General features: G+C 35.8%; 1 protein-coding gene across 2 annotated transcripts; it reads right to left on the reverse strand.

The window, feature by feature from the left end:
- Positions 1 to 18,662: 18,662 nt before the first annotated feature.
- Positions 18,663 to 61,024, reverse strand: LOC149776223 (uncharacterized). 2 transcript variants are annotated; one of them, XM_089942324.1, is made up of 2 exons: positions 60,889 to 61,024; positions 18,663 to 19,632 (listed from the first exon to the last, which is right to left on the reverse strand). In XM_089942324.1, the coding sequence occupies exon 2, from the start codon at positions 19,569 to 19,571 to the stop codon at positions 18,738 to 18,740; it is 834 nt and encodes a 277-aa protein (XP_089798450.1). In that variant the 5' UTR covers positions 19,572 to 19,632; positions 60,889 to 61,024; the 3' UTR covers positions 18,663 to 18,737. The 2 variants fall into 2 exon arrangements, with proteins under 2 accessions (XP_089798450.1, XP_089798449.1); XM_089942323.1 differs by lacking the exon at positions 60,889 to 61,024 and having other exon boundaries at positions 18,664 to 19,750.
- Positions 61,025 to 102,365: the final 41,341 nt, after the last annotated feature.

The following is a 102,365-nucleotide window of genomic DNA, read 5'->3' on the forward strand; positions in this document are numbered from 1 at the left end:
TCTAGATTGTTAATTGCTTTTAAGGTTTCTCCAGCTGTAAATATTTATCACAGTCTTCTCTATTTTTAAGTGATATTTGTTTATATTTATTGTATCCTGATTAAGGTGTTGGGTTCTATATATATTATCGTAGTAATCTTGTGTTGCTTCTAATATGTCCATTTTATCTTCATAGACAGTATTATTAACTTAGATGGAATCTATTGTTCTGTTTTGACCTCTTTTAATTTCCATCCTTTCATAAATTCCCCTACCCGTTTGATCCGAGTATCCGAACTTTCCTGCTCCGACTTTAATTCCCTGGGTCAAATTTTTTTTTTTGTCGTCCCATTGTTTCATGATTTTATTCTCTATCTCTGCAAGTCGTCCATTTTTATTTTTAAGTTCAGCATATATTTTTTAATCCACTGTTTATTTAGTTTATTAGTTTTGTTGTGGTAGTTAGTTAAGCGTTTTATTTCTTTTCCAAATAGTTCCTAGTCGTTTATGATGTCGCATAAAATGCTTCAGTTTTAGATCGTTTATGTGTGTACAAACAGTGCTCACATACTCACTATCATTTTTGAGAGCATTGTTCAGTTTCCATATACCCTGTCCCCACTTAATTTTATTTGTGAATACCAGGTCAAGCGTTACTAGTCTGTGGTCGGAGATTTGTTCTTGTAAAATAGTACATTTTTATTACGTTGATATGTATTTCTGATATATAGAAGATATCTAATCGGCTTCCTTTTAGTGTGATCATATATATAGCTGTATTCTCTGATGTTTCGGTTAAGGTAACTAAATGTATCTATTAAGTAGTTTGTTTTTATAAAGGTTTTAATTCAATTTTGCAGGTTTCTATCCGCTTCAGACCGTTCCGGTGGCCTAGTGGTTAGAGCGTCCGCCTCAGATGCGGGAGTCGTGGGTTCCATCCGTGGCCGGGTCATACCAAAAGACTTTTAAAAAATGGTACTAACAGCTGCCTCGCTTGGCGCTCAGCATTAAGAGGTTAGTGTTAGGACTACTCGGCCTGGTGTCAGGATAATGTGACTGGGTGGGATATCATGCTACATGTCTGGGCCATGATGCCCCAGTGCTAGGCATCACTATAAATTGCCACACTGCAGACATCGTAGCGATATGACTGAAAAATCGTTAAAGCTACGTTAAAAAATTCCAAATCACAAATCACTTCTATCCGCTTCTGTAAGTCTTACACTTTTGTCTAGCTCTGACGGTATCCAGTTAAAGTCACCTCCTATTATACAGGGTTCTAGAGCACGGCTTTGTATATAATTATTTGCATTGCGAATACAATTTGATTTTGGTATTTATTTTGCCAGCTGGAATATATATGTTAAAAATATTCGAATTGTTTAGTTTTATATTGACTAGACCTTCTTGTAGTTCATACGGTACTTTATGTATTTTAAGCTTTAGAGCCTTAGCCGTCAACCAAATAATTGTTGCCACCCTAGCTCTGCTTTCTGTTAGGTAGTCAATGGTGAAAACTAGATCGTCGAGTTCTTTTTCCAGTTTTGTCACCACCTTTCCTGGCATCCATGCGTTTCACGTATTAAAATTATGTAATATTGTTCGGACTGTGCAATACCTCTATCTATTTTATTTACAGTTCCATTGATGTTCATAGTCAAGATTTCTAGGTTTGATCCCTCCATCTTGAATATGTAAAGGTATTAAAGTTTATATTGTTGGTAGTAATATAGTGTTATTTAATCATTGTGTAATAATGTAGGTAGCTAGGTAACTAGTGGTGTGTAGTTCTCTTAGCTCAATATTCCTCCAGGCTGATTGTTCTCCTCCCGTCGTCCCTTGTTATGGAGACAGTTCTTTTCGCTTGTAATTGTTCATTGTTTCCACTTCGTGATTGTCTTGTTTCTTCCTTATTTTCTGGTGATTTTTGTCTCCTTATGAAGTCCACTATTTCGGATTAAGAAGGAGGTCTTGATGTGGATGATGTTCTTTTTATTTTTGTGGACATTTTAGCGGTGGTCTGATCTTGGTTCCTCACCTTTCCTTTCTCTTGGGTTTAGTTTGGGGATTTGGCTGCTTCTTCTAGATTTATTGTTCAATCTATCGTCTCCGACATTTCTTCTTTCCCTGGCGCTGGACTGGTTTGTGTGCTCTCACTGGCTATGATTTCTGGGTTTTTGACAGCTTCTTCAAATTGTGGCTCCTTAAGAATTAAAAACGGGTCGTGTCTTTCTCCTGCGTTTTCGTCTCTTTCGCTTCTTTTTCCATCCTTTTTTGTAGTCTTTTGGCTCTCGCTTTGGCTTTCTTCCTTTCTGCAGAGCTGGTTTGATCTGCCGTCTCCCATTTGTCTGATTGGTCATGCGTGTTGTTTCCTGTGCTGTCGAGTTGTGGTATTATTTCTTCAGGTTTCTCTGTTTCCTCGTGCTCTTCTATAGGGTCAGGAACAGCTAATAGTGTTTTCTCTGTCTCAACATCCATGGTAATCGCAGTTTTGGTCGTCGTTGCAGCGTTTGTCTTTGGGTGTGTTTTTTGCTGCATTTGGTATTGTTATTGACGGTCTCTGGGTATTTGTCCACTATCTGTTGCATTTGCGTTGATAAAGACTTCTTTTATACCAGATTTTCAGCATAAACCCCGTTGTATACAGAAAGGGGAATCTTCTTTGCGTCATCTGGCGGGACGCTTATCAATCTTACCCCGGTGTACATAGTCGGGAAACCCCAATGGGTGGCCCTTTGTGGTTTTATGACTTTGACACCATATTTCTTCTCTATTTTGCTCTGGATTTCTACGGTCGGTATCTCAACTGGCAACCCAGAGAAATGTATTTTTATGGATTTCTCTCCTTTCTCCTTGGGCCTTAAAAAGAGGTGGTGGGGCATAAATCTCCACAACTTTCCCTTTGATTTCCATTCTCTGATTGTTCTCATAAATTGACGTTTGTCCTTTTGCGAATAGAAAATAAAACCCTCTTCTACCGTTTTCTAGTCCGCGGATGGCACCTGGTGTAGTTCCTCTCGCTACCAAGTGCTGAGATATCTCTGCCGGACGTGGTCTCTCGATGTCCGTGAAGTTGGTGAAATGCAATACTTGGCATCCTGCCATCCTATGTGCCAGTAGCAGTCGGCCTTGATTGGTCACGTTGAGATTTGTTGGAAAATAGTCCTTAATTTTCCCTCCTTTTTCTCCACGGTTGGCGTAACTGTTTGACATATTTGCCATAATAGTGTTGAGAGAGAAACCACTCACCACAGATTAGTCTAGAAAGATTAGGTTTCTAATTTACCTAAATTTGGAGGTTTGGAGAAGGGTCTATATTAGAACAAATTGAAAATTGTACACAGTGTGGATAATGGAAGGTTTGGACTGTACTCAATAGAAAAGTGAATTATAATAATAATAATATACCTTGTAGATCGTTGTGAATGATACTCGCTAGCACATCATATGCGCTAATCCAAGTGAAAAGATCTCATTCTTAATTCACTGATCCCAATGATAAAGTAAGACTTTACTTCTCGAATCTAACAGCTCCCACTTGCCTGCTTAGACGGCATTGTACTGTACTGTACTACTGAAAAACAAAGAAAAAGAGCAGATGATTCAATGTTAGTCCGCATCTTGTGACGAGAACAGGTGAAGGGAATGAAACGAACCGCATTTATTTACAGTAGAAGAGCGAATCGAAACGGATTGAGTTTTTTTTTGTTCACCAATCTGAACACGCGTTACAAAATTCTGCCACTGTGCGGAATCTGTCTTCCAATCCGAACAAAGCTGCCTGTGATGTCACATTCCATATATACATGCGCTAGCGTCGGTCCGCAGTGAATCAATGCGACAGAGTTTTCAAACGTGACGGACACTAAGAAGACAATGAATTGCAAATGCCGTGGAGACGAGAAGCGATGACATAGCAGCGGCTTCCTAAGTCAACACAGTCATGCTCACAGAAGAGGCCGATTTTAATTGGGATTTAGCGGATTTACTCTCTTGTTCGCAAGAATATGTTGGAATGTTTTTTTTACAGCAGCAGACAGAAGCAGAACAAGATTTTCTCCTTCAACAGCAACAGCAAGAAGAAGAAGCAAGAAGAAAGAAACTACAGTAAGATGAAGAAGAAGAAGCAGAGAAGAATCAATGTCTAAGAGAGAAAGAGGACAGTGAAAGTCCAACGGTGACAATACTCAGATTTTTTAGCAGATTTAAGGAGTCTGAAACAAATGTATCAGACTTCTTTAATACAACCCAAGGGAAAAAGAACTTCCCGAGCCAAACAGTCCAACCCTGTTATCATGCCTGAGATACCCACCCTAGTGATTTCTACCAAATCTTTGACAGGAGCAAGTCCAGAAGTAGGGCTTGGCCGTGGCAACGGTTTAAGGCAGTTAATGCTGATTACGTCCAGTCCCTGAGTTTTCTTTTTTAAAAAGCAAATGCCCAACGGTCTTTCTCAGGGCCACCCACTTCTCTCAAACAGAGATAGTATTCATTTTGCCAAAATCAATTCAAACTCAAAATCCCTTTTTTTGCCCATGGTATACGTGTGTGAGTGAGTGCGTGCGTATAGGTCCATATTCTAAAAATCAAAATCAAGAGACACTTACGTTTTCTGTCTGGTCTATTCTGGTACAAATTTTACAATCCAGTTCACAACACAACACTTTAACAAATTCATAGACTTCTTCTGTGTTTTGTTCACTCTCTGTGTTTTTTATTTTCTTCACTTTCGCTGTTTTTTCCTCCTCTTCTTCCTCACTTTCTCCTCTTCTTATTTTCTTCTCTTTTTCTCTTTCTTGATGTGTCTGGGTTCTTTCTTTTTGGAGGGTACGTCTTCTTCACCCTGTTCTAGGCTCCTCTCTTCATCTTGCTAATGTTGTTTCTTAGCGGAGTTTGAAGACCAATGCTCTTTATCTTGACAATGATAACAGGCATCTTGATGTTTGCCTCTTCTGATAGTTGTCTTGCTATTTTGACAGTGTGGACATTCTGAAGCCCAATGGCCTTTCCTCTGACAGATACAGCAAGAATATTGACTTTTATCACGAAAGGAAAGGGAATAGTCCGTCAGCTTGTCTGAAGAAAACTTTCGTATGACACCTCGCAAACTCTGACCAAACGTTCGATCTGTGCGGGCTCTTCCATGGTTCTAGTCAGTTTGACAGTGAAATGAATACTGGACGGGAAAACGCTGACACTGTATATAGGGAAGACGCTGGTCTGACGTGGATATAGGAGAACATGGCGTTTAAAATGCAATCATTTTCCTTTTATATATAAGATGAAATGATCGCATCATTTCGTGGAGAAAGGAGAAGAAAGTAAGAGGCAGAAACGTGATTTATCGCCTCGCACAGTAGCTGACGTTTTGGCTAAAATTCATGCTAGTGATTTTGAAGATGACATGAGTGAACCATAATTCAGACCCAGAGAGTCTATACACAATTAAAGTCCAACTGTAACTCCTCAAATGTATTACCACATTCGAGAGACGGAAAAGCGCTCCTCTAGAAAATTTATGTTGGAATGCTTACACGTACAGGGTGATGTTTACAGTTTACTGTCCTGGTTTTGGTGGAAATCCAGAGAGAGAGAGAGAGAGAGAGGTTATTGGGTTTCTCTTGGCAGGCACTTTGTGCATGTAACAAAGGGTAAACCGAACTCACTATATTGAAGGAAAGTTGTTGTTGTTGTTGTAGGGTTTAACGCCATTTTTCAGCACACGATAGGCTATACATGGTGGCCAGTATTAATGGTGGAGGGAGAACCCGGGAAAACCTCAGAAAGAACCACCGACTCTCGATAAGCTACTGGCAAGCTTTCTCACATATCCACATTGGCCGAATCCGAGACTCGAACCTACGCAGACAGAGGTGAGATGGCAGTGATCCGTGATGGAGAGCGCTTTAGACCACTCGGCCACTCAGGGCCCCTTGAAGGAAAGAAAAACACGGCTAAAGATTAACCACCCTCAGACAATGTCTGAAGCGGGAACGAAATCCGAGTGCATTTTCGCTTATATATTGATCGGTAACTGCATTTGTATGGGAAAATATAAATTATCCATCAGAGAAAACGAGTTCATTTTGACAGACTTGTGAAATGGTACGTATCTAATAGATATGAGATTGCCCTTGGTTTCAATATGCTCTTATATACTATATTTGTTATAGAATATAGAATGCACTCGTCATGGTCTTAACTATTCTATTTGCGAAAAGATATAAATATTCTCACAAATAACTGTTTCATTGATCAGAACGGTAGTTTTTATTACTGCGTATCTCAAGTTTGTTGCTGACATTGCGAATATCACTTGTTTGAAAGTTCCGTTTCTGACTCAGTGAACTCGACCAGATCGTTAACATTATCACAGCCTCTTTAGTTCATTCATCAACAAATTTGATCAACCAAACCTTAAACCGTCTACTGTACGAATGTACACAGTTTGTTTACGTCGTCCTTAATAATCTATATTATCTTTACTTATGTGCATGTGCGTGCAATATGAAGGTTTTTATTATCGTAAAGTACTGCACAATATGACAATGTAATGTTAACGGACACAAAAATGATCATATAATAAAATGCATTGTCTAATTCTTATCTAAATGTCTTTTAATAGCATTATAATACATAGTCATACAGTGCATAGATCTAGTGAGATAAATCTGCAATCGTTTATGCAAATATTATTTTAAAATAAAGAGGGTGCAATCTCAGTTTTTGAGAGGGGCTTGCTATTAATTTATTATATGCAACAAAACTGTCAGGAATTGTAAATTTATTGTAGACATAAGACTAAAAACAGCTCTCCTGTCTGTTTCAGTAACCATTTTTAAGCTAGGTTAGTGTTTTCTGTTATCAAAATACAGCTAAGAGAGTGTTTTCAGAAATTATGTTAAATTCATTACGTTGGTTTTTTTACTATCAGCAGGTAAGCTGTCTTGGTTATTACAGACTTATATCTAGTGAGCTCAGGAATGTTGTTCCTTCACATTATTTTTGTAAAACGTTTTAACAGTCGTGTTTTGACCCAAGCAAGCCTGGAACCAGTAAAAACAAAAGACGCTGAACTAATTCATGCTTTAACCCAAACAAGTTTGGGGCCTGAAACGCATTTCCTACAAATTTGGTGCGGGAAAGTTGCATGTGATAGCGTTAGATCAGTGTAAAATGAAACCTGGATCCCGTATGATATCAATGACAAAGGATGGAAATATATTTTTGTCACTTTGTTTACTGTTATTAAACGCTAAAACAACCGGTATTATCTCAAAACTTCACGTTTAAATATTTTCAACACAGTACAAAATCTCGAAATAAATTAAGCGGTGCAGAAAATATGCTGAAATAAAGACTCAGGTTCAAATAACAGAGGTGATTTGTTACAATAGGCATTAGGTACGCAAGTGCAACCTATGCCAACAAATTTGTTGCGACATTTTGCTGTACTGATAATTTGTCTGACTTAATGCTTGACAATAAAAACAAATCAGGCAGAATATTTTCTCGAGGCAGGCATAAAAACACAGATGCCATTTACGATACACAACAGTACACTATAATTCCCAAAGTGATCAGAGATAACTGTAGTAGTTTGGTTATTTTTAACGGCATTGACACACTTAAGCAAAGAAATATTCATCAGACTTGGTGTCCCGGCGACATAGATATAATCCAATTCTAAAACTTCTTTGTACATGCTCAGAAAACTCTGCGTGCATTCATTACGATAAGGTTGGACTATCTAGAAACACGTTTTCGAATTGGTCTCATTAGTATCATTTGTTAAAGAAATGCATTTCTTTATAATAAAGCTAGAAAGTATTAAAGAGATTATCTCTGAGAACGAGCAATTACGACAAGATGGTCTCGCTTTCAACTTGATGTTGAAATAATCAACGACGATTTTGAGATGATATAGCAGCGACGGGAAGAATGCAGGTATACATTAGCGGAATAATATAGATTTATCAAATTACTCCACCGAGAAATGGAATTGTCATTGTCGGATTTACACGAACAGCATGAGATATCAAAATTTGTTCCACTGGCAAGCTACATAGAGAAAATTCTGTCAGAGCTATCTCTACAATATGAAACTTTTGCGGTTGTAAGTGTGTGTGCGAGACAGCAAAAGAAACATATGTTGGAGTCTGTTTTGAATCCCTAGTCCGCCAAGGTGGAATAGCAACGTCACCGGTACCAAGAAAGAGAGATAATTAAAAAATTAATGACAAAAGAGTTCTTTATTTTTATTGGTGGTGAAATGTGCTATTTTTCTTGTCTTTTTTTACGGCGGACCATTTCATGGTCTGAAAGGACATACAAACTAAGAGTTAATTCTTTACCGCGCGTGTCCAATTAATTACTTTCTTGGTCGGTTAGACAAGAACGTATATGTGACAGCGCCGGATAATGACATCGTAAAGAAACATGATTTTTGGGTATCGACACAACCAAATGGCCCGGCAGGACATCTGGATGAAAGCTGTAAAGAACATATCCCTGCTGGGCCTGCCCTTGGAATGTTTGCCCAGACGCAGTAAGTATAGATATCGTCGGCTGCGTCACATATTAGATTTACAGAAATACAACGTTGATATTTCAGTGGCGGCACTTAGCGTTGGCTCGTGTACTTTGATAGCGATCTTTGATTTATTTTTGTTGTAGATTTTATGCTACGCTGAAGTTGATCATTTATGTGTTCGATTTGATATGATCCTGTTGGTACGCTAACAACTTTCCAGATGGGGGCTATCCCATCAGCGCTGGTTTGATGTGGAAATATCAGTAAATTGTTAGCGTCTAATCCATCAAATTATTTTTTTCTGATGTTTAGCCAACTATAATAAAGTCGTAATTGTGCCAGCGCGATCTCAAATGACCGACCATTACCGACTTTTATCGGATATGGAAATTAAATATCAAACTGCAGCAGCGTTGATACCGCTGATATTGTGGTCGTCGGCAGTGTTATGTTAGGGATGATCTGTTCCAGTCGTGTCGTTTTTCTGCGGTCATTATTATCTATATAGCGGATTCTAAATGTGGTACTCGCAACGTTGGCAACATTGTTGCTGATACCTGTATGTTTGCGTTCTTGTGATAGCAATAATAAATATTCCTAATTGCAGAAAATTCATTATTTGATATTGTACCTTCGTTTAAACCCGCAGAAATATGGACGATATATTTATATACGCATACGTTGCCACGTACGTTATTTCTATGTGTTGATTTAATTTCTTGCCGGCACACGTAGACTTTTCGCGATGATATTGAGGATATCAGCAACACGGACAACAACACAGACACCGATTCCAACCGCGGGTGGTATCACGTGCGTCGCTAATAACGTGCCAATTAAAGTTGTTTTTTCAGCATTCAGCGAGGACACCGCGTATACAACATGCCGATGACGATGATTTGTCCGGACTATTTTTTAATTATTTTGTAAAGTGCTCGTCGATGATTTCTTCCAGCGATGCCTTCCACTCACATGCTTTATTATACCGAAGGTACTGTGTGGGATTCGTCATGGTATATTCTAAGTTACCAATTAGGTGTTTTAGAGACGAATTTCAGACATTATTAATAAGCTGTTGCGATTATTCTTCTGTCGTCTGGATCAAATATGGCTGTTTCATCGATATTTTGATTTAACACGACTGACGCGGTTCAGAAAATCTATCAGTGGAATGACGCCATAGATATATCGTAAATATCCTAAATTTAGCGGCGCTAAACACGGAGAGCCTGTACACCCCGGTCACTTCAGCGGTGTGCTTGATGGTGTTGTTTTGTTGTGACCATGTTGCTGATCTAAACGCTACCGTGTATACCGCATTGATGAATGCAGTCGTATGAAGAACACCAACGGTAATCTTTTTGGTTTTGTCGTCGCTATCATCGAGTTGTGTGAGAGTTTCAGAGAGCTTAATGTCGACGACATTTGGATTTCCTAAAGTATCATTAACGGGTCTATATAAGATTCTGCGAAATCTTTCAAGCGCCGTGAAGTGACTATTATATTCAGATCTTAATATGAAAAATCCTTCATTCATTGTTGTTAACGAAGTCCTTATCGCGTCGTTTTTGTTGTTCACGCGTTTCTTCGTTGCAGTATGATCATCTGATCCTGGTTCTCTCAAGTTAAATTATATTTCCGCTCATGCTGAGTTCACCAGTCATTGTATCGCCAGCTCTAGCAACACGTCTACTGTGATCACTGATGATAATCTTGAGTGATACGCCTGAGTCTTTGATTTTTACGTCGCCGGTAAATACCACAATGTTATTGCTGGTCGTGCCTGGGACTCACAGGATAAAATCGACCCATTTGATATTGCTCGTCTTTAGCGGCCCATGCTGATCCTTAAAAACAACAACCTCATCCGGATCAATCCCGGCCAGACACGAAAGATCACCAAGTTCATCTCGTGTTGCATATGCTGACAGATTGATGTCACCCTAGGCCTTGCCTTTAGTAGATTTTCCGTAAATATATACCATTACAAACTATTAACCTGTTTAAAACGATGCCGTTTGTTAGTATATTCGTGCACGTCGTCATTCGGCGGCACTGATGATCTTGACACGGCGTTATGTACGGCAATCACTTTTAGACTGCATATTGGTGAATCCGTTATGATCTGCGTTGATAATGTTGAATAACAACCTAATTTTAGTGCTTCGCACTCTGCTACCGATTCCGCTGCCATATTTTTAAATTCCTTATGGTGCCAGTCCGTACGAATTGAAAAAAAAAACACGCTACATGGGTCAGCCGCGTATGCATGGTCAACCGCGTATTGCAACCAAATGAGTATCAGGTTTCTAACTTCCACCGAGATTAATGATACCAGTTTTAACATGGTTTAGTTTTTCCGGTAACTGATTGTGCATGAAAATATCTCTGACGTTTTTTTGTGTTTAATCGCCGAGCGGCATCAAGTAAATCAAAATTTAACATGGGGAGTCTTAACGAAGCAACCCCGACAGTCTCAGACCTTACGTTCCTGGTAATGTTAAGCAGTGTCCCTTTCCTGAGGTCTTTAAACCTCCAGTGGCCTTTTCCAATGCCATGCCGACAGCTGTTCAAATAGCACCGAGTACAGCTGCTTTTACAACAGCTGAAGCTGCATCGGCAATCAGCACTGGTATACCCGCAAGAAGCGTAAATATTCCGCCTGTCTTTGCCGTGTCGCGGAAAGATCAAGTCGTACTGCAGATTGTTTTATTTCTTGGCTTCATTGTAGTGTTTGAGCTGACGTTCAGTTAGCAATACTTTATTTGAGCCTTGCAACGCTGCTGATTTCAGAGGTAGTTTGCCCCAGAATTCGTCTTTGATGGCGACTGAATATTTTTAATCTGACACAGTGTCAGAGTAACGTTGACGTTATGATACGACATCATAACATTTTGGATGATCTAATTACATGTTTGGAAAATACGTTCATGTTAGCAAAACATTTATATGTTTTCTACGGGCGCATCAATGACTCTAATTCGTCAGCCAATACCTTCGATTAATATTGTTTTGTCGGATAGCATAACAACGATTGCTCTGTAACCACCAGCTGACGCAGGACCAACGGTAGCTCGCACGTGTACGTTAATGACAGAATGTCTAAACAAATCCAGATGTTCCAACGAAACCAATAAATCGGATGCAACGTCGAGAATGCCGCTAAGATATCTGCAGTCCGGAGTCGACATTCTGATCACGCTCCATAAATCTCATCAGTCTATGATATGCCCGTGCTACGTTGTTTCAGACAAAAATGCAGTATTATGTTTTCAGATGGTTCTTGATGTTCATTTATCCTCAGCGAAATCATAGACACTCATAATCTATCAGACACCATTGTGCTTGCTGTCTGATCGTTATACCTGGTGTCACGCTGAAATGCCACGAGTATGCGTCATGGTGCTAAAATTCCTTGTTGTGATGCAATTTGTATCTGTGGTTATTGTCATCCACAACTGAGTTGATTTACCACCACTATCCATGAACAATAACAACCGTGCTTTTGGAGTCATCGTTGGCATCCATAACGCTTGTTTTGTTAGTGTAACTTTACTAGCACCACCCCTACCAATCCCGGTACACCAGATAGCATCGTTGTCTGTGGCCCTTCGAACCAGTGCAATCGTATTTTGCTCAGAAGATAACTTTTGTAACATGTCTACAGAATCCGAAGATATTTGACAGTGGTATCACACATGAAAATCCACCATCGGCGTTAACCTGATATGGAGGTGCTGCGCCTAAGTTGATTTCTGGATTGATGCTCTGTAGTGCCCACCCCTTGACGAGGTATCATTGCAGCTGGTCCTGGATCAACTTTGCTAGCCTGTGTTATTTGTACCATGAGATACTGCCTATCTAAAGGCTTGTCAGTAATGTCCTTTGCGAACATCATTGATAGGCCGGCTGACCGTGAATATGCATCGGAGTATCTTGCAAGACCGATAACTGTTGTATCAACATCAACGCCATCGAGGCATGCTTCGATTTCTCTACCATCAATGATAAATCTCGCACTGTTAAACAATGCCATAAAACCGTTGTTAACGAATCCAAATCGTTCATTTTCAGCGTAGGCGGTATCATCATTTTCACAAGCTTACAATGAGTTTCAGTGAATGTCTGGGAGGGAGGAAATACTTTGATGTATCTTGACTTGTAGTTCAATTCGCCCAAGCTAATTGGGTTCTCGTGCTTTATAAGAATAATATTTATAATCACGCATCGACTTATCTTTGAGTATTGGTGCATCCATGTCAAATGTGGAATCAGACACACGCTTGAACATTTGTATTATCTTCGCTGCTGTCTCAAACGATGTTCTAACACCGATCAGTATCACCGGAGACGACGGACCAGACTACTACCGGCTATTAGGTTTGCGTTATATTTTTTCCATCTCGGCTGCGTCTTGTTTTGTCAGTGACGGCCCGTCAGTTAATTCTTCCAACCGCTCATGTGCAGCTTGATTTATTATTTCACTGACTATTGCTGCAATCACTTCGGTGCTGGGAAGTTTTACCGGCTGTGATTTTCGCCATTGATCATCGATCAGCGCCAGATAAAAACTTCTGTCCCTGACTCCACCGGTAAATAAACACTGACAAATATCAGCTGCTTCAATGATGATTTCGTGGAAATTGTTGCCAGCACGTTTTCCACCAATCACAATTTCCAGTCTATCAACATCAGCGTTGATATCATTTGGATAACGTTTATCTTGAATCACCAGCGAGGTTTGTTTCTTTACGACCTCGATTGCGAATGGCAAGGTTGCTTCTTCAGGTGATTCGTCGTTTGGATCTGGTTGTTGTTCAAGAGAACGCTGCCAGGGGCACATTTAAATGCTTTTATGTTCCTGTCTCTTTTCAGATCTAGTTTGTACGCCTGATTTTCTCCTTTGTTCTCCTTTCTGTTTTTTCAATTGGACGCTCCATTTCTTCAATTTGTCGTTCTTCTTTTGTAATAAGTTCCTCTATCGTTCGTGTAAAGACTCCAAATCTTACTGTATCATCGTTAGATTTGGTCTGCTGAATATTAAAATCAACACGAAATACATCCTTAACCCTATCGGTGGCTTTTAGGATGCTAAAATGTACAGGTTTTGCATATTTTTCTGAAAGCAGCAATGTCCCCTTTAGTAAATTTATCTATTATAGTAGTTTTACCCTTTGGTGGTGGGGGTTGAACGTCGGGTGGGGGTCGAAGAAGGCCAGGAATAGCTGCAGGTTATGTCGTAAGAGTGTTTAGTGTTGCCTCAGTTGCTGAAACAATTATTTTGTTTAGTTCGAAAGTTGGTTTAAATAACTGTTATGTATCCTCTGTAAATTCCACATGAGCTTACTGACATTGTTGTAGCTGTGTTTTTTTTGTTGACAGAATCACGGACTGGAATATATTTTTTAATTGCATCTAGTCGTTGTCGAGCCAATTTAACCGCATGAGATTCCATAGCAAGCGTCACTCATAATTATTATTATTATTATTATTATTACAACAACGATGTAATTACAAATCACTAGTCGGTTGACATGAAAGAGTTGAGTATATCAGTAACGTCTATCTTTTTTGCCGCAGCGAGTTGCTGAAATTTCAATTCGACTCACAGTTTAGACTTTGCCTCAGCGACGTGCCAAGCCCTGACATGTACGCAATTTCAAGTGCGCGAATACTGATAGACGGCTTGTTTAAAAATTGTGCAGCATACTGCCCAGTAATTTTCCATGGAGGTCAGTATCGACCAGAGTGTGAGAAAATCACACAGTGTACACGTGATGGTAATGTTCCGTGAAATGTAACCAGTGCCAGTAATTTTCTGCTGAGGTCAGCATAGACCAGAGTGTGAGAAAACCACACTGTATACACGTGACAGTAATTTTCCGTGGACAGTAATTTTACATTAAGCTCAGCGTGGAATGGTAACCAGTGTTCCAACCAGACTTACATACACGCCTCGGATTGGCCCTTGAATAGTTCAATGAGCCAACATCGCTTGGATAAAATAGCATTATTTTAGCCTTGTCATGCAAAATGGGGTATTATAACACCAAAATGAGAGATAATATGATCTAAGAAGAGACTGGGACTTATTCATCGGTACTGAATCGGAAGTAATAATTGTGAACTGAGTCCTTTTAGCTGGTGCCAGTGGTGGCAGTGGATAGCTTCGTAATTCGACCCCTGTCTGATTTCTTAACTAAAGGCGTTGATGTCACTTTTTCAGATATTATTGTTTAATTACTAAAGATATGAATATATCTGTGAATTAAGTATTACGTATTTCGGGTTTGTGGTGTTCTTTAAACTAATGCGAGGAATGTACACCTTTGCAGTATGTAGATATTGAAGTGTCAGATAGGAAGAAGAGAGTACTCAGATTTCCACCTTGGTTCAAGGTTTGGGGCAATTTGCTATTATTTAATATTCTCTTTATTTTTCATTCTGGGCGGGTGGTCTTTAGAGTTCGAGCAATGACTTACGATTTGACTGACTTCTTGCTCAAACGAAGGACCCTCTTCGGTTGTAATAAATACCTTTCCGTGCCGTCTGTAGCACCATAGATCTCAGATTTATGATTACTGCTAATGATTGTGCCTGTAAAGAAATATATACCGGTCACTGGACACTTTAAAGATCTAAGGACTGAATCAAATCAGTTTCCATCATTTAAATGAACAACGTTAATTGAAGCCATTTGTGAACAGCCAGTGTAGCTCTAATCTTTCCATTTCCACTGGTCGGGTCAAGGTTTATTCGGACTGACGAATGGCCCAAACCCTGGCGTTGCTTGTCTTTTTTACATTTCTCACATGCTTGAAGTTCACAAATGGAGGCATTGTCGAGCTTACTTTTTACTTTTGTCGTTACAAATTGTCTTACGAGTTTGCCTGTTAATTCCATACCTTTCTAAAACTGTTCTCAATTTTCTTAACGTTTGATTCATTTTCATCCATCGTATTCGCTATAGATTCTAGCTGTTCCTTATAAGCTTGAAACAGGATCACATTTTCCTGACGTCACTTTGACTGTTCAAAACGTGATATTGTCTTAGTACATTCAGACAATCGTGCTTCCAAAGATTGCATCCTCTGCAAAAGTTGATGTAGGGCAACTTAATAGTTAAAAAATTCACCAACACAATTCGATCTGCAAACAGTTAACATTGCAAATAAAACTGTCGTGAGAGTGTTTAAAATACGCATTTTATGAAGTTTGAAATTAAACGGTACACTCAGTAACACTCAAATCTCTCTTACCTTATCAGTTTATTTTACAGCAACCCTAAGGCACGGCCCAAAGGTCAGACAAACTCGTGATCTTGATAAGCACCGATTATAATAAAAGTCATACAGGTCATGAATACGTTCAGTATCTACTATTTCAGGAATGAGTGTCATTTTATAATTTTATTCCACATACTTTTAAACAGTGACTATTTCCTTTAGTTGGATCCTCCAGCATCCATATACATTTGGAAGGTCATTATTTACACGTCCCGATAAATAAATACGGCAGATCTCAATGTTAAAGTACGTAGACATTTTAGGACGAGGTCAACCTAAAGGTGTGATCCAACACCAACGGGATCGAATATAGCGCGCTGTGATATTACAATAAAAGCTACGGATAGTGAACATAAAATTCGTACTATCCTATATTGTGAATGTTAAGCCTGCACTTTTTTGGCCAATTTTATTGCTGTAATATCTGTACTTCGTAATGTTACTTCAAGCACTAGCATAAAATATAGGCGGAATCACCATAATATATATCTGCAATGTAAAATCGTATTGCAGCGTTCAAGTTTTGACTTAGAGAAAAGGACAGAAGTTGAGTTATACTAATAAAAATTGTATCTTATGAAATATCGTAGAAACGTCAATCGTAACAGAAATATTGGCACAACTATTTCAACTAGCAGAAAGAAATAATCATAGAGACCGTAGTTCCGATCACTGTAAATGATGGTCACTCAATTCCGCAGAAATAGGCAACAGGATGTGGATGAGTAAACATAGTGGGAAAACGTCAATAATAGCATATTGATAACAATTTGAGAATCCAAATGATGATAAAAACCTACGAGGAGAATAGTAATAATGATAATAATGATAAGAACAATAATAACTACCGATGTGAAGTAACGTAATCATAACTTCCATCGCCGTCATATATGAAGGAACAAGGAAGAGAAAAATTGTATTGGGACAGAATTTTTTTAGCAAAGGTATTAAGATTGAAATTTTCTCTAAATTGTATTAAAGTAATTTTTCATTAAATTATATTGAAAATAATTTTCCGCTAAAATATACTGAGATTAATTTGATCTATTTCTGTAATACAACTGTGTATTATTTTAATAAAGATCGCGCTTTACGAGGATGTGCAAAACCCCATGAAATACATTTCTCTTGTATCCAGAGGTCAGCAATTTAGATTTGGTCGGAAGCTGCCAAACAAGGAAATTACTAAATCCCTAATGGATAAGTAAGATAGATGATTCATGCATTTCCCGTGGGAAAGGACGAGATTCTTGTTCTGATTCGAAATGAGCGTACACAAGTACTATGTATCAATTGAGAGCAGACTTACGCAGAATTAATTCGTTCATCGAGAGCCAGAACAGCTCTGTCTTTCCTTACAGGTAAGAATCGTCTGTGTCCGTATACGTCTTTAAAGAATAGTAAGTTTTTAATATTTGAGATTTTAACGGTAAAGTTCACATTTTTGCAACATGTTTGTGAGTTCTTTCTATTTTATATTCTAATGGAATGATTAATCCTTTCGAAGAATTTATATTCATTTGTATTTGTGGTATGTATTATTGGAAAAGACAAATTTGCTGCAAACTTCATGTTTAGATTTAATTTGGAAATAAAAGATTCTTTAAGTAAAAAAGAATAATGTTTAGTAACCTATTCCAAATTAGTATTCTATCTAAATTTAGCAAAACAAATTTCTTTAAAATGATTGTTGCATTAATCACAACTATTGAATTTTATAATCTTTGGCTATTATGAATTTAGTCTAGATTTAATTATCTGTATTATATTCGAAAGTGCAGAAATTAAACAAATGTATGAAGTTGATAAGCTCGAAAGAAAATTGTAATCTTATATGTATTTTTTTTATTTGAAATATAAAGGCTTTATATGTATATATCTAGAATGTAGTATTATATATATCAATTATTTAAATAAAATTCGTTCATCGAGAGTCAGAAGAGCTCTGTATTTCCTTACAGCTATTCCGTATCTCCGCTTGCCATATTCCCCCAAAGACGTAGCTGTATCTACGCGTTAGGAGAGCCTGAACTCTTCCTTCTCTCTCTCTCTCTCTCTCTCTCTCTCTCTCTCTCTCTCTCTTATGGGCAAATTCCTTCCCATAGCAAAAAATGAGAAGAAGGTTACGATACACAACATCTCTTTCATGACTTTTATCGTTGAACATCATGCTATCTACGCAGAAAACATGCATACGTGGCTAGCACGAATAAAACAATCAACAGATATTCGCCATGTAAAATAAAATTCGGTTAAGAACCAATGAACCTAATTCTCACAGAAGTATAATGTTTCAGACATGAACCCTATATATTATATAAACCGTACACATTTTAAATTCGTTTCTTTCCAATTTCTCTTTTTTGAGAAATTAAGTACGTAAGTAATCTCGTAACAAATACAGTCGTTAATATACAGTTTTGATCCATACATTCTTTATGACTTTACCACAATATTGAAGTGAGTAAATAATTCTTCATTAAATCTGCCTATCTAAAACAAATTCATACTGAATTAAGATGTCATCCACTTTAATTTGCTAGTATACAATTCATTATATATTATTCGTAAGTTTTCATGTCGCTCTGCTTATTTCATAAAGTAAACTTACGGTAGGCCGCTGTCTTAGAACCGATTATGACTTTCGGGAAGGGAGAAAGCGAATTAATCCACAGCAATTAGGAAATATATTCAAACTTGATTTAAGAGTGGATATTGGATATTTATATTATGGACATAGGTCTGTAAATGTGACTCAGTAACATAAAACCCAGTATCGCCAATAAATAACTACGGCGTCGCCAATGGAAAATGCCATGCAGAATTACACTCTTCGGAAGTAGGAGAAGACAGATTTGTTTTATGAGATTTTATTTTAATGTACAGACTAGAATCAATTACAACTAGCGTTGACTTTCATCTGTAATCATTTTCTGATATTAACTCGACATACTTTCCAAATCAGTTATCAAAAATCCAGAAAACACAGAGAACGTTTCGCTTATTTGGCCTACAGAAAGAATATGAGCAAACACGTACACCCTCTGTCCTTTCGTGCAATGAGTAACGACTGAACTGCTTCCTTGTTCAAAATTAGGACCCTCTCCGGTTGTAATAATGACCTTTTCAACTCCGTCTATCACAATGGAGCCTTCAAATTTATGATTACTGCTTGTGATTGTGGCTGTGAAGAAATAAATACCAGTCACGGGACAGATAAATGATTGAAGGTTTGAATCAAATCCGTTTCCATCATTTATCTGTACTTTGTTAAATGGAAGCAATTGGTGAACTGCCAGTGTACTCTCTCTCCATTCGCTCATGGTAACAGCGAAGGCCACACTAGATTTCCCAAGACCACTGGTCCGTTTCATTCTGGAACTTGTCGATATCGCAGCAGTATTCCTTCTGTTTCGAATGATTGTGTCACTGTTTGATCCTACTGACATAGAGACCAAACTGTGACTTTGTGTGTCTTGTTCACATGTCTCACAAACCTGAAGTTGGCCACTTGAGGTATTGTCGAGCTTGCTTTGTAATTTTAACATTTCAAATTCTTTCACGAGTTTGTTTGTTATTTCAAGAGCCTCTCTAAGTCTACTTTCGAATTTCTTAACTTTTGATTCATTTTCATCCATCGTGTTCGCTCTAGATTGTAACTGCTCTAACATCGAAGCTTGAATCCGGATCTCGTTTTCCTGACGCCACTGAGTCTGTTCCAAATGTGCTGTTTTCTGTGTACATTCCGACAATCGTGCTTCTAAAGATTCCATCCTCTGCAAAACGTGATGTAGGGCAACTTCATAGTTGTTAATTTCACCAATAGGATTCGATCTGCAAACAGGTAACATTGCTAATAAAATTGGCGTGATTGTGAGTAAAACACCCATTTTATAAAGTGTTTAGATTCAACGGTACAACCAGCAACGATCAAATCTCTCTTACCTTATCAGTTTATATTACAGCAACCCTAAGGCACGACTCAAAGGTCAGACACATTTGTGATCTTGATAAGCACCGTTTATAATAAAAGTCATACAGGTCATGTATGCGTTCAGAACCTGTTTCAGTAACGGGTGTCGTTTTATAAAATGTTATTACACAGATCTTTACATGGCGACTATTCACAATAGTTGCAGCCTCCTACACCCATATTCGTTTGTAAGGTCTTTATGTACATGTCCCGATAAATACATACGGAAAAAAGTCAGTGCTAAATTACGTAGACATTTTAGGACGAGGTCAACCCTAACGTGTGATACAGAACAAACTGGATCTAATGTCGCGCTGTTATATTTCATAGGTGGAATCACCATAATATATATCTGCAATGTAAAATGTATTGAAGCGTTCAAGTACAACACGTACTGATTCATACAAAATGATACAAATTTAATTATAACAATAAAAACTGAATTTTATGAAATGAATAATGTGGATCGTAACACAAGTACGGACATTAGATTAACTTACAGAAAGAAGTCACAATGACATTTGGTAAAATTTTATGTTTTTGTTTGTTGTTGGCGGAAGTTCTTAATCTTTATCTCTTTTATCAACTTTAAATTAATATTTAACATAGACTTATCTGACACAATGCTTCCAGTTTATAAATAAATCAAGGAGGCACTCGATTGCGCTGTACACGAAAAATATACCGGCTGAATGTTTCAAAAAATGATTTTCATACATAGAATGCCCTCCGAGAATATCATCAGGGTGAACCTCGTGTTCAGGTTAGCTCGTTTGGGACATTAATCGAAACCGACCTCTCAAAATCAAAAAGGAAAGAATATATTTGTCTTTTTCGTTGCTGCATTGGCCTGTCATAGTGGATCGTTTTACGTTTTACTTTGACAACCAAATCATATATCGTTTTCAGTGCATGTAGTTTAGTTCGACATTTTCCTAGACGACCAAATCATATGTTTTCAGTACATGACATGTAGTTTAGTTCGACGTTTCGATCGTTTTATGTTTTCCTAGACAAGCAAATCATATATCGTTTTCAGTACATTTAGTTTAAATCGACGTTTTCCTAGACGATCAAATCATATATCGCTTTCATTACATGACATGTAGCTTAGTTCGTCGTTTCGATCGTTTTATGTTTTCCTAGACAACCAAATTATATATCGTTTTCAGTATATGTAGTTTAGTTCAACGTTTTACTAGACAACCAACTCATATATTGTTTTCAGTACATGTAGTTTAGTTCGACGTTTTACCAGACAACCAAATCATATATCGTTTTCAGTACATGTAGTTTAGTTCGACGTTACGAAGAATAAGCAGAGCTTATGTAGTGAGATTTCCACCTTAGCTAAAAGTTTGGAACAAGTTGTTACTTATGTTTATATTCTCTTGATGCATCATTCTGAATGTGTGATCTTTAGTCGAATATTGTTCATTGTGGGCATATGAACGTTTAGTCGAGGAATATATCTATTATTTAGTATTAGAGTCTTAATATGTGTACATTAGGACTTTAGGTTCAAGTTGCAGAGCAAGTTCCTTTTGATACCTACATCATATTTACTTGCATCGTATCGTCATAAGTTATGGTGTTTATTTTTTTCAGACCTATTACCTATTAATATTGATTATATGGAATACATTAAAACATGGCTGAGGGAGATAGGGATTAAGTGTATAAAAAGATACCTAGAGCTTTAGTAGTGTTTCTTTTTTTGTTAGCTCTGTGCTTACTTAATTTCGTCTTAGCTAGATGTCTTCAAGACTTTTAATCCATGGTCATGTAACTTTATACATTTACATATTTTGAAACGTATTACGCTTCCATATAAATGTTGGACACACTATCCATGTATGAAAGATCCTTTGACAAAATTGTAAGAATCTTTGGACCTGATGTTAAACGTTTGTTGTTTATTCTTTGAAGGTGTGTTTCTTATCAACTAAAGTATTGTTTGTACGGAATCGTGATATACTTGACGGAGGGAGTAGTACCTGGGTCACTGTCAGAAAATCATGCATTATTAAATGATTGTGCCAAGCTTCTGCTTAACAATATACTAACGTGATTATTACATGGTCATTAAATATTATACGTGGGAGTACCTGAAGTCATTATAGGCTATTATACCATGACAACCATGATATAACTGTGTCACCATGTCCACCGTTTTATTCTGAATAATACTGGCCCTCGTTTATTTTTATTATTCATCTTATCTTGGCACGTGGTAGCCCGAGAATTCATATGGTATACTATATGTACAGCATGGTCACTTAAATCTCTGTATAGAATGGTCGGCAGAAATTGATAAAAAAGAGGGGCGAGGGTAAAACGAAAACGAAAAAAGTCAGTAATAGCTGATTGGTAACAAGTTGATAATCCAAATGACGATGACAAAACAAGGAGAAGGAGGAAGATAATCATACAAGTAACTAAGAAAATAGAGAAAAAAAATTATATTGAACGTCATGCTATCTACTCAGAAAACGTTTATTCGTGGCTCGCACGAATAAAATAATCAACAGATCTTTTGTTTATGTTTTCGCCATGTAGAAATAAAATTCGATTAACAACCAATAAACCTAATGTTCACAGAAGTATAAAGTTTCAGACGTAAACCTTGTATAATAGATAAACCGTGCAAATTTTTTAAATCGTCTCTTTCCAGTTTCTCATTTTTGAGATGATTGAACATCGTTAATCTCGTTACAAGTGCAATCTTTTAATACACAATTTCGATCCATATATTATCTATCAATTTACCCCAATAATGGAGTGAGTAAATAATTCAATTTAAATCTGTCCATATAAAACAACTTTATACTGAATTAAGATGTCATCCACTTCAATTTACTTGCATCGAATCCATTAAATCCTACTCGCATAACTGTAAGTCTTTCATATCTCTATGTTTATTTCATAAAGTAAAGTTACGGTAGGCCGTTATAACTGTAAGTCTTTCATGTCGCTATGTTTATTTCATAAAGTAAAGTTACGGTAGGCCGTTATAACTGTAAGTCTTTCATGTCGCTATGTTTATTTCATAAAGTAAAGTTACGGTAGGCCGTTATAACTGTAAGTCTTTCATGTCACTATGTTTATTTCATAAAGTAAAGTTACGGTAGGCCGTTATAACTGTAGTCTTTCATGTCACTATATTTATTTCATAAAGTAAAGTTACGGTAGGCCGTTATAACTGTAAGTCTTTCATGTCGCTATGTTTATTCCATAAAGTAAAGTTACGGTAGGCCGTTATAACTTAAGTCTTTCATGTCGCTATGTTTATTTCATAAGGTAAAGTTACGGTAGGCCGTTATAACTGTAAGTCTTTCATGTCACTATGTTTATTTCATAAAGTAAAGTTACGGTAGGCCGTTATAACTGTAAGTCTTTCATGTCGCTATGTTTATTCCATAAAGTAAAGTTACGGTAGGACGTTATAACTGTAAGTCTTTCATGTCGCTATGTTTATTCCATAAAGTAAAGTTACGGTAGGCCGTTATAACTGTAAGTCTTTCATGTCACTGTTTATTCCATAAAGTAAAGTTACGGTAGGCCGCTATAACTTAAGTCTTTCATGTCGCTATGTTTATTCCATAAAGTAAAGTTACGGTAGGCCGTTATAACTGTAAGTCTTTCATGTCACTATGTTTATTTCATAAAGTAAAGTTACGGTAGGCCGTTATAACTGTAAGTCTTTCATGTCACTATGTTTATTTCATAAAGTAAAGTTACGGTAGGCCGTTATAACTGTAAGTCTTTCATGTCGCTATGTTTATTTCATAAAGTAAAGTTACGGTAGGCCGTTATAACTTAAGTCTTTCATGTCACTATGTTTATTTCATAAAGTAAAGTTACGGTAGGCCGTTATAACTGTAAGTCTTTCATGTCACTGTTTATTCCATAAAGTAAAGTTATGGTAGGCCGTTATAACTGTAAGTCTTTCATGTCACTGTTTATTTCATAAAGTAAAGTTACGGTAGGCCGTTATAACTTAAGTCTTTCATGTCTCTATGTTTATTTCATAAAGTAAAGTTACGGTAGGCCGTTATAACTGTAAGTCTTTCATGTCGCTACGTTTATTTCATAAGGAAAAGTTACGGTAGGCCGTTATAACTGTAAGTCTTTCATGTCGCTATGTTTATTTCATAAAGTAAAGTTACGGTACGCCATTATAACTGTAAGTCTTTCATGTCTCTGTGTGTATTTCATAAAGTAAAGTTACGGTACGCCGTTATAACTGTAAGTCTTTCATGTCGCTATGTTTATTTCATAAAGTAAAGTTACGGTACGCCATTATAACTGTAAGTCTTTCATGTCTCTATGTGTATTTCATAAAGTAAAGTTACGGTAGGCCGTTATAACTGTAAGTCTTTCATGTCGCTATGTTTATTTCATAAAGTAAAGTTACGGTAGGCCGTTATAACTTAAGTCTTTCATGTCTCTATGTTTATTCCATAAAGTAAAGTTACGGTAGGCCGTTATAACTGTAAGTCTTTCATGTCACTATGTTTATTTCATAAAGTAAAGTTACGGTAGGCCGTTATAACTGTAAGTCTTTCATGTCGCTATGTTTATTTCATAAAGTAAAGTTACGGTAGGCCGCTATAACTTAAGTCTTTCATGTCGCTATGTTTATTCCATAAAGTAAAGTTACGGTAGGCCGTTATAACTGTAAGTCTTTCATGTCGCTATGTTTATTTCACAAAGTAAAGTTACGGTAGGCCGTTATAACTGTAAGTCTTTCATGTCACTATGTTTATTTCATAAGGAAAAGTTACGGTAGGCCGTTATAACTGTAAGTCTTTCATGTCGCTATGTTTATTTCATAAAGTAAAGTTACGGTAGGCCGTTATAACTGTAAGTCTTTCATGTCGCTATGTTTATTCCATAAAGTAAAGTTACGGTAGGCCGTTATAACTGTAAGTCTTTCATGTCGCTATGTTTATTTCATAAAGTAAAGTTACGGTACGCCGTTGTCTTAGGCCTGATGATGACTTTCGAGAAGAGAAAAAGCGAATTAATCAATCGCAATAGGGAAAGATACTCAGACTCGACTTAAGACTGGACAATGGATATTTACATTATGAACATAGTTCTGTAAAATCTGACTGAGTACAATATATCCAGTGTCGCCATTAAGTAACTCAGGTGTCGCCAATGGAGGATGTCATGCAGAATTACACACTTCGAAAGAAGGAAAAGAAAAATCGGTTTTCTGAGATTTCATTTTAATGTAAGACTAGAATCAGTTACAACTAGGCTTGACTTTCACATATAATAATTTTCTGATATTAACTTGATATACTTTCCAAATCAGTTTCAAGGCAAGGAAATCCCAGTAGCGGGATTATATTTGCCTCCCCACTCGGCTTAACTTTGTGCAAGAAAACTGGATACCTTAATGAAAAAGGCTGTAAAAACAAACTTGCATCAGCCGACGTCTAAACATATTCCATAAACTCAAGCGTGAGAAAATATTTATGTCAGAAATCAACAGAAAACACCTGTTCCAGACATATGGGTTATACATATTACTGCCAACAAAATTCAAACGTTGAAAGCAGTACATAGTCTGGTACGATTCAGTCATCGTGCTTGTATGTTAATGTGCAAAGATGATTTATTTAGTATAGATGACACTGGCTTATCCAAACAGCCTTCTGGATGGGTTGTGTTCTGAAAGTGTACGAGATGTGATGAGCGTGGGCAATTCGTGCAGCCAAGGTCATAACGTCTGAGATGTGTGATAACGTAACATTCAACATAGTTTCACGTCACGGTGGGACTTGTTAAAAGGTTAAATGTCCACAGTATCAATAATCAATTAATGTTATCTCTTGTCTTGATAACAAAGTTAATAACTCGGCATATATATATATATATATATATATATATATATATATATATATATATATATATATATATATATGCTAAAAACTACATTATTTCTGTAAGTTTATTTTATTATCCATTATATATTTTGTCAACATCATAAGGGAAGGCATATCAAATGAGTCTTAATATTCACTTTTATGGCTCATAGGGTTATTATAAACAGGTACAGAGTGGGTACCCCCGCCATATAAAAAGTCTTAAAGAATAATTATAAAGGTTACATTAGCATTTATTTTACTACTTTTCTTCATAATCTTAATCTTGAATATCACAAACGTGTGTGTCCTGATAAACACAAAGACCACCGCCTTTTGTTCCAAAAAAAAAAAACCTCAACCGAACTGTATTCATAATAAATAATAACCTCTACAGTTATTACTCCTCCCACAAAGCATTGTTTCCACAATAATTTAGCTAAAATACTACATCACCAGCAACTCCAGCAGGCAAAGAGATTAATGCGATGATTCAAATTTGTTTCCTCAGTTGTAATTTAGAACATTTAATATCCATTGTGTAAATCTGGTTTCATATGGTTTAAAATTATTTTGATTTGTTTTGCTTACCATTAGCTTGTCTGGGCATTGCAGTTGGTTACTAACAAGTCGTCTCAAGGCAACTGGTTTTTTATCTGTGCGTATCATCCAAACGCTATCTATGACAACGCTTTTTCACTCTCTCTCTCTCTCTCTCTCTCTCTCTCTCTCTCTCTCTCTCTCTCATGTTCAAGTAATAAAAGCATTTGGATTTGCTATGAGTACTGAAAATACTAGACATTCCAGTGGTAATGCCTACAAAAAATATATTTTGTTCCTTCTAAAATACATTTTATTATTTTTGGAAATAACAAAACCAGTTAATGTTTCCCTTTTGCTTTGCACTGGGTTTTGATGATATTCTTAATGATAGTAAGTAAGAATGTATAGCCATTTTCAATAATGGTTTAATATCCCCGATGAAGCCTCCATCTTTAGCAATTCATGCACCCCCACCCCCACCCCCGTTTTCGATTTTGTTTTCTTTTTCTCATATATAATATGTTTATGCAATAATTTGTATTTTACCATTTGTTGGATTTGTTGATAGGCAACAATCACTTAATATAGCAGCACAACAATGATGTTCACCTACAATATGAAAATTACACCTAGTTCCCACGTAACGTCAGTATCTGACGTAGATATTATGATCTTTTCATCCGTTTTATTAAGGTCAAAATGTAATACGGGGTACGATGCCGCATAGTCTGTAATGTTGTTTTCAATACACTTTTATTATTTCAAAATAATTTTTGTAAAACATACCCCATGATTAATTTTGAGTCAAATATCACTTGTCACTTGCATTAGTAATTCACATTTTAGCATCCATAAAGAAATATGAGAAATTGAAGATATTTATGAAAGCAAACCTATATAACTTAACACTAAACGGTATTTATTTTTTTTCTGTTCTTTCTTTACATTTACATAAGTCATTTTTTTGTATATTACGTTGTAGAGGATGTGCCAGAGATGATATCCGATAATACAAATAAACAACAACCACAGCAACTACAAATTTGTTAAGTAATTCAGGACAAAAGCACATACATTTAAACCGCTAAAAATACATTTTGAACAAAGCGAACACAAACGACATGTAATGTAAACTGCATATTTATATTTGACAATATGTATGCCTTACATTGTTGCTAGAACATTGAAATCAGAACTGCATTTCTAAAATGTAATGAATCTTTTATATATATATATATATATATATATATATATATATATATATATATATATATAATATTTGTAATTTCATCACGTAGAAGTAATAATATTATTATGTCAATTTTGCATCATACAATCTGAAACTCTTAGTCGAAATATCTGAATGAATAAATGTATCCATACTAAATCAGACCAATCTTAATGAACAAAGGTATCACTCCTACATTTTGATCCATCCATACTAAATCAGACCAATCTTAATGAATAAAGGTATATCTCCAACATTTTGATCCATCCATACTAAATCAAACCAATCTTAATGAATAAAGGTATATCTCCAACATTTTGATCCATCCATACTAAATCAAACCAATCTTAATGAATAAAGGTATAACTCCTACATTTTGATCCATCCATACTAAATCAAACCACTCTTAATGAATAAAGGTATCACTCCTACATTTTGATCCATCCATACTAAATCAAACCAATCTTATTGTATTGAATGAAGGTATAACTCCTACATTTTGATCCATCCATACTAAACCAAACAATCTTAATGAATGAAGGTATATATCCAACATTTTGATCCATCCATACTAAATCAAACAATCTTAATGAATGAAGGAATAACTCCTACATTTTGATCCATCCATACTAAATCAAACCAATCTTAATGAATAAAGGTATCTCTCCAACATTTTGATCCATCCATACTAAACCAAACCAATAAAATATCATAATTGTTTCACGTGTGTTGCCTGTGTGGTAAGATAACAATAAGAAGAATACCAAGATGAACGGTGTGCTACTAACATTATAATCGTATTTAAAATATGTAATACATATTGTATTGTACAATATCTTGCAACTGCATAATAGTATGCATTATTCGAACAAGGTGAGATACTATGATAGAGTTAACAAATCGTATGTTTTAGTTCTATTACTTCTAGATATTTGAATCTGCAAACCTTTTGAAAAATGAAACAAAATAGTTTTACTATGCTATCAAAAAGTTAAAAATACTAAAGCTACAGAAAAAACCAAACATTATATAAAACTTATTGCTTTTCGCTCTTGTTACTTATTTTAAGATAATAAAGTCGCAGAAAAGGAATTGGGTGGCTCGTTCGAAATTTGAACATTTCAGAGACTTTAATTTATTGGAATATTTCAGAGATTCAATATTTCAGAACGATAACAATTGATTTTGGAATTCAAATTCCATCTTTAGTTGAAATTATTTTAGTCCCTGGTATTTTAATTTCAAATATTTGGGAACGTTAGAATGTGACCAACAAGCGTTTTCCATGAGATCTGAAGTAGACAAATTTCTTGCAGATCTTACCCAGGAAGTCCCTGAAAGAAGACGAGTTGCTGGAGCCTGCCAAACATTATAATCTTCTTTGGCGAATTTTTCTGAAGCGAATGATTTTTTAACGAAACCACATATAACAAATATTTTGATTCATTATTAGGTGAAAATGGATATTCTTGTTAGAAGTGCGTTGGGTATGATTAGGAAGTCTCCATCTTGTTCGGACAAGAAAATAATGGAATTGCAGTACAAAAAACAGATGGAAGTCCAGTTATGAAAGCTTCAGCGTCAGCACGATGCAATGCAAATGCAGACAGAGAAGGAAGCAAGAGTAATACAGATGCAGATGCGGATGCAAAAAGAAAACCATTAAAGATAAATGCAGAAAGAAAAGAAAAGGATGAAAAATAAATGCAAATGCAAAAGACAAAAAAGAGAGAAGAAAAATTCAAATGAAACCGAGAGATAGAAAGGGGGAGGGAGAGAAATTCAATCTAAATTAAAGGAATTAGAACTACAACGCAGAGTACACTCATTCCCTGTATACATAACAAAGGCTTTTGATGCTACCAAAAATATTTGGCTGATATTTTAAGAAATATGTATATTTTCCTGATTTTGAGAAAATTGCTAAACATTTGAAACGACCAGGGAGCATTGGACTTTGTTCATATAAAGTGCAATGTACTCTCATAGAACAAAGTGATAATTATGATGTGGTCAAGGAATGTATCTTCATTGGATATATGTTGGTAACTGAGGCAAAATCATCAAAGCTTTAGAAATCGTAGAAAGGAACTACTAAGACTGCTGTTGCGTTTGCATGGGAATAAGAACAAATGTTTAATAGACGGTGTATTACCAAGAAGGTTGACAAAGATTACAATAACCGCAGTCAAATCAAAATGATCGAAGAGTTCAAGAATTGCGTCAATAGTGATGTTAGGAAAAACCTTGATGAGAAAAAAGTTTGAAACTTTAGAAAATGCAGCTAGCATAGCTGATGACTGTTCCTTGACTCACAAAGTTTCATTTGTCAATACCTCTTTCTCTCGGCAGGTATTTGCTAAACAAAATCATTTTAGTCTCAAACCAGTACTTACCAAATATAAAACTTAAACAACTACCAGGAATCAAATTTCTGATAAATCTGATCAGAAACCCTTATTTCTTTCTACCTGCACTTCTTGTAAGAAGAAAGGGCGCGTTCTATCTGATTGCTACATATTGACATTTAGGCAAGAGAATAAAGACAGAGCTGTTGCAAACGTTCTTGTTACTAAGATGTCAAGGTCACGGCCACGTATGGAAAGAAAACTATTATTGGGTATAGAAAATCCCAGTCTGGTTTTATCATGGAGAATTTTGAACCTTTCATGTCGGAAGGTTCTGTATCACTTGTTGGTGTTATATCCATCTTATTCCTATTAAGATATTCAGAGACACGGGAGCTTCTAAGTCTTTTATTGTCCAGTACCCTGCTTTTTGTCTATGAACAGGGGAGTATTAACCATTAAGCAGACTAAGCACGTGCTTAGGGCACCAGGGCCAAAGGGGGCACCACAAAGTTGAGAAAAGGGTGAAAAGAAAAAAGACGAATGAAGATTTGTAATTTTTTTTTTTATAAAACTAGTGCAGATTGATCATAATGTTCTGTTTCTTGATCATGGTGCACCCTAATTTGTCATCAGACTTAGTCTCCGAACTTGTGATCAAGGAGCGGTAAGTTCTTTCCTCCTTGAGAGTGTTCATTTGTTACACGATAAATATCTAACTGGAGATAAGGTTGTGGCTAATCTCCTTTTAACTGACAAGCCTTGTTTAGATCACAGAGTTGATCCTATTGAAATTAAAATTTTGCCCAGCCAGCTTGTTTTAACTGCAAGAAACTTGTCTCTTGACAAAGTATTTCGCTGCTATTTCCTGAAAACAAAACTAATTAGACTTTTTTGATCTGATGTGACATAAAACACTATCCTGTCAGTTGATTAGAATGCATGAGGCCTGATGACGGAATACAGAATTCTTGTCTTCTTAAATATCTACACGATTCGACTTAGGGTGAGAGTGTGCTGGTATTATTCAAAATGGAAAAGGCTGGATTTAAGCTGGGATAATACTTTTATCTCATTCATTTGCCTGATGATTTCTGATTTACTGTACAATATATATTTTAATTCTTTCACTTTATATTTTAGGGAGATAAATTAATATGTTCAATCATATTGAATTTGGTGGTTTTCGCTCTTTCTTGTTACTTATTTTAAAACCAAAGAGTCGTAATACCATAAACGTTTCCTATCTGTGTGTGTGTCATAGCGCTCTTATATTTTGGTGTGAAAGTGGATGTACAACTTCCTACTCTATTCGTTGGATCGGGGTGGTGGTGGTGGTGGGGGTGAAGTTTAAGGGTATGTGTTTGGATGGCACTAAAAAGTGGGTGCTGGATTTTCCAAGGGGTGGGTGGATGTTTGGATAGTAATAAAAAGTGGGTTCTGGATTGTAGAGGTGTGATTTTGGATAGCAATCGAAAACGGTGTACTTTACTGTAGGGGCGTATTTGAATTGTAGGAGTGTTTGGATAGTAATTAAACAACGAATGCTAGATTTTTGGATAGTATATGTAATGCATTGGATTATATAAGTTTATATAATGTTGTTAATAAACATTAACTTTACATTTTCTCTTGTCTCTGTTAACTTTCGAGACGTTTTCCATTCACATTAACATTGCTGTTTTTTGTTTTTTTTCCCTATCGGGTTTTGATCCTTTCCCTTTCACTTTAACATTACGTTTTCTCTTGTGCCTGTACACACTGTTGTCCTCACAATGCATTTCCTGTGTTACGCCTATGGACCAATTTAACATAGGATTTCCCATGTCCGACAAATGATACCTCCATGCATCCTACAGGCAGATGTTAATCGTCCATTGTCCCCCAATAAACACATACAACTACTATAATGAAAAATTCCTCAAATGTTGAATCGCTATGAATAAGCTATTTTTCATCTACAATTTGCTCCAATTTTTTTATCCTCGAGATCAACGGTTTGTTATGCATAATGTTTACGTAATACGTCTCTCTCTCTCTCTCTCTCTCTCTCTCTCACACACACACACGCGTGCACACACACACATTGGTTTGCGATTCCCTTAATGTCACCATAACATTTTACACAAGAGAGTATCATTGCTTATCAGCGAAGAACCGACGTTAAGGGAACAGTATTTCCATATACCATATTGCCGAAATGTTTGGCAGAGTGACAAATTCATATCGAGCAAAGAAAAGAAGTGGCAAGTATGACGCATGGCACCTTTGTAGGCAACGATGTTTTAAATATCAAAGAATGTTATTGTCAATCAGAAAAAATCCGTAACATCCATAGATTTGATATGACTGAAAAATTACATATTTCGGGGTATTATGCTACATAATAGTCATGGATAGAAGAGAGCGATCAAGTTAATAAAAACAACTACATGCTGCTACCCTGATACTATTTGTGCTCAACAATTATATACTGAACAAAGCATATCAGATATTCTGTTTGATACCATCATGGCATGGAACACTCAAGCCTGACAATGTTGTCGTTGGTATTAGTGACATGGAGAGCACAAGCCTGACAATGTTATCTTTGGCATTAGTGACAAGGTGCACTCAAGCCGGACAATGTTATCTTTGGCATTAGTGACATAGAGCGAACAAGCCTTTGCGATGTTATTTTTGGTATTAGTGACATGGAGCGCACAAGCCTGGTAATGTTATCTTTGGCATTAGTGACATGGAGCACACAAGCCTAACAATGTTATCTTTGGTATTAGTGACATGGAGCACACAAGCCTGACAATGTTATCTTTGGTATTAGTGACATGGAGCACACAAACATGACAATGTTATTTTTGGCATTAGTGTCATGGAGCACACAAGCCTAACAATGTTATCTTTGGTATTAGTGACATGGAGCACACAAGCCTAACAATGTTATCTTTGGCATTAGTGACATGGAGCACACAAACCTGACAATGTTATTTTTGGTATTAGTGACATGGAGCACACAAGCCTGACAATGTTGTCTTTGGTATTAGTGACATGGAGCACACAAGCCTAACAATGTTACCTTTGGTATTAGTAACATGGAGCACACAAGCCAGGCAATGTTATGATTGGCATTAGTGACACGGAACACACAAGCCTGACAATGTTATCTTTGGTATTAGTGACATGGAGCACACAAGCCTAACAATGTTATCTTTGGTATTAGTGACACGGAGCACACAATCCTGACAATGTTATCTTTGTATTAGTGACATGGAGCACACAAGCCTAACAATGTTATCTTTGGCATTAGTGACATGGAGCACACAAACCTGACAATGTTATCTTTGGTATTAGTGACATGGAGCACACAAACATGACAATGTTATCTTTGGTATTAGTGACAAGGAACACTCAAGCCTGACAATGTTATCTTTGATATTAGTGATATGAAGCACACAAGCCTAACAATGTTATCTTTGGTATTAGTGACATGGAGCACACAAGCCTAACAATGTTATCTTTGGTATTAGTGACATGGAGCACACAAGCCTGGCAATGGTATGATTGGCATTAGTGACACGGAGCACACAAGCCTGACAATGTTATCTTTGGTATTAGTGACATGGAGTGCACAAGCCTGACAATGTTATCTTTGGTATTAGTGACATGGAGCACACAAACCTGATAGTGTTATCTTTGGTATTAGTGACGTGCAGCACACAAGCCTGACAATGTTATCGTTGGTATTAGTGACAAGGAGCACTCAAGCCGGACAATGTTATCTTTGGCATTAGTGACATAGAGCGAACAAGCCTGGCGATGTTATTTTTGGTATTAGTGACATGGAGCGCACAAGCCTGGTAATGTTATCTTTGGTATTAATGCCATGGAACACTCAAGCCTGGCAATAGTATTTATGACATTCATGACATGGAAGAATCAAGCCTGGCAGTGTTATCTATGTCATTATTTAACATGTATTATGACTCTACGGCCTTAAAGCAAGTAATAGAAAAGAGTGAGAGGCTATAAGCTTTGTACAATTCAGCAAAAAATATATTTCACTAGAAAACAAAGTGAACATGTAATAACAAAATACTTACGGCATTGCGAATTAAATCCCAGATAATCTTAGAATTACAAAACAAATCCTAATGATTATAGTTCTGAATAAACTTTAGTGGAAATCTAAATTAAATCCAACGCTGAAATGGTTGGTGTGTCTTTGGTGGCTCGTGTAGTGGTGATGTGCCAATAGTCTTTTGTTGGATAACAATAATACAATCCAAGAATAAATCCTTACATGCAGTTTCATTATAAATTGAAGTCTCTAATTCCAAGATTGTTAATTTTGATAAGCAATTTGCATTTCCAGTGAACAAATAATTTTAATAAATAATTTCCAACCCAAAATGAATTGAAGAACACAACAATAAATACAACTTATTCTGCTAACATCTAACAGCACGAATGACTAAACTTTCAAATAAAGTTGACCATGTGGTTAGACTAGAAGCAGTCATCAGAGAAGTTTGATAAAGAGAAAACATATTGTTGCCATAAGGAACTCATATTTTTACTTATAATTTACTTTCAAATCATACATATACTATATAATCCTATAGGATTATACAGTACATGTGTGAATGGAAAGTCACTTCTAAGCAAGGATAGTCGCCCCTACTCAAACCAGCTCTTCATTCAATAGCCTCTAAACATCATTTTGGATTCGTTACACATTTGATTGTATTTGCTATATACTTTGACTTTATATATATATATATATATATATATATATATATATATATATATATATATATATATATATATATATATATATATATATATATATATATATATATATATTATACTAGGACGTACTATTACAGCATCTGCCTGTTACCGCGACAGTTGAGTATTTTTGACAATCGCAACATCCTCAGCTATTCTGTGAAAAAAAATATGCCCAAAGAGACATCGCAATCTGTTAGGAAAAATGAGCGACAATTTAATTAAAGTTAGATCTCCACGGTACTACGTGTAGATCTGACAGACACCGATGAAAGGTCATATTTTCGTGACCTTTGGAATTTCCGATCAACTTATTCTTAGTATCCTATCAGATAAAGTTATGAGAATTCGTGTTTAGAGTAGCATCATTAGTAATTATACGTTCTAAATGTCGTGCGTCACTTTCAGAAATTAGAAAATTATGATTTGATTGGTGAACCACAACGTCAACAGAACATGACCTCTTATTGTGTCCAACAGATCTCCACATAGAACTGTGAAGATCTGGTTTTAATTATGAGCCATTTCTTCTATTGGATTGACCGTAGGATTGACGAGATATTTACTCTAAGCATATTCGTCTTTTTTCCCCAGAAAAATACCTCAGAGGTTAAGAAGAGCTATTTGAACTGCCCTCGAGCCAGTGCTTGTTATTATGTCATAACAACTTTACACTCTCACACTGAATAGATGACGTGTAATCACTTACTGCAAGGTAATACATAGTTGTAGGCGATTGAAAACCAATGCTTTCGTCATCTTCTTTTTATTAAAACGTTGGAAAGAATAACATTAAAATTAAATAAGCAGGTATTTCATTAAATGTTGATATGTTGTTGTATGATATTTAGAAGACCTATCTTGTTATGAGATTCTGTTCTTCGCACACTTAACCTGATCAGCCAAAACCGAAACATAGAAAGCATACCGACGACAACCTCCAAGTCTCATTCGGAGAGACAAAGTTATTCGATAAGCATTGGAAGGAGAAAACGATGGTCAGAATGGTATATTTCACACTGTCGAAGTTATTGAAAGAAATATTGAGACCCTATCGGAGATGGCAAAATGCGTTAAATATGTTGTGTAAAAACAATAGACTCGCCCACGCATATATGGGCCCGTGTTGGTAAAATAGACTCGAGTTGGGTTTGAAGCGAGCAGAAACTGACAATGTTAGGGACTCCCCAGATAATAATCAGGTTAGAAATTATAAATTGATTAAAAAATGAATGTTTTTGGCACCTTTTATATCCTTCATGCTTTTCGTTAATAAAATTGACAGAGGGATACAAGCAAAGGTAACCAAATACTTACACGATATGTGATTCGTATAATATCGGCGGCTACGAATGCCCATAAAATCTGATTAGTTAAATTTCTATATAAGTGTAGGTATGTGCAAATTCGTTGTCAGAACAGAAACAGAGCAAAAATGCCGAAATTGCCTATTTTTGAAGCATATTTTGATAGCTGAAAAGCTGTATATAAATGGGTAGAGAATAAATGTGCCTTCCACATACGAACAAATCACCAGTGCGGCTATTTTAGGATTTATATTTAGGTTGTATGAGCTAAACCTTTTTTTAAAATATCAATTGCCTTGGCAGTTTTGAACGTGATGCAGATGATTTTTGTGTGACTTTGTCTAAAGCTATTACCTATGGGGAATCACGCACGCTGATTGTTCTAGCGTCGTTGCGAGTTTATTACATTTGACCTAATATCCGATCACAACGGTTTGATGGCCTTGACGACAACAACACATTTGTGTTTTCACCAGATCGTGCATCATCTTGGGGTATGGTCAAACTTCCTACAGGCGCGTACGATATTGCCTTAATAATGATGTCCGACGAAGAAATTTGGTGTTAACCGGTAAAGACTGTAAACCTTTTATTCATGATCATAAGCCAACACTCATCCCCATCATTACAAATGAGTCTCTGCAGAATTGAGTTAACATTGGACAATCGTCGCTGATAACAGAATTGAGTTAACATTGGACAGTCGTCGCTGATAACAGAATTGAGTTAACATTGGACAGTCGTCGCTGATAACAGTTCTTAGTTGGTCCAAAGATATTCCAGAAAATCAACAAGTTTTGCGCGCATCGCTTCCATAAAGGGTTGGATATCATATTGCGTCTGACATAGTAAGAATTACCTCAACGACGCAGATGAGTTTAACTTGTGATGCTGTCATTGTTAGTTATATGAAAGCAGGTCCGAAACGAAAGGCGTGGTGGTTATGGGGTATATACTGTTTGGATATTCACCAACAGCAGAACCAGTTAATTTGATATCGATTACTCCTGCATCACCTATGTATCTGTCATGTCTTAATAATCGGCTGACACATATTAGTTTTACTGATGTAGATCAAGACGGGAACGTTGTAGATCTTCTTGGTAAAACGATAACGATACGACTGCACAGTAGAGATTGACCTGATATTTAATATAATGACCATCGTACGTGGACTTGGGAGACCTCTGTGCGTTGTTAACGCGAGAAAACTTGTTTACCCAACAAAATATGGAACTGGCGTTGGTGACATTGTCATGAATTATTCACAGGTGTACCAAATCATGGAGAAAATAACATTTTGAGATATATTAAATGTATACTGCTATCTATATGATTTACATATCAACTATAGATACAGTGAGATCCTATATGATGTATCGAATGTGATCTTCGTCTGATTCCAAATTTTCTAAAATATATCGACATTTGGTTGTGTAGGATATGTAACCATGTTAAGAGCAGTTGTACAAAGTTAAATTTAAATAATCTGTCAGAATATTTCTGGTGTAATGTTTAGAGTGACAGCAAACATTTATTATTGGTAATTATTAACGCAGAAATGTAAAATAGTTTCATTAGAATGAAATATCAACTTACGCCACAGTGCCCCACTATGTCAATCAATGTTTTAACCAACCTCAGCAATAACATGGAATACATTTTCTGTTAAACTTACTTCATTTTTCTTCTTTCTAGTATACATATACTTAGGGAAGGTCAAATTTATCCCTTTGATCTAAATTTATTTTGATATATTTCATTCTCTGATAGTTTAAATAGACAGTGGACAACCCAAGTATGGTCTACTAAGGTTATCATCTTCCTCTCATTAGCTACCATACAATTATAGATTATTGACTGAGTATTGAAATATATTGGCCCCGAATGCATGTGGACAAGGATGCCAGAGCTTGCTGGGACATCCAACGTCATGTTAAATTTTGGGTTGGGATAATCTTTTGCTATGAACTACCATCGACTTCTCAGGCAAGTAAATACTATCCTGATGTTTTGTTTTAATATTGCTCTCCAACAATATGGACTTTCATGGCCTCACTTGTGCAATTTCTTTTTAATGATTTTTTAATATTAGGCAGGTAGATGCGGCGTTACATTTATGCATAAAACCTTTCCTGCACCTTTCCTGTACTGTTGATTGCATAATCCTCAGAAGTGCTAGTGGACACCGAAGTGTTTCCCACTCGAGGGCGATAAACCAGTTCCGAAGACCTATATGTAGTGAGTAAAAGATCAGTTGCTACCTTGTTAAAAGTGGCAATCCGCGTTTTCTTATTATACTATATAGGTTTCAAAGGACTATGTCTCATTTTATTTGCTCCCGTCCATAAAAATTCAAGTTGTATCCTTTTCTGTGTTATTGGTTATTGATAATAATGATTGGATGGAATAAAATTGCAACATGTCTATAGATGATAGACATTAGGTGAATTTAAAAAAAATACCACGGGCCTGGGTTTTTTTTCTTCTTAACTTTAAACTTACTCTGTTACAAATTTCTACTTAGCAGATGTCTTGAAGAATTTTCAACCCACGGTTATGGAACTTGACGCATTGATGTATTTAGAATTGTGTTGCGATTCCATATTACTGTTTGATATACTTTCCGTGTATGAATCATCGTTGACAATATTTGAGCAACTGTTGGACCTGTTGTCGTTAAATTGAAAGTTATGTTGTTTATTTCATGAAGATGTGTTACTTACCAGTTGAAGAATTCTTCGCAGGGAATCGTGTGATATTTTATCATGGCAGTAGTACATGGCTCAGGGTAAAAATCTCAGACATTATTTGTGCAAGCTTCTATTTAACACTATATCAGTGTGATTATTATATCGTCATTGAACATTATACATGAAGTATCTGAAGTTATTATAGGCTACCATACCATAATTAGGTAATAATGGCCAACTTTTTATTCTGAATGATATTGTCCTAATTTTGATTTTTTATTTTGGCATGTAGTAGCCCTAGGGTTCATATTCTCAAATCTCTTTACAAGATGGTCGCTAAAATATCAAACATTTGTACGAGGAAAATTGAAAACGTACATAAAAACAACTTCATAATAGGTTGATTATCCAAATGACGATGAAAAACATTATGAGGAGGAAGATAATAATAAAAATAAAAATAATAATAATAATAATAATAATAATAACCAGTGATGAGTTTCATCACCACTATAAACGAAGAAAGAAATAAAGAAATTATTTTGAACTTGCTTTATTTGGTTTGCGCGAATATAATAATCACCACAATAGTTTTGATCTTTTGTTTATTTTTTTCGATCCTGAAATAAAGTTCAGTTCAGAACCAATGAACCTAATTTTCACAAAAGTATAATGTTACAGACATAAACCTTATATAATATAGAACCGTGCGAATATTTATATATATATATATATATATATATATATATATATATATATATATATATATATATATATATCCATATTTTGAGATAATTTTACGTCGTTATTCAAATTACAAACGCAATCTTTAAATACATAATTTCTATCCATTTGTTATCTTTTAATTTACCACGATAATGACATGAGTAAATAATTCGTCATTATATCTATCCGCATAAAACCACTCGATACTAAATTAGGATGTCATACACTTTAATTTACCAGTATCATATCCATTTTTATATCCATAAAACTATAGGTTTTCATATCTATTTGCTTATTAATAAATTAAACTTACTGTAAGCTGTTGATTTAGAACTGATGATGAATTTCAAGAAGAGAAAATGCGAATTAATCCACTGAAACTAGGAAAGATAATTATACTTGATTTAAGATGAGACACTGGATATTTACATCACAGACATAGTTCTGTTAATATTACTCGGTAAAATAACTCCGGTGTCTCATTAAATAACTCCGGTGTCTCATTAAATAAATCCAGTGGAAGATTGCATACTGACTTACACTCTTCTGGAGAAGGAAAAAAAAATTATGTTTTCTGGAATCAGAATTTAATATTTAGAGTATAATCAATTACAACTAGGCTTGACATTCACCTGTAATATTTTCTGATATTAACTGGATATGCTTTCCAAATCAGTTATCAAAAACCCAGAGAATGCAGAGAACGTTCCACTTATTTGGATTATAGCACCGATATGAGCAAAAACATAAACCCTCTGTCCTTTCGAGCATTGAGTCACGATTGAACTGCTTGACTGTTCAAAGGTAGAAGGAGAATTACCGGTTGTAATAATGACCTTTTCAACTCCGTCCATAACAATGGAGCCTTCAAATTTATGATTACTGCTAGTAAATGTAGCTGTGAAGAAATAAATACCCGTCACGGGACAAATAAAAGATTTAAGGTTTGAATCAAATCCGTTTCCGACATTTAAATTTACAACGTTAAATGGAAGTATTTCGTGAACTGCCAGTGGAGTCTCAAAAAATCCGTACATGGTAACATCGAAGGCTACATTAGGTTTCCCAAGCCCACTAGTCCGTTTATTTCTTGGAAATGTCGATATCCTATCATTGATCTCTGAATTTCCACTGATCGGGTCCAAGTTTGTTCCGACTGAAGTATGGCCCAAACTATGGCTTTGTGTATCTTGTTCACACTTCTCAGAAGCTGGAAGTTGGTCACTTGAGGTATTATCGAATTTTCTTTGTGGTTTTGTCATTTCAACTTCTTTTTCGAGCTTGTCTATTTTTTCAAGAGCCTCTCTAAGTCCATTCTCGAGTTTCGTCATTTTGGATTCATTTTCGTCCATCGATATCGCTCTGGATTCTAATTGCTGTAACTTGGAAGCTTGAAGCCGGTTCTCATTTTCTTGACGCAACTGAAACTGCTCTTGAAGTGATGTTTTTTGTGTACATTCCGTTAATCGTGTTTCCAAATAGTCCATCCTTTGCAAAATCTGATGCAGGGCAACTTCATAGTTGGAAAATTCACCAACAAAATTCGATCTGCACACAGGTAGCAGTGCAATTAAAATTGTCGTGAGAGTGAGTAATTCACCCATTTCGTAAGTTGTTTAAATTAAATAGTACATCCAGCAACATTAATAAATATGTTCGCTTATCAGTTTATTTTAGAGTAACCCTAAGGCAGGGCAAATAGGTCAGACAAACTCGGGATCCTGATAAGCACCGATTATAATAAAAGTCATATAGATCATGTATGGGTTCAGTACCGGTTATTTCAGTTTTTTAGAATTTGTGTACACATTCCTTTAAATGGCGATTTAAAACTTTATTTGGACCCTCCAACATCCATATTCCTTTGAAACGTCATTATTTACACGCCAAGATAAACACGTATGGCCATGTTAAAGTACGTGGACAATTTAGGACGAGGTCTGGCTAAAGATGTGATCCAGCATAAATGGTATTGAATGTCGCGCGCTGTGATATTACAATGAAAGCTACGCATGAGGAAAATACAATTCGTACTACCCTATAAAATGACATTTAAACTCACCAGATATGTCTTTTCTTCACCCAGTTTAGAATATGGCCGCCACTGTAATGGTCCATAGCAATCAAAAATTTTGTCTGGAAGTTTTGGACAATGTATTGAACAAATAGGACTGAATAGACTTTGTATAAACTGCATTAGTATTAATATTTAAGAACAAAGCACCAGTTATGCATGAAAACTGAGTTCTTACAACACACCTTAATAATAGCATGGCTTTTAAAGTGTTGTTATAAAGCAATTATATATACCAATAATGTTAGTTTATCAAAATGTGACCCACCCATGGCGCAATTTTACACATATATAAACTCGGCAAACCTCGTTTCATTTAATTCTGTTTTTTACCGCTCTTGGTATCTCATTCACATAGAGTTAATACTATACTGTACTATACTAAACTATACTATACTATACTATACTATACTATACTATACTATACTATACTAGACTGTACTATACTATACTATACTATACTATACTATACTATACTATGATATGCTATACTATACTATACAATACTATACTATACTATACTACATTTGTACGATTCAGTCATCGTGCTCTTATATTAATGCGCAAATATGATGCATTAAACGAGACCAGAACCCAATGGAAATATATAATGATAATAATAAAAGAACTATAGAAGAAAACCTTATTCTGAAGTGTCATCTGCGACCGTAATTCCAAAATTTAAATATTGGCATATCTTTTAGGAGCTGAATTTTCTTGACCTCGTATGCTTTAACAAGTTTTCGGTCATATCTCTACGATGTCTGCAGTGTGACAGTTTAGACATAGCGAGGCCCTAAGCTATTGAAAGCTGTAGAGGCCCTGTTTGGTATAAAATGAGTTCCGACTGTGAGGCCCTAAGCTGTAGCTTGTATAGCTTATGCCTAAATCCGGCACTGATTTCATCACTACAATATTCATAAGTGATAAAAAGGAATATGGCAGCTGTGGATTGCATACGTTATATCTATATGTGTATGGTTTGGTTTTTCTTTTCTTCTGAGAAATGAAAATTGACAGACAGAAAGTAGTAATCGGGACTTCTCTGCGAAAAATTGGGAGATATTACGAGATGAGGAAATACCCCCAACATCCGGAGGTTTTCCTCTTTTGTGAAGGGTGCTCTCCCCGGTTGATCTTCGCAGACCATTTGGGGAGGCCCTCCTATCCCACTTATGCTTGTCTGAATGCTATATTTTTTAATGTCATTATTTTTTTTATTAGATTATATACTTTTGGAATTTATTTACTTATTTTTAAATCTTTTGTTTAAATTTTTTTAAATTGAATTCTATTCCAGACATTTGTCGTCAAACAATAGGCAAATTTCATTCGTCTCTGCCTCTTGTCTTCTTTTTTGTCTCTTTGTTGCTCTTCTTATCTGTCTCTCTCCCTATTTGCTTCTTCTGTCAAAATTGATGCCTGTACTTCTACCAAATCTTTTCTCAAAGCATTCTAGTTTCCTCTTTGGGAATCTCCACAGGTATGTCAGACAGGTGGAACTCCCCTGTCTGTCTCTTAATCTTTTTCTGGAATGGTGTTGGTTTTTTCACAGCTACTGTTTCGCCCCTGCTTCTTTTTTCATCGTATGGAAGGAATGGTAAATTTCCTCGTGGTCTTATAATGTAACCCTCGTGTCCTTTTCTGCTTATAGCATATATTTGTTGTAATATGTCCGGATTCTTTACCTTCCATGTTATTAATACCATTGATGTATCTGGTATTCTTTCCCTTGGTATATTACTCATGTCTAGTTCTTGTGTTCCCTCTTTATAGCTACATTCTAGAAAAGGTCCTTCTTCTGTTTCTATTCGTTTGGTCTTGAAATATTTCTCTAATTTCTTTAGTGAGTTGTGAGCTTCCGCCATATTTTCTCGTTTCTCTTCTCCTCGCTCGTGAGTTGAATTCACCTTTTTGTGTGTATTTGTAAATTGTCTTGTAATATTGTCACTTTATGTATATTATTCCTTTTTTCGGGGGAGGGGGGCATAAGACAGATGTGTAAAAGGTGTTTTATGAGTATGTGTTTCCATCCAAGGCGTGTTGCTTGTTCATTTTAATTTGAAAAATTTGATCAAAAATGTATTTTAAGTTAAAGTTTTGATGGGATATTTATTAAAAGTCCCTAGCGTTATCTTTAAGGTTGTTCAACCGAGCAGGTTTCTTTCACCTCACTCGAATTCCCTTCCCTTAGGCTTTTTTGTGACCTTTGCTAGAGGACTCTTATGTCCCATGTTGTATATGTGTATATATGCTATATTGTGTGAGTGCTATATAGTTTTTGTGTAGGGACAGCAAGACTTTGTCAAATATCCCAGTTGTCTTACTATATATTTCTACATGGATATCCATTTGATGATCTTGATATGATTTAGATATTTAAATTTGGTAATATAATTTTGAATTTTGGCGAGTGAACGGTGTACTATATGTGAGTTATAAAAATAAACCTATTGTTTTATATGCGTGGCTATATGTGGCGTTCCTCGCATTAACTAGATTCAATAATGAGGCAGGCTGTACTCGAGTGAAGGCCCATACGTTCTTTATTTAATTGTATTTCTCTCGACTCGAGTAGGCCTTCTCTTTATTATTTAAACTAATAACTAAAAGATTCCGAAAGGGTTTATATAAAATTTTCGTAGGACTGGGGGAAAAAAGTGGAAAAGGAAGGAACTATACAGTAAGGGAGCTGTATAGTTGATTGGAGGGATATAGAAATGTGCTAGATTCCTAATATCCTATTTCCATGTGTTTATGTATTGTCTGTTAGTGTTCTACATGGGGTGTTTTTTCCAAGACTATTGCATGGGCCTGTCCACTTCGCGTAGCGCCATGTGACATATCCCCATGACGTCATTGCCTCGTACTTTCCCCCACATAGATTCCCTGTCCCATCCCTTTATTTCTTTTTTTACTATTAATTTTTTTTCTTCCAATGCTATGGGGAGTTTCATTTAGGCCCGGGTTGAGGGATGAGGTGGGGGCTCCAGCCCGCGCACTGGCAGTGTCACACCCCTAATGGGTAGCAAACCGAAGCTCCCCCTCTAATTCCCCCTCCCATTCCCTCGTTCATTCCCTCCAAGCACAACTACTTATCTTTGTTATTGTTCTATCAATAGTTTTCAATAGAACTGAAGTCTTACTTTGAGGCACCGGAGGAACTAACTTGCATATGAATTAAAAGTTATAATTAGCAGATTATCTCCTGAGGTGGGAGATAAAAGCGGGGCTCAAGCCCGCATTGTGCGGGCTGCAACGCAAGTCCCTTCCACCAGCTCCTCCTCCCTGGACATACATTTAAACTTGTGGTTTGGTATATATTAATTGATAATTTAAAATAATAATAATATTTAATTTTTTAAAGAGTATCAGAAGCCTTTTATACAAAGAAGGTTTTCATCGTATTCATTCTTTTTTTTTAATTGTAATAACTTGCACACAGGTCAGCATTGTTTCAAATATGTACTGTTATTCTATATAGTAATTTTTTGTCGAAATTCCCATCCAAATACAGAATATTGTTACTCCGGTACCTCTCTTTTTTGCAAATATCAATTATCCGTTTTAATATGTCTTCCTTTCTTTTATCGCATTGCGCGATAGCATGGTACTTTGTAAAATTTGCCCTTTTACCAAAAAGGGCATTTAATGTTGCATACTATCATTCTCCTCTTGCGGGCAACTTCCCCCGTTAGCCACGCATTATGGAAGTATTTAAACATTAGACTTTGAATATTAACGGACCCAATGCTGGCCCAGTGCCTCCATGCTCTTCCCCAATTGATATCTATGTGTTCTGCTTCGACTTTGTTTCTTAAGTGCTTGGTAATATCTTCTCTGATCCATACATAGGTCTTGTCTGCTCCAATTTCCCATAAGTTTTTTTTCGTCCCTGTATGTCACTAGTAAATCTTTAACATGTATAAAATTCCTAGGTACTTCTAGTTGTTTGCTTAGTTTATTATTCTTATATATATCATTTCTATTTCGCAGTGTAAAACCAAACCAATAAATATACAGCGCCTCCCACGGGGTCTTGGGTTCTGCGCTTACTACTTTGAACCTGTTTAAAATATTGGCACATTTCATGAGTAAGGGGCTTGGTAGGGCAAGCCCCCCCCCCCCTCTTTTGCCATATATGATGTGGCCTTTTGTACACAATGAGTTTTAAAATTCCAGATGTAATCTATTATTTCCTTTTCAATTTTATCTAAAAGTTTATTTCCTATATCTGTTGATTTTAGTGCGTAATTAATATTTGAATATAGATACGATTTGGCTACTTGAGCCCGCTCCATGATGCTTAGTGGCGTAAGTGCCCAGATTTTGATATTTTCTTTTATCGTCTTCTCTGTTTTAATAGTTTTCTTGCTCTTCTCCCTTACCGAAGAACATTCCTAATGCTTTCACTCGATGTGGAGGTAGTCCAGTGTGATTACCCCACCAGTTCACTATCTTTAACATTTCTGTTTTATCATCATTAATTTTAGACCCCGAAGCTTTCCCAAATGATTCGAATCCCTTTCCTAGATGTTTAAAATAATTTGGGTCTTTAATGAAGTTCGTGCAATCATTGACATGCTGGAGCATTTTAAATTCTTCATTTATATTAAGTATTTTTATTCCCTCAATCTGTTTATTGTTTCTTATTTTTATACTTAGTATTTCAATTGCTATTACGTATAATAGCATGAATAGTAAGCATCATTGCTGTACTGATATTTGTATATCAAAGTTATCTGTGACAGCGCCATTTATGTGTACCCTTGCAGTTATGTTATTATACAGGATTTTGGTCCATTTCTAGAAAAACTTTCCAAAGCCAAATTTTTCCAATACTTTCTGTATATAGTTATGCTCTAATCGGTCGAAAGCTTTTTCTTGGTCGAAAAGTACCATAGCACCTTTCTGTCCGGTGTTATTTAAGTAATCGATTACTGTTCGTATGTTTAATATATTATTTTGTATGTTCCCTCGTTTACCCCCACATGTTTGATTTACATTAATCACTTTATTTATACCCTTCTTAACTCTGTTCACTAGAATCCTACTCAGTATTCTATAGTCCATGTTTAGGAGGGAGATGGGCCTCCAGTTTTTTAATTCTTTTCTATCACCCTTTCCTTTATAAATTATGGTTATTAGTCCTTCCGTCATGGTGTTACTCATTGAATCATTTCTAAGCAATATATTATTATATAATTCTTCAAGAATCGGCGCTAACTCACTTTGGAATTTTTGATAGAATTCCGCAGTGAACCCATCTCTACCTGGGGATTTACCTTTCGGTAGTTGTTTTATTGTTGTTTGTATTTCTTCCATGGAGACAAAACCATCACATAAATCTTTATGTTCTGATGATATTTGCTCACATGGAGTTTCTCCTAAATATTTATTAATGGTATTATCTTCAATATTTTTTTATGTAGATAGTTTAGCGTAGTTATCTCTAATTGTCCCCAATATGTTTTTCCTTTCCTACTATTTCCTCCCCATTATCAATTAGAGCATCAATTCGCTTCCCCCCTCTTCTCATTTCTTCTCTCTTGTAGAAACCTTCAGCTTTTTTATATCATAGTAAACTTCCCAGCTCTGATTTCTCTCCCTCTTTTCTCTTCTTCTAAAAGTTTATCTAACTTTTCTTTTAGAATTTCCCTATTTCCTGTTGCAGGATTTTTTATTTAATTGCAATTTAATTTCTTCTTTTTTCATTTTATGAAGTTTCATTCTTCTAGTTGACAACTTAACAAACTTAATTTTGAATTCATTTTTTAGACTATCCCACTCTTTGATAATATCCCTACTCCCTGACGTTTTAAATTCTCTAGTTATTGCTATTATTTCGTTACTATATTCTTCTTCATCTAACACTTTATTGTTCAATTTCCAGACCCCCTTTTCCCAATTTTTTCATGTTTTTCACGCCAATTTCTATATTGATTAATTTGTGGTCTGAAAGTTTGAAGTATATAATAACTTCATTTTTGTATTTTTCTCTTCAAATTTTGTTGCATAGAATTTATCGAACCTACTTGCACCTTCATTGTATTCATATGTGAACTTTCTTCTTAATAAGTTTAATCTCCTATAAACATAAAATAGTTTATGTTGTTTTATAAATTTCTCAATAAATTCTTTTGACCGTTTGTCATCTGATGACAATTCTCCAGCCCTATCTATATTTTCCCCTACCCATACTTAGGGTTTCCATAGTAAATTCATTTAGATATTTAGACAAATTTTGTATACATTCTGTTTTTTTTAATACCTGTTTACAGGTAAATATACATTGATAATGTGAATTTTATCTATAATGATATGGATCATCCTACCTTTAAAATATTCTCCCTCGTCCTTTCTTTCCCACTTAATTCCCTTTACGTTTTAAAATCGTCGCGGCCCCACCCTTTATATCCTCCTCTTTAAAATCACAATTGCATCCAATTTCTCTTCCACCGTAGATATTAAATCGCTAGAGAAATTATTATGGGTTTCCTGAATTAGGATTACATCATTTTCCATTAACTCGATAAGGTTTTTAATTATTCCTTTATTTAAACCATTCGTATTAATTGAGGCAATTCCATTATTTTTCCACCAAAAGTTGCCGCATTCTTGCAATTTGAAGTATATTTCAATTAAGGTTTAGTCTCTTTATTTAGTTGCAACTAAAATTCGAATTAATTTATTTGTTTAATTGTTTTGCTGCAGAGGCACTGGTCCCCCATCAGATCCAGATTCGTTTGATGTTTCGAGTTCAGCTTTTTCCATTTTGTCATTTTTTCTGTCATTTCCGTCTCGTGTTTCGTTTCCATTTTTGAGTCCGGTTCCGTTAGGTCAATCATGTGTTTGTTAGCGTCATCATCGTCATCGTCAGTTTTGTATTGATCAGTCTCTGCTTGGTTTTTCCCGTCGTCATCCTTGTAATCGCTGGTTATCCTTTCTTTAGGGGCCTTCTACTTCTTCGTCTTTTGTCAGGGTACTTTCCTCTGTGGGTGTGTATTCGATTTGTGGCAAGACCGACAGGGATTGCCTCATTCTTGTTTTCCTTGTAGGTGGGGCCGGGGTAGATGTCAGTGGCTTATTACCGATCAAATCTTCCCGACCCTTCTCTAGGTTACCATGCTCATCCTCATTTGTCATTTCCTCCTCCAATAGGAGCTGGAATCTATTTTGTGTTTTAATGGGTTCTATTATGAAGGTTTCACTCATCACCGTTCTATTTGGACTTAAGTACTTATCCCAGGCGGGTGTTGTTTGGGATTCGTCCCCTATGACCCTTATATCTAATTCCGGCAGTGGTAATAGGTTCCCTCCCTTTGTTGTTTCATTTTTTGTTCCAATGTCACCTGTTTCACCTACTTCCTAGGCTACTGGTGTCATAGTCCTCGATTGCTCTTCATTTCTGATTTGTTTTAACAAATTCCATATTTCTACATGTATTTGGTTGTGTTCCTCTACATTTAGGTTGTTGTTGGCATTATTATTGCCGGCAGCTGCTTTTTCCGCATAAGAGGCCGTTTTGGGGGCTGTTGGCTGGTCCTTGCAGTCTCTAGGACCATGGCCTGTTTGCCTACATTTTAGGCATGTTCTTTCAGCCTCGCATCCCTTATATCAACTTCTAAACCTAAATCCCATCACAAAAATATGTTGGTATTTTAGTTTGCTTCTTGTCTAAGTATCCCCATTATTCTAACCCCAGTCTTCACGTTTCTAAATCCATAGACAGTAGCGATTTTGCTTTTCTTGACTGGAACTTTGAATTTATCCTTAATTTTACTGATCAAACTCGGTATTGCTAACCTCCAAGGGGAGGCCCGAAACAAAAAATTCAGTCATGTTTGCCTCGATTTCTCTCGTTATGGGGTCACTTTTACTGACTTGTGCTTTCATCCCTTTGATCTCAAGGCTACTCATTTGAAGTAATGGAGTTTTGTAGTCTTTGGGAAATAGGATGAACTTATTATTCCCCCCATTTTATAGTTCATCAATTGCCTCTATGTCAATTCCTATCACTTTCAGTGTAATTAGGGTTTCAGCTTGGCGAGGGCAATTTTCCACATTCCCAAAATCCAGGGTATGGCATCCAGGGCCGGCGCCAGACTATCTGGCGCCGTAGGCAAGGTTAGATTCTGGCCCCCCCCCCCCACCGAAAATATCAATTTCAAAAATTATAAACAATAAATTTTAATAAATTTTTTTTCAACATTTGAGCACAGACCAAAAAATTACCCCTCTGTGCTCAAATGTCCGGACACCCCCCAGAAAGCACTACTTGATACTATTTTGTTTGCAAAATTAAGACAAGAATAAACAAACATAAAGAAAGACATTAGTGATGAACTAACAGCATAATGGACAGCTGAACAGACACTCAATATTAATACACCTGAAACCAAATTTGGCTGAGGGATAAATGCAGACAGAAAGACAATTCAAAATCTCACTTTGCGTGTCTTTTCCAGCAAAGTTTTTAACCAGTTCAGCTAAATCAAGTGATGAAGCCAATCTGTCAAATTGCCTAGTTCATGAAATGGGCAAATTTGTCTGCCCAATTCTTTCCTTGTTTATGCCATTAAAATAAGGAGTTACCCCCCCCCCATTTGGTTTCCGCGGCAAACTGAAGGTTTCGTATGCTCGTGATTCCACGGAAAAGCTAATGGCCTATAAAAACACGCGAACGTAATTACGTCTTGAAAGTTTCGTATACGCGCGATTTTCACTCACTCATTTTGCTTGTTCCCGTCAGCCTGGTGTTTCGGTCAGACTGAATCTACCCGATTATTTGTCCCTGTATGAAATAAACCAGGATAAAAAACGACCCTCAATAAAACTGAAATTTATTTATTTATTTTTCAAAACTTGTTGATTTGGAGAAATGCGCCCCCTGAAATCAGCGCCCTAGGCGGCTGCCTAGTTTGCCTATATGGTAGCGCCGGTTCTGATGGCATCCTTCTGGGTGATATGCCACAAGTATTTGACTTCCTTCTCCCCCGACTAACTTAGTTAGAAAGTAGTTTTTTAATTTGGTGCCTATGCCAATTTGGCTTTGTGCCAAGGGTATCTCCTGTTCTATGTTTACATCCACTGTGTAAGAGTAGAGCTCACTGATAAATTTGAATGAGTAGAGCTCACACTACTAATGTATAAACTTTGTAAGCAATAAAGCAAATATGAGATCTACACTAATCCTTTTGATAAATTACCCAAGTAAACCAGCAAGAATTTGTAAATTCAAAACAAGGTGGGGAAATTTGAAAATTAAGAAAAAGCATAAAATGGGAGTGAAAAATGAGAATGTAATCAAAGTCTTCCAAAAGGAGAAAACAAAACAAAAACAAAAAAGAGGAAAATTAAGAAAAAATTGCAAGTGCTAAGGTGTGTAGTAACTTACTTACACAATTTATACAGTGAATTTCCTGGCCGTCAGGTTTGCTTTGTCTAGATTCGATCTGTCCTTGAGTTAAGATAAAACTGAATGACAAAATACCATGGTCTATTTTACGATATACGCGATCAATGACAGTGCTTTGTACGTGCCATTGCCGAGACTTTACTTCTCAAGAAGGAGTATCAAAATGGCGAGTTTCCATGTATTCCACTGATTCTGTATCCATATAAGTTATAGTGTAATCTTTCCAGTGGACTTCCTCGCAGTTTGCTTTGTACGTGTTATCGCCTTTTTAGCACCCTTGCTCGCCCGTGCTTGTTTAGGAGGCATTGTACTGTGCTGTACTACTGAGGTTTTTCTCCCGGCTTGAGAGTTTACAGGTATGAACTGACCAGGCTTGTGTAATTTCAGTCAGGGCTTGAGTTTAAGTCACCAGCAGGGCGCCTGTGCCTAAAAAATTCTTTGAGCACTGACCAGTACAGTACATAAACTATTATACCAGACAGTAGATTAAACTTTTGAATGTGCAACCCAAATCTGGTCTCCTCCTGCCTGTTCATGTTTGTATTCGAGGACTGGCTAGTATTGCGTCACGGGACCACGTGATCTATCGTCTCATGAAAACTCGGAAAAACTTGGCAATTTACGGAATCGTGATATCTTCCACGCAATATAATCACATCCCGCTTACGATATTTAATTTATAAACATTACTGTCGAATTCAAATCTCTAGAGAATTACATAAGTAAAATGATAAGTTTGATTTCTGGTCTTCTTTAATCTTATATTAATTCGCAAAGAATATGTATTAAAGTTTCAATGACACTAGGTGGTCAAAAACAACTTTCTAAAAGCATTATATTTTGAAAGAGTTCGAGATGTGAGGAGGGCGAACGAGTCGTGTAGATAGCGTCATGTCGCCTGAGACGTATGATGACCTAACATTCATTATCACATAGTTGGTACACTTGCAGTTTCATATTGTTTGTATGACAGCGTGTTAAAATATTACTTTATAGGATTCTGATTAATCCAAACAAGCCGTGAAATTCGTGCGCAGTATTGTTTTAAGCTGAGACCGTAAAAAGTTTCATTACACCGACTTCTGGAACGTTTCGTTTTTCATACTAATATCAAAATTGTTGGTGGTCACTTTTGGAATCGACTGACTAAAATAGATTTGGAGATTCAGGTCACTTCTGACTAAATATGGCCATTTTACCCCAGAGGAAGTCGTTAAGCCATGGACATCTTATCATGCGCTGAAAATAGCATTAAACCCCGAAAATAACAACAAGAAATTAAACTAAGGGATCTAATCAATTGATAGCAGGTGTGAGAAGGGTGGTTGGTATACGGGCAACATGCAGTTCACCCTGTACACAAGAGTGATTAAATGTTTAATTATAGGAGTAAATAAACTCACCTCTGTCCACAGAAAAACGTGAACGTAAACCGTTCTCCAAAATGAATGAATGTTGTCCAACCACATCATGTTTTTTGCCGTAAAAGAGCTCTTAGTATGTGATGCAAGTCGAAATAAAATTTGTCTTGCCTGTTGTAGACTACTGTTCCATTTCGAATAATGCAGTTGTCCGATCGCAAACACATTGCTGTAAATCTGGAATATCTGCAGTCATATTCATCACTTTGCATAATTATCCAACAGAAATGAATGCTCAGAAGTGGAAGTGACAAACTTTTGCTGTTAAATATTTCTCTAACCGAACTAAAGCTACGTGACATCATATTGAACTTGCTTAGACATTCTGTGTTGAAACGTTATGTTGACTGAATCAAATATTATATTTATTCAGAAGGACAGTTACTCTTTGAATTGTAATTGGTATAAATAAAACTAATAAATGTTACTAGTTAGACCATTGCGCAAAAATATCCAGGAAATATTATTACGCGCAACAAAAGAAAGGTGGAGCTTTTGAGTCAAAATGAACGAAACGATCTCTTCTTTTACTCCTATTTCCAGTAAAGTAAAAACTATGCGACAATCATAATCTCAAAATGATGATTTAGAATTGAAGTTTTTGAATTTTAAAACACTCGCCAAATCTCGCAAAAGAAGGACCATATTCAACTCGTTTAATAAATTCAACATTAAATCATTACCCGTTTGAGATCCTCAGTGCGCATATTTTGTTTACGTCACAGCAAGACTAGTTAATGGGTTCTTAGCGTCAATAACCTGGCAACGTTATTCCTTCTCTTCATAATGAGGTAATAATTTTACATTTATATCTGTTTTGCATCCTGTTTTTGTTTTCAATGATACAAAGTTTGTTTCCGTGTTCCACATATTGAGCATATAGTCCCTTCACAACCATTGTGTTGAAATTAAAGCTACATTATTTATGTCAGTTTGTTTACTATCCATCATTTATTTTCTGGCAATCTCGTGGGGGGGGGGGGCAACCCAAATGAATTAAAATTATCGACTTAATGACTGATAGGGTTATTGTAACCAGCTACCCAGTGGGTACATCTTAAGAATGTATGCAAGATTGATTATAATTGTTTCATTAGGATTTAATTTACGTGGGAGTGTATACTTACTTAAACATCCTCTTAAATTGTTTATCTTATTTTTCTTCATGATTGCTTCTAAGTTTGAATATTACAAAGAGAAGCTATTACCGTTTTGTCCCTGGTAAATTCAATCTCATGTCTGTTATTCCCGGGAAAGAAGCCTCCAGTGGAACTTGTTCTTGATCAATAATGACCTCTACTTGTATTAACTCTATCACCAAGCATCCTTTCCAAACAATAAGGGATCAATCGAATGATCCGAACTTGTTTCTGCAATTGTAATTTTGAACATTTGATATCTACCCGGTGAACCTGCTTTTTTCTTCTTTTCTAATTATTTTGCTTTCAGTTTTAGCTACCTTAACCGTATCTGGGCCATGCAATAGGTTCCTTGCGAGTCTCAAGGCAACTGCTTGTTTTTTCTGTGCATATTCTCATAGTTATTATCTAAGCTCAGTCCGAACGCTTTTTGTGACCCCCCCCCCCATTTATTGTTGAATATTTTAAAAAATTTGGATACTCTAATGCAAAAGGAAAGTACTAGAGATCCCTGAGGTGATGCAACCATAATTACTATTTGCATATTAATTTTTTTCTTGTTCTTTCTAAACTATATTTTATTAGTTCTTGAAATACCAGAACCAGTTGTTGTTTGTTGTGTTGCACCGGTTATTGCTACCACGGCAGCTGATAATCCTAATGCTGATTAATATCCTTAAAATAAGGTGTAGCCATTTTCAATAACGGCATAATAATCCCGATGAAGCCTCCATTTTTAATACCACAGTTATTACTTTCCTTGTTTTCGATTTTGTTTCCCTTTTCTTATATATAATATTTTTATGCAATAATGTGTACTTTACCATTTACCGAGTTCATCGATAGGTAACGATCACTTAATATAACAGCACAACACTGATGTCCACCTACAATATGAAAATTAACACCTAGTTCGCACATAACGTCAGTATCTGATGTAGACATCATTTTTACTAACATCAAAATGAAATATGGGGCGTAGAACTGCATAATCATATACATTTACATTTGTGCCAGTGTCAATGTGTTTGTACATGCTCTCATATAATGTTCACTGCCCGCTGTAAAATTGCGCTACCTCGTTCCTATTCTCATGTATTTTGTTCTGGAGGCTTTAATATGCATTCCGTTTTGCTGACACCTAATTGATAGATCGTTGAGGTCGAATTGAAGTTTATATTTAAGGGAATGAAGAGATTTACCTAACAACTGCATTGTAGAATCGTCAGCCAAAAAAGCTGTCTTAGAGTGAATTGGATGCAAGGCTAAGTCATTGAAAAACAGTAGAAAAGGAAGAGGCCCTAATATAGATCATTGAGTAACACCACTTTAAATATGACTTGATTTGGAAGCATATTTACCCCTGAAAACAACCTGGTGTCTGTTAGTAACATGCGACGTAAACTGACTTTGAAGGAAACTTGTTGGCTGATATTTGTTTAAATTTTTGATGAGCACTGAATGTCCTACCAAAACGAATGTTTTTTAAATTATTTTTTTAATAAATCAATGAAGACCGCTAGTAGCCACTGTTCAAGATTCACGGAGGATTTTGTAGTTCGTAAGACATCCGAAAATATATTTGGTGAAATATTTTTCAATACTTTTGAAAGTACAGATGGATGAGATACACGTCGATAGTTGGATGTGTCATTCTTTTCATTTCCCTTATGAATTGCGAATACTTTTGCTAATTTCAATGACTCAGGAAAATTACCGGTAGTGATGCTATAGTTAATTACTTCTTTCAGTGACTCAGAAATTTATAAAGCCAACATTTCCAGAGATTTGGGGTGAATTCCATCTAGACCCGCTGGTTTGTCAGTGTATATTTTATTGATAATATAAATAAGTAGCAGTTATTGTAATTTGGGGGATATTGAAACTAACACGATCGGTTACCCTTTCATTCATGATGACAGTACGTTTGTCTATCTTAGGTTCGGAAAAATTAGTCCTGTCAAGTGTTCGGGAAATATTAGTAAAAAAAAGAGGTTCTGTTGGTTTGTAATATCGTGCTCACCAGTGTAACTAGTGATAATAACTCGATCGTTATTGATTCTATAGTGGATATTTCGAAATCTGTTCTTCTCTTGTATGTTTCGCTATTTCGAACTATCCTTCCTCCAATTCCTTGTGGTCGATCTCGTCTTTCCAAAGCAAAGTTGCTAATAGAGATAGCACAGTCAGGAATATTATCAAGAAACGTTTTGCATAGTCCAATTACTGCAAGGCTAGATTGATTTTGTATCGTAAGTCATAGTTCATCGAAGTTTGGTAAAATATGTCCTACAGCGAAGTTCATAAATTACAAAAATTACTTTTTCATGCCAAAATATATACAGTGCATTTTATTCTCAGTCATTGTAGAATTGAGTACAGATTTGTTATTTATTTCCTTTTTCTTTTTCTTTATGGGGCACCAGACAATAAAGTGTTTTCATGTATTCTTGTATCCCCCAAGATGTGTGTTTGTTTAAATTTAAAAAAAAGAAATTTGATCAACATTTTAGTTTATAACTAAATTTTGACGGGGTGTTTATTGAGTCCTAGTGTTTTCTAAAGGGTAGTAGTCTGAAACATGGGTCTCATCCCCATTTTCAGATTTCCTATCCTTGATTTTTAGTGATCTTTGCCAAGGATCTCCTATATCCTGTATATGCTATGTGTATAAATGCTATAGTGTGTTTATGCTATATAGTCTGTATGTAGGGACAGCAAAACTATTTGTCAAAGTTTTCCCAGTTGTCTTAATATATATTTTTATATGGACTTTTCAAAATTTATTTGTTTGTCCTGATATAAATTTAGTTATTTTTTAAATTATTTGCAATTTAGAATTTCGGCGAGATGAACGGCGTATTACAAATTGAAATTAAAATAAAAGCTAGTGTTTTATGTCAGTGGCTATGGTGTGGCGTTTCTCGCATTAAAGTCTATTTCCAAAATGAGGCAGGCTGTATTCGAGTCGGGGTCCGCACTTTCTTTATTTATTTGTGTTTCTCCCGATCCGAGTTAGGCCTCCTCTCTATCATTTAATTTATCATCTAAAAAAAGTTTCAAAATGGTTTATAGATTTGTTAGTTGGTTAACAGAGGGTAACATATTAGTCCCCGTGTTTTTGTTGTATTGTATTATTTACTTCATGTGGGTTTTTTTTTTTATACTCTTTCACAGACCTGTCCACTTCGCGTAGCGGTTTGTGACAGCCTTGCGACGTCGATCAATCGTACTTTATCCACATGAAGGTCCCCCGTTTCCCTCCTAATATTACAAAATTTCTGTTTTGTATTTTGTTAGTCCTATGCTATTGAGTTACCCTTTATATTTTAAGTGTTGATTAGAGAGAAAGAAAAAAAAAGAGAAAAGGGAATACTAATATTCTTAAAAGTTTTAATTACTTTAGTTATGTTCAAGGGGAGTTGGAGCCGTTATGTCCGAGTTGAGGGACGAGGTGAGGGTTCCAGCCCGCGCTCTGATTTTGGCACACCCCTAGTTGGTAGCAAACCAATGCTTCTCCTCCTACCCCCACCCCTCGTTCCCTTTCAACCCCCCCCCCGTAACACTTTACATTTAATGTTGGAATTCAATTAAATTATAAATTATAAAGAATTGACAGATTTTTAGTTTGTGTATTGGTTTGCAAAATCCGGAGGTAATTGTGATTTAATAGTTTACAATCACATTGTTACAAAACCCAAACATTGCTTAAAGTAGAAGCATCCGGTCAGTCTTGAAAACTTAATGCTAAAAGAATTCTAGAATGTTTTAAAATAAAGTTCGTAAACTCTGAAAACGCAATTCCGAGGCCATTTATTTAAATAGGTATTAAAACTTAAGATTTTAAGTTATTTTTTAAAATCCAATACTAGAAAGTTGGCTGTCGCTTTTTATATTAGAAAATTGTATTAAAACATTTTTTTTTTTACCGTGAGGAGAGAGATGAAACTGGGGCTCCAGCCCGTACTTGACGGAACGTACCCCTACATGGGCGGTAAACCGAAGCCCCCTTCCCATCCCCCCGGTATAGTAGGAGTCCTTCAACTACTTTATTATTGTTATTACCTTGACCACAGGATAGCATAACTTTAATAATGTAATCTATTATTTTTACAATTGCCTTATTTTCATATTTTACATCTAAATATAAGATATTGTTTCTATGATATTTGTATTTTTTTGCATATTTCCATGATTATCATTAACTTATTATTTTTAGTATTGTCACATTGGGCTATCGCATGTAGTTTGGTAAAGTTTGCTTTTTTGCATAGCGGGCATTTAAGTATTGTTCTAATCATGCGACGTCTAACAGCTTCTTCGCCCGTGAACCAGGCGTTGTGTAAATATTTTAAAAAATTAGACTTTGTGATTTTAAAGACCTTATTTTTGCCCAATTTGCCCAAGTGTGAGTCTAGTTTATACCCCAGTTATCCTGTTCTACTCTACATTTTATTTTTTTAGTTATGTCTTCTCTTATCCATTGGTAAGTGTTCTTTGTGTCTAACTGCCATAGTTCTATTTTATCCCTATACTTTAATAATATTTCTTTTATATATCTAAATCGTCTCGGAACTTCTAGGTTTTTTTTTTTTTTGCAAGGTTGTTATTCCTATATATCTCCGGTCTGTTTCTCATTGTGAAACCTAACCAGTAGATATATAATGCCTCCCAAGCTGTTTTGGGATCAGGTTGTACTTTTTAAAAAATCTATTAATTATATTTGAAACCTTTAATAATAGAGGGCTGGGGATCCCCAGTCCCCCTCTATTATTTGCTCTATATAATGTTTCTTTAATAATGTAGTGCACTTTATAACTCCATATGTAGCCTATTATGTCTTTATCGATTTTATTCAGATTTTTATTTTCCATGTCAATTGATTTAATGGTGTAATTTATATTTGAGTAGAGATATGTTTTTGCTACTTGTTCACGCTCCATGATGCATAGTGGCGTTAGAGCCCAGATATTTTTGATAGAATTCCGCGGTGAGACTATCCTTCCCTGGTGATTTTTTCTTTGTAAGTGCAGCAATATTTTTTTTATATTTCTTCACCGGAGATGACATCATCACATATGTTATTATGTTCTGTTGATATCATCTCACATTCGACTTCATTTAGGTAGTTGTCGATTGTGTCAGGATCAATATTTAGTGCTGTATATGGATTTTTATAAAATAAGTAGATATTATTTAGGATATCGGATTTTCCTGTATATGTCTAATTTTATCTAATATTTTCCCCCCTCCTTTCCTTAATTCTTCCCGTTTGTATAAGCTATGGGCTTTTATATATATATATATATATATATATATATATATATATATATATATATATATATGTGTGTGTGTGTGTGTGTGTGTGTGTGTGTGTGTGTGTGTAAATTTCCCTGCCCTGATTTTTTTCCCTTGAGTTTCTTCTTCTTCGATGTCTTTAAATTTTTGTTCAATTATTTTCCTATCGTTCTCATTTGTTGTTATACCTGAGGTTAGTTTTAGTTGGTTTTTATCTTTCTTTAGCTTTTTTGCCTTTGTATTAGAATACTGGATTGCTTTCTTTTTTATTGTGTCTTTTAAAATATCCCACTGTTTTAATATGTCCACAGTTCCATCGTTTTTAAAAACTTCAATTACATTTTTTATTATATCCACACATTCCGCATCGTTTAAAGTTCTGTTGTTAAATTTCCACTGTCCCGGACCCCACTTACACCTATTGCTAATTTCTAATTCAATTCAAACCATTTTGGGAACAGAGAATTTATGATCAGATATTACAGCGTTTTTATATGTCAGTGGATTGAAATTTGTTCTGTAAAATCTATCTATCCTGCTTCCCTGTCTATGTTTGTATTCATAAATGTGTTTGCGTCGAACTAGATTTAATTTCCAATATATATCATATAAATTTCTGCAACTAACCAAGCTACAAAAATTACAAAATAACAAAAATAAAAAAAGAACATGAAATTGAAATTTGAAAATTTGCAGAAGTGGCAAATCAAAAGGTCAGGTGCAGACTAAATATTCTGCAAATGACAATATTAAAAATTTGCAAAATGGAAAAAGAAAAATGGAAATGATGAAAATGAAAATGAAATAGTACGCAAAAGGCACAAAAAACCAAAAGGCTGTAACGAAACGTATACCTCAACCCTTAGAGTGCACTCTTACGAGTTGCCTTGGTTGCCATTGCTTTCTCACTTATTTATTTCCGAGCTAGAGGAAGAGACGTTAAATCCATGGTATGTCCAATAAGAATGAATACTCGGACAGTAAGACAATCAGAAAAATATCACTAAGAACATGATATCTATCGTTGACTGAGGTACATGTATTATGTGCATATTGTTCAGTATTGTTCAATATGTTTGTTGTGCGCGTTTTTCACATGAATCAGGTCAGGGTGAAGGAAAGTATGATAGCAAATGACCGAGCCGACGCTATCAAACATTGTCGTGGTTTGACACGTATGCTACGTTGGACGACATGCCAATATTTATCAATAGGTCATCATACTGCGGCATGTCCACGTTTCCTCCAGGATGTAGGCAAGATAAAGCGACCTTATCTACCTGGACGAGCGACGGGTTGATAAGGGTCTTGTAATTGATCTCCAACTGATTCAGTTGCTGACTTCTGTCAGGGTCATTTTCTCCTACTTGGACGATAACTATATGGTATTTACTGGTGTCACTTTGTTCAGTTCTGTTTGAGACTTCATTGGTGGCACCAGGGTATGATTTCAAATGTACATCATGTGAAAGTCCTCTGGTGTTGATTCCTTTCAGACGAAACGATCCTGTAATCAGGGTATTTGTTTTGGGGGGAGGAGCATGACTAAGTTGTGTTTGATTTTGTCTCAGGTTGTTCGTAACTTAGTATAGTGCATATTGGTATACCCGTCTATCTGACCTGTGGCCGTTTCTTTATCCTACTCTGAGTACTTTGTATTAGCTTTTATCAGTTCGATTACATTTTATTTGTTTGATTAATACAGCTGTTTTCTTATCTATTTCAAGTTTAGCATCTAATGTTTGCTGTCTGATTTCTTCAAATTGCATTGAGGTTGATTCGTCATACACAAACATGCATTTTGTCGGGATTGATATTTGGTCGTTTATGTTTACAAATATTAATTCTATTTTGTTTGGCAGACTTTGTATTTGGTTTAAATTGACCGTCGTACAAAGTATTCATTTACCGACGCCTCGACCGTTCTACGATATTTGAGTATTTTTTCTACATTGAGTATAGAGCCAGAATTTTACTTTGTCCCTATGCTAATACCATCACAAGTATCATTTTACCAAGACATATACTTGTTAGACCTTGCCGTATATTTAAGGTTTTGACTTGCATTTTGATTTATAGCCAGATCTACACTCATGTTCATCATCAGATTCAGCTTAGGTGCGTTTTACGTCCAGTTTTGTCGAGACACTGCTTGAGGTTAGAAATGTTTGTTTAACTTGTTACACTGCCGTTCACAATGCTTGATTCATTCTTTTCTTCGTTCATGTTATCCGAATATGCATCAATGTTATACATACCTGCTTCGTCGTCATCCTGCTTTGAATTCGTTGCATCACTTTCCTTGAATGTTTAAGATCGAGTTTTGGCCGAAATTGATTCTTTCTCATTTTTGGCGTACAGATTGCGTTAGTTATTGGCTCACTGTTTGAGCTTTTAAACGCGGTATCTTGTTGTTGTGCAAGCTGCTGATCTAATGCGCTGCGCCTTCAGTATGTTTTTGTTATGATTGGGCAAGCTAATCCACATGTCGGCACAAATCAAGTATCTGTACTGACTTTTTCTGAAGCAGCATTATTCGTTAAGAGAGTGATCACCAACCAGGGATATGTATTTTTCTCATAATTCCGTGTCAACGTTTCGCAAGTTTTGTGCCCATTTTAACCGATATAGAATAAAGGTCACATATTATAAAATTTGGGTTTGTAGTGAAAATGAACTAGAATGCATTTCAATGTCATTTGCTTAGAATATAAAGGAGCTGATATTTATATCAAGTATATACGGTAATTGGCGCTGATATTTATATCAAGTATATACGGTAATTGGCGCTCTTCTAAATTGCCCAATGTTCTCACAGCGTTGTCGTAAGTCGCTAGTTTAAGGGAGGCGCGTATGCATCTTCCAAATGAAAACCTACCCGAATATAAATCAGTGTTAAAAGAACCAAACGATAAAAAATTTAAAAAACCAGCACGACAGGAGATCCATGACGATCCTATACGAATCGCCTCTGTAGTAGCTATTGAAAAGCAACTAACGGAGTATATGCTGGATAATAAACAACCAGCGAATATGAATGGTGATAACATTGAACGACACTTCCCTGAATGGGCATACAATGAGTGGACTGGACAAAGCAGATTAAGCAGTAGAGATCTTCTGTGGCCTGAGTGTTACAAAATCCTTGCCACATCTATCGAGCGATAGGTGCATCAGAGGCTAAAAAAATATATAGATACTTTTCGCCAAACCTTTAATTCGGCTCTGAAAGAAATCAATGTTCAAAAGCCTAAATAAGTAGCTACACCTGTTATGGTACCAATAAAAAGTCACCCTCTAATAAACCACACAAAGAGACGCCTTTACACACAGAAAGACGTAATGACATGGACGGACGAGGATTTCACAAACTAGAAGCAATCAATCTTAAACGAGAAATAAAACGTAATACAATTAAAAGGTCTATGTGGATTGTGTGACCCTAATGACCTCGCGGACGGATTAGAAAACAGTCGTGGATAAATTCGTGCGGGCAATAACACAACCAAAGACATTAATGAAGCTACATCAATTTGCCAGCGACTGGTCATTAATGACGTCATGGATAGAGAAACATATCGAGCGCTGATGCATTAACTTGTTGAAGATATCAATGACGTATATTAATTACTACGATACCGATGATGAGTTCTGAAACAATTGAGATGGTGCGTGTGCCTCAAGAAATATATGCTGCAATGCAACAGGTTGTTGTAAATACAGTCCAGAGCGTTACCTCGGTGACTAGAATCTCATCAGGGAAAGCAGAATTCAGTGTGACTTTTTCTGCCCCTATTCACGCCGGTGAATCACGCACATCTTTAGATCGCGCTTGCATCGCCGCGCTGTGAGTATATTACAGGTGGTCTAATATCCGGTCACAACCGTTTGGTGGTCTACCCGCAAATGAATCATTTATGTTTTCAACAGATACTCCTGGTTCTACCTGAAAATTATTGAACTTCCTGCTGAACATACGACACAGAATCGATCGATGATGAATTTCGATGAAAAATCGCATTGGTCACCGTCAATGCTCTAAAGTTTATATACGTTCCAACAAGCACACACTCGGTTCCGTTGACGCAATACATTCTTAAACATACGTGATTGATATTGCGTGGTCGTCAGTAAGGTAAATATTAGGTGGGAATGACGATATTTCAGATGATAAATGATTGTTACCTATATCGTGCCTGACATTGTAAAAATCACCTTAATTATGCAGATCAATTTATCTTGCGACGCTGTCAGTTTGAGGTATAAATGCAGTTCTGAAACGACCGGCGTAGCAGTTCAGTGTTATATACTGTTTAGGTTTTCAACAACCATGTGATCTGATATCAATTACGACTGCGGTACCTGCTCATCTTCAATGTAATAATAATCATCCAACACATGTTTGTTTTACTCTTTCTGGATCTGGTCGGGCACGTCATTGATCATCGAGGTGAAATACTGATCGAAGTAAAAGAGATTTTTACTATTACTCATGCCTGGCCAGAGATTCTAATCAACCTAAAATAGAACTGCAAATGCAGGAGACTTTTAAGTTTTTCCCTTCCATGTGAGGCATTCTTGGAAGATGAGCGAAAACTTGGGCGGGCTGACCATGCCAATGGCCAACTGCGATTTGTCAACAATGGTTTCATGGTGTTGTTTCATAGTACGCGTATTTTCTATCGATGGGAAGGAGGTAGTATCAATTCATGACAACATCGACGTAACTACAACAATTATTGGACTCACCAGGTACAGCGATGATTATACGAAAACATATATTTGTCATAGATGCAACTGATCATGTAGATAATATACCGAATACAATTAGAAGATTTCAAATTTTGTTGGTGTTGCTGTACACAGTACACACTCCTCACATTGCACGTGCATATCACAGTCTGTGGTCCTATATGTATGGGCATAAAAAACATCGACATACCCGGTAGGTCTGCAGATATCCCAAAAAGACTTTCATACCATGCATCTGATTTATTGCTTTTTATTGCAACATTAGGAGTTGCTCAGACAATCTGTTGGTGATATATATTTTATGCACGTGTAACTTCCGCTGTTACTAATTGTAGATGTTATGCTGTGATACTTTCTGACAAGTTCTGTTGATGGAGGGCGCTGTTGGCTTATTGAGGGGCGTCGAAGCACTTTTGGAAAATACATAAAATTTAAAATTGAATATTTTACATATTTAAATAATGTCGTATCACACAGTGAAAATCAGTGTTAGTGAAAATCAACTTCCGAAAGAAAAAAAAACGCAATAAAAAAACTGTAGGGTCATATTGAAACTTTCTTCAGCAAAATTTACGGGAAATGTCCTTGTGTGATTGGCTCAAACACAACTGGTTCTCGTCTTAATGTGGCCAAATACAATGACTCCTCGGTGATTTTCAAATTATTCAAGTCAGAGGTGACATAAATGCAAAAGACATGTGGAATATTTCCATTCCTTGCAGCGATTGCAGCGTTGTTTGCAGCAGAAGAATCAGAAATCAGGGTTGGCTCTAAAAAAGACAGCTGGATGCTGTACAAAAAGGAAGAGTCTTCGATTACCAGGAAAAAAGTCGTCGAACACTATCGGGCAGAAGTCTTCGATTACCCAGTTGTAGGAGACCACGCCGTTGACGAGTCCATTGATAAGTCTTGATTTACTCGCAATTGCAAAATCAGTCAACAATTTTTGTGGTATCTGTATGTGAAATGGACTAGCATCGACTGTGCTACGTACACGTAATATCGGTATTGTCAACTAGGATTTGACAACAGGACAACTGTGTGTCCTACATGGTGACACCTTTACATCATTCATATTTTAACCCGTATGGACTTGCGCCACCAGTTGAAGTTCTTAATTATTTAGCCAGGCACGGACAGCAAACACTGTTATATTCAACTGTACCAGTAACAGCTCGGTTGTATGGGCCAACAAACGCCGTATTATTGTTGAAGCGTTGCTTGCACTGGAGCGTTCACCAAGACCGCATACACTGATTGTTTTCGCATTAATGTACGCCTAATATTATACAAATGTCTATGAACATTTGCCGACGTTACTCAGCCCGACGACACGGTGCTGAAGTGGGTCTGAACAGGTTTGGCACCAAGGCGGATTTAATTGAGTTTACTAGCAAGGTTGTTGTTGGTGTTGATCTAGATGAGCTTGCAATTTTTATATCAAAATGGAAAACTTATAACGTATGAAGTGGACATCAAGGACGTCATTTTATAAACGGATATGCCTACGTTATTAGACATGCTGGTGTTAACCCAGGTGAGCTTGTGAATTTTCAAGATCAAACTGGTAAACGTACAACGTTAGACATTGACATTCGAGATATTATTCTCAAGGTAAGAGGCGATATCTCAAAGAACCTGTGTGAGATAACTGAAAAAGGGGAAAATCAGAGACGATGGCGTGTCGCTTGCATTAATCAAAAACTATATTGATGTAGCTGTGGCTGCGGTAAAACAACACATTGATGCAAAAATCGCTAACGTGAAACTACCAACAAAGCGCGTAGAAACTTCATTTTCGCCATTCTTATAACTGTTGAACAATGATGGAGAGGAAAATAACTGAACATAAAGCATTAATTGGTCAAATTGTTTTGGATAATGCAAATGGTTCTGATAAACTTAAATGTAACATCTTAACAGCAAGCGAGTCTGGACTGTATTTTTTTTTATGGTGTCCGATTATTGTAGTGGATGGTGTCAAATAACAGGATTGATAAATAATCAGACTGGTCAACCAGTAGTGATACGTGACGTACTTGATGTCTGTACTCCAAAACTTTTCACATATTCAGCATCAGTAGCATTAGCATATAAAGATCAAGTTCAGTTTGAAGCATTTCACATCTATCCACACGGCTTCTTAATTGTCTTTGGTCTTTGTGTTGAAAATTCGATTTGTTATATACAATGCTGTCGGGCATTTCTGCGTACGTAAGGTTTCCGTCTCTAATATTGAACCAAAACGCATACCGAATTCGACCGATGGACGAAAATAAAATATTGCAACGCTTACCATTTGAAATGAGACAATTCTCACCAGAATATTCTGTTAAAATAATATTAATTTTGGACACTCGGGATACCACCCCCCCCCCCCGCGTTTTCATGACTCGCGATATGTCGCCCTATTCTGGGCACAGCTTTGAAAAGACGTAATGTCTATCCATCAGGCTATAGAAATGAAATATATTACTTTGGACTGTTTCTGTCAGCAATTCAGTTGAGTAATTAGGACAGACTTATAGTTAGTTTTACAAAATTCAGTAATGCCAATAAATGGCAAGAGACATTTAGCATACTAAACCGATCTTGTAAAAACAATTTTAAAGTTCAACATTTTATAAAATATAAGCTATTATGTGGAAGAGAAACAGCAATGAATAGGATGTTATGTGTTTACAACGTATTGTTTATGGGAAAAAATGCTAAAGAATTTAAAAACAGACTATACGCTGGGGAATCTCTTGAGAATCCCGTTCTAACGGCAAGTTGACCCGTTGGGTAGCAGACGATTTCCTACGTTAGGAACAACTTTTTGCAAATTTGAAATCTTGGATTAAGATGCAGAATTTTTTTAAGATATACATTTCCATTATTTATATAATGTATTTATTTGTATGATTCCAAAAAATACACAGTAAATAGGATTTTCTGAGTTACAGGTTGATGAAGGTCATGGAGTGGGTCTTCATGTTGACATTTAGAAATCAAGTTTTCATTTGTATTTCGAGTCGAAATTGGGATATTTTTGTACACTTTATGAATATCACTTTTCTTAATTAAAGTACAATCATTCTTTCTTGATATGAAATGGAGTTTTGACCAAAAATAGCACGTGATACAATGTTATAGAAATGACGTATCGTTGCGCAGAATTACCCGACGCGCCAAATTGGCCGATAATGTGGTACTTGTCGGATTCTGACCGCAGTGATGAGGTTGAGGAATCTAGAGACAGTGTTACAATGAAACATAATCTTGTTAAGCGCCAAATAGAAACTGAAACTGAAATAAAACCACCAACTCAAGGCTAGCTTGAAATCACCGCATTAACACATGAAAATGTGCAATCGTTGTTTACAGCACCAGGCACGAAAACGCTCAGAGATTATTTCTACAACAATGAAGTGAAATTCACCACTGCATCCACAACGGTTACAATCACCGTAAAGTATGTTAACCCAACACGTACTGGCCAGCAGCAAAGGAAAAATCTGGTCAACTGATAGTCAACAAGGACAAAAAAGAGCCAGAACGCCTAATCTGACACCACTATTCGTGTTTTGGTGACCCTTGGAATTTAAAGTCTATTTACTTTTTGCTGAATAAAATTAATGTAACATAATTTGAAACTGAGCATGTTAGATTCATTCAGTTCTTCAGTGTAGTCATATGACTGATGTCTGTTACTAGCCTATGATGGAATGTGTAGTATGTATATGATGACCTAATAAAAGTTGTATTGGTCTGAGAACAACGTCTGATATTATCTGCCTGTTAAGCAGCTGACTAGTATGTCCCCTACTAGTGGACAACAAATCAACATGGTGGTAGCGGTGGCCAATTAAGGACAAATCGACGATTCTGCAGTTTATAGGTAAAGTGATTTTAGAAGTTACGCATCCAGTGGCGGGGAAACTAACGATAACATGACCGACGGTCTCCTAAGCACATTCCGCTTACCGCCAATATTAAATGTAACCAATGGGAATGTTTCGGAAAACTTTAAGCATTGGAAAAGACAAGTGCAGATTTAACTAACTGCAAGTGGAGCAACTGATAAAGAAGATGAAGTACAAACGGCCATAATTTTGCATTGTGCAGGACCGCATATTTCGAATATTTATGATTAATATGTATGGGACGCAGGTGGCGCCAAAAAAAAAAACAAAAAAAAAAAAAAACAAACAGACAAGGTACTTGAAAATCTTCAGGCATATTGCAACCCCATAATAATGAGGTCCTGGAATCAGATAGGTTCTGGAATGTACCGTACCAAGAACCTTGGGACAGTTACCTAACTGAGCTTTAAATGAGAGCGTCGTCATGTGATTTCAGCATGAATGATAGAAGGATCAGAGATACAATAGTTTTCACATTTACGGGAAAACTTCAGTCAGAAACTCTTACTCAGAGAAGACAAGTTAAACCTGGACAAAACCACACAAATGTGTCGTGCATTTGAGTAGTCAAAGAAACATATAAAAAATCGAGGGAAGCCAGCTCTAGAAGTCAGACTGTAAATAAAATAACTCAAGAAAATTAAACACAAACGCGAAGCCAAAGGAAAAGAGATACTAACAGTCAGTCTGGGATAGGCAACTACGAAATAAACTGTCCTCACCAGTTCAGGGTAAAGATAGCGTTTCACTTAAGGAATGTAACGTCTGCGGACGCAAACAAGAGTTTAAGAAGGAAAAGTGTCCGGCATGGGGCAAGACATGCGACGCGTGCAAGGGAATTAATCATTTCGAGGTAAAATGCAAGAAAATCATTTAGGGCTAGTACAACGCACGAAGAACAAACAGATGATGATGACAATTGGCTTAATACCATAGAAACCAGTCAGAAAAGTACGAAACTCGGTGATCTAGGAAAAGCAACTCTTACAGTCGACAACTGAATTTCAGCGAAAACATTGTCGTACAGAAAGTTGTCACTCTCACTAAAAGAACACGTGAAGAGAGAAATAGATAAACTGGTCGAAAGAGGATTTTTAATACCCGTTACGGAAACGACTAAGTGGGTTAGTTATGGCTGTGGTACGAAAGCAGAATGGAAGTTTGAGTATCTGCATAGATCTACAGCCACGAAATACTTCGCACATGAGAGAACACGCGAAACATACGACATTGAAGAACGTGTTAACAAAACTTGCTTATGCAAAAGTCTTCAGTAAACTTGATGTTCGTGAGGCATACTGGCATGTGAGACTTGATCAGAAATCAAGTGAACTAACTACAATGATTGCACCTTTCGGTCGTTACAGATGGGCGAGGTTGCCATTTGGACTAAAGGTTTCGAGCGAAATTTTTCAAAGAAAATTCACTGAAGCACTTTGAGATTTGGATGGTGTTTTTACTATATCAGATGATATAATTGTTGCTGGATGTGAGAGCTCTTAAAAAGAAGCAAAACTAACAACGAGAGAAAATTGCAAAATTTCGTACAAATGATGCATCGAGCGGAATATCATGTTAAATGATGACAAGAAAGAATTAGGACTGACGGAAATCATTTGTCATGGTCACAAAATAACTAGTGAAGGAGTAAAAACAGACAATACAAAGGTCAAGGCAATACACGAAATGCTCAAACCAATGGATATTTCTGACGTGAAGAAGCTATGTGGCATGGTGCAGCATATGGCGAAATTTCTTCCACACCATGCAAATGAATTGGAACCGATTCTTCAACTCACACATAAAGATTCTGTCTGGAATTGGTCTGAAGAATTCGAGGCTGCTTTCCGGAGAATTAAGAAAAGGCTGACCGAAGCACCAGTGCTGGCATATTTTGGCGTAAACAAAGAAGTCGTACTACAAGTAGATAGTAGGAAAAATGGACTGGGTGCTGTCTTGCTTCAGGATGGCAGACCAGTTGAATTTTCGTCGAGGGCACTGAAACCGTCCGAAAGAAAGACGGCGCAAATTAAAAAGGAAGCTCTTTCAATGCTTTATAGTTTAGAACGTTTTGACCAATATACATATGGAAGAAATATCATAATACAAAATTATCACAAACCGTTAGCTGCGATACAAATGAAGCCTTTGAGCAAAGCCCCAAAACGATTACCAGATATCATGATGAAACTGATGAAAATGTTTCGATATGACATCGAATATAAATTTGTTAAATGAAAAAATCTTGTTATCGCTGATGCCTTAAGCCGAGCTTATCTAGAAACTCTTGACATGGAAATTGAACGACCAAGGATCCTGAACGTTATGTTCGACAACTTCATAGATGCGAGACTGCAAGAAGTCAAGAAAGCAACTTTGGAAGACGCTGATATGCAGTTACTTATGGAACTCATTACTGAAGGCTGGCCTGAAGCTACAGACAAAGTGCCATACTCAGTGTTACCATATTTTGATATGCGGGATGTCCTTAGCGTTCAAGATGGAATAATTGTCAAAGGAGAGGCAATTGTAATTCCCAAATCATTGAGAAAGGATATGAAGAATCGTTTTCACAGTGTTCATTTAGGCTACGATATCATGATCAGGCGAGCTAAATGAAAAATATTTTGGCCTGGATTGAATCAGTTGAATCATGTGAGGAATGCAAGCCAAGAAAACAAAGAGAGCAGCTTTTACAGCAGTGATGGAGACAGACTTTGGAATAAAGTAGGCATGGCTGTGTTTGCAATGAAGGAAAGACAGTACCTTGTTGAGATCGACTATTTTTCAAATTTCATATAAGTGGACTACTTAAGTATGGCAAGTCGTAGTCAAGTTGTAACCGTACTGAAGAAACAATTTTCAAGATTTGGAATAATTCCCACCACAATTATATCACATAATGGACCCGTACATCGTGAAAAGTCAGGATGAAGGAACGTATAGACGGAATCGTGTGCACATACGACTCACAAAGATAAATTCTGCATCCGGGAGACTTCACCGTTACATGAACCCGAGAACACTACTGTACCGACAAGTAGCCACAAAGATCAAACAACTGCAACACCAAGTGAATCAAAAGCTCCGGAATGTCACCTTCAGAGAATGTTAAAGATGACGTATTGTCAAATTCAGATATATCGACAACGACTGCACCAATAGTAAGACCCCGGAGAAACATCAGGAAGCCTGCTTATCTGAAAGACTTTGTGTGCTACAAGTGAATTATTAACTCTTAACATATAGGCCCTTGTCAATGAATGTTACATTGTTTTTGGTTAGTGAATATGTACTGATAATCTGATCATAGATTTCCAATAGTATTACAATTTCTACCTACACGGGTTGGTAATTTGTAAATATAGTGTGGCATATACCTCTGATCTTTGACGTTATGCTTTCTGCTTTGCATTTAGATTGAGATACAGTTTGTATTTAATCAACGTATGAAGTATTTGGGGACCTTACGGTAGTTTCATTTTCTGAACGCTGTAAAAGTTGAAAATAGACATGAAGCTGGAGAAGTAGTGATCTTATATTTAGAAAACTCAGTCAAAACTGTCGTAAAGATTTGCTATTCAGTTAGTGTGTTCTTTGGATGTGACAATTACAGAAAACACTCACAATATATCAATAGAATCAGCTCCTATCTACTCTTTGAAAAATAGTTTAAAATAAAATGTAATTATCTCAGTTCCTTTAGATTAAGGAATATTGTATACTTTTGGGGGACTTCTATAAGTCACTAATCCACTAAGTTTGCTTAATTGTCAAAACATTTGCATTGGTATGTCTCAGTATATTTAACCAGCAATGCATTATGAAGTCAGAGTGAGGAAGGGACTGCTCATTATTATTCATGATGTACAAGCGAGTGTTAATTATAGGTAGCCAATGAAAACAGAAACAGTACTGTTTTCCATTTATGTATCATCTGCTTCACTTTGTGCAAATTGTATGGTTTTTGAGACAGTTAAGCAGACAGTCTTAATAATGTGGAAGATTTACAGATGGAGCCCAGCAGGGAGTGTTAAAATTGAGAGATTCTAAATTAAAATGTTACATTTGTTCGTTAGGATCAGGGTTTGTTTCAGTCACGTAAGATAACACTTTTTGGGCAGGCCTAACTGGCAAATCACTTGTAATATGAGAGGGGCAACCTGGCTATCAGATTTTTTGAGTTTGGAATGATGTTTCTTAGATTGATTCAGGGGTTATACATTAGACGGCTAATTTAGACAATTATGTACAGGGCTCAAACTAATGTAATAAAAAGTGGAGAAATGACTTCTGTGTCCCCCCAAAAATTGTTAAATGCGAATGACTTTCAGGAGTAAATAAACGAGTAAAAAACCTTGTAATAAGATTTAATGTTTTAAAATGAAATATAATGTATTTCTAAAAGAAATGATAATTTTGTCCTGATACTGGAGAAAAATAGGTAATCAAAACATCTGAACATTTGAAGAAATGTTAATATACAAAAACTGCATAGTATATTAATATTTTTTATATTTTTTTATATTTTATTTTGTTTGTTTGTTTGTTTAATTATTAGCTCGTCACCCAAACGTTTACTAAGAAAATAATTCCAGAACCAGTCTACACTGCTGGATCGTATTAAGAAATAAAGTTGCTCAATTTGGAATACCTTAGGATATTACCCTTAAGACAACTTTGAACATATCCGTCTATTCCTATTGGCATTTGAATGCCATAGCTTTGGGAACAAATAAGGCCAGTGGTATTTTCGGAATTTAATCCTGTCTGATCAAGTCACCTTGACATGCAAAATAGTAATGTATGGCAGTGGGTGATTTATGAAATTGTCCAAACTGATAATTTATCCAATAGCACTGCTTCAAGTGAGACAAATTACAGATGTCTGAATTAATAGTTATCTGTAATTCATATTTACATATGTATATCATTCATTATAGATATTATATATCATTCATTATAGATATTATGTTGCTATTGAATATATATTTCAGAACAAGAGGGAGAACTTATTACAATGATTCCGCTTAGTGATTATATTCCCTGTGTTGCCATGGTTATTATTTTGTCATTGAATTTATATTTCTGGACAATAGGGACTAATTATTATACAGATTCTAAACTTAGTGATTACAGTTATTATGTTGCCAAGGTTATTATTTCATTGCTGAATTTATTTTTCAGAACATGAGGGACAACTTATTGTACTGATTCCACTTAGTGACAAAAGATTGAAGCCTCGCAGAACATAAGTTTGTTGCAGAAGTGACTGAAAATCTATTTTTCTCTCTATTTTTGGAAAGGACTTGTAACTTATGAAATCCCCCAAAAACCTGTTTTGATTTACTGACTTCATTTTCAAACCTTAGCTTTCTGATGTCTTTGTTCGTATATCTGACAATTTAAACACTGAAACAATGTCCGCTGATGTTTTTATTATAACATTAAATTAACTATAGTACGTTTGTTTGTTTATATTTTCAAAAATATTAGAGTTAAATGAGACTGCAGCAACAGGGATCAACCTAGACTTGAGTTTTAGGGAGAAGTGAGAAGTGATATCTTCTTTTGGACAGAACAGGAAGAAGTGAGAGCTCAACAGGGAGAAGAAGAAGCGAAGCAAGAAACACGATATATATATATATATATATATATATATATATATATATATATATATATATATATATATATATATATATATATATGAGAGCTCAACAGGGAGAAGAAGAAGCGAAGGAAGAAACACGATATATATATATATATATATATATATATATATATATATATATATATATATATATATATGTGTGTGTGTGTGTGTGTGTGTGTGTGTGTGTGTGCGTGTCTGTTTAACGTCAGCAAATGCAAAGGTTGTGCTTAAGCAGAAACAGCACCAGTTAGTTTCGCATATATTTCTCTTAACATGGGTTACAAAAAACTCAGCTCTGCCAAGGCTACTCACAAGGAAAGATAAAATGTTTTCGCTTCAAGCAATGGAGGTGGTTTTTATTTTATATTTGTAGCCTTTTCGCTACCGACAATATAAAATTACTGACTTGCCTGGTCAACAAAGGTATCAGTAGAGACTTGCTTCAAGTTCTAGACTCGGTTTACAAGATCTGCGTTCCTGGGTACAAATGAAATGGCAGTATACGGAATTTTTCAGGAGTAGTATTGGGTAAACAAATCCAAACTGAAACAGGGTATAGAACATGTTGCTCTGGAGCTCTACAGACTATGTCACAAATTGTGAACAAATGTCCACTGACAAAGGTCCCCGGTTACTGATGATGACGCTGTTATATGGCTAAGCACGCACTGAACACGATACATAAATACCTACCTGTGATTAGATTTCGCTTCTAAACATATCTGGATGAAAGCAAAGCAAGAACTCGTAATTCAAGGTATTAAATAATTGCAGACATTGAGTATTATTTAAAATATATTAGGTCAAAATATATTAAGTCAATATATATTAGGTCAAATTTTCGTGACAAAAGTTTTCGAACTATTTGATGCTATCATATAACGCCTGATTTGAGGGTATACATATTCACATACAACTGAAAAGGAACATGATTGGTTCTATTCTAGATTTTGAAACTTTCCGAATCATTGATCCTCCCTTTTACAACGAGGAGAATGTGGATGATTACCTCTATGTTTTAATTATCATCTTAAGGCAAATATGTATTGGATTAGGATGATCATGGTGCGTGATAGCCGATATCCAATGCGATGTTATATTGCGCTGAAATAAATAAATAAATCGGATAAAGTCACATGGGTTTTGAGAGTTAAAGACATACTATTCAGATATGGACTTGGTTATGTTTGGTATGCATAGTGTGTAACAGATGAATATTTTTCTTGCTCAGTTTCATACATCTTAAATACAGTTTAACTCAGCATTGTAATTCAGCTGTAAATAAATCACATAAAACATATCAATATAATAAATACTTTTTCCATTCATTATTGTATACAAATGCATTAGCCAGACTTCGATGTTCAGATCATAATTTTGCTATAGAAGAAGAACAGCATAAGGACATTCCTTCTAATCAAAGTATATTGCGATAAAAGCCGACTAGAAGATGAATATCAGGAAACCCAATTTATGCAGCTTTCAGAACAATGCTAGGTAGAGTTAGCAAAAGACATACATGCAAAGAAATATTCTGTTCTTTAACGAAGTTTACGAACCCTGTCAATGTATCTCAGCTTCATAAATGTTCATGCAGCTATATTATTGTTCTACTTATGTGCCATATTGCAGCAATGTAATGATATTTCACTTTAATCTTCCTGCATATTGTTAATGCGGGTGCTGGATTGTTTCGTTTTTGTTCTCTTTTCTTAATCTCACTGTGTCAATTTCTTTGTTTGTAACCTGGCATCCTGCGTCACTTCAATATTGCTATGTAATTCTAGTATTAATACGACGAGATGGTCCATGGCCATGTGTGGTGTAGGGCCATACTAGGAGTACGTCGAGATGGTCCATGGCCATGTGTGGTGGAGGACCGTACGAGGAGTACGTCGAGATGGTCCATGGCCATGTGCGGTATAGTGGCATACAAGGAGTACGTCGAGATGGTCCATGGCCATGTGCGGTACAGGGCAATACGAGGAATATGTCGAGATGGTCCATGGCCATGTGAGGTGGAGGGCCGTACGAGGAATACGACGAGATGGTCCATGGCCATGTGTGGTATAGTGGCATACGAGGAGTACGTCGAGATGGTCCATGGCCATGTGCGGTATAGGGCCATACGAAGATAACGTCGAGATGGTCCATGGCCATGTGCGGTGGAGGGCCGTACGAGGAGTACGTCGAGATGGTCCATGGCGATGTGTGATGGAGGGCCGTACGGGATATATATAGAGATGGTCCACGGACATGTGTGATGGAGGGCCGTACAAGGAATACGACGAGATGGTCCATGGCCATGTGTGGTGGACGGCCGTACAGGGAATACGTCGAGATGGTCCATGGCCATGTGTGGTGGACGGCCGTACGGGGAATACGACGAGATGGTCCATGGCCATGTGTGGTGGAGGGCCGTACGAGGAGTACGTCGAGATGGTCCATGGCCATGTGTGGTGGAAGGCCGTACGGTGAGTACGACGAGATGGTCCATGGTCATGTGCGGTATAGGGCCATACGAGAAGTACGTCGAGATGGTCCATGGCCATGTGTGTATTATTATTATATTATCGTCATCACCACCAACAACAGTCAAACGATACTGCTAAGGATAGATCAGTGAATAAGACCGAAGAGAAATAAATTAATCGACAGTGAATATATACTTTGCAATATAATTGTAAACTTGAATCAAGCATCCGGATTTATTTTGTATAAATGTGTATACATGTATCCTATCTGAGAAATGTCCATGTCAAATACATATATGTGTAGATATGACTATTTGTTGTAAGGTAAGTATTGTAGATTTGTCTGTCTATCTGTGAAAAAGGATGACAGACAATCGTATCTACACACAGGGAACTGAGTAAAACAAAATCAAGGAAGCACGCTGAACACGTTCACCCTCTCTCTGTTGGTACTAACACGTTTCTGATTAAAATGAAAATTTACAGAGCAATGGTCGAATCATGAGACACGGACGAGTATGACCGGTGGCTTATATCCACCCAAACTGTGAACGCATTTACCACGCCTATGATTTTGTCAGAGCCATAATCAAACAACGGTTTCAATATAGAATCGGAACGTATTTGCTTGTCCGCCAATCCCATATTATCGGAATCAAACACACCACATATTAAATTTACTTAAACTCTTTCCAATTAGGCCCATAGTACAATAAGAAGCAGCAGAGAGAGGTGAACAGACCACTTGCTGGAAGGTCCATTTTTGAAAAATAAAGCTTCCTACAAAAACGAAAAAAAAATAAGGTCAACAACATAAAAACCGAAGCCTCTAACTTACCGAGAGTTTTTCTAATTAGGTTACTTTATCTTTTGTCGTTCGTATTTTTCAAAAATTTGTTTACCCACCGTGACACTCATTTGTGGTCGCACTCTCTCTGCTGCTATAAATGTGTGAGTACTTAAACCATTATTATATCAATCTCTCAACCAAAGATTTTATCGAGACCTATACGATATCGTGATCGAGGATCATGTAATTTGTTGTCATAAATACGTGTGGAGCAGATTGTGCTTTTGAAAAGTAGTTTTTGAACTTAATCATGTTCATATCTCCTGAACACCAAGCCTGATTAATGTTTCACAGATTATGTGTATCGACTCTATTAAATACAACTAAAAGTTTACAATTACCTCTGATCACTTTAGGTATTTGTGTATATCGCTGAGTAACATAAATCACGTCTGTATTTTCATATCTGCCTCGAGAAATTATTCTAGCTGGATTTGATTGTTTGTCCAGCATTACATAATCGTATACCACGAGATTATTAATAAATCCATCGAGGTCATCTACAGATGGGGTTTCATCAATATCGGTGATAAAATTAATAATATCATTGCCATCCTCGTCCAACCATTTTGCATTTTCATTAAAATCTTTAGGTACATCATATCATCTCTGATCATCAACTGACGGAGTTACTAAATACAACTTATCCCATCTGAGCCATCTCATTCTCAGATTAAGTAATAATTGCGTTTTACAAGACCCAGGTGAACCTATGAGAACTGATCTGACAAAATTTGCTAGCGCTAGGTGATGTTTTACTGACTCTTGCTTTCGTGTCACTTAGAAATCAATGACATCCATGTTATAAAAATATAATAAATAATATGGATTTATATTATTTCCGATGCAGAATATCCACTTCCATAAGTGAATTAACAACAACAATAACAAAAAATAAAAAGCGTGCAGTTACAGGCAGATGTGTAAAATGTGGTACAAATAAATATAAATTTGTTTCGTCTCGTATGAAAACAGGTGGTGATATCGCTACATGATTAGAAATATTACCAGGAACTCCATGGGCTAAATACCCAGGAGAAAAACATCTTTCAGGATATAATTAATGTCGTCCTGGAACTCGACCTGATATCCGACTTGACGAGCGAGATCAACCAAGACCTGGAGAGTATCCAATAAATGCAATTGATCAAGCATGTCACGTTGAAGATGTAGGTTATACAAATCCAGATCAGCAACAACCACATATCGCAGATGTGAAGTTGATTTAGTTAAATTCCATAAAAAATAAATCTTTCAGAGAATCATTAGCTCATTGGTTGGCAAAATCTGCGATGAAACATAAACTAGTATTAGGAGCCTGTAATTAATCGACCGATTATTATACAATAATGGAATCGATTTATTATAGCCCAAGAGGATACTGGACGGGTAGACCAGCGATTAGTAAACTGGCTGATGCAGCAAATGTTACACGTTCTGTTGCTGCCAATTGGTAAGCACGACAGGCAATATGGCAAAAGTATCTACCACCACCTAAAAGAATTCTACATGCACATTTTGATGTCAGCACTCCTAATGAAGTTCATGAAGCAGATTTAATTTTTACCACACGATACTATTAAAATTGGTAGACGTCAATCACGTACATACCAATACGCGTTGACTGTCGTTGAAGTTGTAAGTGGCGATAAGGATGCAGATCCGTTATCAACTAAAACAACCACTGGTGTTTCTTCTGTTTTTGAACGTATTTATCAACAAGGACCCTTGCGATGACAACAGTTACTACAGGTTGATCCTGGTAAGGAATTTCATGGTGCAGTATCATCTCCGATGAAAAAACATAATGTCAAAATTAGACGAGGACATACTGCAATTCATCGTGATCAGGGAAATCTTGAACGATTTAATCGAACATATGCTGAGCGGTTATTAGGATATCAATATTTCGTCTCGTATGGAAACGGGTAGTGGTATCGCTACATCATTAGGAAAATTACCAGGAACTCCATGGGCTAAATACCCAGGAGAAAAACATCTTTCAGGATATAATTAATGTCGTCCTGGAACTCGACCTGACATCCGACTTGACGAGCGAGATCAACCAAGACCTGGAGAGTATCCAATAAATGCAATTGATTAAGCATGTCACGTTCATGATGTAGCTTATATAAATCCAGATCGGAAACAACGACATATCGCAGATGTGAAGTTGATTTAGTTAAATTCCATTAAAAAAATTGTATTTAGTTGTGTACTAATCAGTCAAAAGCTTTTTCTTGATCGAAAATTACCATGGCACCTTTTGATCCTGTTTCGTTTATATAATCAATTATTGTTTTTTTTATATTTAAAATGTTACTTTGCATGTCCCTCCCTTTTTCCCCGCAAGTTTGATTTATCCAGTCTTTACTCTATTGGTTAATATTCTGCTTAATAATTTGTAATCTGTGTTTAAAAGCGAAATTGGCCTCCAGTTTTTAATACCCTCTCTATCACTCTTCCCCTTATAAATAATTGTTATGATTCCCTCCCGCACCGATTTTGACATTGTTTCTTTTTGCTTAAGAAAATATTATTGTACAGAGCATTTAGGATCGACGTTAGCTCACCGTGGAATGTTTGATAGAATTCCGTGGTGAGACCATCCTTCCCTGGTGATTTCTTCTTTGTAAGTGCAGCAATATTTTTTGATATTTCTTCATCGAAGATGACATCATCACATATGTTCTTATGTTCTGTTGATATCATCTCACATTCGACTTCATTTAGGTAGTTGTCGATTGTGTCAGGATCATTTTATTGTGTTGTATATAGATTTTTATAAAATAAGTAGATACTATTTAGGATATGGGATTTTCCTGTATATGTTAAATTTCCAACTCTAATTTTTTTCTAATATTTGTCCCCTTCTCTCCTTAATTCTTCCCGTTTGTATAAGCTATGGGCTTTTATATATATATATATATATATATATATATATATATATATATATATATATATATATATATATATATATATATATATATATATTTCGGTAAATTTCCCTGCCCTTATTATTTATTCTTGAGTTTCTTCTTCTTCGATGTCATTTGTTTTTTGTGCAATTATTTTCCTATCGTTCGCAATTTGGTGTTATACGTAAGGTTATTTTTAGTTGGTTTTTATCTTTCATTATTTTTACTGCCCTTGTATTAGAATACTGTATTGCTTTCTTTTTTTATTGTGTTTTTTAAAATATCCCACTGTTTTATTATGTCCACAGTTCCATCGTTTTTAAAAACTTAAATTACATTTTCTATTATATCCACAAACTCCGCATCGTTTAAAATTCTGTTGTTTAATTTCGACTGTCCAGGACCCCACTTACACCTATTCCTAATTTTTAATTCAATTCAAACCATTTTGTGATCAGATACTTTAAAATCAGATATTACAGTTTTTTTTATATATATCAATGGATTGAAATTTGTTCCGTAAAATCTATCTATCCTGCTTCCCTGTCCATGCTTGTATTCATGTGTTCGCGTCGAACTAGATTTAATTTCCAATATATATCATATAAATTGTGTTTGTTAAATAGGTTTAACATTTCAGATTTAACACGTTTATCATTCACTGTTAAGTCAGTGGTCCTATCAATTTCGTCACCTACCCAGTTAAAACATCCCCCCTAAAATCAAATTTTCCGTTGGAATATTTAACAAATAGTTGAATAAGTTTTCAATAAAAGCTTGTTTTTTTACATCTGTTAGCTGGAAAGTATACGTTGATTATATGCCAATGATGCATCTCGATATGTAATAAGCGTCACTTAAAAATTCTTCTAGATCCATTAAAGCCCTGTTTATATTTTACTATTATGGCCACTCCTCCTCTAGGTGTCTTCATTATTGTAATCACTAGAAATAACTACTGAATTTAGTTGGACTTCAAAAAGGTATTTTAATTACGGTATAATCCCATTATGAGTTTCCTGTAGCAAAATCACGTCAAAGTTCGTTTCTTGGTTAGTATGTCTACTTTTTCTTTGTTTATCCCAAATTGGAAGTATAGTCCCTCCATTTCTGCTAAATTTACCAGGTGCCGCAACACTTAATAAAATTTTCCTATTCAAAATTGTGTTAGAATATGAATATATATATATATATATATATATATATATATATATATATATATATATATATATATATATATATATATATATAGGTTGTCTAGAATCAAATTATTCTTATATGTTTGGAAAGCTCTGGTCTATTTCCAGATCTTTAAATCTCTGATTTTCCCCCTTTGTTATTTCTTCAGTTATTGAGCTGGAATCAATTTCATTTCTGTTTCGTCCGCGCTCAATTCCAAATCGTCTTTTAAGAAATCATTGATCTTGTCATTGTCTTTGTCCGTGTCATTTGCTTGCTTATTGTTTTTGTTTTGTCTAGTCATGATCATTGTCCTAACCGGCGGAGTGATGGTTTGTTGGGTTTTGTTTATGACAAGCTCATCCCCACTCATTTCCTCTTCTAGGGAGGGTCTCTGGGATGAATTTGTCAGTTTTCTTTTCAGTTGGGGTGTGTGTGACGATGTGAGGGTTTCAGCCCTATCAGGTCGACCGGCCCATCTTCTGTTTGGTGTCCTAAAGTTTCTTCATCCTCCTCCACATGGAGGAGGTAGTAAGATTTGTTTTTAAAATGTCCCCTTCTATTTCAAAGGACACAGACTTTAAAGTTTTTCTGGGGGTGGCAAAGTCCTCCCATTCGAGGTCTTTCATCCCCAGAGCTCCCGTTGTGTCACTTTTGGGCTTGGACGCTGTTTGCGTCTGTTGTGTCAAAATTTGTAATTGTGGTTATTTGGTAGGTCCCATCATGGACATAGTTTTGGTCATTGGTTTCCTGGTCATTCTTTGCATCAATTTGGCTTCTTGAACATTTATAGCCTCATTTGGGGTATCTTATTGAATACGTGCCGATGCGATTTCCATTTGTGTGGGTCCTACTGCTAGTGCTGCTGCTGCAGCATATGTGCCTGGTACGTAAGGTTCCTTACAGTCCCTTGGTGCATGACCTGTTTTTGTTTACATCTAGGGCATGCCCTTTCTAGCTCACATCCTCTGTACCAGGATTTCAATAAGAAACCTAGCACATAGAGGAATGTGGGTATCTTCACCAATCGTCTTTGGCTATTGTATTCTCACGCCTGTTTTGAGGGTTGGATGGCCCCAAACCACGGCCATTTTTTCGGCTTTATCTGGTACTTTTAATTGTGTTGAAGTTTCTTTACTAACATTTCATTGTCAACTTCTAGAGGGAGCCCTGAGATGAATATTTAACGGGGTTTTGGTTCAACCTCTCGTATTATTGAAGGTGCGTTTGATACCGTAGCTTTTAGTCATTTGACTTCTAGCTCATCAAAAGCTACCACGGCAGAGCCAAAATCGTTTGAGCAGATCACAAACATGTTTCTTCGCACCATTTTGTATCCATTCAATCTTGTGTATTGCTATTTCCCTCAGTTTTAGGGCAGTTAGAATCTCTGACTGTCGGTGGCAGTCATTCGCTGTCCCGAAGTCCAGAAGTTGACAACCTTTATGGTGGTCTGCAATTAAATATTATCTTCGTTTCCCTTTTTCTACCCTTAATGCAAAATATTCCTCTAATTTAGCTCCATTGTACATGATTTGTTTTGGTATGCTATCCATACTACTTGATATGGAGATAATCCTATGCACCGAATGTATGCGAATAGAGCTCACTGATAAGTTGAAGTGAACTTAACTCAATGGATCTCTCACCACTAAACTTTCTTGAAATGGCAAAATAAAAAGGTCAGGTGCAGATTTCTGCAACTGTCCAAGCTACAAAAATTACAAAATAACAAAAATGAAAAGATGAACATGAAATTGAAATTTGAAAATTTGCAGAAGTGGCAAATCAAAAACTCAGGTACAGACTAAATATTCTGCAACTGACAAAATACAATTTGCAAAATGAAAAAAGAAAAATATAAATGATGAAAATGAAAATGAAATAGCACGCAAAAGGCACAAAAACCAAAATGCTGTTTCAAAACGTATACATCAACCATTAGAGTGCGCTCTTATGAGCTGCCTTGGTTGCCAATTGCTTCATCACATGGCATGTCCAATAAGAATGAATACTTGGACAGTAAGAAATCAGAAAACTATCTTTAAGAACATGATATCTATTGTAGACTGAGGTACATATATTATCATCATTGTACCCAAACAGGAGTACCTAATATTTATATTTATAGGAAGGTACGGCACGTCCGTCATGTACGTACTATTGTTTTATCGATGTGTCTCTTTTCTAGAGCTTTATATTGCTATCGAGTCTGCCTCCATAGCCATCCCATTTATTCTGTGCACTTTGGTTCTTTTCCCACCCATAATGAGCTTGCATTGTATCTGAGGGGCATTTCTGTTGCCTATGTTGGTATTCCTTAATTGCGTAGCCTTTACTCAAGTTGGTAGACTTTAATTTCAGTACTGGATTATCACTGTGCATATTGTTCAACAGGTTTGTTGTGCGCGTCTTTCACATGAATCAGGTCAGGGTGAAGGAAGGTATAATGGTAAATGACCGGGCCGACGTTATCCAAAAATGTCGTGGTTTGACACGTGTGCTAGGTTGAACGGCATGCCAATATTTATTAATAGTTCATCGTACTGCGGCATGTCCACGTCTCCTCCAGGATGTAGACAAGATAAAAAGACCTTATCTATCTGGACGAGCGACGGGTTGATAAGGGTCTGTCGTAATTTATATCCAACTGGTTCAGTTCTTGACTTCTTTCAGGGTCATTTTATCCGACTTGGACAATAACTATGGTATTTACTGGTGTCAATTTTGTTCAGTTCTGTTTGAGACTTCATTGGTGGCACCAGGGTATGATTTCAAATGTACATCATGTGAATGTCTTCTGGTGTTGATTCCTTTCAGACGAGATGATCCTGTAATCAGGGTATTTGTTGGTGGGGGAGGAGCATGACTAAGTTGTATTTGATTTGTCTCAGGTTGTTCGTAACTTAGTATAGTGAGTATTGGTTTACCCGTCTGTCTGACCTGTGGCCGTCTTTTTTTTATCCTACTCTGGGTATTAGCTTTATAGTTCGATTACATTTTAATTGTTTCATTAATACAGATGTTTTCTTATCTATTTCAAGTTTAGCATCTAATGTCTGCTGTCTGATTTCTTCAAATTGCATTGAGGTTGATTCGTCATACACAAACATGCATTTTGTCGGGATTGATAATTGGTCGTTTATGTTTACAAATTATTAATTCTATTTTCTTTGGCAGACTTTGTATTTAGTTTAAATTGGCCGTCATACAAGTATACATTTATCGAAGCCTGGACCGTTCTAAGATATTTGAATATTTTTCTACATTGGGTACAGAGCCAGAATTTTACTTTGTCCCTATGCTAATACCATCACAAGTATCATTTTACCAAGACATATACTTGTTAGACCTTGCCGTATATTTAAGTTTTTGACTTGCATTTTGATTTATAGCCAGAGCTACACTCATGTTCATTATCAGATTCAGCTTCGGTGCATTTTACATCCTGTTTTGTCGAGATACTGCTTGAGGTTATATATGTTTGTTTAACTTGTTATACTGCCGTTCACAACGCTTGATTCATTCTTTACTTCGTTCATGTTATCCGAATATGCATCAATGTTATAAATACCTGCTTCGTCGTCATTCTGATGTGAATTCGTTGCATCATTTTCCTTGAACGTTTAAGGTGGAGTTTTTGGCCGAAATTGATTCTTTCTCATTTTGTCGTACAGATTCCGTGAGTTATTGGCTCACTTTTCGAGCTTTTTAACGCGGTATCTCGTTGTTGAACAAGTTGCTGATCTAACTCACTGCGATATGAATATGTTTTTGTTATGATTTGTGCAAATGAATACACATGTCTACACAAATCATGTCTCTGTGCTGAATTTTGTTAAAGCAGCATTATTCGTTAAGAGAGTGATCACCGACCAGGGATATATATATTTCTCATAATTCCGTGTCAAATGTTTGCAAGTTTTGGGCCCATTTTAACTGGTACAGAATAAAGGTCACATATTATAAAATTTGGGTTTGTAGTGAAAATGAACTAGAATGCATTTCAATGTCACTTGCATAGAATATAAAGGAGCGGAATTTTATAACAAGTATATACGGTAATTGGCGCTGTTCTAAATTGCCCACTGTTCACACAACGTTGTCATAAGTCGTTCGTTTAAGGGAGGCACGTATGCATCTTCCAAATGAAAACCTACCCGAATATAAATCGGTGTTAAAAGAACCAAACGATAAAAAATTTAAAGAAACAGCACAATAGCAAAACCATGACGATCCAATACGACTCGCCTCTATAGTAGCTATTGAAAATTAACTAACAGAGTATATGCTGGATAATAAACAACCAGCAAATATGAATGGTGATAACATTGAACGAGACTCCCCTGAATGGGCATACAATGAGTGGATTGGACAAAGCAGATTAAGCAGTAGAGATCTTCTGTGGCCTGAATGTTAAAAACATTTGCCACGCCGATCGAGCAATAGGTGCATCAGAGGCTAAAAATTATATAGATTATTTTCGCCAAACTTTTATGGCGGATCTGAAAGAAATCAATGTTCAAAAGCCTATAAAAAGCAGCTACACCTGTTATGGAACCACTCAAAAGAAGGTCACCCGCTAAGAAACCACCCAAAGAGACGCCTTTACACACAAAAAGACGTAATGACATGGACAGACGAGGATTTCACAAACTAGAAGCAATCAGTCTTAAACGAGAAAGAATACGTACTACAATTAAAATGTCTATCTGGATTATGTGACCCTAATGATCTCGCAGACGGATTAGAAAACACTCGTGGATAAATAGGCAATAACGCACCCAAAGTCATTAATGAATCTACATCAATTGGCCAGCGACTGGTCATTAATGACGTCATGGATAGAGAAACATATCGACCGCTGATGCATTAACTTATTAAAAATATCAATGACGTCTATTAATTACTACGATACCGATGATGAGTTCTGAAGCAATTGAGATGGTGCGTTTGCTACAAGAAATATATACTGCAATGCAACAGGTTTTTGTAAATGCAATCTAGAGCGTTACCTCGTGACGACAATCTCATCAACGAAGGCAGAATTCAGTGTGACTTTTTCTGCACCTGTTCACGCCGGTGAATCACGCACCCTTTAGATCACGCTTGCATCGCCGCACTGTGAGTACATTACTGTTGGTCTAAAATCCGTTTGGTGGTCTACCCGCAAACGAATCATTTATGTTTCCAACAGATACTATTGGTTGTACCTGAATAATATTGAACTTCCTGCTGAGCATACAACATAGAATCGATCGATGATGAATTTTGATGAAACCCCTCATTGGTTACCGTCAATATTCTAAAATATACATACTTGCCAATAAGCACAGCATCAGTTCTGTTGACGCAATACAATCTTAAACATGCGCCATTGATATTGCGTGGTCACCAGTAAGGTAAATATTAGGTGGGAATGACGATATTTCAGATGATAAACGAGTGTTACCTATATCGTGCCTGACATTGTAAAAATCATCTTAATTATGCAGATCAATTTATCTTGTGACTCTGTCAGTTTGAGGTATAAATGCGGGTCTGAAACGACCGACGAAGCAGTTCAGTGTTATATACTGTTCAGGTTTTCAGCAACCATGTGATCTGATTTCAATTACGACTGCGGTACCTACTTATCTACCATATCATAATAATCGGCCGACACATGTTCGTTTTAGCCTTGTGGACCAGGTCGAACACGTCATCGATCTTTGAGGTGGAACATTGATACAATTGTGCATTAGAGATCGAACTGACATTAAATAATTGGATATTCGTACGTGGACGAGTGAGACCTTATCGCGTTGTTAGCTCGAGAAATTCCATTTGCGTGGCATATTATGGAACTGGCCATGATGATGTTTTTAGTGGATTGTTTACAGACGCAGCTTTGCTAGTATAAAAAAGAGTTGCTGTGGATCAGATTAATGAAACTGGGATCACGAGCGATTCAATCATTTCGAGATTGAATATAATTATTAGTGAATCAAGCACCAAAGGCTCCAGTTACACTAGCATCGACAGAAACAACACTGGCTGCGGTTAGTAAACTGATTAATGTTGCCTCTCAACAACGATTGTCAGATTCAGTGACTGCAAATACGGCAATGGGAAACGGATTACGGTTGAGGACATGAGTGGTAAAGCTACCAAAGTCGTCAAGCAAAGGTATTCTACACATCAATAATGTGTAAGCGGAAACTAAAGTACCATAATGGGTCAATTCGAATATATATCTGATCCTGCATTTGACATGAATGCAGCTGTGTTAGGGGATCGAAGTAAACGAGATTTTCACTATTACTCATGCCCGGTCAGAGATTCTACTCAACCTAAAACAGAACTGCAAATGCAGGACACATCTAAGTTTTTCCCTTCCATGTGAGGCATTCTTGGAAGATGAGCGAAAACTTGTGCGAGCTGACCATGCGAATGGCTAAATGTGATTTGTCAACAATGGTATCATGGTGTTGTTTCATAGTACGCGTATTTCGCAAGGTTTTTTGCTCGGAGCTAGATACACAAACACCTTGTTTCGTAAGAATAACGCAAGCGATGCAACTTGACGTACAGGAGGTGCTGACGGTAATGTTGTATTAGAAACGTTAACATTATGGATGTCTGTGTTATTCCCATCCACGTTTTACAGAATCGGGTTTGTTATCGTGTATCAAGTCGGAAACGACGTTAACGCTGTCGTTTCTCGCGCATACCACATACGCACACCCACCATCTGGTATTGCGGGACAATTTACTTGGCAAATAAATACCCAACTTGATCTTACTGTACCAATATATGTGTTTGTAGCGTTTCAAAATGTAAATCGAAATGAATGTCAAGAGTACAGTAAAATTATATGTGACACCATATGAGTGACTGAAGTTTCCTTTGCGGTTAAACGGCCATCATGAACATTCTGAAGAAATTCAGCTTAACTTTGCAGTACACACTCCTCATATTCCACGTACATATCACAGTCTGTGGTCCTATATGTATGCGAAGAAAAAAAACAGTGAGTGAGTAGCTAACATTTACACATCGATAAAGACCCAACCATGATCATTTAATCATATTATATATATATATATATATATATATATATATATATATATATATATATATATATATATATATATATATATGTGTGTGTGTGTGTGTGTGTGTGTGTGTGTGTGTGTGTGTGGTCAGCGAATGCAAAGGTTGTGCTTAAGCAGAAAATATACCAATTAGTTTAGCATATATTTCTTTAACATAGGTTACAAAAAACTCAGTTTTGCAAAGGCTACTCCCAAGGATAGATAAAATGTTGTCGCTTCAAGCAATGGCTCAGAAATATCTGCGTAAAAATGGAGGTGGTTTTATTATATATTTGTTGCCTATTCCCTACTGACAATTTAAAATTCCTGACTTGCCTGGTCAACAAAGGTATCAGTAGAGACTTGCTTCAAGTTCTAGACTCGGTTTACAACATCTACGTTCATGGGTACAAATGAAATGGCAGTATACGGAATCTTTCACCAGTAGTATTGGGTAAACAAATCCAAACTGAAAATGGTATAGTACATGTTGCTGTGGAGCTCTACAGACCATGTCACAAACTGTGAACAAATGTCTACTGACAAAGGTCCCCGGTTACTGATGGTGACTGTGTTTTAAGGATGAGCACGCACTGAACACGATACATAAATACCTACCTGCGATTATCTTTCGCTCCTAAACTTATTTGGACAAAAGCAAGGCAAGAACTCGTAATTTCAAGCTATTAAGTACCTGCAGACATTGAGTATTATTTAAAATATATTAGGTCAAAATATATTAGGTCATATTTCCGTGACAAAAGTTGTCAAACTATTTGATGCTATCATAACGCCTGATTTGGGGGTATACATATTCACATACAACTGAAAAGGTACATGATTCGTTCTATTCTAGATTTTGAAACTTTCCGAATCATTAATACTCCCTTTTACCACGAGGAGAATGTGGAAGATTACGTCTATGCTTTAATTATCATTTTAAAACAATTATGTATTGGATTAGGTTGATCATGGTGTGTGATAGCCGATATCAAATGCGATGTTATATTACGTTGAAATAAATGGATGAATCGGATAAAGTCACATGGGTTTTGACAGTTAAAGACATACTATTCGGATATAAGCTTGGTTATGTTTGGTATGAATAGTGTATAGGAGATGAATATTTTTCTTGCTCAGTTTCATTCTTCTTAAATAAGTTTAACTCAGCATTGTAATTCAGCTGAAAATAAATCACATAAAACGTATCAATATAATAAATACTTTTTCCATTCATTATTGTATACAAATGCATTAGCCAGACTTCGATGTTCAGATCATAATTTTGCTATAGAAGAAGAACAGCATAAGGACATTCCTTCTAATCAAAGTATATTGCGATAAAAGCCGACTAGAAGATGAATACCACGAAACCCAATTTATGCAGCTTTCAGAACAATGCTAGCTAGAGTTAGCAAAAGACATACATGCAAAGAAATATTATATTCTTTAACGAAGTTTGCGAACCCTGTCAATGTATCTCAGCTTCTCAAATGCTGATGCAGCTATATTATTGTTCTACTTATGTGCCATACTTCAGCAATGTAATGATATTTCCCTTTAATCTTCCTACATATTGTTAATGCGGGTACTGGATTGTTTGGTGTTTTTTTCTCTTTTTTTCCCTCTTTTCTTAATCTAACTGTGTTAATTTTTTTTATTGTAATCTGGCATCCTGCGTCACTTCGATATTACTATGTAATTTTTGTATTAGGAGTGTACGACCTACATTACCAATAAACTATTGTCATAAAACTCAGTTCTCCTGTAAAATATTTATTTATTTATTTATTATTTGTCAATGACTGTTATTTAGACAATAAAAGAATATGTCGCTTGTATGTATGTATTTTATACAAAGTTAAATTTGTTTTTTTTCAAAGTATACAGAATTCAACTTTCGTATCTTATTACATCTTGTTGTGGGTTATTGTCTAACGCCTTGATTACTTTGAGAGATGGGCAGGCGTTTAAACATGCGATAAACGAAAAAGCAAAAAAAAAGATTTAAAAAAAAAAAAAGACGGCGTGTGATAATAAAACTATCGCTTCCTTACCACTCAGTCCTTCTCACATAGTTTTCCGAATACGTTGAGATGGTCCATGGCCATGTGTGGTGGAGGTCGGTACGGGGAATACGTCGAGATAATCCATGGCCATGTGTGGTATAGGGCCGTACGGGGAATACGTCGAGATAATCCATAGCCATGTGTGGTGGAGGGCCGTACGGGGATTACGGCGAGATGGTCCATGGTCATGTGTGGTGGAGGGCCGTACGAGGAGTACGACAAGATGGTCCATAGCCATGTGAGATGGAGGGCCGTACGGGGAATACGAGGAGATGGTCCATGGCCATGTGCGGTATAGGGCCGTACAGCCTATTAGGTACAACTTGCATCTCTGCGATGGAACTTGAAAATAGTGGACGCCATATCCACGTGCCGCATGCAGAAGAGCAAAAGCCCAATAGTAACGTAAATTATAATTCAATCAGTTTATATTTATTATTATTATTATTATTATTATTATTAGTATTAGTATATTATATTATATTATATTATCGTCGTCTTCGTCGTCATCACCAATAACAGTCAAACGATACTGTTAAGGATAAATCAGTGAATAAGACAGCAAAGAAATATATTAATCGACATTGAATATATACTTTGTAATATAACTGTAAACTTGAATCAAGCATCCGGAATTATTTTGTATTTATTTGTCTACTTGTATCCTATTTGAGAAATGTCCATGTCAAATACATGTATTTATAGATATGACTGTTTGTTGTAAGGTAAGTATTGTAGATATGTCTGTCTATCTGTGAAAAAGGATGACAGAGAATCGTATCTACACACAGGAAACTGAGCAAAACAAAATCAAGGAAGCACGCTGAACACGTTCACCCTCTCTCTGTTGGTATTGACACGTTTCTGTTTAAAATGAAAATTTACAGAGCAAGGGTCGATTTCAGGAGACACGGACGAGTATGACCGGTGGCAATATATCCACCCAAACTGTGAACGTATTTGCCACGCCTATGATTTTGTCAGAGCCATAATCAAACAACGGTTTCAATATAGAATCGGAACGTATTTGCTTGTTGCCAATCCCATATTATCGGAATCAAACACACCACATATTAAATTTACTTAAACTCTTGCCAATTAGGCCCATAGTACAATATGAAGCAGCATCGATTTGTGAACAGATCACTTGCTGGAAGGTCCATTTTTGAAAAATAAAGCTTCCTACAAAAACGAAAAAAATAAGATCAACAACATCAAACCGAAGCCTCTAACTTACCGAGAGTTTATCTAATTGGGTTACTTTATCTTTTGTGGTTCGTGTTTTTTCAAAAATGTGTTTAACCACCGTGACACTCATTTGTGGTCGCACTCTCTCTGCTGCTATAAATGTGTGAGTACTTAAATCATTATTATATCAATCTCTCAATCAAAGATTGCATCGATACCTATATGATATCGTGATCGAGGATCATGTAAATGTATTGTTCTAAACCCGTGTGGAGCAGATTGTGCTTATAAAATGTAGTTTCTGAACTTAATCATGTCCATATCTCCTGAACACCAAGCCTGATGAATGTTTCGCAGAGTATGTGTATCAACTCTTTTAAACACAATTAAAAGTTTACAATTATCTCTGATCACTTTATGTATTTTTGTATATCGCTGAGTAACATAAATCACATCTGTATTTTCATATCTGCCTCGAGAAATTATTCTAGCTGGATTTGATTGTTTGTCCAGCATTACATAATCGTATACCACGAGATTATTAGTAAATCCATCGAGGTCATCTACAGATGGGGTTTCATCAATATCGGTGATAAAATTAATAATATCACTGCCGTCCTCGTCCAACAATTTTGCATTTTCATTAAAATCTTTAGGTACATCATGTCATCTCTGATCATCAACTGACGGACCTACTAAATACAACTTAACCAATCTGAGCCATCTCATTCTCAGATTAAGTAATAATTGCATTTTACAAGACCCGGATGAACCTATGAAAATTGATCTGAAAGAATTTGGTCACGCTAGGTGATGTTTTACTGACTCTTGCTTTCGTTTCGCTTAGAAATCAATGACATCCATGTTATAAAAATATAATAAATAATATGGATTTATATTATTTCCGATGCAGAGTATCCACTTCCATAAGTGAATTAACAACAATAATAACTAAAAATAAAAAGCGTGCAGTTTCAAGTAGATGTGTAAAATGTGGTACAAATAAATATAAATAAATAAATAAATATAAATATAAATAAATATAAATTTATTTCGTCTCGTATGAAAAGAGGTAGTGGTATCACTACATCATTAGGAAAATTACCAGGAACTCCATGGGCTCAATACCCAGGAGAAAAACATCTTCCAGGATATAAATAATGTCGTCCTGATACTCGACCTGATATCCGACTTGACGAGCGAGATCAACCAAGACCTGGAGAGTATCTAATAAATGCAATTGATCAGGCATGTCACGTTCATGGTGTAGCTTATTTAAATCCAGATCCGCAACAACGACATATCGCATATGTGAAGTTGATTTAGTTAAATTCCATAAAAAAATAAATCTTTCAGAGAATCATTAGCTCATTGGTTGGCAAGATCTGCAATGAAACATAAATTAGTATTAGGAGCCTGTAATTAATCAACCGATTATTATACAATAATGGAATCGATTTATTATAGCAAAAGAGGATACTGGACGGGTAGACCATCGATTAGTAAACTCGCTGTTGCAGCAAATGTTACACTTTCTTTTGCTGCAAATAGGTAAGCACGACAGGCAATATAGCAAAAGTATCTACCACCACCTAAGAGAATTCTACATGCACATTTTGATGTCAGCACTCCTAATGAAGTTCATAAAGCAAATATTTTATTTTTATACACGATACTATTAAATTGGTAGACGTCAATCACGTCCATACCAATACGCGTTGACTGTCGTCGAAGCTGCAAGTAGATATAAGGAAGCAGATCCGTTATCAACTAAAACAGCAACTGGAGTTTCTTCTGTTTTTGAACGAATTTATCAACGAGGACCCTTACGATGGCCACAGTTACTACAGGTTGATCCTGGTAATGAATTTCTTGGTGCGGTATCATCTCCGATGAAAATACATAATGTCAAAATTAGACGAGGACATATCGCAATTCATCTTGATCATGCAATTGTTGAACGATTTAATCGAACACCTGCTGAGCGGTTATTTGGATATCAATATGCAAAGGAAATAATTCAGAAAGATATGAGATCTCGCGAATGGGTTGCAAGATTACCAAGTGTGATAGCTGCATTAAATAATGAAATTACTCGTGCAACTTCTATGAAACCCATCGATGCGATTTAAAAAAAAAAGCACAATTACAAGTAATTCCTGAAGACTCACAATTATCACAGCATTCATTTTTGTAATCTAGCACCTCGACGTCGATTACACTCAAGACGGGTCAGCATCACATTTTAGCGAGTATGACGAAAACGACTATTACTTCAATCTACGGTAATTTGTCTTGGATTATTATTTGAATACTGCCACAACATTACTGTGTTACAGATTACAGAATGATTCTGTCATTGTTTCAATGTCATTATAAATTCAGCATCGAGATCAAAGTCGCGCTTGTTTGTCACTCTGTTTATAACTAACTAATTTTTTTCTTACTATATCACTATCAATAACATCGCTATTACCATCATTTTCTGTGAAGTCTATACTAACCATCCGCAGCTGAAATATTCTTCTGACTCAAGACACTGCGAGATAAACTAAATTTGACCATTCGATAGGATCATCTACGATCCAAACATTTGTATCAGAGATGGTTAATCCTTGTGATGAATGGTCATTGCGTATCCTAGCGTCCATGTAGTTTTGTCCATAGCTAACGCGCACTCAACAACACTAACAGGAACTAAAACAATATCATTTACTACTAGATTTTGTTTTATTTGACGATCCTGGTATATCATTGTCGATATTCTGTTGTCGCGTATCTGCTGGTCGATAACAAAATGGTACGGGTAGATTTGAAAACATTTCTTCATGTAACATAAATAATTGTTGTTGAAGTGTATCACGAACTATCTTTCTACTTTCCACTATCAAATTTAGTCTCCATAAATTCTAAAAATTGTTAATAAGAGGTTCTGAAGTTATTTCACGCATTATTTTACATTGAATTTTATTCGGTTGTAACCTCTCTTAATTCTGGATCATACTTGCTATCATCATCAGTTATTTTTTCATAATAATCCACAAGGTTTTTCAGCCGTTTATGTGGAGACAATGCAACAAAAGGTGTTCGTTGACCATGATCGCCGCACATAATTACAGCAGTATTTTTTGTCAATAATCAACCAAGAAATATTTTTAAAATTTCTAATGAAACAGTACATATTTCATCCCAATACAACTATTTCTGAAAAACTGCTCAAGAATAATGTAATCATACGAGTTGTTTAACCAGAACTTCCTGGTCCATTGAGATAAACTGTTTTATGTCTACTACAGGATCATATACAGATGGTGCAAACAACAGTTTTGATATTGGATTTTTTGGGTAATAACTATTTTTGATTTCAACGTCGGCGGATTCACAATAATTAAGTATACTTTCTTGTTTTATTCTCCGTTCACCCCATGATGCATAAGTAAGTGGCGATATGTAGTTGTTCTAGCAATCCTGCATTTTTTCATTGATATAAAACGAATCCGTAGCGACTTGGACGGCAAGCTCAGAAATTCATGTTATCATCGATAATAATAATAGATTTATCGAAACGTACGCAAGCATTGAAGATCTTAAATAAGTAAACTACGGCGACTCACCATCAATATAACTCACAATTGTACCTAATTTAGTTCGTCTGATACATTAATATTACTTTGATTTATAAATGTGTTTCTATTCGTTGTTTCAGTAATTATAAAATCGAGTTCAGCATCATCTATAATCAATATTGTACAATGTCGTTTATGATCAAATGATCATCCTTGGGCGAATTTACCGATTATTTTTCTGTCAAGATATTTTGCTATTTTATTCTCAAAAACAGTCATATCAGGATTTTCATCATCAGAATATTTATTTTGCTGTGGTAACCAAACTTCTTTCTGTGGACGATACGATCAAATTGCTTCACTTACTGTTAACAATAATATTATCTTTTACATCGAGGATATATCGTAATAATACTGTTGGAGTCCACATTTTTTCTGAAAAATGTTTCCCAAACCAGACATAACAAACCGGATGAAGATCTCCGGCACACTTCGGCAAACTTAAATAACTCGATACAAGCGAATCCAGTCAAATCAAAATCTGGTAATGGTCTATTTATCGATACTCTGATCATCTCGTGTGTTGAATGTCCAAATCGCTCAAAATACCTAGGATACTCTCCCGTACCATGAAAACATCCTGGATAACATGCAACCATATCAACCGAAATAACATTCCTATAATCGTATTTAGTACTTCATAATCCACCGTGTCCGTATTTGACACAACTGCGTCGTATTTCTTCAAGAAAATCCAATGGTGATGGTTTCCACGAATTTGTCTCTCTACTAAATGAGCAGCAACTGACGGAACGGTAAAATAATTACTCAGTAATTGTTCAGCATCGTCATGGGTATATTTCAACGCAATATTCTTCTTGTTTTCATGGAGAGATTATGTACGATAAACATGTGCATTAGGCCTTACAAACTGATCATAGTTTCCATTATCTGAACTTTGAAATAACTATACTGATGCAGAATCATTCTTACTTATTTTGGTAATAAAATCGAATATATCTCCATGGTAAAATTTGACAATTCGATTTCGTGGAAATGTTGTTACTGCATTAGTCTACGGATGCGCATCCATAATTTTAATCAAAGCTCCTTTCGATTTATGCTTTGATTCATATAAAATCTCACCAGTTAGCGTTCTTACTGTTATACGGAATTTTAACTTTCTTCCTAATTCAGCAACATCGCTTATTATAGCTCATTGATACTTGACTGATACAGCACATTTGTTTATTTTTTCACGTCGCTAATCTGTTAGCTTTTTTCTTCGTATATACCTGTTTCAATATTGTTTGGTTGTTTTCGTAATTGATCACGCATGAAAACACTTATAAAAGTTTTGTTATTTAATTTTTTAGCAGCATCAAGTAAATCAAAATTTGACATCGGACTAAATAACGAACTGTTCCTTGAAGTCTCAGACCTTTTCCGTATCAATAAGGGGTTTCTGGTAATCTTAGACCCCTTCCCTTTTCTAAAATCCTTGTCCTGTTTCTTTCTTTAATGCCATCTTATCAGCAGTTCCAACAGCACTAAGGGCAGCTGCTTTTGCATCAACTCCGGCTGCAGCGGCTATTAACGCTGGTATAGCTGCAAGATGTGTAAATGTACCGCCTGTTTTAATCGAGTCTTCAACAGCACCAGCAGAAAGATTGAGTTTCACGTCTGTTTTTGTTTGTTAATCGCTATTGAAATGACTGAGTTGACGTTCTGACATTGATAGTTTATTGTGACCACCTGTGATCTGATCTTTTTGAGTGATATTTTTATTCCACAGTTCTTTTTTAATTTGATTGAAGCTTTTTAATCCGACCAGGAGTCAGAGTAACGCTAACATGATGATATGACATTATAAATATCGTAAGCGATTTAATTACAAGTTTTCTACTGGAATGTCAATTACTCTCATTCGTCCACCAACAATCTCAAGTACCATTGCTTTATCACTGAGTATAACTGCAATTGCCTGTAATTAACACCACCATGGTTTACACTAGCTTTAAATTGAATATCAGCGACAGATTGTTAAAAAATTCTATATGTTCCAGTGAAAAGTAATAGATTGGATACAGATTCGTAAAATCTAACTATGATATTTGCAAACCAATATCTTTATTTTGATCACGTCCCATAAACGTCACTGAATGATTATATGCACAAGCTACATGATCAAAATTTAACAATATATCTTCAGATGGTTTTTGATGTCCGTTTATCCTTAAAGAAACTTCACTAACATTAAATGTATTAAATATCATATGGCTATGTGTTTGTGAGTTTACTCGTGCAGCACCTTGTAAAGCAATAAATATATGTCTTGGTGCAGAAACGCCTTGATGTGATGCTATATGCCATGTAAACAAACCCTTAACATTACTTTGAACGCTATCTGTTGTCATTTTCAACCATGATAACAATAAATTCATAAAAGTAATTAATTTGTCTTCTTCAGCAAGCGATGGGGTCATTACTTGCATCCACAACGAATGTTTTGTTATTAGTACTTTACCAGCATCACCGATAGGATGCCATAGTGCATCATCATCAGTAGCTTTTCTCACAAGTACAATTGTATGTTTCACCCCAAAAATAACTTTTCTTACATTTCTACTTTTCTTACATTTCTACAAAATCCAAAGATATGTGAGAGTGGAATTGCACATGAAAATCTTCTATTTCCACCTCTTAACATTGATCTACGTGCAGCAAATCCTAAGCTAAATTCTGGATTAGAACCATGAACCACCGGCGAAACATCTGCGTTATTGTTGACGGCGAAGTTTCTTGGTCGTCTTATATTATATTGTATGTTATCAGGGTGTTCAGACGTGTATTTGGCAAACATCATTGACGGACCAGCTGATTTTGAATAATTACATGAATATCTTGCTAACCCAATATTGTTGTAGCTACATCAACGTCTTTTTGAATTGTTTTAATATTTCTTCCGTCGAAAATATACGTAGAGCAGTCAACCAACGCCATAATACCATTATTACCAAAACCAAAACTAACATCAACTGCATATTCAGTATCATCTACTTTTATAATTCCTCCTTCTACTTTAATAATCGCTTCAGTTGGTAAGAAATATCTGCTTGTATTTTGAACTTGCAGCTCAATTCGGCCATGCTGAATTGGTTGTTGTGTGTCGTAAGAATAATATTGATAATGGCGTACAGATTCATCTTTAAGAATTAGTGCGTCTATTCTATACCAAACGCTGGATCGGATATACGTTTGAACATTTTTATTATAATTATTATCGTCTAACACGAAGACCACTTCCTGCTATTAATCTTGCCGTTATATTTTTGTCTTTTTCTGACTGGTGTAAATTAACCAACTCTGTTAGTTTTTTATTTGCAGCTTGAATTATTATTTTACTGATATTTGCAGGCATAATTTCAGTACTGGGTAATTTTACTGGCTGTGGTTTTCTTCGAAAATCTAGCTACTCTTTCTTTGAATGCTGAAAATGTTTTACCGGCAACATTACCAACAGCACTGATACCTTTATCACGAATAGCGTCAGTAGCTTTCATTCGTAATTGTTTTACAATTGGCATTGCTTTTGGAGCTATTCTCTTAAATAAACCTTGAACAACATCACCAAGTCCATCTCCGTAAATCGCTTTGTACGTTGGCAATCATGAGTTTACTACCCTAACTATTACAGGCCCACGTTGAGCATGATGTAAAATAATTTTTAAATTACTTGCTGATTAATTAATTGTTTGTCAGTCACTGTAATAATCATCGACGATTTCATTAATAAGATAATGATAAACATTACGATCCATAACACCGCCTGTAATAATCTTCGACACATATCAGATATTTCGTTAATAATTTCGAGAAAATTATTTCTATTGCGTTTTAACTGACCAGAGTTTCTATTCGGTCAACATCAGCTAGAATAATGTCAGGACAAATTCCTAATCCACTTCCGGTTTTTGGTTTAGGTTTTCCAAACAGTACAGTAAGAATATCTACCCCAACTTGCTGTAATTCTTGATCCCTTTTTATTACATTATTACGAAATTCTTGCTGAAATTCTTTATTATCTGCAGGTGTATAACAAAATTTGATTAAAGATATATTTTTAATTCAATTATCTTTTGTCAAAGATCTATATTTAGGTTTTCAATATTTATCTCTTTCATCATATTTTGCAGTAATATCTACTATTTCAGGAATTCCTAAATTCATGATGGTCCTTAAACCTTTAGCTGTAAATTTATCTTTAAGATCAGCTTCGATTTGAGCGCTAGAAGTTTGAGGAATTTGAGCCTCAGGCTCACTTGGTAGTTTTTGTTTTTGTTGTTTTTGTTGTAATTGCTGTATTTATTGTTGTTGCAATTGTTGTTGTCGTTGTTGCTGTCGTTGTTGTTGCAATTGCTGTGGTTGTAATTGTTGTTGTTGTTGAGGAATATTTGGTTTAGAAGGTAAAACTTTTTTCTGAATTCTTTGATATTTTTTAGAAGCAATATATTCATCAGATTGTTGTAAATATTCATCAAATGTATTACCTCGTGCATGATTTTCGTCATCGTGTACACGAAACACCCATTGAGCCATTGTTCTAAAAATACACCTTTAACATATTCAGGTCTTAAATATCTTTCTCCTTCTGCATAACCATTCACAGAAATTTTTATATTTTATTTTACTTTCTCTTATATTTTGAATACCCTCTTGAGTAAATTTATCAATTATTTCAACTTTTTATTTTTTTGTTCTTGGTTTTGGTTCTTTGCCAACAGCACCTTCAATTATTTCTGGTTGATCCGAGGTTGAGCCAGTTGAGCAGCAGCTATCCCAGCTGGAAGATCTCTTAAAATCTTTTTTGTCTGCTTGGTTCTTCTTGCTATATTTTCAGTTTGCTTAGCAGTTTGTTTTACCGCTGGAAGAAGACTCTCAGCAACTTCCGCAACTTTCTCAGAAGCCTTTGTAACAGGTTTGAAAAATTATTCTTTTTCTTCTGCATATTTAACTTGTGCTTCCTGACGTTCTTGCAATTTTTGTTTAAGATCGTCACGAAAAGGGAGATATTTTTTTAATTGCTTCTAATCTTTCTCGAGCTAATCTACTAGTGTAAGATTCCATTATTGATATATTAATGAGTTAATTCCAGCAGCAGAGAGGGTGCGACCTCAATGAAGCGTCCGGCAGGTAAACGAAGGCACATACGAATTTAGAAAAGCACGAATAACAAAGATAAAGTAACAAAAAAAAACCCCTAACCCAATTAGAGAACCTCTCGGTAAGTTAGAAGCGTCGGTTTGACGTTATTGACCTTATATATTTCGTTTTTTTTTTCGCATGCGGTTTTATTTTTCAAAAATGACGTTTCAGCAAAAGGTCTGTTCACCCTCTCTGTTGCTAGCCGGCTGACAAGTCAGAATAGTTTTAGCGGGACAATGGGATTTGTCTCCAAAGGGGACTTTGGATGCGACTGACATTCCGAAAGTTATTTTCAGCACATTTCGACAAATTCTGGAAATTTGATGTTACAGATTTATTAAAGAGAATGCTCTCATCTCCATGCCTATGTCAAGTGACGATACGGTGTAATATTTCATGCTTGTTCATATTTATTCAGGGAAACTCGAGGAAAGAGGAGTTCAAGCCTCGTTTTTGTGAGCATCGTAATATGGGATCAGAAAATGATGGTTTCGGTCCTCCACTCTTTTGGAGACTTTACTGTAATATTCCGGCACAGTCCTGGGTAAAACATTGACAGGCATTTAAAAATTGTGGTATCCCAATTCTATATGACTTTCACAAAAGAGACATTATTTAATATGTAAAGTATAGTTGTGTTTTGCAATATTCACCTTAACTTTAAGATAAATGCCTCTCAGCTTGCAAAATATATGATATATTGATCTTTCTATATTTTTGCATTCCGTGACTGGTGTCTATATCAATACAATTTTGTTCAAATAAGAAATGAATGTATATATAATTACCGTGTTTCACTTTCCAAACATGACGCGTACTTTGAACTTAATTATGAATTTTTATTTACTTGCTTCGTCTTGTAATTAATGTGCCTACTAGGTAAAGAAGAAAGAGGGTGAAATAAAGTTACTGTGTACTACTACTAGTACTACTACTACTAATAATAATAATAATAATAATATGGATTATTAACTATTCTTCGATATTATTTGTTAGAAAATCCTAGCCCTAATAATGAAACGTTCTTTTTATAGAAAAAAGGGAAAAAAATTGGTGAACAAGATTTAACATTTCGAAAATGGATTAAAAACAAATTTTAATTTTTTGAGTTCTGAACTGCTTGATAATTTGAAAATTCGGCTAGAAGAAATAAGAAAAAGAAAAGGAAAGGGGGTAATTGTCCAATCAAAATGTGAATGGATATAAGAAGGAGAAAAAGGACAAAATATTTTTGTAGCTTGGGAAAAAGACATTATATGAACAAAACAATTACAAAAGTGATAAATGCTTCGAGGCAAATAATCACTTATCAATTTAAAATTTTGAATGAGGTGAAACAGTTCTTTCATACATTATTTAGTAAACAAGATAATAATATAAGTAAAATAAAACTAGATGGTATACTGGGATAATTTGAGGTTCCTAAATTGACAACGATGAATCCAAACAGTTAGAGAGGGAAATAAATCTTCGGAAGCTTCCAAATGTCTAAAGAGCATGAGTAATTGCAAAAGTCCGGGAAGTGATGGGTTCACTATTCAGTTTTATAAATTCTTCTGGAAGGATATAAGAGTTTTTGATAAATTCAGTATACCATGGATTCAAAATAGGGATTTTCTCTGTAACACAGAAGGAGGTAATTATCACATTATTGCCAAAGGAAATAAATGTAGGGAATATTTGAAAAATTGGAGACAAATTACTTTGCTAAATATTTCCTACAAAATAACCTCATCAGGTATAGCTAGCAGAATAAAAACACTATTTGCCAAACTTAATACGTTAAAGTAAAATAGACTTTATGAAAGGTAATTATCGGGGGGGGGGGACTGATATATGATACTGTATGCTTTACAGAAGAGGATAATATGAATGGACTGATTTTGCAGATCGATTTTGAAAAAGGTTTTTTGACTTGGTCTCTTGGAGTTGTATACAGAAAGTGCTTTCTTTCTTTAAATGTAGTAAACAAATGATACATACATCCATATTTGCATACTTACATACAGATATACATACTTACATACATATAAAATTGAAAAGGTATGTGCGACTCAGAATGGACTTGGCTCGCAGTTTGTTTTATATTGGACGTGTTTGTCGTCAATGTTACCAAATCCAACATCAGTTGTTCTAAGGAAAATCGAAAAAATGTTTTTCATTTATTGAGAATAATGTTCCTGATAAAATAAGTAGTACAACGCTACAGTAATAAGCTCGAAGAAGATGGATTATAATGTGAAACTTACAGCATCTGTTGTCAAATCTTTAAAAAATATATTGGATAAAGCGTTTGCTGACTAACCATTGTGAATGGCAAAATAAAATAAACTATTTTCTTGATAAATACGTTTTGTCTTATTACAGATATGTTTTCAATTAAATATCGAGATTCTCGAAAACGTGTTTTAAAAATGTTTTGGTAGAATTTGTAGCAACAAAAACATATAGAAACCTCATTTAAATTTCACAGGAGGGTGTCTGGAAAAATACAAATATAACGATTAACAACAGACCAGTTTGTATCGATCTTGACTGTCTAAGGGGGTAAAAGTTATATATCTTTTCGTGGATAAACAAGATTTATACTTACGATATGACGATTTTGTGATCTATACGATTTTTCATGCCAGATTACACAATATTCCGGTATAATAAGTGCAATTAGACTATATTTAATAAGATTAAATTTGCAACATGAGAAAACAATCTGCACCCTTTTTACCCGAAGAATATTGAAGTTCTACTCAAGACTAGAAAAGGATGCAGACAGATATATAAGATATATAATATTATAATAAAGTCACCATTACATTGTCCCAAAACTCGAGCAACCTTCTTTTTTTATTAAATTCAACATTCAAAAAGATAAAATTTGGTAGAATAAGGTATATTCGAT

The sequence above is a fragment of the Sinohyriopsis cumingii genome, chromosome 18, assembly GCF_028554795.1.
Source record: "Sinohyriopsis cumingii isolate HCF-2022 chromosome 18, ASM2855479v2, whole genome shotgun sequence".
Lineage (NCBI taxonomy): Eukaryota > Metazoa > Mollusca > Bivalvia > Unionida > Unionidae > Sinohyriopsis > Sinohyriopsis cumingii.

Excerpts from the sequence above, each read along its gene's own strand:
- LOC149776223 (XM_089942323.1), bottom strand. The coding sequence starts at position 19,688 with ATGGGTGTTTTACTCACAATCACGCCAATTTTATTAGCAATGTTACCT.